Here is a 125,319-nt window from a genome sequence, read left to right on the forward strand (position 1 = left end):
AGAGCATAAAAACCATAAATATAGAGCTTGTTATATATAAAAGAAAAAGTACCGGGGCTCAATCACAAGGACACCCTGAGAAAGGTCCAGGCTAAGCCCAGAATGTCCTCAAAACATAGACTGTATAAAATAATGGATGTAGCTACCATGAACTCCCATGTCGAAGCTTCAAGACACATTACGTCCGTTACCTTCTTGGTTTTTTGGAACCAGAGGTGACCATATTTGGACAAGAATGTGGAGCTGTGGAGAAGCAAGGGGCTGATCTGACTCATAGACTGTTGCAGGGTATTTTAACATAGGGGGTGACTGGCTTCTGGAGCCAGCCTCAAGTGGCTGTTCAAAGAACTGCAGTTTTTAACACTTCCATGTTGGCTTTATTTTTCAGCCGTGGTGGTTGCTGCTTGCCTCAAAGGCTTAAAACACCCCTGTGCACCTGCAATTTGCATCATTTTGTCATTTTATTTTATATTTATTAATATTTGTTTCTTAAGTGGCCCTTGGAGTCTGGTTATTTTGCAAAAGCGACTTCATGGCAAACAGGTTGAGTATCCCTGCGTTAGCAGTTGCTTGCAAACACTGACTACATCAGTAGAGCTACAGAAGCTAACAAATGTAGGTGTTTACATCCAGCATCCTCCATCACAAGACACACATGTATCAGGTGTTATTTTGGTGTTTGACACTGAAGCTTTCGCACTGGTCTTCCAAACAAGCTCTATGCAATGTATGTGCTTGCTGCAAACAGTGTGAGACACTTAGAATTAATTACAAAAACACATAAAATGAAATGAAGATGACTCAAAACAAAGCTCTGTGAAAGGGTAATGGTGTTTATTGGTCTACAGTTATGGCCAGATTTCTCATTTACTGCATCACAGAAATCATCCATGCATGTGACAGTGCTATGAGAGGTGCTACACACTATATAAATACAGCTACAATTAAAATATGCCAAAATCCTGAGTTTTATCTAAAAATATTGTCTGCTAATAATACAAAAGATTCTCTTGGTCAAAACTCTAGTATGAATACATTTAAGAGTAACACAGAAGCTTTCTCTTTTTTTTTTTACACTCTTTTCCCTGCAAATAAATTACCATCGCACTTTTAAAAACAACACAACTCTAAAGCTTTACGTTTCCTTTTCAAAATGCAAATGGAACAAACTTTGTTTAATTAGATTATACAAACAATGTTACATCTTTACAATTTTTACGAGTGTTAAGACAATTTTGAGTGGTATACGCTGACAGCAAATACAGCTATAAAAGTGCTCCATTGATAACAAAACTGTTGATTGCAAAACTGTTTTCCTCTTCTTGAGATATAAAATTAAAACACTATAACAGCAATATATTTCCCCCCCCTTTTTTTAAAAAAACGCTAAAGCTCTAATCTTTGACTATGGGCCATAACTTTACAAAAGTGTGGTTGCACAGGTCATGGATAGACAGGAATGTTGTTATTGGAAATGGGTCTCCTCAGGCCCAGCAAACAAAAGGGAGATTCAATCCATGTCCAAGCCTATTCATGCATTCGTCCTGTGCTCATCAGTATTTGCCAAGCTCACACTGGGCAGCGATAAAGCTATTCTAATTACTGGGTTGTCCTTTTGAACCGGCCCGCTCCTGATTTTTAAATGGGTTGCTTAGTCATAGTAGTTCCACATTTCGCTTCCCCAGCAGTTTCCCTTGAATCATTTTCACAACATTGTCATTTTAAATGCAACTGTCTTCATCATGGGCAGCCTCCTTTGGTGACCCTTAGTTGTTCTCTTGTGAGACTGTGGTCTCCTGAGAAAAGAGTGAAAAACAGAACTAGTTAGAGCTTGGGGTCAGATCATAAGTCACTGAGTTAAACATGTATGTCCTGCCATAACCTAGACCAGGATCATTCAAAGCCAGGTTTCTAATTTAGATGTAACTTAAGTGCTCCAATGTAACTCAGCACCTAATTGGTCATTCATCCCAAAAAAAACAAGCTTAGACCACAACAACTGTTGAGAGTCATGGGCATGTAGTGAGTTAAGTTCATCGTGTGCTCACACTTATGTGCTTCCACTATCTTATCTCCTCTGTTTGGTGTCGCAATCTAACGCACTAACTTGTCAGTGTTATGGTCAAGGTATGCTTATACAACTTGTAGATTTCAGATAAGGCCACTGTTGTTGGCAGGGTGGCCGAAGCATGTAGAGGGTGCACTTACATTTACATCTTTGCGCTATTTTCATTCGTATGTAATTTATTTTATTAAGCGCAGGACTTTGGATTACACCTTTAAAGGAAACATCATGTATAAGAGGTCGATTCTTCTCTCCCTGAGCATAAAAAACTGCCCTCATATGTTCAACAAATAACATTTCTTGCCTGCTAGAGGAACATTTTGTTGAAACAGCAGTAACTGAGAACATGTAATGGATATGAAATGGAAACTTTCTATTAAATCCCAGAAGCTTCAAGGGGTGCTGCTTTAATTGCTTGAATGCTGTGCCTAATGAGAGGAGCAAGACACTATAAAAACTTCCCACTTCCTGCTCCTAAGGCAGCAGGGTGAAGAAGTCTGTGGGTGTTCAATTAACTGTTTGTAGTGATCCTGTGTGTGGTGGTAATATGTGGATACATTTAAAAAGTGACATTAACAGGTGTGTACTTGCAGTTATGCATTTAAATCTTTGTGTCTTCTATAGTATTTTTTATGAATAAAGTCAATTATCTTCAACAAAACCATCTGCGACGTGGTATTACTTTGGGCTGTTAGTGTTTTGCAAAATATGCTATGATGCTATTTGACTGTCCACAGTTAGAGTTTCATAAATTCTGTCTACAGAATTTGACTTTGCAAAGTTTGGGTATCCAAAGACAAAGAACACTCCTTGCTTTGTGTATTTTCTCATTAAATTTGTTTGTATTAAAGGTCCACTGTGTAGGGTTTGGGGGAACATATTATCAGGAATGGAATATAATGTAATAAGTATGTTTTATTTAGTGTATAATCACCTGAAAATGTTTTCTTAGAATGAGCCGTTTATATATCTACATAGGGAGCAGGTCCCCGTCTATGGAGGTTGCCATGTTGCATGTTTCTACAGTAGCCTAGAGCGTACAAACCAAACACTGGCTCTAGATAGGAGCATTCACAGTGGATAATTTGGCTCCCAGTTAAAACCTCTTGAGAAAATAGGTGAGCTCACATTAGCAGGCGCCAAGCTTGCGGCCCATCTGCGACGTGCCAAACAGCATCGGAGAAATACTTATTTGTAGCGTGAAACTGCTTTATTCTGCATTTGTCTTGGTTTATATCACCAGGTCCGTTTGTTTTGGAGAGTAAGAGACCTCTGCGCATAATTCGGCTCATGGTGAAAACCTGAATGATGACCGCCAAAGGACTTCTAACTAGAAGTATCAGCTGGTTGCAACCTGCAATCCTCACTGCTAGATGCCACTAAATCCCCTTAACTCTTACACACTATTCCTTTAAAGACAAAAAAATATCCCTTACATGTGGAGTCCTCTCTCCGTATCTGCTCCAGAAGGTCATCTTGACTGTGTTCCTGTGCCCCGTCCGCTGGTCAAAGGTCTGGCAGGTCTGGAATGGGGGACTGTACAGGTGCAAGCTGACTGCGCCCTCAGTGTGGCTGTTGTTCTCCACACGATGCAGGCCGATGGAATCTAACATATGCACAGACACATGCATGAATGAAAAACGGACATTTAGAGAGTGTTCGCCACTGGAATGCTGTTAAGTGGGGCTCACAGGCAGCTCCTGGCAGCGCTGTAACCAACAACTGACACCAAACATCACATGCAGGCTCTGTTGGCTTTGGTGAAACACTCAGTCAGCAGAGATCTGCGGACAGACCTGAATACTATTCATTGTAAAGTTTCGACTGGCTGTTAACTCCTGTGAGTCCATTTTGACATTGCATAACAGCAGAGGTTCGAATTTTTGTAATAAGTGACACACATATCCCACAATTGCACAGAATCCTGATGGAAGTGAGTCACGTCTGAGTTTCACAGATAACACATATGTGATGTTGCACAGAACACGTAGAGGATGTTCTATTGTAATGAACACAGCACAATAATGTGAGTGTTTCACCGTATGTTTCACACCTTACCCCCACAAAAACAAACACGTATTAATAGAATTAAGAGGTATTAATACTGAGAAGTGGTAAACGGCCAACTCCAATTAAAAGAAACAATCGGCGCACAGTCTGGTTTCTCACCGTTTATGTAAGCAACCTTGTTTTCCTGGAGAATTCTCTGTGACTTCTGGACCATATCTCCATGTGATTTATCATCCGGCCATTCAAACAGCGTCTCCTTCAGCTGACCCTGCAGCAGCTTCATGAAACAATGGGAGTCTGTGTGATCGTGGATGCTACTGCAAGTCGTAAGGAAACAGAAACAAACAGTGTCAGAATGAATAATGGTAATAAATTACTGGGATTCAGACAATAGGTGAGACAGTTTTCAGAAACTCCGGATCTCTTCTTCTTGTGTTATGAAAGTCAAATTGTTCCTCCAGTCTGGCTGATACTAGACTCATGCATAATATAATGTAATGCCTTCACAGTCTTATAATTAATAAGCCATGATAATTGCATGATATTTTAAAGCTGCTGTTGTGAAATACAGCTGTCCGACCACCAGAGCAACCACGTTTGAAACCATTAACTTTACAACATTCCCCTGTACTGCAGTAAAAATGGGTACACATGTCTCTATGAGGTTGTTCTAGTGCTGGAACACTGCCTAAAAATGGCTCCAACAGTCAGGTTTTACAAGAGCAACATGTTTTACTGCATAGCTACTGCAGCAGGGATATGTTAGTGCCAGCTAATCAACCATATAAAAACATTAATATTATCAAACCATAAAAAGCTTAAACGAATTTTTACATTTCTGTCCTTCAGGTGTTCAGGTGATATTTGCTGACGTAGTGAGACACGCAACAGATATCATCAAATATTGTCTATTTACACAACCTTTCTGACCGTCTGTAGGACATTGGACTCTCTTATCTCTATTAACTCGATACAACAATTGCCACAGAAAGCCAGTGAAATATGCAATCGATTTAATAGCTTTATGCAGCAGGTGTAATGAGTTTGAACTGCGATAATATCTGAAACACTGATTTGAAAATTAAAACTAGCAAAACACAATTTGATAATATTGTGTTTTGTATGAAAGATGCAGCAATCATGTCACAGGTCCAGATATTCTGGGGGTACGCAGGGTACGCATCCCCTTCAGTACTGAGAAGGTGTGCATTTGTCCCCTCCAATAAAAAATGAAAGTAGCAGAGGACTGTGACTTTACACCATAAGTGTTTAACACCCAAACTCTTTAGCAGAAGACCACCAAATGATCATGTCTCACCTGCCGTGGCCCTCTCCCCAGCACAGGATTATGAGATTGAACTTTCCGTTACCCTCATCGACCAGGTTCCTCGTGTATCTGCGGAAGAGGACAATTTGTTCAGCAAACAGGGGAGACACATGGGTGATTAAAGGTGCTGAAAGAGTCCTAGGGGGAGCTTTTATCACAAATATCACATAAATTTAATGCAACAAAACAGTACACAGGTGTTGTTTTACGCTGAACAATGAATTCTAATGTTGTAATATACATTTTAGGACAAATCTAGATCTTAATGTGAGCACCAAAATCAGCATTATTTGATTTTAATATCAAAATATGCCAACTTGATGATCATTTATATGGCTCATTCCAGTTTCCACACTGTAAACTTATTGTAGGTTTACATTTAATGCACCGTTTATAGTTAAAAACATAAGCTATCACCTGCACTATGATATCCAGCTGGGCCCCGGTGACACACAACAAAGGGGCCCCTCACTGACACTTATTAGATGTTTTTGTTCATGTTATTCCCGCACAGATAATCTGCTCATGTCACAGGCCAGCCTGCAAATATTTGAAACACTTTGCACATTTTTTCCTCCTCTGTGCGATGCCGTCAGTCTCCAAATATTTTCGAGGCAGCTGCAGCTCCCTGGTGGGCACACAGTCCCAGTCAGTCGGGTGTGTGTCCGTTCTCAGTGTTGATTGGATGACCCGCGCCTCCTCCCTCCATTGACCCCTCACTAATCAAAACACTGGAGCTATTGAAAGGGGTTGAATAGAGCACCCATAATTTGTGGTGGGGTGCCCTCCACTTCAGAGGTAAACACTTCGACTACACGGTTTTCTGCGAGGTTAAAAGCTCAATGTATAAGTGGGGATTATTAACAGATTTCATGGATATTAATTCCGCAAACAAGTCGAGGATTTGCTTCTGTTTTATTCAAATAGGATGTGACGAAAGCTGCTGGTCTGTACGAAAACAACAGCTGGTTTTCATTCAAATTTTTATACATGCATCCTGTAGTTTTTAAACTTATAAATACTAAATATTTAATTAATTAAAGACACCACTTAAAGGAACAGCTATCAAAAGTGAAAGACACAATATACACAAAGATATGATTGGAAAAACACAATTAAATAAATAACTGTGGCAGACAAGGCTACAGAGCAAAAGTGCAAAGTGCATCATCATAATAAACGAGTCATACATGATTAATTGAATGCTGTAAAATATAAAACTTTTTTTTTTTTTTACCTGTACTGGTCAAACTTTGCAAATTTCTTCCACTCCTGAGGATTGCTCTCATATGCTTCCATTATAGCTTGGACCTCCTCCACATTGATAGAGTCACTCGCGAAGATCTTGTGCAGGATTTTAATCAGGTCATCCAGAGTTTCTGGCTTCACTACCTCGGTGTGCTCCATCTCTCTGCGGGAGGTTATCTCTTCGGATGAGATTTCTTCAGTTGAGACAACAGGTTCCTCTCACCAACTTGGTGCAGTACTTTTATAGGCTTGCGCTGCAATTTGGGGGCGAGCTGGTGTCGGACTGTACCATTATGGAAAAGAGGTGAACGCCCACAGCCCAGAGGCTCATTTAAATACATTTTGCTGAGAACTTATAATTCAATATTGCAAAAAATATAGATGGCTGCACTCACTTTGAAGGTATTATACAGGTTATATTTTTATTTTGCCTGTTTTTTATCACAAATGTGCATTCATCTCACATATTAAGGACTTGGACTAATCCTCTGTGTCCAATTCCACCACGTTGTCACAAACACAACGTCCCCCTTTCCCTTTCTCTCTCTTTCTCACTCAGGCATTTCTCCAACAATAGCTGTCCTGCCTCCACTTGTGCAATCTCTCCCCGGAACCTTAATCATCAACACACACTGTCCATGGTGTGTGTGTGCACAGCAGAGGCTCACAACAAGTGATGGGAAAGGAAAACGTGAGAAAATAGAACTGAATGGAATCAAGAAATGTTTTTGATAAACATAGGATCATGTGTTTGCTGGCACATAACCTGTCTGGCTAAACATGGTTTATTTTCAGCCCTTTAATCTCTCTTGTTTTGCCTGAATTAAGTCAAGAGACTTCAACATGACTCATAGATGCACTAAAAAGGCTTCCAAAATATTTTTGAGATTCCTAAAAGGATGGAAATACAACTTATTCTATATCTTATCTAAAGGAAATAACAGGAGAAAGTGATTCATTAACACTGAAGACACAATGGTTTACTTAGCTCAAGAAAGGCATTATCTTGTGTCCTTGTCACCTCACTCAGGACTCTTGTCAAACCAAACAAGATAATCTGACTGTGGATAATAAAGACACAGAGGTTTGGTGGGTGTGAGTGAAACATTGCTTGAAAACAACTTGACTAATTTAGCCTGTTCCTTGATGGGAAACTGTTCAATTAAATGAGGAAGTCAAATCTTAGAAAATGAAAAGTAGACGGGATAGCCCACAATGAACAATCAGACACAGACACCAAAAACACAGACAAGAGCATGTCTCCTTGTGTCTGTTTGTCTGTCATCTGGATGTCCTTGGTGTCCAGCTCCCTCAACCAGCAGTGAACCATAAATCATTCTTGTGAGAACAACACAGTTCCTTCACAATTTAAGGAGCTCCGCCCTTCATGCTCTTTAAAGAGAAGGAGAAGACTCACTATGAAGAAAAACAACATGCAAGTGGAAACATACACTATCTCAGGTTATCACGAGTCACGTAAGCTGCAGATGAAATGTACAAAGTGTGTGTTTTTGCATGCTGCTGAGCAGCGTTGGCTCAGAAATACAGCATATCAATTGCAACTGTAATGCTTTGTTGCAAAAAAAAGTACAATGTCCAGCTTAATGACACTTTTACAGGAATATTGGAGACAACAAAGGGACACTGCTTGAGTAGTAACTTCACACTTTTCACATTTTTCAGACATAAAGAAGTTAAACATGTCTACATATTACTAGTGACTGCAGGTTAGGCTCCAAACCAAAGCTGAGCTGGGATAATAATAGAGCAGGAAAACTCAACGTGTGTCAGTCTGTCGAGGGAAATTCCTCTCTGGCTGACAGAATTATTCAGGCCTTCATGTTAAAATGTAGAAACTGTTCTTTGCATCAGAGGTGGTGGCAAGTTTCCCTCTGAGTTGCCACATCATCAATACCAGATGTACTGCTGCTCCATCTTGTGGCTGAAGCTTAAACCCACTGTACACCAGTGATATGGGGTATTAAACTGGTGCTCTGTTGTGACAGTAATAGAAATAAATAATGATTGTAAATCTTTCTGTAGATGCGTAGTCCACAGGGAGAAAACACAAATGTTAAAAGACAGAACAATGAGTCAACTACCTCGAAATAAGGGAGGTAAAGTGACGGGATTTAGGAAGGGAGGTAACTTTTACGTAATTCTCTCCTCTTTTCTTTAGAAACGCTGTAAATCACTGAACAGATCAGTATTGAGGCCTATGTTTGACTAATCTAGCGGATATGAAATGTACATACAGTCACACAGTTTAATTTATTCAGTGTCATACTTGTGTTTGGCCATGTCACCGAGCTAGTTTGCCGTCTCTGGTAAGTGGCTGTCCCAGAACATGAAAAACTTAAAAGACAGAGATTCAAATATATAACTCTTCAAAAGGATCAAAACATATAAGAGGGGTAGTTATACTGATTTCTGATGAACATAAATCCACTGTTACAGAAGGCAGATTCAAACTGATAAAGGGAGAAGTTGATGGACATTTGTTTACCTTCTACAATGTATATGTTCTTCCTGGTGCAGAGTCAGATTTTTACATACAAATACTAGATATGATTGTTATAAAACTCACAAACTATGAAAACAACAGGCAGATAACATGATATATAAGATAAGGGATCCCCAAACTAAAGCTACCCACCACCAAATAAAAGAAGTTAAGGACTGTTTTAGGGAATACTATGAAAAACTATATTCACAACTTGAGGTCGACAATGATCAGAAGGTGGAGACACTATGTAAATCATTAAACTTGCCAACACTTACAGCACTAATCTCAAGAATTACAAAAAAGAAATTTACTTGGATATAGTCAGGTTTAAAGCTACTAAACTAAAGCTACTATGTTCTTGGCTGCATGTCTGTAGAAAAGGTGCTATATGAATAAAGTTGAGTTGTTCTAAAATCACTGTGAATCATGACCTCAAGTGGCTTTTCTTAAAAGGCTGCTACTACGACTAAACAAAATAAACACATGTCAACATAAAATGCGATCTTTCAGAGAAAGCAAGTTGTCATTCTTCCGCCAAACACTATAGTTGTCCAAGACAGCAACAGTGGCACATTCATACCAAAGACGGGCAAATGGTGCTACTTTGCTCAGATCTAGGCCTGGGGTGGGACAGGCAATACCTCATGACTGTAGGTGAGAGTTGAAACGTAGGTGGACCAGTAAAGTAAACTCAGCTCCCTCTTTACCACAACGATCTGGTGCAGCGCCCACATCATCACAGACACTGCACCAAACTGCACCACCCACTCCCCTATCATAAATAAAGAACAGTCCCTAACTATGAATAACAAAATTAACAAGTACTTAAGGACATCAATGGGCACATAAAATTAAACAAAATAAGTTTGCATTTAAGGGGTCAATAAACAGGTCTAATCCAAACCATTTAAATGAATCCAGTAGCATAAATCATATTTGTAATCACAGGAAATAAATAAATAAATAAATAAATAGATAATAATAATGATAATAATGCACTTTTAGCAAAAATGTGCTTTAGCTTAGGTAAGTTTTTATCTAGCCAAAGTTTATATACTGTTGTCTATTTAGCTTTATATATATATATGAATATATGATAATAATAATAATAATTATTATTATTATTATAAGGATGATAATGATAGTATTGCACTCTAGCAAAAAATGCGCTTTAGCTCTAATTTTTTGGTAATTTTTTATCTGGCCAAATTTTATATACTGTTGTCTATTTAGCTTTTTATTTTAAGTTTGCATTTTAGGGGTCAATAACACAAGTCTAACCCAAACCATTAAAATGAGATAAATCATTCAAATGAATCCTGTAGCAGAATCATATTCATAATCATGGCAAAAAAATAAAAATAAAAAAAATACATACATTATTAATAATAAATTAAATAATAATAATAATAATAATAATTATTATTATTATTATTATTATTATTATTATTATAATTGTTACAAGGATAATAATTATAATATTGCACTCTAGCAAGCTCTAATTTTTGGTAATTTTTTATCTAGCCAAATTGTATTTACTGTTGCCTGTTTAGCTTTTTATTTATTATTTATGATTTTTTTTTATTTATAATATATATGAATGTAAATGAAACATTAAATCCTGGTGAAAACAAAAGAACCTTGTGTTATGACGCCACCGCCTGGACGCTCCGAGTATCACCTTCAGAAACAAACACACCTAATCACTGTATTTCCTTGTGACGTGTGCAGCGCAGGACGGTAGAGGTTTGAGCCATCGCGGCCGCTGTAGCAGGAGGAGGAGGAGGAGAGCATGACTGGTCCTTTGACGTGGAATATTTCCCTAAAGAGACGATGGAGGAGTAGCAGCGGCGTGTTGCTCGAAGCTATCCCGTATTAACCTTAAATCGAGAGGGGATTTAGCCGTGAGTCCCACTCGGGTCTGGGTTCACGGGAGTGGACAGACAACAGTCTTTGACAGACTGACCCCTTCGTGCTCCCCCGCCTCCCTCCGCTCAGCTACAATCATGATTAAAGCCATTTTAATATTCAACAACCATGGGAAACCGAGGCTGTCTAAATTCTACGAGCATTATGTGAGTAGCAGTTACATATTTTACTCTTCGTAAAGGTCGCGAGAGGCGGAAGTGATTGTTGAATTAAAGCTGTGGCTGTTTAGACACTTTGTTTGATGTTGTTTTTAATGCAAACAGATGTAGCTGGGAAATGCAGCCGTGTAACACTGTTGCAAACTGTTTGAATGAGAAGGTGTGTGCACTTTACAACCGGCCCCGTGATGTGCTGCTGTTTGACACTGACCCTGGTGTATAAGATGTCAGCCTGAGCCACGCTGTCCTTTTTAACGTATGAATTATTAAACGTGTGCAAGCCGACGCCAGGCTATCACATTGCCTTTGTGCCTGTACGGACAGCACTGTCCCCACTGCTCATGTTAGTCCATCCAGCTGCTGGTGATGGTGAGTTCACTCTGTTTGTGTCACATGACTTTAATAACGCCCTTGTGAGGGTCTCGTGCTCACTCCAGCAGCCTTTCACTGGCTCACTTACTGCCATTGACTGAGGGTGTCGTTACCGACTGTACCTGCTCTGCCAGGAGACTCAACCAATGAGCTCCATGCAGGTAGCAACTAACAGGTTATGTAATATCCTTTGCCAGGCGAGCTGTGTTGGCTTGTTCTCATAATTGGATTTATATTTCAAGGTTGGCTGCATGCCCCATCTGTAATATTGCTGCTACAATAGCAAGGTGACTTAGAACAAGCAGCATGATTAATACACAACTATTTTATTATTAGGTAATAATTGGAGGCATTTTTCAACTGAAATGCTGAACATTTATGTGTGGATTGAGGATTTACTCAAGTCATGGAGCCCACCACAAAACTTCAGTTGATAGCTTTACTTAAATCACTAAACTCAACAGGCCTATATTTTGGACAGGAGTCGAAATGGGACAGGCCTTTAATTCCTTTCACACAAACTGTTGCTCAGTAATTTGGGAAATACAAATTGTTTATTTAAACCAGTATGAATATTACTTGTGAAAAAAAAAAAAGATTTTTCAGATAATATCATACTGTAAAACTCCCAATTAAACGCCTGGTCCCTTTTACTAGCCTGGTGTGGCTACACATTTTGACAAATTGACGCCTGTCTCAATTAGACGCCTGGTCTGGTCGCCAAGCAGTTAATTTTTTTTAATAGAAGATCTTCGGATGTATAAAAGCGGTTTGTTGGCTATCTCAAATTATGTGTCCATTCCTCAATTACCCTGTAAGTTATTTATGTTATTTAAGTCTGTAAGGATCCTCAGATCAAAAGAATCAAAAGGGTTTTCTATAAAAATGAATCCAAGTTGCGAGTATTGTTTGAACAGGATAAAGTGGTGTTGTGTCAGTATGTTGGGTGCTGCAAACCTCGAGTGCTGTAACCCTCTATCTCTGATGCGCTGTCTGTTGGAGCTAAATGCAATAAATGATTCATGGCTGATATATTATCCGAAGCTTAATTTTTAAACAAGTAATATTCATACTGGTTTGAATAAACAGTTTGATTTTATTTCCCGATCTTTGCTGAGCAACAGTTTAGTGTGAAAGGAATTAAAGGCCTGTCCCAAATATAGGCCTGTTAGTTTCAGTGATTAAAGCAAATAATGATCTAGCACTGAAAGACAGCACATCAGAGAGTTATGACACCCCTTTTACAGCACCCGACATACACACACAACACCACTTGATCCTGTTCAAACCATACTCACAACTTGGATTAATTTTTATGAAAAACCCTTTTGATTCTTTTGATCCGAGGACCCTTACAGACTAAAGGAATATAAATACATTACAGGGTAATCTCTTGTTTACCATGCTGGTAAATCTGAGTGCATTATTCTTTGGTAGTTGTGGTTTTAGTAAAATGAACTGAACAACTGAATTATAGAGAATCTAACTGAGCTCACAATGTGTAGTGGCTTTTATATATCCAAAGAACTTTTATAAAAATGAACTACATGGCAGCCAGACCAGGTGTCAAATTAAGACAGGTGTTTATTTGTCAAAATGTGTTGCCACATTTAATTGGGACCAGGCTTTTCACTGAAGTTTAACAGTACCTCAGTACAATTTTAAGGTACTTTTTCTGCTACTTCATACTTGTACTCCGCTAATATCCTGAGGCAAATTTACTCATTTACTGTATTACTGCATTTATTTGATGAATTAAGTTGCTAGTAACTTTTCAGATTCAGATTAATAGCCTAATATCAAATTTAACCAACAAATAAATTATGTTAAAGTAGCCTCACCTTTACCAGCTGCAATATTCAAGGGGAGCACCACCTAAATTAAAAATTCCAGTATGTTATTTCCATTGCCTATGAAAGGACAATAAATATTTGTGAACATGATTTACTCTCCCTAAAAGCCAGAAACCAGAGAAGAAAGTCTCAAACTTGTGGGCGCTGCTCCATAGATGGAAAAGGGGTATCTGTGTCATCATTAACATCGTTCCCAATCCGTTGTCTATAGAGCAGCTGCAGACTTTATACTTGATGACATCACAAATTTGAGTTTTAGCACTCTAGTTTTTGGATATGGGAGAGAGTCGTTCATGTTTACTAATGTTATTTATAATTATAGTCCAATAATGTAGTGCACATTTTTCTGAAATGGGCCATTCTGCACACTGAGTGCTTTTAGTTTTGGGTACTTTATTTTGATGCTGATTTGTTTTTGTACTTAAGTCAAATATTGAATAGAGGAGTTTTACTTGTAAGATTATTTGCACTGTTGCTGCTTTTGCTGAGGTGCAACAAATGAGCACTTTTTCACCACTGGGTGTGTTAAGAAACTGAATATTTGGATTTTGATAGGCTTGCACCAAACAAGTATTTTCATTATCAATTAATTTTGTGATTGAGTAAAACAAGACATTTAAAGATGTGAGCTTAGGCTCTGGGAAACAGTGATGGGACTTGTAAACATTATAAAAGTGCAGGCCTACTCGCTTCACTTAAAATCATGAGGCAGAACAGTGTTGCTTCATTAAACATGTTCCAGTATCTGTTAATTGAGCTGCATGTGGATGTCTTTGTATTTCAGTAGGATAAATTGAAATTGATCGGATTATACCATGTTAGACAGAAGACACCATCTGTTATATTAAAAGCTGAGGAGGTGTCAGCTTACTGGCTCGCAGTATATAATGTTTCACACATAGCTGCTACCTGTGAGAATCATTTATAGCAGTCAGTTTGTTTAAGCTAAATTATGGACTTACAGTGCTGTGTTGGCTGCAGTGCTTCATTGTATAAAGAAATGTAATATGTACAGAGAGTGACGATGTTAGAGCTGCAAATCTTTGTTTAACGCTTCACTTTAATCCCCCTATTCAGAACCCATAAGCAGTATATAAACATTGAATAAATGGTTTATAATGCACTGTAATGTAGTTTTAAGTGATGACAAGAGTTTACAGTGAGGATACAGACAGCAAACAGGACAGGAGAGAGAGATGGATGTGACATGTAACAAAAGCCCCTGGGCCCAGTTGTTTGAAAGTAATCTGATTGGATTTCAGATATGGGATTGATTTGTTTAATAGTGACTGTGATAAATTATAACCCTGATTTAAAAAAAAAGGTGGGATGGTGTGTAAAACGTTCATAAAAACAGAATGCAATAACTTACAAATCCTTTTCGACACACAGTGGGGGAAATAAGTATATAACACGTTGATTTTTTTTTTTCATCAAACATATTCCCAATGCAGCTTTTCACATTAAATTTAGACCAGACATTTGAATTCACTAAATAAAACTACACTGATAAGGATTTTGTAACATTTTAATCCATAAAAATGATTTTTAATTAAGTGGAATGACACAGGAAAAAAGTACTGAACACGCTAACTGAAATATATTTAATACTTGGAGAAGCCTTTGTTTGCAGTGCCAGCTTCAAGATGCTTTCTGTGTCAGATTTTTGGGGGCCTGCTTGTGAATCTTGAGGAAGAAATTTTACTTTTAGAACCTCAACATTTAGTTTCCTTCATTCACAAACACTTACTGAGTATTGGTGAAAGAAAAGGTGATGTAACAGAGTGGTAAACATGCACCTGTCACAACTTTTTAAAATGTGTTGCAGGCATCAAATTTAGAATGAGTGTATATTTACAAAAAACAATAACATATACCAGTTTGAACATCAAATATCTTGTCTTTGTACTGTGGTCAAATGAATATATGTCCAAAAGGACTTGTAAATCATTGTATTCTGTTTTTATTTTACTTTGGGGCTGTATATGAAGTTGACATAAGGCTTTCTATTAAGCCTTTTAGTACAGTTAAGTTAAAAAAAAAAGATTTTGTTTCCACAAATGATGCCCAAATAGTCTTCAGTGTCAAACATAAATTACTGAATTTTACCTTTCATTCATCAGTTTAAATGAATTATAATGACACAGTCAAAAGTAGTTTGATAAACATGCTGTTTACTGTCTTTAAAAATAAAAACACTTGTGTGACCCCACGCCCCATATTTACCTGTTGTTCTTTACATAGCTAGTAGCCTACATTGAGATATGTAGTTTAATTTAACGCACTGGTTATCCAGATTTGGTAATCTTGAAAAGTCTGTATTTAGATCAGGGTGATCCACTTCAGTGTTGCTTTGAAAAAATGACACAAAAGTAAGATCTGATCCGGAATCGCAAAATATAGGATATCCAATCTGGATTACTCTGATCCAGATTTAATTTTTTGAATCACACAAGATTATATTGTATGAGTCTTAACCATGAGGCCACCTGTACGCCCTTAACTTAAAATATAAAATCTCTCACAGTTAAAGAAGGACACAGGAACCAATTTAAACACCAGCAACATGTTAATGACAAGTTTAAAAAGATGCTATTTCTCAGTCTGTGTCATTAAACTGTGAGGACAGTATCGCTGCTCGTCTCATTCTACGAGTCACATGACTGATACAGCCTTACAGCCAGCTGCATTCTGGGCCGCCTCTTCTCTCCTTATGCTCACTGACCTGTTATGCACCCTGAGAGGACATTCACACCCTTTGGTGAGGCCTGCTCAGTGTCAGAGCTGCACGCAACAAGATTTTAACCACCGTTGACTATGGATTTAGATCAGATCATTTGTTTTTGAATGCTTGCATGTGCACTTTCATCAACATTTCCATCAACTAAAATAAGTTAAATCACTAAAACTACCCAATGCAGAAGTCTCGTCATTGTCGTCGTCGTCCTCCGCTTATCCGGGTCCGGGTCGCGGGGCCAGCAGCCTCAGCAAAGAAGCCCAGGCAGTCCTCTCCCCTGCCACTTCTGTCAGCTCTTCCACGGGAACCCCGAGGCGTTCCCATGCCAGCCGGGTGATGTAGTCCCTCCAGCGTGTTCTGGGGCGGCCCCGAGGTCTCATCCCGGTTGGACATGCCCGAAACACCTCCCAAGGGAGGCGTCCGGAAGGCATCCTTACCAGATGCCCGAACCACCTCAACTGGCTCCTCTCAATGCAGAAGTCTGATTTTTATAAACCAGATGAAACTTGAACCTGGTTTGGTGCTGTGGGACTGTACCCCCCTATTAAATCGGACGATCTCTAAATATGAGTCCACTCTTGAAGCCTTTTAGTGCTTGCAAACATGCCCAAGGATATTTGAGGTTTTAAACAGAATCTCATCCATTAGCAAACAATAAGATGAGCCTGCCTCGGTTCAGCTTATGCAATGACATCATCGCCTGTGTAGCCCGTGGGCACTAGTGTATGTTTAGATATGACAAAGAGAAGACTTAGTATATAAATCATGCCTTTTCACCCAGAACTAATACATGTATTCAAGAAAAAGAGAGGCGAGGGGAACCATTAATTTACCTGCCAGCCCTGTCTTCTGCCTACAAGTAATAAAACGGCTCACTGGAGGCAATTAAGTGCACCAACAACACATTATTTACCATCTTTTTCTTTTTCTGTAACAATCTGTTTCCTCATTTGTCCTGCAGAGTGAAGACACAGAGCAACAGATCATCAGGGAAACCTTCCACTTGGTCTCGAAAAGAGATGAAAACGTCTGTAATTTCCTAGAAGGTGGAATGTAAGTGCGGCCTGCTCGTGCATGAGCAAGTGTCTAAATTGGAATGGAAGTGAATAATCAAGTAGATCATCTACTCTGATGCAGCGTCACATGAAACATTTCACGCAATAAAGGAAAGCTCAAAGGGCTTTATGAATGACCGTCAGTAGTAAAAGTGTTTGTTCCAAGTTCTGTCATTCAGGAATGAGGAACTAACAAGGTGTTGTTTTACACTGGCGAAACTTCTCCGCTTGCACATACTATTGCACTCATTCCCTCTCAACCGTCTCTGTCACCTTAAACTGTGTGACACCAAAGCCACATGGTTATAAAGATAGTATATTATAGTGCACAATAAATGTTAGACAACTGCTTAGTAGTATCACATCTAATGTTGCTCGGTTTATTTGGCCTGTACTTTAAGAATTTCTGTGAGTTCCTATGAGTTGCATTGCTGTGCGGCAGTGGAGCAGTGGTGTGTGCGTGCGTGCACTCTGCAGGGCTCTGCTCGCCCTGGGCAAATAAACTATGTGTAATGCCTCATGCAGTCGTCCAATTGGGCAAGTGAAAAATAATTGTGATGTCTAATGTAACATCATCTGAAAATAAACTGCACAAGCAGAGCTTCTCTAGCTGAGCTGAGTACACTAGTCTGTCTCACCATGACGTATACTTACTAATGTTTAACATCCCTGGACCGCTGCATATGAGATACGAACGAGGGCTCCGGTGTGATTATATCCCTTTCGGAAGCTTTGTAATCCAGCCCTGGAATGCAGTGTCTTTTTTTGGAGACATTGGAAAATAAATCCATAATAATAAATCCGAAACTGAATGTCCTCTGCAATTATTTAAACGATATTTCAGGTTGAAAGCAGTTAATCTGTCGACCAGTCGGAGGCTGTGATTCTGACTTTATGGGCGATGTTTGGCAAACACTGGAGCATAACAAATTTTTAAGTTTCTTTACTCTTCCTGATGTTTGAGACTTTTGCCATGGTGTTGTTTCAGTATCAGCACTGATATATTTAGGCAGGTATCGAACCAGATTAATATTTTTGGTATCCTTAATGACATCAACCAAAAATCACTTTGTTCATATTGCCCTTTGAGTGATTGCACAGGATTGGAAGGGTTACATCATTTCCTGTGACTCAAGCCAGTAACAGACACTATCTCGAACACTAAGTTTCATATCTTCTCATGTTGGTTTATCGTATTTCCTGTCTTTGCCTATGTTGACTCATGACTGAAAACTTCCTGTTGTTTCTCTCTCGATGTTGTCTTTGTTGTCTCTGTGTCATAACAGGAGATCCTCTGTAAATGTGCTGTAGTCAGTGATGAGGTGATGGTGTAATGTATTCACTCAGTCAGGACGGTGTTGGTGTGATGTTTCCTTGTCCCCTGTGTTTCAGGTTGATTGGAGGATCAGACTACAAGCTGATCTACAGACACTACGCTACACTGTACTTTGTGTTCTGTGTGGACTCCTCAGAGAGTGAACTAGGAATTTTAGACTTAATCCAGGTAAAAGCCTGGAACACCTGTAGTGTATCTGTCACCGTGTTTGGCAGTGTGCTTTCAGTCTTTTTTTTAACAATATATTCTCTCCATTTTTAGGTATTTGTGGAAACGCTGGACAAATGCTTTGAGAATGTCTGTGAGCTTGACTTAATTTTCCATGTAGACAAGGTAGGAAGTGTTTTGAATCTGTTCATGATGTTACATATTTATAAAACTGCTTGATCTTAGAGAATAGAAATTATCTGCAATCCTCTGCCTGGGTTATTATTGCCTCATATTCTAGTGTCACACTTCTCTTATGACTTGTGTGTCTTGTGCTGTGATATGTGAACTGTTGTGACATTATGAGATTTTCAGTGACTTCCCAGATTTTGTAGTTGAGCAATTTGTGCAGTCATCATTGGTTTGTCGAATGACTTTATATTTTTTTCGGTGTTATGAGCAACTTCTTAAAAAAAAAAAGTAAAATACACACTGCTATTTAGAGCCGACAGTATTAATCCTTCAATTGATTAATCATTTAATCAGTTAATCAGCAACTATTTTCTTAATTAATTCATTGTTTTTAGGAATTTTTCAAGCACAATTGCCAAACATTCTCATCTGAGCTTTTATTTGTCCTCTGTATCTTTGGGTTTTGAGTAAGGGTGTAATGATGCATCGATCTGGATTGATATATTGATTCAATTATCAGTGATCCAATATTATTGATCCAACATAGAAACATCAATACAAATTGCGAACTTGAAGATTTACCTTTACTTTGATGTTACCATGGCTCGTCTGCACAAGCACACATCCTACCTCAACATCCAAATAGCGCTGGTGGCCCAGTGTCAGGCAGAGAACGGCAAGAAAAAGACAATAAGGATATTTGCGGTTATCATCTTGTACCGATCGCAGGCACCTTTCATATACAGTACACATATGTACTAAAGTCTAACATTAACAAGCATAGGCTCACATAGGACTCAAACTCCAGTCTCCTGTGTAAAAGCCTTGAGTTTAATCTATTCATCTGTCATACCTTGTTCTCTCCATGAACAGTGTCGCTCTTTACACTATGTCACCTAACGTTCTAGTAGTACATTTGTTAGTTTTCCTTATAAATTTATCAGTGTAATGTCAGAATATCCAAGACTGGCTTGTACCAGGGTTCAAATAGACACTCTGATATATTAATAAACACTCAAAATGTCCTTATATCTGCTTATAACATTATGATGTCATTTATTAATTTTCTGTAACCACTTATGCTCTTGCGGGTCGTGGGAGGGCTGAAGCCTATCCCAGCTGACATTGGGCTAAAGGCGGGGTACACCCTGGACAAGCCACCAGACTATCACAGGGCTGACACATAGAGACAGACAACCATTCACGCTCACATTCACACCTACGGACAATTTAGAGTCACCAATTAACCTGCATGTCTTTGGACTGTGGGAGGAAGCTGAAGAAGAAAACACATGCAAATCACTATGACTGAAAACTTCTATTTTTGTTTAATGATGTTAAGATATGTTCACTTGCTATTTTCCTCAGGTCCACAACATTCTGGCGGAGATGGTGATGGGCGGGATGGTCCTGGAGACCAACATGAACGAAATTATCACACAGGTGGATGCCCAGAACAAGATGGAGAAGTCTGAGGTAAGCCTGACTCTGCTGCGTCCACTGTATGTATGACTTGATTCTACCTCCAGTACTCTCTGAGGTAAACAGTATGCAGGCATGCATGCATGCTGCACCCTGCATGCTACTCTCCAGTGACCTTGCAGATGCTCCCTACCTACTCTTGAGTGTTTGTGCTCTTTTTTTCGGCCTCTCCTCTTGCTGCTGCACTGCTCTCAACACAGGTCAAGACTCAACATATCCTCTCCTGTATCCCCCCTCAGTATGAAATACAGCATTATCACTTTTGTCATTATTACGGAGACGTAACACTACCATCGTCCAGTGCATCTCCAGAATCTGTGACCATTAAATCTCTCAGTCACCATGTTATAGTTATATCATGTAGATCTGACATAATACTCATGAAAACAGGCTGGTTGTTTTACATTCTTATTATGATACAAGAGAATGTGAATTTCATTTAATTTCAGAGGAAATGCTTCTCCAGTATGTTTTGCTACATTTATAAGCCAGTGTCCTTGCTCAGATATTTGCTCTATGCAAGGACATTGCTTTGCTTCCCATACAGCTTCTGCTAGCAGATAAAACATTCACTTACTTATCAGAAAGCTTCAGTCAGACAGACAGCCAGAGACAATTTCATGAAATCATTTCTGTTTTGCATAATATGGATTTTAGCCTCTGAAAGTCCTAAAAACTAAACTGCACTAATGATTTGGCTTTGTCTTTAAACTGCTTACACTGCGATGATGTCCAAACATTGACGCAATGTTTTTGGGGAGTCCTTTCTGCAATGAGAAACGCTGACATTAAGTTGTACAAATTGTGTTTTGCTGCTCACACGTCAAAGTGAGGGGTTACATTGTCAGGTTTTTATACTGGCTGACGTCAATTGTGTGCTCTAACATTTGAATTTAAGTGTTAACAAAGTACACTTTCTCTAATAATCTGACCTGCATTGTGTGCTTTTAACGACAGATTCTTCTTTTCGATTGATGTTCTGTAAGCAGAGTCTTTTACTGTTCTACAATCATCAGAGCTGCTCTGTCTTTCCCTCTTGGACCTACCCTAGACTGCAGTGTGTTCTTCACACTGATGCTAATTCAAAATGACATTGTCCATTTATAGGGCAGTGTCTGGGGAACAAGGAGTGAGCTGTTCTCCTTCCAGACTGGCTAAAGGCTGATTAAGTGGCATTAGATTTATTTTTCCATCAAACTCTCTCAATTAACATAATTATTTTTTGCTTTAAAGATAATCGTGGACAAAAGTTTGGTTCATTTTTGTCTTCATAAGATGTGGTCTATGATAGGTCCTATCACTTTTTTCTGTGGAGATAAACTGTAATTACTTTAATCTGCTTTAACATTCCTCATTCCTCTTTTTCCTGACCCTGTCTAGTTCTTTCCATTCTGCTCTCTCTCCTTACAGACGTTTATCTTTCAGTCTACCAGGCAGGACAGGTAGACACAGGTACTGCGAAATTTACAACCAAGTACTGTAACCTTAACTGAAGTTTACTTCCCCCCCCTCGAGTCTCACCATACGGCCCTTCATGTAATAGCAAACTGATGTCACTAACATACAGTAGGGATCTTTCATGGCAGACCCAAAAATGTCACCAGTAGTGAATGCTGACAGCATAATGTAATCTTTACCTATGGATGAATAAATACTATCTTGGTTTGTGATGCTGAACTGCTGATGGGACTGTGTCAGAGAGGTGGTTGTTCATCTCCATGATAATTTCTGAAGCTGTAGTTTGTGGCAGTGCGTTATACATAATGTCAGGTGTACCTATTATACCGTCCACCCACTGTAGTTTAAAGAAATATAAATCTAACAGGCCTAAGAGGCTACACAACTCTTTTTAAACGTTGTTTTTGAAGTTTCTTGAACTGTATTTTAAAGGACAGCTTTATTTCAGCACTAAATTAAAAAAACCTAAAACAAAAAAACGGTCCTAGTGCTTTTTTTAATGACGTGCTACATGTGGGTACATTACTATGTTTTTTTATGACAACAATATCTTGACACTTATGCAAGCTAGGAAGCTAATGTAATGCTACATTAACAGAGGATTGATTACATAGTTAACAAAAAGCTTACAATGCATATGGTGATAAAAGCACAATGCTCACCAGTGATATCAGTGTCTGGACGATCTGCTCCCACAAATGGGCTTTTCTGTCTTTGTTGTGACAGTTTCTGTCTGACATATCATACAGTTACAGCAGCAGCAGTGACTTCACCAGCTGAAAAGGTTTAAGAATTTTTTTTAAGATTATTCTTAGGCTTTTTCAGGCCTTTAATGATAAAGAGAGGGAGCGACACGCAGCAAAGGGCTGCAGGTCGGAAGCGAACCCGTAGCCACTGCAGCAAGGACTGAGCCTTTGTAAATGGGGTGCCTGCTCTAACCACTAATCCACTGATGCCCCAAAAATTTTAAACTAAAAACGCTCGAAGTGGTCATACAAAAAAGCCGGACGCTCTGAAGAAAGAGCAGCATTTTTGTCTTCAGGCAGCTGCATGTGGCTGCATACGCTCTCTCCTCATTTTTGAACGATTCAAAAAAAAATTTGGAGCTCAGAAGAAAACGCTTTGTGGACACAGGCCCTCAGATGCCCCACTTTACAGCAGAAATAAACATGTTTACAGCCTGGTACAAAAAATGATTTTGCTCTCTACAGTTAACTTCAACCTCCATGACAACTGTCATGGGGGGGGGGGTGAATATTTATTATTACTTGCCTGTTTATATTTTATTGAGGCCCAAAGTTACACGTATTTCAGGGCGGGAGTGCTTGAGTCTGCGAGGCATCGCAATCTGTGAGTTGCTCCTCTACACCCTCTTGTCCAACTATGGTCACTTCTGGCTTCAAAAAAAAAAAAAGAAAGACGGCAACGCCGAAATGCTGAACTTGAGGCCTCAAAACCACCATCCACAAACCAGTGGGTGATGTCATGGTAACTGTCCATTATCTATATAGTCTGTGGCTGAAAAGCAAGTAAGTTTATCACCCCAAATTATGACCCATGCCTTTAAGGTCACACCCTCTAAATTATATGTAGTTTACAATAAACCAACAATAACAACCCTGAACTGTAGATTTTTTATCCTGTTTTTCTTTTGGCCCTCACAGACAAGAGATGGGGTGCTGCTCGAGCCCTTTGTTCAGCCTCTCTGACTTACATGAACCACAGAATCAAGCCATTGTTGTGTGTTACACAGCTGGTGTTACTATTCCTGTACATATTAGTCACCCAGCATTTGATTAACAACCCACCATTATGGACATGCACAGTGGGTCTCTAGGCTACCCACTGTGAGGTAAAAAATATCTCGAGTCTGACTCCCGAATGCTGCGCCCGTGTGCTGGATCAGCATTCCTCTCGACTAATGCCACGGTCATCTTTCCTTGTAACACAAGTCTCCTTGGTTCTTGGCAGAGGGAGGAATGCCCCACAAGACAAACGGTCCATTGAAATAACCTTGTGAAAATAAGCGAAGTGGATAAACCCACATTCCAGACATTCTTCACGTGTGCCATATCACTAAATGATTTACGAGGCTATTCTGTGTTTCTAACAGCGTCAGTGACATCATACACTTCTCTGTGGTTTAAGCCTGCTTGGTCATTTTTGGGTCTGTCTGCTAAAGATTCAGTCGGGGGATCTCTAACCACACTGATTCTCAAATGTCTGCTCACACTTGAGACGAAAACATCAAGTCATTCACTCTCCACGGATGTGTTTTATTGCTCCAAAAAGCTAAACTACCTTAAACACGCTAAATTGCTCTTACACAGTTTCACATTGAGATTCATTGTGTTAGAGTGAAGTGCCTCCTCTGTCCCTGAGAATAGATTTCTCTTTGTAGTTAAGTACTACTAGACTTACAACCTCCTCATGCCATCAGTAGTTGAACACTGTAGATGTGCAAATGGCACATTAGTCTCTATTCACAAAGATGCACTTAGGTAGCTACAGTCATGTGTAGTCTTGTAGAAGTAGTTCAACCCCCTAGAAGTCCAGTATCACCTGTATTATTACGGCTAACATATTGTTGACACACACATTCTATACATACCTATCTATCCACACATCATTTCCGTCTTCATATCCAAATCCATTTTTCTGCTTTACCCAATTCTCTCCTTGCATTTTTACCCCTATCGGTCCTCAAGAGTCCGGTGGGTTCACTTTCCAAGCGATGCTGCCTTTTGTCCATTTGATGAATGTCCAGTACTGCAGTACATAACAATTAGTGAATGGTCTAGTACATCATGTCCTCCTCACAGTTGATTCATAATTGGCTCTGGTTGTGATGTAAATCATTATAGAACCAAATAATGCATGTGCGTATGAAGCTATGAAGGCATCTGAATGTACATTTGCACATGTCGTTTGTCTCAGTAGCTGTCAGTGCTTTTGCATTTTGTCAGCAGTTGACTGTTTGTGTCTAGCACTCTGTTTAGCACAGTGTGTGTTTGTGTGTGTGTGTGTGTCCTGTGTTCACTGTTCAGTGTGTTGTTGTGTACAAAGTGTTTTTTGATTCACTGATTTGTATCTTATCAACCCTCCATGTGTGTGTTTTGTGTGTGTGTGTGTGTGTGTGTTTGTGTGTGTGTGTGTAGGCCGGTATTGCAGGAGCGCCTGCTCGTGCCGTATCAGCTGTAAAGAACATGAACCTCCCGGAAATGCCCAGAAACATCAACATTGGTGACATCAGCATAAAAGTGCCAAATTTACCCTCCTTCAAATAGTGGCAACGAGATCCTGAGCCTGCAGGTGTCAGCCAATGTTTACCGTGATGCAATCTGTTTACCAAAACCTCAAATTACTAACTTTTATCAAAACTATACATCTTGAAGGTACTGTGTGATCTGACACTCCTTGTTCTGGTGTTATCTCTTTGTTTTTCCTGTTAAAAAAAAAGAATGTTTCCCTGTTTTTTTCTGTTCTGGAAGGGGAATTGAAGTATTTATTTATTTGTGGTACATTCCTTCTGCCTCGCTGGAGGTTGGCCCTTGACGTTCAGCTGCTACAATGCAGATCTGTGTCAATTTGCAACTGAAATCAACTGACTCAACTGTTTACTTAAAAGAGAAAGCTAAAGTTTTGAGTCTTATTGCTTTGGTTATTCCAGAAAATCAATCAGTGGAGGAGAGAGCATGAAACTATTTTGAATACCAAATTGAAACAGGTCTGCCACAGTATTGAAAGTCACACATTACAGCTCGTTTGTAGAATCAGTGCAAAGAATAGTAATTATATAACAGAAATGCTGTGACAGACATATGGATATATATGCTGAAATGATTTTTTTTCTTTTCTTATTTGTATGCAAAATATTTTTAAATGATTTATCATGTCTTAATGAATAAGTATCTTCATTTTAATCTGTGCATGACGTTTTTCTCTTTTTTTCAACATAATAAACTTTCGAAACTCAACCTTTTGTTTGTCGTTTTTTTATTATAACTGTTATATAATGTTTTCAATATGTATTTGATATGCCTTTTTTCCTGAAGATGGTGAAGGCTTGACACCACTATATAACTCTGTTAGGCTAGAACGTGGTGGCCTTCATTGGCTGGGTTGGTTAGGTTTAGACAAGAGAAGTGAGATTGGTTGAATGTCAAGATAAGCCAGTCAAAGTCAGAGTAAGGTGTGTCATGCCTTACCGTCCTTGGAAAAAAAATTTACAGTGCATTTAACAAAATGTCCTGAGGTGCAGCACGTCACATCATCACTGGTGATGTTATACTTAGAAAATCTGGTTAACACGACTGCATGTAGATGGTTATCACTTAAGATGAGGACCATGTAGTGACACTAAACACTAGTAAACTTTACCATTGTATAAAGTGACCTTATTTTAATAGTTTCTAAGATGTAACTGATGAATGTATTTAAGTTTAATAAGTCATTCACTAATGCTTTATAGATCAGTTATAAGCAGTTGACATGAACACATTTTGGGATGTGAAAACTCCTTGCAAGTTGTCTCACTATCTGCACATATTTCTAGAAAAGGTATGTAGATAATCCGTTTAACACCCAGTGTTGAGGAAGTTACCTTGACAGCATAGCTTTGCAAGCTATCACTGAGAGAAGATGAGCAACAGCAAAGCCACCTTAGGGAGAAATGTAGTTTTAATCAAAGCTACCTAGAAAAAGTACTGTAGTTCAAACTTGTTTTGCAAAAGATGATCAAATTTACAATGTACTTTTTTTTGTACTATAATAACAAAATGTACAAAAAGTCACATGCAAGCAACAGAATAAATAGATTAATTAAAAAAATCTATTCACTACAAAAATTGGCCACTTTTTTGCTGATCATACATAAGCCAAAAAATAAAATACTTGACTATTTGTGGAAAAATAAAGGAAATGTCGGGTGGGTTTGTGTACAATGTACAGTGTCTTTTGTGTCTGGTGACCTGGCACAACCATCCCTGGTGGACAATAAAGATCTATTCTAGTATAGTCTGGTCTAGTCTAGTCTAGTCATCAGTAAGACATCTGCCATCCAGAAAGAGTCCAGGAGGGAGGAATGCACTAGGCAGGGTTACTCGGTTAGTCAGGTAACTTCTAAAATAACGTGCAGCAACTTAATAAATATTAATGTTAATAAAAAGTATAAACCGATTCTTAGAACTAATTCTGGTCCAAGGGGGTTCAATGACAGTAAATAAGCACTGATATAACATAAATAAAAAATGAATTCCTTTACATTTATACCCTCACATTGTTTGTGTTTTCAGTTATATACAGAAAAAGAGTTATAAAAAAAAGTAACTATAAAAGTATAAATGTATTTGAACTACCAGCAAGCCAATGCAAAATGCAGTTGAACTAGTAGCTGAATTACATGTAGACCGAGTTCACACTGTTAACACTTTATAAACACTTTATTAATGACTGCAGGTGGCTTATTGATCACTTATTAGAAAGTGAGAAACTCATGAGCCTTTAGTATTACATTACTAACACATATAACTCAATTACCACCATGAAAGAAAGCAGGAACACTTGACAAATGGGGTTTTAATAACCTGGCAGATTATCCAGCTGAATACCTTTCAAATCATGCAAAACAGTAATTATGCTTCTTCTGTTGCGCATTTCTTGCCAGCTCTGTTTGTCCAACGCGTATTCCGTAGTGACGCTTGTAGCAGACACTTTCGTTATGCGCAGCTTTTACGCACGTTACGCTGTAACGAATCCAGTTGTTGCTGATACAAAAATATTTTCGACACTGTTGGGTTACAATGCAACCGTGACACACGTTTATGCTTTTATTTTCAATTCTTTGAGTGAGAAATATTTCTGTAGCCTCTTCTTCACTGCGTATTATTGCGCAGCTTTGACTGTCACGTGAGTCGTCTCGTGACATCAGGAAGTAGGAATGACAACAGAGTGAGGATGCTGCAGTTGCTTTGACGCTCTTCATTTTTCATTTGCAGAAAGCAGCAGATAACAATGACTTCTTTTATAAAAGAAACACAGAGGTGGGCAGCTTTTATTTATTAAATTCAGAGGCAAATAAATCCTTCCGATAGATAACGTTCAGCTACCTGTAGCCAAAATCCGAGACACGAAGTTATCGATATTGTGATTTGGTGCATAAATTAACATCAGCAGAGACAGTGTACTAGCTTAGGGATGACTCATCTTACTGCTAATCTTTATTTTTGTCAGATTTTCGTGATGTTTGAGGGGTAAATATTTATGTACAGTAGCTGCCTAATTTACATTTCCTCTAATACACCCATTCACAATGTATTATATGTTAGCTAGCATTATGGTAGATAGCAGTGAAGTAGCTATACTGAAGTAATGTCAGACTTTGAAATATAGGCAGTCAAATTGAACATTGTCTTCTCGAAAGACTTTGTGCAATAGGCTACATTTCAGAAGGAAATCAAGCTGAAGTCAAGTCTCAAATAGTTTAATTACAAGTTATTTTGAGATTCTGTTTTATACTTGTGTTCCCAGTTCATTGTGACTGTGATGTATTGTTTTAGGTTTAAAGTAGGCAGCAGAATTTGGCAACCACACCCCCTATAATATAATAATACACATGCGACGTGATTATAACTTTGTATATGTGGTGTAAAGGTGTCAAATGTACAAACGGGAATCACAAACTGGGGTTAAACGTCACAATTATTCTGCATGAGAGCTTTTGTGGACGTAGCAGTTTTATGCTTGATTAAAGCAAATAATATTATAAGGAAATTAGTCAAGAGTGTATGGCATTGCAAGAAAAGGTAAGATAGAGAAATTATGTATATATTGAGAAACAAATGTCTAAATTGTTAAACCAGTATCATTATGTACGATGCGCAAACTGGGCCCAAAATCCCCCATCCTTGAGAACTGGTTGACATACATCAGTGTTTGTAGCTCCGACTGGACTTTTGTAAAATTTCAAATGCTCCTTTTTGATTGTGTATATAAGCTTTGAGATATCACTACTGTAGTTTTTAATGCACATGATTACAGCTAGTGAAATAGCTGTGTATACACTATATTTACTCTGCAGTAGCTAATATGTCTGCACATGCAAAATACTCTTGCACTCACATTTATGTACACAAAACCTTATTTTAGGCTGTTATGGACTTTTCACACTTGCACTCATGCTCTTATTTACCATCTGGAAGCTATTGCAATAGATACAAAACATTATTGTCTGCTGATGGTGTGTGTTGTCACTGCTACGTGTTTATAGTCTATGTGTGTTTGTTGTTAATGTATAGAGGTACCTCTGAAATTCGCTGACAGCCAGTGTGACATGCCTTTCATGTATGACATCATACTTGCGTAGCAAACTCTGATTCTGTGTCTTAACTAAAAGATCTGAGTGCTTTCTACACCGCTGTCATTAATGCTCACATCTGTTCCTCCCAAACAGCATAAAAGAAGCGGTGACTTTCATCAATGCGATTGATGTGAACAAGTTCTCAAGGTTGATCTCACGCATCATACAAAAGCTTCATCTGAAGGTACAGAGACTGCACAGTGTTATCCGTGCCAAAGACAAGAGGCTTTCGAGGCTTTTGCTGTAAAGCTGTAGTGCCAGAGAGAGCAGTGCATGCATAATGACTTACTGGAGCATCAGTCACACTCGGCTGTAATGAATGCACACACATGCCTGGCCCTGTTGATCATGCTGGTTTTTCACAAGACTTAGCAGGCTGTCAGAAGGTGTCAGTCATTTCTTCAGAGAACAGTTTGTCTGCTTAGTTCAGTCTTTTTATTTGCTAAGAGAAAGTAATACCATACACATTAGTTTAATAATAATATACAATGTAATAGACATTTTGACATCTCATAGCATGAGAAGCACAGGTGTAACTAATAACATTAATAATGAATCCCTGCATGATTGCTCTCTAACAGGGTTTCCTAATACAGTTAATTATAATGGATCCATTGTGAATGCCATTAGTTTAATCTGTGCTTTTGCTGCTCTGACAAGCCAAAATGTCTGCTGTCACTCACACCAGGTAAAACCATATCTCTATTGTTGTTGTCCAAATGTCAGATTAAATTCAATTTGAATGGTTGCACATACGTTTGCTGGCCTCTGACACCCACATTATATATTATGAAGCTGTTTCACACTTTTAATTTGAAAAGTTGTTGGTTCTCAAGCAGAAAGCAGCTTTTCATTTATGTTTCAGTTCTTAAAAATAATGATTACTTGAGGATCTTTTCAGCAAATTATGTTTTTACACATAGGGAGAGCGGACATTCAGTGAAGAGGAGGAAGAAAAACTTCAGGCTGCTCTTTCACTGGATAAACAGGCTCTCAGTCTAGTACTGGAAACGGCTGCCTTCATACTAGAGCAGGTGAGGGGTGGTCATCTGACAGTTGTTGAATTATTGTAGGGGTTTTACCTGACATGTCTTTCTCAAGTGCTGACACATACGCAGCTGTGCAGATATGTCTACCTACCCAAGACTACCTGATGTGAAACATGGTGTGAAACTCTTTGTTCTTTTAGTATATTCAATATTTTTAAGCTGTCAGCATTACTGGTGTTCCTAACAACTAATTTTCCTCACATTTAAAAGGAAGTTTAAACTTAGACTAGCCAACTAGTCTAGAAGTAAGAAAACATTCTGAAAACAGTCACAATTTAGCACATTCTAATCCATAAGGTTAAACATGGTCATGAAAAATATTGCGTATTCTGTAAGAGCCATTCGAATTAATTAATTAATCATTAATCACATTTTTCAATGACGAAAATTGTATTTTAAATGCAGCTGAAATGTGTGGTGCTTTGCACTGTGCATTATAAGCAACTCAATAAAGAAAAATAAAATAACATTTATTGAAAACATTTTTTGGGGGAAATTCTTTAGGAAACATGCCTTATTATTACAACAGTATTTTCACTGGGTGAATGCAAGTGCATAAAGTAATAATAATTTAAGTAATAAGTATTTATGGTACCAAGGGTAATGTTTAATTGGATAGTCAACTAATCATGCACATCCCAAGTCAACACTAGGTATTATTAGATGTGATGGAGGAGGCCAAGTAAATGGTAAATGGACCTGCATTTGTATAGCACCTTTCTAGTCATCCGACCACTCAAAGCGCTTTTTACACCACGAGTCACATTCACACATGCATTCATACACTGGTGGCCGAGGCTACCATACAAGGTGCCACCTGCTACTCAGTTTTTAACACACTCACACACCGATTGAACAGCCATCGGGAGCAATTTGGGGTTCAGTATCTTGCTCAAGGATACTTGACATGCAAGCTGGAGGTGCCGAAGATCGAACTGCTGATCTTTCGATTGGTTTACCTTTACCTCTGAGCCACAGCCGCCCACAAGTAAGAGGAGTGCTCGGTATGAAGATTTCCATTGCTTTGGATATAAGAAAGAAGAAACATGATGACTCTCACCTGCTAAAATATTTAATTTTGGTGCAGACAGAGACATTTCCATCCATTTTATATTTACCTCCTGGGGTTTGTTTACATTATACAGAAGCATTTACAGAAAAATGACTTGAAAAACAAAAACAAAATAGAGACAAAAATGAAAATGTAGCAGATGATCCAGCAAAGTGACTATTACTATGTATAGTGAATGTGCAGGTGCTTCCAAGAGACCATTTATATGTGCATTGCTTATGAAGAGAGACAGATTACCGCAGTTGATCATATCTCTGGTTGAAACTGTATACTTTGTTCAAGCGCATATATTCAGTAAGTCAATATGTGGAGAAATCTGATGAGAGCTTCACTATATAGATGGGAAGGAAGATAGAAATGGTCATACTGTCTGTAGTTTTTGTGTTAGTGTGGATCACATTGTAATTCCATTTCTCCAGCAGGGGTCACTGTTGTATTGTGAATTATTGTGTTTTAGCAATATTGAGTGTTTGGGGTACATGGGGCTGTATATAGTAATCAGTTTCACCTGTAAACCATGGTTAATGGTAGCATTTATTATACAGTTACTACCCTAACCCGTATCCTCTCTCCTCTGTAGGCAGTGTATCATAATGTAAAGCCGGCCTCTCTGCAGCAGCAGCTGGAGGCGGTCAATGTAAACCCAGACAAGGCTGAGGTGTTCTCACAAACCTGGGCAACAGCTGGACCTGAGCTGGTGGAGAAACTAAAGCACAGTACCTTTGCCCCAAAGAAGGTAAGGCTAATAAAATAAAGGGCTAACAGTAAATAAAGCAGATTTTTTGGTTCTGTTTTGCAGCTCTAACTCTGAACTTTGCCTACAGCCGTCATCAACCTAAAGCTGATCATGTTTCCAAAGTATAAGATTAATCCTCTCCCAGACACTGTGTAATTATAGCCTACTTTTTTCACCGCTTCATCCCTTTGAACTGAGCACTGTTTAGTGAGACATTATAGTCTCTTGATACTAAATTGAGAATCAACATCCGACTATCCATATTAAGACTGACCTGCTTTCGTGTGAATTCATTCCAGCTGTTTGGATTACAAAGGGTTCGTTTGCAGCTCACGCAAGTTGTCACATAGATTTTAAAAACTTGTTCCTCTCTATAACTTGATTAAGCGCTGACACTTCAAACAGCATCCCTCACAAAGTCAAGGGAATTAAGATCTAACAGAGTAAATAAGCAGCATGTACGCATCAGTCACATTATGCTGCTGCCGAACATGAAGACATCTCACCTGCCTGGGTCTCATGAGTCATCTGTCTCTCCCCCATGAGTTTGTTGCAGCCAGCAGGAGGCTGCAACAGCCATTGATCTTTCAAGACGACCTCTGTTACAGCTTTGACTTTCTACCTTTTGTGTATATGTTTTCTCACCTGCTTTTCCTATTGAACAGAATGCAGGGTGTTGTGTTTACTCACTTCTGAGACTTTGAGTTAGATTTTTCTGTCTTTTATAGGATTCGTCATTAAAGTAAACGCGCTAATTGGCACCTCATCGTTCTTTCCTCATAATAGCTGAGTATGACATGTCGTAAAATTCTCACCTGCTGTCGCAATAGTAACGCTATCAATTAAAAACTGGTCAAACTAGGGGTGAACTGTGGTTTCATAATGCACACATAAAAGCAAGATTTACAAAAGTGTATTACACTTTGTGGGTAATTTATGGTCTTTATAAATGTGTTTTCCAATCCACAAACAAACACCAACCATTCTGAATAAATGTAAAGCAATTTTTCAGTTAAATACGCTTCATTGTGATTGCACAGAATACAGGTACTGAGATAACAAGATGCAGATTAACGTCTAAACAGAAGCGCAAAAAGTAAAGACTGCAGAGTAATGCACATATGTATGGTAGTAATATAACAATAATAATAATACACTTTATCTGTATAGCACCTTTCATACAAGGAATACAGAACAAAGTGCTTTACAAAAAAAGAAGTAAAAGAAGTACATAGAAAGGAATCATAGTTTAATATCAGCAATATCTTATAATCTTAAAACCATTAATCATAAGTAAAAGTAAAATATATAACATTTTAATAGAATTGCAGCAGTAAGAAAGAGTTTCAGGCCTGTAACAGGAAAGTCAGATAATTAAAGTCTAAAGTGAAGTATATTTTTAGCTTTCTTTTAAAATATTTAGTGAGCTGGCTTCCCTGATATCTATACGTAGTGTGTTCCATAGCTTTGGGGCTGCATCCGCAGTTTTCTTTGTTAGAAACCTTCAATAAACCAGCGGCAGATGATCGCAGTGTTCTAGAAGGGAAATAGTTAACAAGGGAGTTAGCAATGTAGCTTGGTCCGAGCCCACTGAGGGCTTTGTATACAAGGAGGAGGACCTTGACAAATAAAACAAAACAAAAATAAACACTAAGGGGTTGATATGAACTTAGATATATCCAGTGTGAGCAGTATTAACAGTATGAACAGCTTGTAATGAATAAGCTAAGAGCAAATGTCAATACTCTGCTTATCAGTTTCCAAATTCAAGTTCATCACTCTAATAATGCTTCCCTTTGAAACTAAATGTATAGAAATATTTAAAGGTTTCCTTTAGTGCATGGATCACCTGACACGTATGGATAAGTTACATTTATGTGTGGCGTTTGAGACTCTTTCCACAGTCTCCGATCCACACATGCACGTTGCGTTAGAGTTCTGGTGGAAGACGTGGATGTCCGGCTTCGATGCACACGGATGTGTCATCAGCACTGAGACTAACTTCTTCCCACAGGAGCACTGCTCATTTGAATTTCTGTATTCGACTGGAATTAACAGGATGTCCCAGTTAGTCTTCATGTGTGTGACTGCCAGTTGTCTGATTGATTAGCCCAGTCGCTGTTTTAATCAACGCTGCTGTTTACAGAGATTTGTCTTTGTCTGCAGTGATGATTCCTTTGATTGTCTGCTTTTCCTTTTAAAATGAGCAAATTCCTCTTTGGATTGTGCCACAAAACACATCTACCAAGTACTATTATAGAAACAGTTTATCCTCAAATCAAAACTAAACTGTTTTCTTCTTACCTGTAGTGCTGTTCGTTTTTGATGTGAGTTGCTGAGTGTTGATATCTCCATTCTCTCTTTTATAATGGAACTCGATGGCACTCCGGTTGTGGTGCTCAAAGCGTCAAAAAAAACCCAGTGGAAAATTTCAACAGCAGTGTCTCTTTCTGCTGAACTACACTTGCCAGCTGTATCACTGCATCTGCATCTTCTCATTGGTGCTAGGTGAGCTAGCAGCAGATGCACGCTTCCTTCTGCCCGGGTGTAGTTCAGCAGAAAGAAAATGGTTCCTACATGAAACTGCTCACAGCAAGGTCTGTGGATTATCCTCAGTAACTAGGTCATGATTTCTGGAAAGAGACATTGCTACTGAGTTTTGTAAATGTACTTTTGCAGCGCTTTGAGCACCACAAGCCGAGTGCCATCTAGTTCCATTGTGTTAAAGAGGAGGCAGACATATCTACGGCCGATATCTCCAACACTCTGCAACTAACACCAAAACAATCCAGATTGAGAAATAGCAGAAAAGCTAAGAGGAAAAATATGCTTATTTGATTTGTGGTGAACTGCTCCTTTAACATATGTAAGCATACTATTCGTTTTTATGAGTAGTTATTTATGTAGGCATTTATGTGTTACATGATATTAACATACAGTATATGTATTTATTTTTAATGAATTCATTTTGATTCATTTCCTTAAACTGATTTGTTTGCGTACACCAAATGTAAAATAAGTACAACATCACAGAGTTGTGGTGTTTATTCATGCTAATGAGGATGCTGTTCCAGTGGTGAATAATGAGGCCCAGCCCTTCCCCACCTCACACCTGTCATCTGATGTCGCGGAAGCATCCAGACCCAATAAGTCACACATGGTTTATTATTATGGCCTCTCTCTGCATCATAAAACACTTAACTGCCCTGCCTTGACTCAGTGCTGCTAATCCATCACGCTGCTACAGCTGACTGAGACCGAGTGTTACTCTGACAACCTGCAGCTCGGAAACAAGGCAACTTAAACTTTGAGGAGATTAAGCAAACTTCTGCGGATGTAAATCTTAATGTCTGTGATAATTACCATATTCATGAGTGTGATAATACAATGGCTTTTTTTAATGATGTTGGCTGTGGGTCATCTGGTCAGTACATGGTCAGCAAACAGGCCATTAATAACTTGTGCACACTCTATTTCTAACTAAAGAAACTCTTTACTTTTCTTGAGTGGGTTTGCAGTCTCATCTCCATAAAATAGGAACATAAAAGTAAGAAAGTCTCAACTTTTTACAAATGAGCAACAATGTCTGCTGTTTGATTAATTAGTTAGTCCATCGAAAGAAAAATAATCCGCAACTATTACAATAATGGATGATGTGATGTTTTACAGACTAGCTGACAGTTATTTTCATAATCAAATAATCTGCTGATTATTTTCACAATTAATAGATAAATCATCCATCCATCCATTTTCTAACCGCTTATCCTCTTGAGGGTCGCCAGGGGGCTGGAGCCTATCCCCTATCATCCTAGACAGATTGCCAGACTATCACAGGGCTGACAACATAGAGACAGACAACCATTCACACCTACGGACAATTTCGAGTTATCAGTTAACCTGCATGTCTTTGAACTGTGGGAGGAAGCCTGAGTACCCGGAGAAAACCCACACTGACACAGGGAGAACATGCAAAATCCACACAGAAGGGCCTCCCCCACCCTGGGATCGAACCAGGAACCCTTTTGCTGTGAGGCAACAGTGCTAACCTCCACACCACCATGCCGCCCAGATAAATCATTTATTCTATAAAATGTCAAATAATTCTGAAAAATGCTCATCACAACTTCCCAGAATCCCAAAATGACATCTTAAATTGGCTTCTTTTGTCCAGCCAGTCGCCCAAAACCCAAAGACTCTTTATCTACTATCATAACTGTCAAAGAAAAACAGCATTCTCACATTTAAGAAGCTCAAACCAGCAAATGATTTTGCTTAAAAAATGATGAAAGAATGATTATTTGATTATTAAAATAGTGGCGATTCATTTTATTTCAATTGACTAATTGATTAATTGACTATTCATTGCAATTCTGTCATAGACCAAACAATCGATTAATTGCAAAAATGATCAGTGGATTATACGATAGTGAAACTATAGGTAAGATGCAGCCAAAGAATAAAAACAATATAGTGTCACTAGCTTATGGAAGAAAAGGACATAAAGTTAAAATTATGTTTAACAATTAGATTGGCAGTGTTTTGTATTTGCACATTTTAATTTATGATAGTTACACTATGATTAACTTGATTAATATAGCACAAATTGATGTCAAATAGTGAGAACATAATGAGGAAAAGGGACTAATAAAATATAATCAATATACTCATAGATATACATTGCGAAAATTCGGCTTCCACTGTTATTTTTCTCAGGAAAGTGCTACCTTAAAGTTTTTTGTGAAGTCTTTAAAAATGTGTCCAGGGCATTTATTAAATGGAAGCTCAGAGGCTTTATTACAACTACATCAATATAATTATAATAATACTAATCTTTATTGTCCACACACAGGTTGGTTATAGCACAGCATAGTAGAATCCCATTACATTCAGTAATTAACACAAGCAGCAGTAAACGGACATGGTTCCAGTGCGAATTTAGTGAAACATTGGCATTTAGTATGAAAACAGTTTTTGTAAATGGTCTCAGCTGCTGCAGCGGCGGCTCTATAACATCTTCCTGAGGGCAGGTTTATAAATTCTTAAAAAAAAACGATAAACAGGATCAGACATAATTTGTCTGGCCTTTTGTTTCACCTGCGCTTTGTGTAAACATCCCAGTAGTTTCTGCTCTGTTGTAATAATTTTACTGGCAATGTTTGTAATTCTGGACAGTTTTTATTTTGTTCTTAGCCCCCAGGTACCCACGATATGTACACATATTAAAAGTTAAAACACTGTCAACAAGACGTCTTTGAACAGTCTCTAAAATGTTCTTTCTTATATCGTATCAATGCAGTTTCCTGATTCGACACAAGTGCTACATTGCTTTTTCAAAATGTATTCTGTGTTGGCCATAAAAGTACAATCAAATAAGTTCAACAGGCTGATAATCAGTCAAAACAGGTGGAAAATAATGACGTGCATTGTGGTGACTCACAATAACCAGCTCATATTAAAGGTATATGGTACAGGATTGTTGATTACAGCTGCTTACGGTCTGGCACCTGGTTGCTACCTTTTTATAAAGCCCCGACCTCACCTGAGCACTGTGAGGATACACACCCATAAACATCCTGAGCACAGAAAATAAGAAACTACAGGCAGAGGGCAGAGTCTCTGCAGATAAACACTCTGCCACACACTGACAGTGGGTCGTAAGACTGAGAGGGGTTATTTCTGTATGAGTCTATACATTCCTGCATAGTATATTCTAAAGAAAGACTGTCTCTGTTTGTATGTTGCAGCTGGAGTATGTTGGCTGGCAGTTAAACCTGCAGATGGCCCAGTCCAGCCAAGCCAGACTGAAGTCCCCCAGTGCTGTCCTCCAACTGGGACTTCACAATGAAGACTCTGAGGTGTGAAAACACACACACACACACCCACACACACATATACAGTGTATGCACATACAGTGTACTCGCCTGTCATTATTGTTCTTGCTCTGCTTTTCTTAACATTCACACAAACTACTTAAAAACCCTTCTTATCCACCCTAATCAGAGACCTGTTCTGTGTTTATGCCAAATGAGAAGCATCTCCAATCTGTCCCTTTTTCTTCGCTAATAGATGGTAATCCCACTGGTGTGTGTCCTGACCCAGAGGTAGACGTACATCTGGCTCCAGAGTAACTGTAGTGTAAAGACCAGAGATCAGGGAGCTTGTTATCTGAAACCTCCAGGGTGTCTTTGTTCTCTTGAGAGACTTTCTTTGTAGCTGGAATTGGACAGTGTGTGCATTTATTGAAGGGCTGCATTGTAACTGAACTGTATCCATTTGTGCACAGTATCCAGGCTTGTTTACCATATGTCTGAGATGTCTGCCTTATTGAGGTCATTAGGGATGATTATGTTTTCCTTATTTATATTCTTGATACTTAATCTATGCATATATATTAGTGTCAGTTTAAAACAAAGCATTGCATTAAGGAATGTGGTGCTGCATCCTAATGTGGCCTTGCCCTAAATATTTGCATGTATAAAGGAAAACACTGAGGAACATGATACAAATAAGGTTCTGACTTTAGATTTTCCTCTGTAGTGCTTCCCTGTTCCCATTCATTTGTATTCAGTAGAGATTGTTTGGATCCCAATTAGCTAATGCTATGTAGTTACTCTAATAGCCAAGACCTCATGAGCCTCCCTCACTCATTTCTTTCTTTCCCTCTGAGAGAAGGATCGCTCTGTTGCGGTAGCAAAAGCAGTGAAAACTCAATAGGCTGTTTCTTTTTCACATTAAATGATTTCCAGCCTTTGAAGTTTGTGATTTGATGGAAATCTTTTATCTCGACTTAATGTTTTGATTCTTCTAACAGCCTCACATATGCCCACATACTCGGTGCGATAAGATTAATCAAGTGCTGTTGATGCTCTGACAAGCATTTGGAATATATTTTGTTGATGCTGCTCAGATGGGACTGCTGTTTGTTGGCACGGATACTGGAAATCTTAGTTATGACTGGTTTCTTTTAGAGCAGATTTGGTCTCAAAATGGTGGGACTGATTATCTCCCCAGCCTGGATAGTGTTGTTCCAGCTGACTAGTCAAGTGTCTTTCTTGCACGCTGCTTTGTATTCAGTCCCTAGAGAATGCCGGCTCAGCCTAAACGTGGAATTAGGCATGACATATTCAAATTGCTGCAGTCTTAAATGAGGGCCTATAGGCGTGAGCCAGAAAAAATATATGTTCTTCTTTATCTTTGTGAATGCGACAGCAGTTTGAATTTTTTTTGTTTTGGACTATTTTCTGCTGTGTTTTCCCTAGGCTAGCAGAAGCATTAATTTATTTAAATCCACTTACACAATTCCCCTTGTGGGAGGAGATAGCTTGGGGGCTGAAACAAGGCTGGTTAAAAGTGTAGACGGATCAACTTCACTGAATGTTACTGAGGTGCACGTCCTCCTGTGAGCTGCAGGGGGCACTGTTGCCTCACAGGTTGGACCACATCCCTCGGGGCAGTGAAGTATCTGAGAGATGGAAAGGATACCTCGTTTAACTTTGTATTAAGGCAGTTTGAGTGTGCACAATATTTTATTTTATTTTATTTTTTTTTTAGATTTCCATCAGTGTTTTCAGATTAGAGTTTCCTGACAGTAAGTTTGTTTTCTTCCAAACTCTCTGAGAATTGCACAGTGCAACTTCTGGAATGTCAAAACACTGCGATGACTGAGAAGTAAATTAGTTGCGAATAGAAGTGAAATGCAGCTGCAAGTGTCACACTAATTACAAGGCAGTTTTATAACATCCATGCTGCTAACTGCAAAAGAGAGGGGAAGACGAAACCAAATGCAAACAGGAGAAATTAGAGCATTAAAGGTGACCGGGGTCAGGGGAGGGGAGGAGGGGTGATATAGGCAAGAGAGAGAGGAGGTGAAAACACATACGAACGCACATACAGTAGGGAGTAAAATAATGAAGATAAAATGGATAAAGGAAAGAAAATGAAAGAGAAGGAGAGAAAGGCGAGGGTGGCCGTCTGTATATTATTGATTGCCTGGAACCCAAGTGGAGAGTCAGAGACTCTCCCATCTGACTAGCCTCCTGCTTCATTAACACTCTCCCTGAGGAGGAGGAGGATGACTGCCAGAGAGCTTCACATCTCCGTCACCAAACAATATGTGACATACAGTATATCTACAGTACAGTGGAGGAGATGTTAGATGACATGTTTGGACTTCTTTTTAGGATATTTATTCACTGAAATATTTACTGTCTGGGGGATTTCTTTCATAACATCCCCTCCCTCTGCCTCCACAGTGTGTAGACCAACAGCGTATATTGAAATTATAAATCACTGTTGCTGCTGTTGTGTGGCAGTCAGTGTAGCACATCACCCAGGGGAGCTGCCGTTTCCCTTAACTGAATTTGTATCGGCTTCAGTGGAAAGTTACCTATATGAAAACCATACTGAAGAAGCATTTCAGTGCACAGGCAAATTCTCACACCTACCCTTCAATCTTTCAAAACTCATAGTATATCCTGGAAAGGATGGATGGAAATGGCCTCTTTCATTGTCGGTATGATGTGGGACCTGTTGCATAGCTTGTTTGTTATCCCAAAGGAGAAGCAGCTGAGACAGAAAAGGACTTAAGTGATCTGCTGTCAGAAGGGGGAAAAAAAGTTAGAAAAGAAACAGGATCAGAGCGCGGGATAGAAGGAAGAAGACGAGGATGCAGGGGAAGGTGACAGGAAGGACGATGAGTAGAGGAAAGAGGATGAGGAAAACAAGAGGATGACAGTGGGAGAGGATGAAGGGAAGGATTGCGAGGCGACAGCAGAGATGAAACATGAAGCAAAGTTGTGTAAATTTCCTTCGCGATTCATTGTGCTCATGTGAAGTGTGGATTAAGGGCTGTATAGCGGTGGTAATAATAGTAGTGTGTATGGGATGTCTCTTTACCTCAGGCAGCTACAGCTGTTGTTATTAGTGGTGTGCAGATTTCCCCATTCATCAACCCACATAAAAAAAAAAACAGCAAGAATCTGTGCTTTTATCTGTGTTTTAAAAAGGTTTTTGCTAAGCACGCTATCCAAACTGTAGATAACCAGATTTAGTTTTTTTCCAACTGCGCGGACCAAGAAAACAGAAATACACAATCTGCCCATTTTAATTCTGAGTGTGTTCTCTGCAGAGGTTTGGTCTTTGTGGGATAAAGCTGTGCTTGAACAGAAGCAGGTAAAAACACCAATGGCTTTCTGCCTGCTACCTGGTACTTGTGAGCCGTCCTCTCTCAGCTGCCGGAGTGTGTCACACATACACACCTCCTTTAGACAAAATTTGAAGTTGTTGTGTAGTTAATCCCTCACTTTATATCTGTGCTGCTGCTTATGCTCTCTGGCTGAGGTAAAAGAGACCTCAGAATAGGACGCAGGAGGATTACGCAAGAGATAAAAACTGAGGCAAAATTATCGGTTTTGTAGGTTCAGATGTTTTCTGCTGCGGTAAAAATCGCCAAGAAACACATACACCACAGTTCCCTGCAGTGGGATTGAACCAACCTGAGTGGTGAACGTTTAAGTCGTCCCAACTCTTACATATTTCTGATTAAGCTACACAGTGAGCAAGGCAACATTCTGGGATGAATAAGCAATGTAGTGAATGTGCATTTAAGACAGTCATTATGTTTTTATGATCAGCTTTTTATTGAACGTTATAAAATACAGAAGATATGGAGAACAAATAGGCAAATAGTAGCTAAAATAATAAAAGGGACATTTTGAATGAAACATTAAATATATGATCGAGCTAAGCATAAGCACCATTAGTCATATCTCAAAAAATTTGGCCACAGAATCAGCAGCGAAGCATTAATAATACATTCAGTTGCACCATTAATGTGTGCAAGCTCCAGGTATAGTGTATGACAGGCAGAAAAGAACAAATTTAATGTCTGATGGAGAGAGCATGAGGAGGCTTTTAATAAGTGAATATCATATTCTTAGTCATACTTGAAGCAGCTAGCACAGTCTGGCATTGTTGTTTTAAATTGCTGCGTAGCATTGGCAAATCAAGACAGAGATACGGATGTGGGTGCTGTCATGAAGAGCTACTTTGTTCTAGAAATATGCAACAGGCGGGTATCTTGTATCACATAGAGGAAGGTACCAGGGGCTATATTTTGATACGCTGCAAAAGGAGTCATCAACCTGTTTTGTTTGTAAATGACATGTAGAAGCATACCTATAACCAGGTTTTTTTTTTATTTTTTATTTTTAGTGCTTGTCGGGTGTAGTCTCGGATTTGGAGCCCATTATTATGAGCATGTATGTTGGTCTGTAATTTATATATGATACGAAAAATGGTCACACGCTGTTAGTATGTCCTTGTCTAATATCAGACAAAATTGTCAACTCATTAGGTACACTCCGTTTCCATCTTCAGTTTGACATTGCCTCCACTGTAATTGATTTCCAAGAGGGAGGGGGATTCAATTTTCGCTAACTAATCACTAGGGAGGTTAAATGATCTATGTTGTTGGGTAATATTGAGAAGATGTCAATATGGAGCAGCCTCGATAGCAGCATTTATCTCGTCTACAGTGCTCGTAATTGTTGTTATTATGCCTCATTGGTTTCGGCGCACAGCTTGACCAATGCTTGACAACAGTTTGACAACAGAGTTAGTTTGGCCTGTGGCTCAGATAGGCTAATTGTTAGCCTATTCTAACCAGGTCTAGCAAGGTCTAGACCCAGGCAAATTATGTCACAAAAACTGCAATAAATAGTAAATAATAAATAAAATAAATAAATAATCTAAAAAAAAAAAAAAAAAACGGGTTTACAAACATGGATGAAGCAAATGAAACTTTTTGGAAAATGTTGTTGTTTTTTGGTATTATAGTATAAGCATGAAGGGGAGAGAGGGGATGACATGCAGCAAAGGGCCAAAGGCTGAAATTGAACCCATGGACGCTGCGGCAAGGACATTGTCTTTGTATATATGGGGTGCCTACTCTACCCACTAAGCCACCAGGTGCCCCAAAATGTTTCTTTATCAACAAGTACCAATACAAACAGTACAGCAGTATAATAGGACCCTTAAAAATGAATGCCTTAAAGTACCCTGAAGGACACATGCTGCAGCACTATGCTGTCCATCTCAGCCAAGAACAGAGAAGTGTCTGGCTGAGTCCTTCCCAAGTCATGTTGAGCTGTGAGTACCTTAATCAAAGTGATTAATGTGAGGAGCTTTTGGAGGCTTGAAGAGGCAGAGCTATAAAGTATTTAAAAAAAGCAAACATGCCCCAAAAAACAAGGTGCAGAAAAATGTTTCTGTTCTTCTCTTTTAACTTGTTGACTATCTGGAACCCTTCACGTTCTGTAGCATATGCTGTATATAAAAGACCGATGAGCTGGAGGCACCCGGAGCGTATGGTGAACCAGAGCTTCTCTGTTCTTTCCTTTTGTGTTCCTCTGTCATTTTAGTCCTCTATTTTCCACAGTATCCATCTTCTTTTTTATTTATAAACATGCAAGTAGACACTGATGCCTATTTGATGAGCCTGAGAGTTGAAACCCGTTGCCAGTCATAGTGTCTCTCTCTCCCTCTCAGTGTCTCTGTCCTGTAGCATTAGAATAAACCACTGCTCCCTCGACCAGCAGGGTAGAGTAGGGTGACATTTATAATACAGAACATCCACTTGCAAGGCAGCCATCGCCGATTTCAATATTTATTGTGGACACGCTAGGCCGCAAAGGCATGGGGTAGGAGCTAGTGAGCTAATGTAGCTTCCACATGCTGGCTCAGACTTCAAAGGATATGTTCAGCTGATATCTTCAGGCAGACTTGATGAGAATTGATAAAGCAAAGCTCTTTTGAGTTCCAAACCGCAAAAGGGAAAAATGAACTAAATGCAGCTTCAAGACAAAATCCCAAACAGATTTTTCTTGGCCCTCGAACATTCAATCAAAATTTGTGAGCAAGGACAGCTTTCTCCCTGAGCGTGAGTCCCCAGTTTACTTGATAGGACGCAAAAGTTGATAGCTGATAATGAACTTGGGAATGACTTTGTAGACTTTTTTGGCGTTTTGATTAAAATAATAACACCCAAAAAGTTGTTTCATTTCCAGTCATGTAGTACTTAGCCTCCCAAATGTGAGGATTCACTGTTTCTGCCTGTTTTGTATCATAATTTAAATTAAATATGTTGGGTTTTAAGCCTGGCCTACGTGTATGATTTGAGCCCGTTTTATGAATATTGTTGTTTAATTCTAACTCCCACCATACACTTAAATCATCTGTGATGTAAAGCCAAAGCTCACGATTTATCTGCTCCCGCTGTACGGTCCGATTATCAAACCACGACCTGTGTGATCACACTGTAAGTCAAAAACAGACAAGAAACCAGTCCATCAGCCCCTGCAGACCATTCTGGCTATTGACAATTGTCGATAAAGATTCATTTGAAAGCTCTGGGGCAAATAGAAGTTTGTTTTCTAGCAAAGGTACGGTTCACAATAATGTAGAGACAGAGGCCCTGAAAAGAGCTTGGAAGTCCATTTCTGCAAAAACGGGTCATGCCAACTTTTGTGTCCCCCTCTATCTCTCTTGGTCTTTCTCTTTAGTGCTCTCTCGCTCACACACACAAATTAGCAAGTTAGCAGCACCAATATACTAGCTGGGTCAACATTCTTTGATTAATTGAATGAGAAAAAAGGCACTGACCTTGGGGAATCAACCTGTGGCTCTGCTTCAAGTGTGTGAGAACCTGACGATGGCCGATGCAAATATATGACATGTTACAAAAATTATCCAAATGTCCAACGGCCAGTCCCGAACAGCTGATCGGGCCATGATCGGGCCACTGTATAGTGCATGGCAAACGACGGTCAACGAAGCTGAAATTTGGTGCCAATTTAAAATGAGTTTTGAGGCTCAAAAATCAACCAGAAGCAGGCTCAAATCATCGCTTTAGTCTGTCAGCTAGACAAAAATGCAATTTAAAGACCTTATTTTGGGCATATTACATAGTTTCTCCCATTTTGTGGGCTAACTGATTTATCTATTGTTAAAAAAATTGCAGCCTTTCGGCCGAGATAAGTAGGACACGTCTGCTGAAGCATGCCCACAGCAGAGTGCATCTACTATCTTCAACTATAGCTGCCACACTGACCACAGAAGCAACGCTTGCACTGCTCAACATTTTTTTTACATGACTGGTCTGTTTCATTTTTTTCCATGCATGGTTCCACGGCCACACGATAGGTAAAAAATACACGCAACTGTGTAAAAAAATTAGCACAGTCAGTTTCAAAATGATAAGGATGAATACCTCATTGTATCAGAGGCAATGCAAAGCAGCAGAGCAACCCTGTGTGTGTTTTTACATTTCACATTAAAATAAATCAGTCAAATCAGTGTATTCTGTTGTTAAAATGATCGGGTTAATTCATTAAGTATAAGTTAATTTAGCACACACTTCCAAAACCTGCATAAACAACTGCATTATCACTTGGTAAAACTCAATACACATAAAGTGAAGCTGGCAGCAACCAGACGCTATAAAGACGGAGTCTGTGTAGCAGGTAAAAAGCCCCACTCCGCTTATGCGAGGCCTTGCACCTGTGCTCCATGTATTTTGGCTGTTAATGCAACCCTTTACATGGAGGTCAGAGGTCAAGGTCAGCGTCAGCACCTCTGAGCTCATAAAGATGCAGTGTTTGGTCCACTTTCAGGCAATGATTTTTGACTCTGAGACTTCCGGTCAATGTCTGGTCTGCCTTTTTCACCGTCTCTACTTTTTCAATACAAATGAAATTAAAAAGTAAACTTTCCTGCATCCTTACTGCGCACAGTTCTTTGTTAAATGCCACACTGTACAAACAAATCAATATATTGAAACACAAAACTGTAGTTTGTTAACTGTCCGTTTCTTGTAGCCTCCTGAAAGAAGAGAGTGTTTTATTCTCCCGCTGTTCTTGATGGATATGATGCCAAAGCAGTAGCTCAGAATGCTTTGAGTCAAATGTGGGACTTGAATAATAGCTCCAGCTGTATCTATCTGTTTCAGATTTCTCATAGGAGCAGTGTCTGTAAGCATCACAGAAACCCTGCTGTTAATTGTGCTCATTCATACACAAGCGCTTCGAATTGTCAGAAAGATCATATTTCTGCCAGATCAGAGTCTATCGGCTCCTCTGACTCTTATACATTATTCTACCTCAACGCGGCTTCTTTCGCAGCATCTTCCTTTCCTATTGATCCCAAAAATAAATGTCATATCATAACGCAACTCTTCCTTTCTTTCCTTTTATTTGTGACTTATTCATGAGCGAATCTTCCGTTCGTTGTTTGAAATTTTTGTGTCAAGTTGTCCCCAGCTAGCTCCAAATTATAAGCCAACTTATTCTAGTTTGTGGGAACCTGCTTGTTTTTGTTATCAAAGCATCAGACATGAAAGACTTTTCTTCTTGTGATTCTAATTTATTTTTCTCTGTTCTGGCTTACAGCACCAGTGCTGTAATCACGGAGGAACGGAAGCTCTTTGTTTGAGAGCGCACACACTTGTATGGAAACACACAGGCGTGTACACACTCGCGCACACAGATTGAGCCCTCCCAGTGAAGGCTGTGACTTTATTTATTAACACTGTGTGATGAGGAATGCAATTAAACATCCTATTTTGACTTCTGCGAGGAGGTGCTGTGATCAGAGGCTCCCCGAACATCCCTCCCTGCCTCACGTGTCTTCGTCAAACTGGCATTGCGAGTAGAAGGCCAAACTTTGAACACAACTCAAAGCTCCCCTGACGTAAAGCCCGGTTCCTGCCTCCCACATGCTCGTCATGTCAACCCAACAAACAACAAACCCGGAGTTGATCCAACCTTTTCATTGATCATCCGAGGGATTACATGGCCCAATCAATATATTGGAGAGCTCTCATGTAAATGCTACCACGTTCAAATCCTTCGCACCAAGCCACCCACCAGCTAGGAGGGACAAAGGCAGCTTTGTCTCAATCTCTACTTGCCTTGCTCTACATGTCCCCAGATGCTTTGTTGCTTTGTGTGCACATCTTTTTAAGGGTCTCCCTTTCTCTTTCCATCTCCCTCTGTCTCTTTCTCCATCTCTCCCTCGCCCTCCCCCTTTCCCACTGGTGATTTGTTTTTCTCCTGTGGGATTTGGGATCCCATTCATTGAGAGCACATTGTTCGGCTCTTATCCATTCCAGAGGATGGGCCCCGAGAGGCAGAATGGGTGACTGTGGGTGCTCTCCCTGCTCCCTCTCTCCCCCTACTCCTCGCCACCGGGCTCCTTGCTCCTTGCCATACGATGATGTCATGGCTTTTATTTTCTCCGGGGGTACCCATTGATTCTCTCTCCCTATTACACACTCTCTATATCTCCCTCTTCCAACCCCCTTCCCCACAACTCCTCTAACCTCCACTCCTGTTTTCCTCAGCCAGTCCCTTTCTCAGATTCTTTTGCCTGTCTAAAGGCGCCTGGGGGATTTGGGGATGTTTGGATGTTGTTTAGCACACCCACGGTACATGCTTGACACCCAGATAGGGAAGCCATCAACCCCGCAAATCCAACTGCAACTCCCATTTAAATCTCATTGATTTAACATCCCTCTTTTATTCTCACATCTCCCACTCCTGTGATCAGCTTTTATTTCTCTCTGTGGTTATTCAGCCTGTTTTGTTTCGTACCCCGTTTGTGAAGTAATCATTAATCCCCTGATAATGCGGTGCAATTTTGCCATAGCCGTAAGCGATGTTAAAAGAGTGCTTAAGACTGAGATTTTTAGATGTGCATGCATGTGTGTTTCTTTCTTTCTTTCTTTCTTTCTTTCTTTCTTCATTTTGGTTTTTTGTTAGAGTTTATTTTAGAGAGGCTGCTCTGCCTCTTGGCTGAACTGTGCTGGGGTGAGAAATCTATTTCAGTTTAAACAAGATGCACTGATTGCAGAAGTACAGAGCCAAATCACATCCATTCATTTCAGTGAAAGTTGGCTGATAGGCATACACAGGGTAAAAATGCAGTTTTTCTTTTGAATTGAAATGCCAAATATTTGTAATAATGCTGAATGTTATTACATCACCAACAGGTATCTATTCATGTGGTTTCGATTATTATAGCATTCTTTTGTTTTCTGAATTGTGCTGCATTTCATGTTGACAACAGTTGTCTTTGTGTGCTCTCATCGCGCTGTGACAGGATATAATGGCAATGAAAGGATATGAGCTTTAGGCTTCTTCCCTTCCTTGAAATAATGATTATAATGAGTGGGTTGGTGCCTGGCACTGTTGTCATCCGCCATGCAATGATAGGGCACAGAGTGCTTCCTCCGCCTGCATCAACAAATTGTCACCAGTGTCTTACTGAACACCCTACCTCTTTGATGTTACGCTGGTGTTTGACTGTTTACTGAGAGGTAAGGTACTGCTTTAGAAAAATGGTCTTGAGGTTCAGAGTGGCATGTGTTTGGTGCACTGGCCACATGGTTGTAGGGCTGGGCATCACTTCAAAGCTTTCAATAGTAATGCAGACACCTGAGTTTAAGCACTGATACCTTTCAGTATGTTACACTGTCTTCTAATATTTTACAGCAGTTTCAGTCCTCAGTGAACAGGATGCATTCAGGCACTGTACTGAGTATTGGGCATCTGAGTTTGGCAGCACTCATAGGGCTAGGCGATATGGAGAATGTCAAATATAACAATATTTTTGATAAAACACCTCAATGTCATTATTGTGAATTGTTGTAAATAATCATCATTGATTTGGATATAATGACTATGTGGGTGAAGGCAAAGCTACAACAATCTGGTAAGTTCAGATAATTACATCACATTACTGTAATGCAGCCTGTAACACCACAACAAGGCAACACTTAGGCCCGTGTCCACCAAAGCTTTTTTTCTAAGCTGAAAACTTAGGAAATGCCCAGTGGGGAGCATTTGCGAGCGCTTTGAAGGCACAGGGTTTTTCAGCTGAGACGCTTTGGCTGCATCTGGTTGCTATGATATGGAATATCCGCGGAAGTAAATATGTTGGCACAAGGTAGAGTGCTTGCTCTGGATGAGAGAGAGTTGAAGCACATTTGGAGAGAGGATGGACCTGCTGGTGTATTTGGGTTCATGAGAGGAAACTTACACAAGTACATGTACAGTATATCAACACATTTGTCCTCCTTGGTTTTGTTGTTCAGCACTTGTGCATTCAAATTGTGACAGCTTGTCCCGCCCTTCCTCCATTGTTCTGAATGGCTAGGTAAAAAGTGATAGTGATGAGCACAGCGTTTTACCCAAAGTCGCTGTGCTCAGAAAAGAAATTCCAAATGGGAGTGCTTAGCGCAGAACAGATGCTCGGCACCTCATTACACTGCTGCCATTTGTAGCGAAGCTTAAATATATGGCACTTCCATTGCAAAGAATGGCCTAAAAAAAAAAAAAAATAAGCGCTTTGGTGGACACTGCCACTGCCACACTAATATGACAATATCCAAAATTTAAGACGCTGGGAATTAGAGTTAGAATTAGATCTTAGAACGTAAGGCTATATATAGTCACATATCACAGTATTAATACAGTATAGATATCTTGCTCAGCCCTAAGTGATACTGAGACCTTTCAATATGTTTGTTACACATGTGAAAGTGAAGAAAAAAGTCTTGAAGCTTAAAAATACGATTCTGGTTGCAGCTATGAGTGTAAAGTGAGACTTAGCCGCCAAATATTGTACTTGTGTGTACACAGCTGAAATGTGTGTTGAGATTTGTGAGGAATATAAACACAACTTTTTACAAACCACTTTTTTTTAATTTAATGAAAGGAGTCAAACTTAAGACGAGCAGCTGTACAAGAACCTTAAGTCTTGAAAATGTGTAAAGTTATGATTCAAATCAATATCTGATAAAAGTAAATGAGATGACAAATTAGACCAGATGACTTCATCTCAGTTTTCCAACCACACTGCTCAGTAAACTGACTTTATTTTGGCGTGAAGAGAAAAGCACAGCAAAGAAATGGAAAACATCATTGTCTGTTATCATAACTACAGTGTTTGTTGATGACACCATATTTATGTCTGGCTTTGTGTTTTCAGTTAGCGATGAAATGTTTTCGCTTTAATGGAGGGGCAGCTGACGTCTCCTGAGAGCTGTACTGTAAACTCTCCCAACTCTCCCTCTTTATCTCTCTTTCTCACACACACATTTTAGTCCTCCCCCCCTCTCTCCTTGTGTATGGGAGTGACAGTGTCTACATACCATGGGGGCACAGGCTGGCTGCCTTGGCAATCTCCAAGCTCTGCCACATAGCGGATAAAAACAGGCCTTACAGTTGTGAATAGCAACCGTTACTCGTCTTGTGCGAGCACTCCTGCTCTCTTTTACACACACGCACATAGATACAAACCCACACACAGCTCGGTTGCCCATGACCCCCACTCCAACCTTGTGCCAGCCTAATACATTAAAATGCATACTGTTTCAAAATGGAGCCCTGGGCTGAAGGGGTTGAGTGCCACTTATCCTTGAACCTGGCACACTGGTGGTTAGTCGAGGCTCATGCTACAAGATGTTGGCTAGCTGCGGTTCTTATTTAAGCCACCCCACACACATTTAGAAGATTAAGGTTTGACACAGCTCTTTTTTTCAGAGGCTTTCACGTCATAGTAAGCAGATTCAGAGGTGAATGTGACGTTTGAGGAAGAAAGTTGAGCTTTGATTTGTAAAACTTGTTCATCACTAAGATAGGCCAGAATGCGAAATAGGCGTCTCCAGTATTAGTTCACATCATGCAACGCTGCATTTAATACTACGCCAATACAGCTCTCCTGTGGCGGCTGTTCTTCAGTTAGAACATCATTTCCCAGCTCTGTTAGATAATAGACAGAGTTTATGAGCTTGGCAGCAGAGGCTGGTACATGACATGGCACCTTTCCTCTTTCTCCATATCAGGCGACGGTAACTAGCTGCCACCACCATAATCATCTTGTTATGGCTCACACACGGCTTGTGTTCCTTGGCTTGTTTATCTTGGCGCTGGAGCTGTTGAGTGTCTCCGTTCTCTCTGGCTCTGCAGCGTCAAGCTTCCTGATTTAGAGGCTCTTAAACATGAAGATTTATTTTGGGTTCATAAGAGACCGGGGGATGAATTTTAGAAAATGTTTGATAATGTTAGATCAGTAAATGGGTGAAAATGGGGCTAGTTTTTCACTGCAGTGCACTGCAGCTCTTTTTGATTGATAAAAAGTGATAAACTGGTAAAACAAAACACTTACTGGCAACTCATAAGTGTGGCTATTCATCTTTGTCTCTCCAGGGTGGATAAATGGGATAAGACTGGACTCATTTTAAATGAATTTGTCAACTTAACCTTCTGTTACCTATGCCTCTTTCTTTAATAATTTATTCAGGGTGTCTGCAGGTCCTTAAAAAGTCTTAAAGGGATTGTTCAGATCTGTTGAAGTGGGGTTGTATGGTGTACTTATTCACAGACAGTGTATTACATACAGCAGATTTCAGTCGGCACGCCCCCAGTTTGGAGAAGCAGGCTGGAGTCTGACATGGAAGCCAAGTAATCCACTGCTATGAAGGGGTCAGCAACAAAACATATTTTAGCCACCTAAAAAAGGTCCCTCCCAAAAAAATCAATACCAGTGTACACTATATTTAGAATATTTTCACTACTTTACCGTAATGTCAGACAGTGATTTATAACTGGAAGATGTAGCCGTTATGTCAGTCTCTCAAAGCCAGACTCCATTAAGAAAACCAGTGATTTAACATTGCTGAACACAGGAGCTGCTGGTCTATCGCTGCCTCCAACGGTTGGTTCAGATTCACCGAAAGTCACACAATAACACAAACAAACTTACACAAGACCTACACCTACCAAGACCTTTTATGACCTACAAATCCGACTTCAGTTACAACATACTCATGTCACATCCAGAAATGTTCCGATGACACGGCCATTGTTGTGTGTGGAGGGTGGACATGATGAGGAGTACAGGGGCCTGATCGACAGCTTTGTTCGGTGGAGTGAGGAAGACAAGCTGCAGCTCAATGTGGCTTAAACAAAGGAGATGGTGGTGGACTATAGGAGGAATAAGTCCCCATCTTCTCCAGTCCACATAAATAAAAGCGACATGGAGATTGTGGACAGATACAAGTATCTGGTGTTGTACTGGACAGCAGATTGGAATGGTCAGCAAACACAGAGGCTGTCTACAAAAAGGGCCTGAGCCGGCTGAGGTCTTCTCATGTAGGCAGTAAAATGCTCAACGTTTTACCACTCGGTTGTGGCTAGCACTCTGTTCTTTGCTAGAGTGTGTTGGGGGTACAGGTTTAAAGAAGAAAGATGGAAATAGACTGAATAAAATAATAAAGAAGGCCCAGTCTGCTGTTGGTCTGAATCTGTGCACTGTGGAGGAGGTGGTGTCTGACAGAGTACTGTCAAAATTTCACAAGATCATGGACAATGCCACCCATCCCCTCCATAAAACACTGGACTCATACAAAAGCACATTCAGCAGCAGATTCATTCTGCCCCGCTGCTCGAAGGACTGCTACAAAATATCATTTTTACTTAATATTTTAATCATACTGATGTTGTTTTTTTTTTTTTGGTGGGATTTTTTTAAGTTGGTTAAAATACATTTTGTTGCTAACCTCCATCCACAGCAGTACATTGCTTAGCTTAGACAAAGATGAAAAGGTTAGTCATATTTATGAGTTAGCAGTTTATCACCTTTTATCAGCTGAAAAGAGCTGATCAATCAATCAATCAAACTTTATTTGTATAGCACTTTTCATACATTAAAAATGCAGCACAAAGGGCTTCACAGAATAAAACCAAACAAAAATAATACATACATATTGAAAACCCGCCCCTCCCACCCTGATACCACCATACTTAAAAAATCGGAACTCTCTCTTTAAAATGTCTTATTACCAGCTCAGTGGCCTAGTGGTAGAGTGTTCGCCCCGTGGATTCGATCCCCGGCCGGGTCATACCAAAGACTATAAAAATGGGACCCATTGCCTCCCTGCTTGGTACTCAGCATCAGGGGCTGGAATTGGGGGGTTAGATCACCACATGATTCCCGAGCGCGGCACCACTGCTGCTCACCGCTCCCTCGGGGGATGGGTCAGAACAAATTTCACACACTCAGGTGTGTGACAATCAGTGGAACTTTAATCTTTAATCTTTAAATTCAGTTTTATAAATATTAGGTCTGAGAAGTCATTAGTCTTAGATTTTAATTTTTAAGGTCTTCATTGCCACAAACATATTTTCATTTATCCATCTTAATTTCTTCTTGTCAGAATGAGTCAAGCTCTTCTGCGTTCAGATTTCTGATGTTACAAATCTTTAAACCTTAAACTGTCTTTTTACTTTTTACTTGCACTTACTCGTTTGCAAAATGTAGCTGAAACTAACTCATTCTTATAATCATATTTCTACATACAACCTACCTCTGCAGGAGACCACTTATATAACACTTACATTTATACTTATCTGCAATGCTTGAATAAGATAAAGATGATTTTTCCCCAAATCACTCTTAAATTTAGTTAAAAATATCTTGAAAATGTCATAAAAAGCATAATATTTAAGCATCTTATACCTGTAGATGACATGTTATTAGATTATTATTATATATCTACTCAAGTACATGTGCTGATGGCAGAGGAACATTTTTAAGATATTTTGCTGTTGTTTTAATGTTTCAGTGAAGACAGCAAGCTTTTAGAAAACGACTAGAATACGTTAGCCAGTATGCCAAAAACCTGCTTTACATGTTTAGAGAATTTTCAGATGTATCCTCATGGTGTGGGCATGGCCTAAATTCAAGAGTTAAAAGGCTTGAGGGTTGAGCTGAAAGTCTTGTAAACAGTAAGCCTTGGATAAATAGTCCGCAGAGGCAGAGCTCCCTCTGCCCACGGATAAACTGCCAGCTCGAGTCATTCCAATTCAGGGTTCGGCAGTTTTTAGGTGCTTAATACGATTTGTCTCCTTTCAATGTTTGCACCCTCCATCTAGGAAGTGTGGGAGGTGTGAACAAACAATGTGAAAGCACCGGGCTATTTCCAGGCACTTATTTTTCCTTAGTCAGGTGCCATTTAAATAGAATATACTGTACGTGTTGCTTTTAAACCTCTATTTTCCTCTGCCTCTCCCTCTGTAATTCAGTGATTTTCTTGTTCTTCCTGTGCCTTCTTTATGTCTTTGCTGAGGAGATTCTCTCTTGGACTGTGGCTCTCTTTATGCTTCATCTCCTGTCTAATGTCTCTGATTCTGACTTTCCTCAATGCTTCCAGCAGCTTGATTATTGTTCAGTATCTAGATATCCCTGTAGTGAGCCATACTGGCGGCCCAGTGGCTCTCTGGATTCATATCGTGTAACCACAACAGCAACCCCAGTTTGGGTCTGGCAGGAGACCGTTGTCACATGTTGCCATAGGCGCTGAGGACACTGCAAGCCTTTATTGTTATGCTACTGTATATACTGTGTATATATATAGAAGCACGAACAGAAGTAGTTGTGTTTACATTCTGAGAAACAGAAAGCGTTCTTGTAAACAGAACAGCAACAATGGCAGCAGATATTGATTCAGCACTGTAAATAGCTTTCTGTATGAGGAACAACAGCTTAAACATTTCTCTATTGTCATTGCCAAAAAACATGATGGTGGTGGTTGGTGTGGGTCTGAGACCACATAGCAGGTTGGCAAATGGGCAAATCGTGGTTTACAGTCATTGCAGATACAGCACAATATATTTATTGTACATGTAAGCTGTCGGGCCTCTATTGTGAACATACAGCCATGGCTATGGTTTGATGCTGAACCATTTGTTAAGATTAAAGGGTCACTTTGTTTTTTTCCACGTGGTCCCACCTGGACCTTTTTTCCCATGTTTTGTGTCCAAGCAACTAATGGGAACAACAGTTCTTGAAATTGGTCCAGTTTTGAGCGAGAGGGCTGCAGCTGCGAAACAGACAGACAGTCACTTGGGGCATTTGACGTCGACCAAAAGTGCTTGTTTTTGCCACTGACAGGCTCAGATTTTTATTACAAGGGGTCTGACAATATCATGGAAAGGATCCTTATGGAGATAGACCTTTTTATTAAAGAATAAGATCTTTTTTGTTTAACAAGAAACAGCCCCGAATTCACTACAGCCACCCACTAGACTTCACTTAGATGAACTAATCTTTTCATCGTTAAACAAATTTCAAACAAAACTCACAAAAGCCATCTTGGTTTGTCTTTTAAATGCTCCAACAATCACCGGTCTGGTTTTGTTGAAATAAACCCTTAATTCACATACTTAAATGTGAAAGTATTCCAGCTATATACACACTTAAATTGAGTCTTATGGGGCTGTTTCTGGTTAAACAAAATTATCTCACATTTTAACATAAAGGTCAAACACTTATAATAATAATCTGAGCCTGTCAGTGGTAAAAACAAGAACTTCTAGTGGAAGTAAATTGACAGTGCACAAATGCCCCTAGTGGTTTCAGGCTGCAGTGGTTCCCCTTTAATTCTCTTTCTACTGAACACATTGACATGTCATCACCTGTGCACTATAACACTCCCAACTTTTCCCATACTCCCCTTCTGCCTTCTGCTGCATGTCCTCTGATTGTTGCTCAGCGTTTTGGTTGAAAGGACTGAATGAGAGGAGGAACACACTGTGTGTGCAGTTAGTTAGGTGGGAAAGCTATTTTTGGCTGCTCTAAAGGATGAGTCACAGTGACATATGAATAGATAAGAAATGATCCTTCCATCACTTACAAAAGGCCACTTTTCCCACTCCATCATTGCCACATGCATACCATTTCTTTGTGTCATTATCTTGCCATCTCTGCAATTGCTCATATTTCTTTTTTTTTTTCAAAATGCAATACCTCTTTTCACTGTCTCTCTCCAATCTTTTTTTTTTTTTTTTTTTACACCTTAATGAACACCTCCTCCTCACCCCCCATCTGCCTGGCTCATTTGTCTTTGTGATAATTGGAGCAAGCATCACATTGATAGCTAAAGCCCATGACAATTTTGTGTTTATCGCACCACATATGTCACCTACTATTAACAGTATGTAGCGTTTTAATTACAGCACATGCAGGTTCCATCGGTAATAGAGGTACTGAAACTGAGGCTCACAGGAGCAGATGTAAGGTGGTCCCCTGTGGAACCATCATAACATCTCAATGCATTGAATAAATACTGTAGAAGCAACAGCGCGTCCCCTTGGCGTTATCAAGTATATGATATGTGATAGTCTGTCAAATGCTGCTGAAACTGACACATGATGTCGACATTAAGAGCAGCAGCTGTATTCTGAAGAAAATGTGAGAATTAGGGGTGCATTTTTTTTGCACTGGTATTTATTTCTAGCAAAGACCTGTGTGTCGTGGTGATAATTACCTGGGAATATTCGAAGCTTCGACAGGACCCAGGGAGGTAATAAATCACATTCATATATATACGCTAATCAACCACCTGAATCCTACCCAGCTTTGGTAGGACTTAGCACCGTCGCGTGTGTGAGACAAAGTGATGAAGAGGGTGAAGAGGAGGTGGACTATTACACACAATGTTTCTGTAAGTTATTTATAACCATCCTCAATTCATCTCACCTGCACAGCCAATTTAATTGCTTGAAGTGAAGTTTGATTACTGCCCTGAGAGCACTGGCCTCATTCGTATCTGACACTTGCCACCTCCTATCAGTGTCCTCCACAAGTTTACTGGTGAATGAAATAAAGCATTGGGATACTGACGTCGATTACCAGGGCAATGATTGTAGCTTTGAAGCTTCAGTTTAATTAATTGATTGGTTTTTCAATTAATTGACTACATTTTTATTGCGTAAAATGTCTGAAAGGAGTGAAAATACCATCACGGTTTTTTTAGAGCCAAAGATGACTTCAGAGTTGTCAAACTGAATTTTTTGTCAGTCCAAAAGTGCCTAAAAATATTAAATTTACATTGATATTAAATGGAGAAAAGCAGCGAATCTTCACATTTGTGATAAGAAATGAAATTACTTAAGCCAAAAACTATTCAAACCATCACAAACAGTCTTTCTAGTGGGTCAGGAGGGATGAATGCCAGCTAGCAAGGTTTATTGCTACACCAAAGTAACAATATGCATTGTCTAAAACAGTGTACAGCCCACTTACCTGGGCTGCAACCCAAATCAGTCAGACTGCTCCTTAATTCAGCAGTATGCAATGCATTTTGTTCTCCTGTGCTAAACTTAGGACAAAGAGCAGCCCTGAGGGTTGGGGGATATTTTCCTACTTTTGGTCCTTTGCCAATCACATGCCTGAATATTGCATGATTGTCATCCTAGTGAGTGTGGGGTGATTACAGGTGTCTATCACAACAAAAGAAAATGAAAATGGGACGGTGTTGAAAGAGCCTTTGTTTCAGCTCAGACAGCACACTGAGTCATATTCGAACCTGTTTACATGTCTGCCTGTCTGTTTCCTGATAATGTGGGTCAGAGAAAATCCAACAGGGTGGAGAGAAAAAAGAGACAGAGAGAAAATAGTATCCCTTATTCCACGTGTGGCTGTCAGCCTGCCAGCCTGTCAGTCTGTGTGCTCTCTCCTACTATCACAGTCTGTAATATCTCTTATTAGCTCCAGGTCCTAGCTATCCAGCTATATTTTGTTTGCAGCTTTAGCAACCGTGTCGGTTCCCCTGTAGCCTATCTGATGGGAGCTGAACACTCTGGTCTTTGTTTAGAGCCTGTGCTATGAATTATAGATATAGGAAGGAGCTCCGATATGTCACTTTCTTAGGCTTGGCAGAACACACACACTAGAGAATGTTAGACACAATGCAGACAAAACACACACACTCACACACACACACACACACACACACACACACACACACACACACACACACACACACACACAAACTTGCATACAGGAAAGTATACATTTTGATGTAAATCGAGCCAAATCACGTACGTGGAAGCAGACAAATACACCAAAACACGCACACACACATACACATCAGGTGGCATCCTGGGAAACTATTCATTTTTATTTGAGGGCTTTTCAGAGTCGCCCACAGCGCTCCAAATACATACACACCTGGATATCTACTCTGGCTTTGGTTGCCTTTACTGCAGCTGTCAGATTCAAATTCACTACAAGGACACCCACACCCACACCCACACACACACTAACACGCATGTGTCGGCTGTTACTGACTCACCTGCAGACTCAGAACAAGAACAGACACACTTGCAGTATAATAATCATATTGTCACATCAGCCTATAGGGATGAGCATGTGCTATCTTGTTTTCCAGTGTTCCTTGTCTTTCTTTTTTTCATCTTCACAATAGAGAGAGCTCAAACACATTCTCAGCAGTCGATTTTCACACATATTCTCACAAACTGGGATAGGGCCCATGGTAAGCTTTGGTGTCTGCTGAGATGTTAATTGATCACTGTTCATTCTGTTTCTCCGCGGCTGTGCTACTTCACTGTCTCAACTTGTGTGTGGGTGTCTACCTGTGTGTGTGTGAGGGTTGCTTTGGAGTTATACAGTGCATATTTTTGTAATTTTGTCCAACATTGTGCTCACCAAGTTAATTACTGAGTTCCGGGAATGTGGCAACATCACTAAGATAACTTAGACAAGGCAAGAAGAAGGAGCCATCACATAATCAGGCGTTTTGAACAGCCCCCAGGGTAGCTGACCATATTTGCATGAGACAAGAAAACTAATTGTTTTGCAACTAACAGTTTATTTTCTTCATTAATTTGTCTGTTAATATCAATTTCCAACCATCAGAATAAATGTTGGCATTGTATGTTTCTGCAAATTAGGGATAAATAAAATCTGTTCATTGTTATATAGCAGATATGTTGAAACTTTGTGTTTTAATGTGTGGTTATGATCAGTGACAAAAATGTACGTGGTTATGGTTTGGAAAAGATCATGTTTTGGCTAAAATGTTGGTGAGACAGTTGCAACTGGAAATGCCACAATGACGTGCTAAAGAGCAACTGGTCTTGTTGTTTGGTCTTGCACAGTGGTCTGCAGTGATCTGCACTTAGGCCGCCATCTTGCCTTTTGGTTTGTTCTCACCCTGCCTGATCGACTGACTGCTCGTATTTCTTTGCTCCACCAGACTGTATTGAAGCAATGTCTCTGTGTTCTCAGTGTGCACAATGTTATCATAACTGGCCAAATCTACAAAAATAAGATCCATGTTGTAATAAAGTGGAATTTCCCTTTAAGAAGGATCGTCATTCAGTTCATTCCTGCACGTCAGACCTTTCGTTAAACAGTCTATATTTGGGAACAAGAGGAACACACTCCTCCAAAGCATGAACTGGGTGAACTTAGACTCAACTTTATGATGTCACCAGGTGTCTAATCTGGAGCTTCTCCAAAGATAATAATTTAGGGGAGGAAGATAAATGTGTCTGGAAAAGCACCCTAGGGCATTTTCTGGGAGTACATGTTTTAGTTGAAACTGCCAAAACCACTAGGTATGAAATCTCAAACAAAGCAGCTGTGAGTCCATAATAGGAAGCTCAATCCTGAGAGCCACCCCAGGCCTCCACAGCTCTGACAAGTCCAACTCTTTCTTAATCTCTCTTCTTAATTTGGCATCTGGCTGTTGTGCATGATCACAAATATTTATTGGAGCATGGTAGAGCAACGGAATAACAGATACATTCTTAGATTTAATGATGTTCTCTTTAATGTCCACACAAATTGAGTAATGGTAAGTGTTGCTTACTGTGGCAGCGGTAATATTCGAAGGCCATTAGCCGGCCGTGATCTGCTGCTGCACTGCGACTGTTTTCTAAATGATATAGGAGGAGCGCGGGGAGAACGGAGGAGTAAGCACTTTTGTTATCATCTCCTTGTCAGATCCTCACAACCACAGCCCTCTATTACACTGCTAATAATAGAGGCAGGCTTTATCGCTCAGAGCACTATCACAGTAGTAAAGAGAGGGAGAATGAAGAGAGGCTGCCGTGCGATATTGACAAAACTCATATTGTGATTCTTTTTTTTTTCCTGTCCTCTGGAATATTGTGAAGAAGAAAGGAAACAGACAGGCAGGTAGAGAAAGATGTTGTTGTTGAAAGTCCAAAAGCAAGTTGTTATGAATGTTTGATTGGCACCCTAAAGAGGAAACATAGCCGGGGATAAAAGAGAGTGTGTGTCTTGAGTTTGTGTGTGTACAGTCTTTGTAGTGTGTAGCTGAACATGTGTGGGTGGAGCCAGATTCTCTCCTGGTTTGAGCTGCATCCAGTAGTGTCAGTGTGGTAGAGATGGAGTCCCATCAAACAAGGAAAAAAAAATGAGTTCAGATTGGAGCAGATAGCTTTGCTGCATCAAGCCCCCCCCCCTGTATCAAAGCCAGACTCGATATCTGGTGTAGCCTTGATGGCAAGGCATGGCAGATAGGCAGAGATTAGCTGGGTGGCGATGAAGAAATGTGTTTGGTCAAAACAAAGCTCGGGGGATGAGAGATGGCTGCAGATGCATGCATGGAAGGAAGGAAAAGCTCCGTGTTTGTTGTGGTTTCAGTTCTTTTCTTCAGACGTTAGCTGACATCTTGATGTGAAAGAGGCTGAGCAGGAGGCTGTTTGTTTAGCTATGTCAGGAGTTCTTGAAGTTTGGCCTATTTGTGGAGCTGGAAAAGTCATTTTGAGGCGACTGAGAGCTCAGTAACATATTTCCTTTTTGTTTTGTTTTAGGCTTTGTGTCAAACGTTTGCATGATTTAAATTTAACATTTAAGCTTCCAAGTCCATTATGTGTTTGACATTTATTTTTTCGTGCACAACAAAGTTTAACAAGAATTTATGAGCCTATTTTTAATGGTTAGGATTATGCAGTGATGTTTCCTTGGGTTATTCTACAACTTTGATCACTAGCATGAGCCTTTTTCTGTATTGTTTGGAGCAAAAACTCCCACAGAAGTTGTATCAGTGTTTGTACTTCTGCACTGTCAGAACTGTTCTGCAGAGTCTGTGCAGAGGCAAGATATGAAGTCTTTGAACATACACACACACACACACTCAGGCTCGCACATAAAATCTGTCTGTCTCTTTCTGAAACACATACACATGCAATCACACACTGTCCATCTCCTTTTTCCTTTCCCAGACACACACACACTGATGCAGGCCCTTTTGGTCATATATTCTCTTTGCAGTGTCAGTGTGTGTGCGCTGGCTGACTTGTGTTTGAATGCACTTGAATACACTGTGTATGTATGAGTGTGTGTGTGTGTGTCTGCGGGAAACGCATAAGTGTGCATACATGATCACCTAAAAGTGCTCCTCTACAGAATATGTCTTTGCATACATGTCTGGGTTCTCGTCCGTGTGTTTCAGAAAGTTTTGCTTGTCAGCTATAAATAATTAAGAGAGCTGAATCCGAAATTGAAATCAGTCAAACTGTCAGTCGCCTTTTTGATAGTTTGGTTTTTTAAAACACTGAAAACCAATTAGGTGGGTCAGAGGCCTGGGGAGCACGACAGAAAAGAACCCAGTGCCACCGTTCTGTCATCAGCAGCTTCAATCAACACTCAGGGACGGCAAACACGCTCTTTATTTCTCAAACGCACGCCTTCGCACATGAAAGAGATTTAGGCACACATTCAGGACTTACAGCGGCATTGAACAGTTTAGTTATCAGGGTGGGTATCTGTAGCTGTGTTTTCATTCGGCTGTCAAGTGAATTGTGTGGAAGTGTTTGAAATGTTACAAAAAGAAAAATGTAAATTGGATTTCAATCAGCCTGGTTTAGTCATTTAAGTAAATGTCCCAGTGGAACTTGGTGTGGCTGTGCATGAAAAAAAAAACCCATTCAAAAATGTTTGATATAGTGCTGCTTTGTTTACTTGTGTCTGCTGCTGAAAACAAAGAAATACATGCATTCGATACACTAATGCACAATTGATTTCACGATGGGCGCTCGTACCAGCAGCACAGCTGAGATTTCTTTCATGTAGTCAGATATTGTATTTTTCTGGGCCACCCTTTGCTGCAATATGTCAGGATATCAAGAGCTGATTTCGACGTTCATGCAGTGACGCTGAGCTGTTTGTGAAGCCTATCATGTCACATCATTGTGTGACAGTAAGACATAATCTTATTCAACAAATTGTATGAAAATACTTTGGTAAAGCTGATTGTGGCACTGAGTGCATTCACTCAGTGCCACAAAAAGTGATTGTGACAAAGAATCTTGGACAAAAGACAACAGATTTACGGAGGAATTTTATTCGCTTTAACAAGGAAATGCTTCCCACACTTGTAATTCTGCAGTTACTTCAATCAGATTTTAGCTATTGTGTTGTAGAGCTGCAACAGTTTATCTATTAGTTGTCAGCTATTAAATTAATCACCAACTAATTTGATAATTGATTAATTGGTTTGAGTAATTTTTCTTTTTTTCTTTGGTATTGTTTTTAAATTCATATTTTGGGTATTATAATGGTTTTACATTCCCTTTCTGATCCTGCACTTTGATATGACACACTGATGGCACTTTACCCTTTTACTGTTATTATGTTTCTGTGTCTGACCTGTTTGTCTGTTTTGTGTGGATGAAGCCAAATCATTTAAACTGTGAACCAAATCTACCTTCGGGTACAAATAAAGTTACCCGACCTTACCTTAATTTTGAAGAAAAAAAAATCTGATTCCAGATTGTTTATTAATTTATTATTTATTTTTTTCAAACTATGTTAAACCTCCCTCCGTCTTACCATCGCCCAGATCTCCCTGCTCATCTCTCAGCTCAAATCCACCAGATAACGTGTTTCTTGTAATTGAGCGGGCTCAAGTGCTACTGCTCAAACTAAAGATTGTACATCTGCATTTACATTTGCCCGCCACCATGGAAACAAAGAGTACAGAAGCGGATCAAGAGAGACCTCCCCCCTCTTATACTCAGACCACACTCAGATCAAATGGTAAAACTAGGCAGCGTTGATCAAATATAAACTAAGATTCTGTTACTGTATTGCCTTTTCCCTGCCTAAAATGTCTTCAGAAACATATTTTAGTGCACTGTTTGTCTGCGATGCAAGGGTTTGTGAACAGGAAGTGAGCACCATAGTTTCCTGTATTGTATGAATGGAGGTTGAAAACTCTGACATCAAACAGTAAAACTAGGCTGATCAAATATGAACCAAGATTCTGTTACTGCGTTGCCAATTTTCTCGCCTCAAATGTTTTTTTAGAAACATGTTTTAGTTTACCGTTGTCCTGCAATTCTGTGTCAGAACGGCCAAGCTTGCATTATGTCACCCACCAGTGGGAGCATTTATTGGTACTGTGCGGCATGGCGCAGTGCATTCTGGTAGATGTGGGGTTTCTACCTCTTGAGCAGAAGCAAACATCACAGCCCTTTTCATCTGATTTTTCTGGTCATGTAGCACCAATGTCAAACATATTGGTATTTTTTTACTGCATAGAAAGTACAGTTTTATGAAACAACCATCTTTCCAGTAGTGAAATACTTTTTTGGATGTCAGTATTTTCTGGTTTCTGGTTTCTTTTCTCTTCTTTGACAGTTAACTGAATATCTTTGGGTTGTGAACAAAACAAGACGTCAACTTAGACTTATTTTTTTTCCATTTTCTGACATTTTATAGACCAAACAGCTAATTGATTGATCGAGAAAATAACTGACAGATTAATCCACAAAGTTGCAGCCGCACTCTACAGCCACAGAGTAGTTGCAGTGAAGTGATTATAAGAGATGAAGAGTCATCTGCCTGAAGCTTTTCCTACACTGGACCCTGAACTCCTGCGAGAAACGTGAGCTCACATTTTGCATTCAGAATAACAAAATCTTTCATCTTTGCATGTGATAAGTGACTACCATGAGGACAGGTGTTGGAATCTTGATGTTAAAACCTGCACTGTGCTAACTTCTGTCACATAAGTCGTCTTTGAGGTGCGTGGGGTGAAAGCCCAGTAGGTTGCGTGATAAGCACCGTCTTCCAGACAAAACCGTCGAACCAGCTACGCTCTGAGCTGCTGAGATAGCAGTGGCCTTTCTCCTCTTTCCTCAAGCTGTGTCAGTTTGACCATTCAGCCAGCCAAATGTGCCAACCTCATCAAGGTGCTCAGCTTTGCCCTTTTCAATAATTCATCCCCAAATTTGCAGGGAGGAGTCGAGGTTTGTCTAACAGCTTGCCGTACAAGGGAGTGCTTCTTCTAATTGGAGTGACATGCAGTCCCTATCGGTCAGCGCTAAATGTCATTAGAGTAGCGGCCAAATACCATGTGCTGTTTGAGACTAAGTCACAGATTGGAAGTGGTGGTAAACTGTGACCAACCTGACAGGGATGAATATGATTACAAGTGCAGCACTCACGGACACTCACTGCCAGACACACTTTATAAACATGAGCCATTCACTCGTGCTCATTCATACAAATATAGTGTAAGCCTGTGAGCATGCATTTCTAAATGTTGTCTCTCTCTTTTTTATTTTTTACCCATTTTCTCTCTTTCTCTCACATATTACTTTTGTGAGTTTGTTTATTCACACACACACCCACACACACACACACACACACACACACACAAATTCAAATGAACCGGAGCATTTTGAGCCCTCTGCTGCCTTCTTCATCCCCAGCTCTAACTAATGCAACACTTTAATAGCCACTGGTATTCTCTTGGAGCTAATTAGAGATTATACAGACGTGCACACCCATAGACATGTGCACAAAATGCACACGTACATACATGCAAACTGCACCCATGGTGCCGTGGAGAGGTATAATTACAAAGTCTAATTCCTGTATCGTTTTACATTATTTATGAAGTACTGTTGCGAGTGTCATACTGACCTTCCTCTAATGATGCTTCGCACACACATACAGGCACTCACATGCACTCCCGTGTCGTACACGCGTCAGGTGCATGCATGCAATCACACGAATACACAAGCACGCAGCTGTAGTCCCGTCATTCCCCCCCCAGTGATCTGAATTTATCCCCACGTTTTAAAACCAACTTTAAAAACCTTCCAAGTTGCTCCCAGCTGTGACTTGGTGGCGGTTCAACAGCTTGAAGGTTGCATTCATTTTCAGTTTGAATAATGTGATGTCGAGAGCCAAGTAAAACTGACACTGTCACATTAAAGACAACCAACTTATTGTTTTCGGAAGGATGGTCGCCGGTGGCACTGCTCATTAGCATTAGCATTGTACGTTTGATGTGAATGGTAAAGGACCTTCATTTAAGATTTCTGACAGTGCTGATGAGGCATTCAGCTCTATGTTTGATTTACCACCAGTGTAGGTAGATTCAATACAAATTGCTCCATCTTGGCTGTTCAAGATTGCCAGTGGCGGAGATTATGCACTACAGTGTGACATTTTTTCTTAAATCTATCTATTCTCCTACACAAACGGTTTTGTTTGCACCATTTGTTACTATGCAATAGCACAGAGGGAACAATGCTGAAGATGACAGCTTGTCAGATAGGCCAGAACATGCCAGTGGTGGTGGGTGTAGAGAAATAATCCTCATTGTTCCAAGTCTAGTACAAGTGTCGGAACCCACTTGTTTATGTAGGCGTCCTCTGCCACGATGTTTCAGAGGCTTTGGCCCCATCATACACATATCTAAGTGTGTGTCCACAACAAAGTAGCAACACAAACTCTTTCTTGAACACATACATACGTGACATCAGTGCACACCTTTTCACACAAACATCCTCCTGGACTATTGTAAGCAAACGCATCCTGCAGGTGATTTCCTTCCCATCCTGTCGCGTATGTCATGACAGCTGGACTCAGTGTAAAACAGCTGGGATTTAACTTTGCCCACAGCTGTGAGGGAAAATCCACAGAAAACAAAGGTTAACAGAGGTAAATGTCACACACTCCAACTCACCGCGGCAATATTTTTCTCATTTTGGGTACAGTGGGTATTTCTTCATTTCTGTCTGAGGAGTAATTCCAAAGATATAAAGTCTGTGCTATTTCATATTACCAGTTTGAACATGATATGTATGGTGTAAAATAAGCATGTGGAGAAGACTCATGAGGTGGTGGATCATGCAGGATGGATGAAGAGCAAAAGCAAGACAAATAGAGGAGGAAAAGTGTGAAAGCCTTTTTAAATTTTCACCCTGTATGTTCTTTTGCACAACATTTTTTGGAACTGATCTTTTTTCCTCTTGCATTTGCATGAATTTTCTTTGGGCGTGCTATTTTTAGGGCTGCTCCCTCAAAGTCGAAGATTCGATTTATCAGTCGACTGAGATTCCTTCAAGTTGAGCTGTCTTTTTTTTCTAGTCTGTGTGCAGCGTACCTTTGGAGATGATTCGGTTCCAAGATTTAGCTGTAGAGTGAGTGCTCCTCTCTTTCACACTGCTCTGCTCTCCAGTAAAGGCAGCTGCGGACCCAGACCCAGGGTGAGTCTGAGAGAGACGGAGGCAGCTACACGGAGGAGAGAGGCTTTGCCCAGTCAGGCTCTGCGATGATGTTATCTTCTGCCTTCTGCTTAGAAGTGATGAATTTACAGCACACAGCAACTTAACATGATATGGTCTCTGGCTTTTGTTTGATACCAAGTATTGTCAAAAAATGTAGTTGCATATTTGCAATCCGTCATTAGCTTAGTTAGTATTCATTAGCTTGGAGGGCTAACTTGACTTGCGTACTTCAGCCCTGAGCGTTAACCAAACCCGGTTCAAATACTTTAATATTTGTATGGAACAGCAAAATCCAATTTGATTGACATAACTCTGAGTTGGGTACAGCTCTAGCTATTTTCCTCCTGTCCTAAGATGATAGATTTCGAGAATACTCCTGCTGTTGCCCTTGACCAAGGAAGTGAGGCTGGTCACTTGTTGCTGCGCTGCAAGTGCCTGCTGCTTCTAATTAGTCGGGATGGGTCAAATGAAGAAGACGAATTTCCCCAAGGGAAAGTGGAACATATCTAAACATCACTTAAAGCCTTACAGAGTCTCTAATGATCTCACACATCTTACAAATGTTAACTTGAATTAAAACCCTCGTATATTAAGAGATGTTAGTGACAAACTCTCTCAGCCAGGAATCTTTCACGTCAGTAAGATATGAATCGATGACTCTGGCTGATCTTTCTGGCATGCCTGTACATTTTTAGATGCCTTCTGCTAAACGAGGCTCATTTGGTGTAATTTTAATATGCGGTAATGTGTTTCTCCGTCATGCTACAGCACACACACCTTTTCCTCCTTCCAACTCACACGCCCTCCACAGACACACAAACGCAAACAAACTTCTATGCGGTTTTGCAAGGATATTTTCTCCTCAAAGCATGTCAGAAGTTATTTCAGTGTTTGTATGTGTGCATGTGACTCCTGGGTTGCCAATTAAAACAATAGGGGATGATTCAGATTTTTTGTCTGCTAATCACACCTGTAACGCTTGAGAGAACAATGGACAAAGGCTTAAGCAGCCTGCATGTCTTTTCATGTCGCGTCTGTCTTGATTTGTCTCTCCCTCTCCCAGTCCTGTCACACACCTTACATAAATTTGATTTGCAGGAATGTCTTTCCGACATATTTTTCTCTTGCCTCGTGACGTGACTCATTGCACATTCTAGGTTAACCACTCTACAACAATAAACACGGTCTCAATTTGTCAATGAGTAGTCTTGTCGAAGAGCGATAAACATGACAGTTGGCCGAGAAGTGACAGGAGCGAAGCGTGGGAAACGAATAGCTGATTGATGCTTCTGAAACAGTTGGTGATAGAGAGAAATATTATGATTGTTTCTGTGACCGTGAAAAACAAAAGCACATTTAGCGAGATTGTTTTTGTTTTTTTTAAAAAGAGAATAGCGGAAAGCCAACCTTAACACTATCATCATTTATGCCTTAAAATCACTTTGGCAATAATGCACTTCATATGCATTGCCTCTCACTGACTGGATAGGATTTAGATGTGTTCAGCATCTTATTTGAATAAGCTGTCAGCTTGTTGTAAGCTTCACCCAGCCTCTATTTACTGGTCTGGTTCCTCTTGACAGTTTTCATAAAGCATTTTTACAATTATGTCCATTAAGCACAATTTTTCTTTGCACCGAAGCCCCGTAGGAAAATGACTCTGGTCTAAATCAGACTGTTGTTTGGGGTTGATAAACCTGTGTGTGTGTGTGTGTGTGTGTGTGCATTTATTTCCATTTGTATATCTGTGTGAATGTGCTTGCTTGAGTATGCATGTCAGCCTCATTGTGACTGCCACAGGGCTGATAGCAGAGAGTGGGGTTGACAGTAGCTTCTCCTCAGCCTTGCCTGTAGACCTGGGAAGCTTCGATAAGACACCCAGGCTCTGAAGCCTCTAAAAAGACACATCGGTGTGGAGAGCAGAATGAAGAGATAGGGTGGTGAGAAGCAGGACGAAGAAGGCAAGAAGAAGAACGGAGGAATGTGGGGTAGGGATGGTGAGGATGTGAAAAAAAAAAAAAAATCCTCCTCTGCCTTTTGGCAGTGGCTCCCAATGAAGTTTTCTCTCTCTGCCATTACGTCAAAAATCCCCACAATCCTTTTAGTCACAGCAGGGATGGGAGAAGCCCTCAAAGGGAGACAGTTACCCGCATACACACATACACACACCACCTTTTTTAAGGTCTCATCTTTGTCACCAATGGTTTGAAACTTTGTTAATTCTATCTGAAGGAATATTTCAGTCTTGCCGGCGGCTGTGTTGCTCATACAGTTTTAAAACTCTCAAAGTTATCTTGAATATCCCAAATTAGGTGTCTGTAGCTGTTGGGCTGAGGCACTGGTTCACATACCTGTAACATGGGCTGGAGTTTATTATTAACACGGGCACTACCAAGTGTATTAAAGTTAGATGGCGCCTCACCTTGCCCCCACAGGTAAATGGCGAAGTTCAGCTTGGAATTGCATTTTCAGCGAGGCACTTAAGTCGACAGAAGTCATCCATTTTTGAGAGAAACAGCACGCAACCTCGATTTGAAACATCGGAAAACCTTTCACAGCCCTTTCCAAAGTTTGCGGGATGATGAGCTTCCTTCAGCAGAAAGCATTTTGACCCGAGATAGTGAAAGAGTGGCTTAAAAACAACTCCACTGTTTCAGGAGGCTCAGCAGAGGCTACGCTTCTACTGTCTCTCACATCTCGGAGGCTATCACGACTTGAGTGTGGAGACAGGAAGGGTCAAAGGTGGCGATGATGTGTGCCTGTTGGTGGGTGTGTTAGTATGAGTATGTGCATGTGTGAGCATGCAGGTGTGTGTAGCGCTTGTGTGAGGTGAGTGTGGATGTAGCATGAGATGGATGGGCGAGCAGTGGTGTGTTTTGTATGTCAGTGTATGTGTGCTTTCAGGTTAGAAAAACATGGGTTGATGGATGGATGAAGCAGCCGGGGCAGGGGGAGAGGCAGTAAAGGGGTTGACAATGAAGACGAGAGACAGTGGGTATGTTTTGATTTGGTCATGAAAGACTAAAGGATAGCTGTGGAATCTGGATGACACCTGAAGCTTCTTTTCCACCTTTTTTTTCTCTCTTTGCTTGGGCTTCGTTTACTTTTTCACACTTCAAGGATAAAGTACAATCAAAGCTTTCATATCAGTTTTTTTCCCCCTCTGAGATGTTGAAAGAGAGAGAAAAAGAATCTAGGCTACTGCACTGGGATGAGTTGGGTTTGTGATGTTATTTTGCAGGGGTTGTATTTTATTTCAGGAATGCTTTATAGCATCCAGATATTATGTCTGTTGCTGTGAGAAAATGTGACTTCTGTTCTTAATGTGAGCCAGACTGAATTATGAATTAATGTTTACTCTAAAGCTCATTAAGATGGTTGAATTCATTAACACATCATCTAATAAGAATATTATGTTTCCAGTATTGATTTATATCAATATCTTGAGCTAGGAAACAGAAGTTGACAAAACAATCTCATCACAAGATGGATTCAGTTTCTGCTCTGGAACTTTCAGTTCAATCTCATGATCTTCCTCAGCGGATGTCTTTAAACTGTAGAGATTTAAAGTTCAGCTCTGAGCCCTTTAAGGACTTCTGGTCCATGTTGGTTAAAAGTTAAAAGTGATTTCTTTAAATTCCGCAATAACTGCATTAAATCAATCTACGGAGGAGAATTTTGTGATACAATCGAAAAAACCAAATACAGCTACTTAGTGGTCCCTGTAGTGAGAGTGTTTTGTCCATCACATCGATATTTAATGTGGTTCCACTGCGATGCATTACATCAGACAAAACTTTAGACATTTAAAACAAAAACTTCAATATTTCCATTACTTTTAAATTATGTCTACTCACAAACAATCATTAGGACAACTGAATTATGATTGCATAACGATGCTATTTGACTGAAAGTCAATCAATTCTGATTCTGACTGGAATTGTCTCCCAGCCTTAAATTACTTTCTTGCCAAGAGTTAGAAGAAGAGATTGATACCACTAATGTGTCTTTATGTTAATTATGAAGCAAGAGCTGGAAGGCAAATTAGCCTAGCCTTGCCTAAAAACTTGAAGCAGATGAGACAGTTTGTCTGGCTCAGTCAAGAGTAAAAGAAAAACCTGCTTCTCAGCAGCTCTAAAGATCACCAATTGACATTTTATATCTCGTTTGTTTGATTCATATACAAACAGGAGGGTAAAAATGACAGTTGGTGCTTTTATGTGGAGTTATGTGCTATAGCTTAAATCACAATGATTATTTACATAACTTTCGAGTGGGAAAATCCTTGTGTCACGTACATTAAAATCTAACGGCACTGAGCAGATGCTGCCTCTATTAGTTTTTAACTGCCTAAAAAAAACAGTATCAGTTTAAGTGTACACTATATTTAGAATATTTTCACCACCTACCTTTCTGTCAGATAATCAGGGGGCCTCCCTAGTGTAGTGGTGAGAACACTCATCTACCATGCGGAAGTTCCAATCCTGCTGGGGTCGACATCAGCATAGGCATGTGGTCGCAAGAAGTTCCCACCGCCAAATCAAACGGGATCAGATTCCTTAAGGAGGCTTCAAGATAAGAGAGTAACTCCGGAATCTGAGCCAAGTCCTCAACAAGGGCGTTGTAGACGGGAGCTTCCAGACATAAAGAGCGGGAAGACTGTCTGTCAGATAATCCTTTCTGATGAATAACTAAAGCTGTTACACTGAAGCCACCAGATCCACTGACAAAAACGGTCATTTTATGAAGCAGAACACCGAGTTGCTGGTCCACTGCAGCGTCGGTTGTTTAGTGTGTGAGGTAAAGCAGAGCAAATGTTAAAATGTAGCGTACATTTACACTGATATTGATGTTTTTAAGTGGCTAAAATATGTGTTTTGCTGCAGCTCTGTCCACAGCAGCACACCGTTTACCTTCCGTGGCGGTAGATTTTCATCTCTAAGCATGATGAAGCTCTTGAGTTTTTGATTTTTCACATCTGTTTGAGTACCCTTTCTTGCGAACTGCAGGTGAACTCATTGTGTAATGTTATGTTATTATTAAAGTAGCTAAACACTAACATCAGCATGCTAACAAGCGGATGTTTTACAGGCATGTTATGTGTGTGCCAAATGTCATGGCACGCCATCCAAATAATTTTTGAGATATTTCTGACCGACATCTTTGGAGTCACGCCACAAACATGGCTAACAAAAAGCCCAAATCCATATGTACCTGTAACAAAGCTCAATGATATTGTCATATGTCACTCATCTGTTATGGTGCCTCTAACACCATACTTCATATAATGTTTCCCAAGTCGCACAACAGGCAGCAGACTCATGACAAAAGTTATTCACCTCTGGAGAGGTATTTATGACTTAGTGACACTTAAGGTCTGCCTTGGTCGCTGTCTGCTGTTATGAGACTTGTCATCACAACCACATTGCATTGTGGGATATTTATGCTGCTGTAGTGTCCAGTGTTTGTATACTGTAATATAGACATACTAAAAAATCTCACATACTGTGTTAGCATACTAAATATCATGTTATTGTTCAATTTTGTTCACAACCTGTATTTCCCCAAATGTTTAACTGTTCCTTTAATATGACTCAACTAGGTTACAAGTCAGTGTGATTCCTTTCTTTCACTTCAATTTACAGCTCGGTGGCTGACTCTGACACCTGAGATATACCACAGGCTAATAAGAGGTGATTGTTTAACATGTGGCTGAGCCTCACAGCACAGGTTGAGCTCATTATGTTGTAATTCAGTGTTCCCATTTCCAGCAATGCTCCTGTCTGTACGGTTCATGTATTATTTAATCCTATCTGCAGCCATACTGACACACTGCACAGGTATTTAAGGAAGAAGAAAGCAGCACTATACAAGAGCAGCATTTAATTAATTCAGTCCAAGTGTGAGTAGAAAATGTTACACATAGTGAAAGGCTTATCAGTGTAAGTCAGCACACTCATCTAGTTGGTTGTAGTTGGAAAGTTTAGTATGTTGCACATCAATCACAGGGTGTAACAAAGTGTTTATGTGTCAGTTTTGGTGTCTGAGTAGTCATTTAATTTAAGTGAACTCAGAAATCTGGTTAAACAAACGATTCTCTCCACAAATCTAATTAACATGTTAACAAATCATTCAAAATACTAAATGAGAAGACTGTGAGTGATTTTTGTTTATAGTACCAAAACCAACATTTGAAATTTCAGCCCAGTTGCTAGAAGAAAATGTGGCATTATATATTTCTGCAAACCATGTAAATGTTAAATTTGTATGTTTCATAGGTATCATATCAACATTTAAAAAGTGACTTAATTCTGATTGCATGTATATGAGCTGATATCATCTGGAGGACACCTAGTCGGGACAGCTGCTAAGCTGCAGACCACTGCATGGTGTTTACAGCCATGTCTGTGCCACCAAAAACAGATGTTGTAAGCCAAAACATGATCTTTTCTGAACTTTAATCAAGTAGTTTTGTGCCTAAACATAACCACATGTTGACCACTGTGTTGCTGAAACGTAAGAGATGTACACATGTTACATATCTGTGGTTTGCAGAAATGCACAGTGCCAGCCTTTTTTTCTAGGAATTCAATTCAGCATTGAAAAATAGGAGGAAATTTCTAGAGGGAAATCAGACTTTAAGTTTTGGCAATTTCACAGTTTATTGCGTTGATAATAACCCTGAGGAGCATATAGTTTGATCTCCAGTAGAGAACAGAACAATTTTATCATTTTATACTTCAAAATACTGGAAGTAACCTGTTACATTAGTGGGTTAGATCTTTGATAGTCATTGAACGTGGTGCAGTTCCCAAGGCTAGTTATAAGGCCCACTTGGAGGAAACTTGATAGTGACAAGGTGTGCTGTAGCCTGTAGACGTTCAGCGAGAAGAGAGGACTCTAGCACAGATCTCAGTCCAGTTAAGCTGTAAACGCACCTCTCCACTTTTATCTCATGTTTGACCTTTCCTCTTCGTTTAGGCTGAAGTAAAACCCGTGTCGAGGGATACATTTCTGCAGGAAAAAACTGTGGTATAGTGACTCCAAAGATGTTCCAGTGTAAAATGACTCTCCTGTAAGGTTAATGTAGCTTCAGTCAGCTTGAGTTCACAGAGGTTTGACACATATTCTTTTCTTTATAGAATGAAGCACAGCTCATTAGCCTAGAGCTCATTGTTCAGTCTGAGTGCCTCCTGGCCAAAGTCAGCTCAGAGTGTGTTGGTAATAATAACCCCGCCAACCTTTAGATAATCAGCTTTCCCCCAAGAGTCCAGGAAAGAGAAAGACAAGGTGTCAGTAGCATACCGAAGGAAAAAGGGACACTGGATTGGATGACTAGGTGGGAACCTATATTATTTAGTGCCAGCAGGGGAGCACAGATGAGACAAAGGAAGTGAATATGTAGGTTTCCCACGGTTTCAGTGGCCAGCTGTTTTAATAATTAGATCCAAGCAAAGGTCAGTGGTTAATTTTTTTTGTTACAGTTTGCATCATTCAGGATACAGGTATAAGTAGAAGGAGTTAAACCCCCCCCTAATATTAATGGGACAGAGCAAGATGGCAGGTCTCTCCCCAATTAAACATCTCAGAAAGGTTAAAATATTTAGTTAAGTGAGGGTCAGACACATTTAGACAGAGGTGTGTAAAAGTCACAAGGCAAAGTTAGAGGTTAGAAAAGTTCACTTCTCCCTTATGCTGGTGTCCTATTGCAGGTAGCTTTCCTAATTAGACACTTCTTCAAGTTAAGTTTTGCTTTTTCCAGTGAGAGTCTGAATATTTCTGCCGTCTTATGACAGGTAGTTTCACTAATTAGGCCCAGTAAATCCAAAGGTTAAAACACTTTAGTGGAATTTCTGACTTAAAGATTAGGACATGCAGAGGTGAAGGGCAGGCTGACCATACAGGAATTTGTTGCACACAGTGTCCACAGGCATTTGGAGAATTAGCTTGAGAATCCCTAATCGCAGTGTTTCCTCAGAGGCTTTGTTTAACCACTTTGGGCTTTTTTTTCTTTTTTTTTTTAACTCATTCGCTGCTGTCAGAAGGACTAATTAATCTCCTCTGCAGAACTTGTTTCTTGATCTTTGACTTTTAAATCTGAACGGATGGAGAGGGGCTGCAGCTACCACAGTATAGCCAGCATGTTTTTCCAAGTTAAATTAACAAATCACCATCTAAAGTGCATTTTTAGTGTAGTTTAAGGAGCTTATTATAAATAAACTTTTGGATTTGTAGCTTGACCTGCCCCGCCAGCAGGTTGACTTCTTTAGAAGCCAGTTCATCGTTCGTCACACTGTCCTACTGGGTCTCCTTACCCTTTAGCATCAGGCTAATTAGGAGGAGGGAAGTCTGGCTTTGTTGATGCGGGTGGCACAGGGACTTATAGTATTAGTAAAAAAAAAGGACCAATAAAGGCGGGGGCGACAACTCTCATTCTCTTTTAACTAATATAATGAAGCCCAGTCAGGCGCCTCTCTGAGAAGCAAGGGGCAGTGGGAATGTAGGAGAGTGACAGAGGTGGTGAAAGCAGAGAGAATGAAAGAGAGATTGACAAAGATTTAAAGAAATATAGACAGACGGAGAGGTAACGAGACGCTGTCTTGCACATTCATGGTCAGAGTTGTTCAGGATGCCTTAATAGCAAATTTTATACCGTACATCGATTTTTATCTTTCCCCAAATTGAGTCCATCTTTTCCCCACCACTTATCTTTAACTCTGGTCTTTGCCTGCCTTTTAGACTGTGAAATGGAGAGTGGTAATTTCCCCCGCTTCTCTCTGTATGTTAATGAAGCGCTAATCTGTTCCTGAGCGAGTGCCTTAATGAGGGCGACGTGCCCCTCGCTCAGCCGGCTAGCTCCCGTTAAGCTACCATTATGGAAATAGCTTGGTACTGCGTGTCGTCCTGGGACCGGACTGAAATGTATGCCTTATTTCCACTTTTAAAGCTTTCTTCTCCCTCCTTAACAAGGCTGGGTGTTCCTCTGAGGGAGCGAGCAGTAGATAAACAAACATGGTAATGACGAGCACGGGGAGAGGCTTCACACACTTTGAGGTCTGGTCGTTTTCAGATGCTGGATGTTGGTCGGGCTAAATAGGCCACACAGGACAGATTGTTGGAGATAGAGAGCTGAGGATCAAACCTCTGCTCTCTCTCAGATATACACCCAAGTCAGCTGCTTCATTATTTATCAACATGATTGTGTTCATATTGTATTTTCCTCTCAGGTGCTGCTTTATGCATCTTTAAGTCTCCGACTGAGTTAAATATGTACACTGAGAAATTGAATTAGCAGGGATTATTGGCATTCCTTTACACCAAATGAGTGCATTCCATTGATCATGTCACATCCTCCTATCCATAACGCCTGCTGATGACGATAACACTGGGCTGGAATCAGAGAAACACCCTAACCAGATTAAAAGTAGGAACAGATGCTGCTCGGAGCTGAACACGTTTTCAAAGACTTGTATCAAAGGATATTATGGCTTTATTCATTTTGCATGTATCTAGGCCAGCCCAGCCCCTGCCACTCCCACAGACCACATATGAAGGGTTGGTGTGGTGGCTGACTATGAAATGGATTAACTTCTCTCGCTTGCTTCACTCTCAAAATTGCTCATCTCTAGGCTTCTCTCTTTGTCCCCCCTCTCCCTCAATTTGTTCTCTTGTTTCTTTTCCCGTCCTCCTTCTCGCTCCCTCTTTGTCTTGTTTTCCAGGATTTAATGTTGTGTGCTATATTCATAAACTCTAGTTTGTCATTTGTGAGTCACTTTGTTGAGTAAATGTGGAAAACAGGGGGTCAGGTGTGGGGCTGTCGCGGTGATGGAATTTCCCCTGCAGTGATTAAAGGTGGCTCAGCAGTGCAATGTGGAGTAGTGCCGCCAATTTTTGTTGGTTTTGCAAATTACTTAATTTATCCTGATTTTAGTGCTTTGGAAATAAGCTTTATTATTAGGCTATTAGTAGGTGTGTTGCTTTTTAACATCATACATCAGTGTGCTGTCCAGATGGAAGGCAGGTAACTGGAAGCAAAGACTACCAACAGCTGTTCTAATTGATCAATCTGGGAAAAAACAAAGGCCACTTTATATCCCGAAAATAGTGGGATGTAAAGGGGAAAAGTAAAATGAATGCACAAATAAAACTCTCAGAGAAATAGCCACAGATGTGGATCAAAAACCTCTGTTTCCAGTCTGGAGAAGTGGAGTCAACTTAAAGTGTTGCGTGAAACATGCCTCGAGTTGGATGCCGTTACAATGTGCTGTGACAACTTCTTGTTCTCAGCCACAACCCACATTTTTAACGCCATTTCACCAGACCTCTGGGAGCAGTTGACATGGTAGATAGAAAATGGGAGTTAAAGTTAGCTAACATTAGCGAGTAACATTAGCCTGACAGCAGTGCATGCATGTACAGAGTTGAAGTATAAAAGAGAGTTATACTCAAGCACAGTTACTCACTTGTCCAAAACAAGATAGCAGCCATTTCAGTCATGGACCCAACTGCACACTAAACAGTTATTGTCCACCAGACTCTTGTGTGCTTTTATCAGCTTGCCATTTAATGTTAGTGACATTAGGAGGTGTGAAGTGCAAGGACATTTGTAATGACTATAAGTTGTGGGAAAAATCGCTTTTCTTCCCCACTCCAACATGAGTTTCAATTTCATTCAACACTAGCTGTCTTCAGGGTTATCCAACCTTTTATGTGTTCATTTTCCACAATATCCAATTCACGCATTTATAACTTCCTGCTGCCCATCTGAGTTTGCGCATCTTAATAGTCACATTATTGCAAACAAGCTATGAGGGGCGAGACTTTTCTCCAGCTGACACTTTGGACACTTTGGATGTGTCTGCTTACTGTGATACGAAATATCTGCGGAAGTAAAATTGTCGGCACAAGGTAGAACACCTACTTGCGCTAGATGAAGGGAAGATTGATGCACGTAGGGAGAAAGCATGGATCTGCCAGCCTGTGTGGGTTTGGTATTAATTTCACCTCCATTGTTGTTGTTGTTGTTCAGTGATGTGACATTTGGACTCTGTAGCATTCTCCTCTGTGAGTGGGTAAAAAGTGACAGTGATGAGCTGCTGCAGCTTTTCAATCAATGTTGAACATTTTCAAACTCTTGGGGACCAGAAAAAGTGACAAATGTGTAGCACTCAGCGCAGAATAGATGCTCAGCACCTTGTAACACTGCTTGCATATACTGTATATATATAGCGCATAGTGTAGATATGCAGCACTCCCATGAAAAAACAAACAAACAAACAAAATCAAAACATGGATGTAGTGGTTGTGGTGATTGCTTGTCATCTCCTGCTTTTGGCTTTTCAGTAGCGCGGTATTGCAATATTGCAGTTATCGCAACAGCCCTAGGCAGGTCCTGACAAGCTCTTCTACAGTTGTCTTCCTTACCTTCCACAGACACTACCTGATGCTGAAAGATGAGATTATACTCATGTTAAGCTGGCATTGAGCTGACTTTCTTATCTATAGCAACTTCCCATCAACGCACAGCTTTCTTTGAATCCTGTAGTCATAAGCACCACAGTAATAAAACAGCATGAATGAGTGAAACACACTTTGCAGGAGCTTAAAAGGTGCAAGTTTTTTTTTTTTTTTTTTGGAAGAAACAAGTGAGAGTGAAGTGAAAATGTGTGAGTGGGAGGTTTGGAGGGAAGTTGGAGAGAGGTGTATGAAGAAAAAGAAAAAAAATCTTGCACTTTGCTGCTCATATTACATAAATTCACCACAGGGGCTGAAACCTTAGGATTCCTCTTAAGATGATGAAAAGATGTCTGAGCCTTGTCTCAGATGAGTCTTTAAGGGTGTGCTCGGATTTAAAGACTCTCTGGAGGCTTTTGTTACAAGTTTTCAAGTTCATACATCAATGAAATAGTCATGAACCACACCAGTTTTTCAGATTAAGATTGTCAAGCTTAGGTGGTCGGGGGACTGGTTTGATGTAGGCAAAGCTTAATGGCTCGCACGGCTTCCTTCCTCCTGCCTCATGTGGAGAGGTATAATCACAAATCCAAAAAGCCCCCCTGCATCTATTTCCTTTTATTATGAGTAGTTATCAGTCATGCATCATGCACTGAGCTTTAAAAGGTGAATTTTGTTTCAGTATATTGTATATGTCAGGAACAAAATGTGCTGCAGCAGAAACTGCTGAATGAAGATGTATTATATATACAGTGGTTTGGGACGTTTTTGATGTCAAACATCAATAAGTATTTCTGAGTCCTCTAAGACATGAAGAAAGTGCCCCAGATTCACTTATTAAAAATTTACAAACTGTTTTGTACATGGCATGGTGTGTGTCAGTCTCTTCCTGCTGCCGTTGGCTCAGCTTTGGGCAATGCTGGCTGGATATGTAATGCAACCTGGCTGATACACTGAGTTGGATATAAGAACAGTTATTAGCTGAGAAAATGACCGAGGAAACACTCTGCCAACCTAAACTGACATAGTGTTGTTTTTGAAAGGTAAAATGCTCATGACAGGAAGCTTGAATGATTGATTTCTGTCATAATACTCAGGCACCATAAGTACTGTATTGACATGAAGCCATGGCAATGCATCACATCAACCAGAGAAGCACTTATTCCTCTTATATTGGTTTAGGCTTATAGACTATAAGGCCATGAAGAAACCAGTAACCACAGCATATGGCAGATGACGCATTGCAGACGTGCCGAGTCGACTGGAGGGCTGATCAGAACCAGACTCTGTTTCTATTTGACACTGACCACAGTAGGGAGAGAGAGGAGGATAGAGGGGTTGAGGAGCTGTCATATTTCCCCCGGGAAGAGAGGGAGAGATTCCCATGTGGTTGAATAATAATGTGGTTCTACCTCACTGGAGAGAAGTTCGAGGGAGCGCGGCGCAGAGAGGGAGGAGAAGAATTGGTCATAGAACATTTGTCATAGAAGTTCAGAAGTGTCACTGGCACCACAAAAAGCACTCCAGTGCCTTTAACCCCATAAAATATGGTGGTGTGCGTGCATGTGTGCATGCATGTTTTTGTGCTCCATGCTTTCATGAAAGTGTTTTTCATTAAAGTTCGGGCTGCTAAGCAGCGAGAGGCTAGCATGAAGGATGTGGCGATGGTGCGGTAGTCCCAGTCATCACCAGTTAGCTCGCAGAGGCCACTGACGAGCACAGATGTTACCATGCTGCCTCTGAAGCACCACAAATGCACGCACCCAGCAAGATGTGAACCATATTCTTCCCAAATTGCAGCTTGACACTCACCCTGAATAACAATATATTTAAAAGTGTGGAAGCAACAAGAATGAGTTTTCTACTGACTGTGGTGGTTTGTTTAGTCTGCCTTTATATGAAGACCAGTGGAAACCCATAGTCTTGTCACAAGCTAACAAATGTCTTTTTAAGCTTGTATTTATCTTGGTGTCAAATCCACATACCCACAAGCTACAGCTTAGACGCATTTAAGAAAATGCTAAGTCAATTTAGTGGTAGCTTTTCTTTCAAATGAAGTCAGTACACAAAAGTCTGCAAGATTCAGTGATTATCTGCCTTGATAAGATTTCTCACAGGAGCCAGTGTTATAGATGGCAGCTTCTGTGTTTAAATAATGATTAATCTAGTTTACTTCTTTATGTAGAAGTGTTTAATCACCCGAACAATTTGAACCTTGTAAAACGTACGCATTTGTGGGGCGTTTATTCATTCAGGAATTATCTTGTGTGAGACCTTTAACCTTTAATTAGGTATGATGAGCATAACTATGCTAATGACACATCAGAAATGTGCAACTTTTTCTTGCTGATAATAGATATCAGATTATATAAATTAGAAATCATTTTGAGTAGCTGTGAGCTGTACAGTTAAATCACCAATTTTAGGCAAAAGGCAGAAGATAACGTTATCTACGAGCCTGACTGGGTCTGTCTTCCTCGGGGCAGCTGCTTCCATCTCATTCAGATGGAGTCTGGGTCTGCAGCTGCCTATAGTGAAGAGCAACATGAAAGTGAGGAGCACTCACTGTGCGGCTGAATCTGGGAACTGAAACATCCCCAGAAGTACACCACACACAGACTGACAAGTAGAAATAAATAAATACATAAGTAATTGACTGTTAGACTTGCAGTCGTCTAAGGGGTCTCTGACTGATGAAACGTATCTTCAGCTTTCAGGGGCCTAATTTGAGTAGTAAGTCTTTATTTTTGTGAATAGTTTTCTCGTCATGAATTCTCTTTGGCACTTTATTTCTTGTAACTCTCGTTCTTTCTGATTTGTAATCACAAATCACTGAATGTGTTCTCCATTACTGTTTTCACAGTATGACTTTGCTTCCAGTAACAACTTCAAAGGCCAACTGCTGTTTTCAACTTTTACTGGAAGTGTGTGTAGTTTGCAGCAAAGCTGTGCGCTCAATACATAGTGAGGGCAGAGGAGAACATACTTGACAAAGGCTATGTGTTTTAAGACTAAACTACTGCCGTTGGCTGACAGAGGATTTGAAAGAGAAAAGAGAAAGACAGGGAGAGAATAAAAAAAGACAGAGACCTTGGATGCACTTGGGTTAAAAATAAGAAAAGAAGAACGTCTACAACATCCTGCGCAAATCAAACAAACAATTAAAAGTGTAGTGTGTGCACATATTTAAAGGAATTATAGCACATAATACTCAAAACTAAATTAGAATAGCTAATGACTAACTGTAGCTCAGAAGCCTCTCTGGGATATTTACTCATTGTCTACGTTCTTTCAGCACAGAGCTATCAATGCATGTTTAAGAATGAAAGAGAGAAAGCCAAGCTGGATAAAATAAGCAGCACAGAATATTTTATTCAGAGAACAGCAAGTGGAATTCAAATGTTTATTTCTGTAAAGTCCCTGAGTGGTGGCCTTGGCTATTATTTATGAATTAGCTGCTAAAAATGTCCAAAAATCCCGTTATGATGCTGCAGGAGGGCTGTCGAAGTGGAACAGCTGAACTTGCATTAAAGTGCATTTAACTAAGAAAAAATTGCGGAGTGATAAAAGTGATAGTTTTACAGTAATGCGTCTGATTGCAACCAAGTTTGTTGAACTGGCAGCAAAATGCATCAAGTTAGATGATTACAACCCAGAGAACTCTTACATGCCTCAGCTTACAGAAGAGTGGGTATGTGAGTTATTAAGTCTCAGTAATTGAGTTTTTTGGTTAAGTTAGTTAGGAAGTGAGTTAATCAGATAGTTAGACTGTCCATCCATGTGTTTGTTCTCATTATGGGCTCCGAAAAGAGTTAGCTGTGTAGGCCTCTGCTTCTCATAAATAAGGCTGCAAATGCAGTGTGTGTGTGTGTGTGTGTGCAGGCATGTCTGTAGTGAGACTGGGTTTGTATCTGCATCCGTGCTTCAGTGTGCTTCTGTCATTCTAGTTCAGTGAGTGGCCCACTGGGTGCAGACAATCCCAGGCTTTGTGTTTATGTCCTGCTGCCATGCTGCGTACTGTACTGAATGGGCTCTGGGGAGCGAGGCGTGTGAAAATCCCACCCTTGCCCACCTAGAGACTGTCAACTCAGTGTGTGTATGTGAGTGTGTTTGTGTGTACGAGAGAAAGACAGTCACACAGAGAGAAAAAGAGTGCTTGTATGTGTGTGTTGGGGTGTATTCATGTGTGGAGGGTGGGAAGTGGTGGGTGAAAGAGGACACTCCACACAGAAACAACCACTCTCTGTGTTGGACAGTACAGAAGATTCTTTATTATTCTATTATTTCATTAACCAGGGAACCTAATGACCTGACGAATGACCCCCAGCAGAGGTCACTTTGTTCTCTCACACTCAGCACCCCTGTCGCTGAATGTCTGTCGACCTCCTCCTCTTTCATGCTTTATGATCTGTAAATGCCTTGAGACCATTTTAACAACAGACACTGTGACATGTTTAGGTGTATAACATCAATGACGGCTGCATTATAGGTTTATCAGTGTAGGGCTGCTTTAATGGACTGGAGCCATTATTTGTGATCAGTGTTTTACTATAACAAGTCGAAATATGTGAAAGAGGTCTGTTTTAAATACATTTTTTTAATTTGTATTAATTATATATCATTTCATTTTTGTAGTATTTACTTCTTTAAAATATCATCTCTCTCTGTTATTTTGTATATTGTTTTTTAAGACATTTGTATTGATTGCTATCGATTATCTGAATGAAACCTTTATTACACATGCACGGACATTACTAATAAGTACATTAAAAGTTATTTTCACATATTTATACCAGGTTGAAGTCGAGTGGAAGTCTACAAAGTTATTACAGAGACGGTTCAGAAACAAGTCAGCGCACTCAGGAGTAATTTCCTGTATCTGTATAACTTGGCTTTAACCACTGCCCTGCCTCTTTACGAGACCTGTGGCAGTTCCTGATGGTATCACTCCAACAGGAGAAGTCATCATTAGCACAGATTATGATTCACTGAACTAAATATTGGACCCATTTTTCAAAAGCCACATATCTCCCAAACATTCTGACACTGGAATGATATTGTTCGGACGGACAAATCAGGTGAATTTAACTTTGTTCAAGACCTGTCTCTGTCTTAGCAACACACTCTCTAGATCTGGCAAAACAAGTGATATGATCTTCACTCGGATAATATCATAACTAGCAGATGAACAGGCGTGGCAAAATAAGGAACAAACATTAACATTTGTACTGTATTAAGTGTTGTATTGTTTTGAATCAGCTTTCATCCATCCACACGATGTTTGCAACACTTGAAAGCAAGGGTTGGGGAAGCTTGGGAGAGATGACCGCACCCACTTAAGAGACGGGAAGTCTATACCATTTCATACCATATGTGCAGCTTGTAGTACATTATCTTTTGTTACAGTGAATCTTTGCCTATACCAGTGGTAACTGAGTAAAATGTCCTGCCCTAACAGTTGCAACATCACTAACAGCAGCATGAGGAGGCTATCAGTCAAGCACAAGATTACAACACTCATGTATTATGTGGCATGCAAACTAGTCGTGAGAGTCTGTGAAGTGCTGTGCATTGATCATGGAAACATTTTCGAACCTTAAGATGTGACTCTGAGGGGAGACTTTTGCAAGGCACATTACCAAAGTTACCTCTGTAAAAATCGCCCAGGTGCTGATATTAGAGAAGTCCTTCCCTGTTTCGAGTAAGAAAACATGACAGTTGAGCGTCATGTTTTCTTAAACAGTCTCTCGCCTTGTCTTGCGTGCCAGATGCCACAAACATTGCAGCTCTGTTAATAACAGTTCTGTCTTAAGTCAACATGGAACTTTTCCAGAGTGCCGGCTTATGTATGAAAGGCAAAAATTAATTCTCCCTGTCTTCCTGTCTCCTCCCAGTGATTAATAACTGAATGGATCCCACACATGTGGAGCATCATCGTCAATATGTGTCACTTGTGTTGTACTGAGTTTTGCTGCATAGCATGTGATGACTCAAGAGGCGGATGTGGGAGCAGTTCGCTCTGGTGGAAGCCTAGTTATGTTCCCATTGTCCCCAACCACAACACAGGATGTGGTGGATTCTAATTGCGGAGGTGGATGGACAATACGCGCACACAAACAAATAATGAACGAGCACAAACACTCAAACTCCACAGACAGGACACAGGTGACTTCATCCATGAGAGAAAAAAACCAACAGGCAAAATAGCCATTGTCCTATTTAGCCCACCGCCGAGAATGTTATTTGTTTAGCCCTGGTAGCTACCTGCTGCTGCTCATAAATGTCAAGCCTCATCATTTGTTGAATGAGAGTTTGCAGCACAATTTGACTGTGCAGGGTGTCCCAGTGTGTTTAATGCCTTGAATAAAGGTGCTGTGTGTTTATTAAGCAAGTTTGTTATGTCTCTGTTATTCACAACACGCTTATTGTCTTCTGCCTTTGTCACAGCACCTATTTAGCACAGTGGGTAGCGTTCCCATTTCAGCAAAAGTTTACTGTTAATTTAAAAGTGTTCCTCAACGGAGCTTTTTTAAGTAGCTCAACTATTAGGGAGATATATTTAAACCCTCTCTTCTCTCTCCCTCTGTCTCCCTCTCTTCCTCCATCCATCCCTCCATCTGTCTACCGTATCTGTTTAGGTGTTTGTTTGTGTTTGTGGCCTATCCTCTCCGAGCATGTAGACATATGCCCTGTTCCTCCTCTAATTGGTTCTCTGTATTCATGTGGGGATGCTGAGAGAGGCAGGGAAACTGCAGGCAAAGCTGACTCTTAATAAATGTCAGTCCACAGCCGGGCTACGGATGGACAGCTCACTGATGGGCTGTTTATAACAAGGCGTCACTTAATGCAAGGGGAGACAGGAGCTGAGGCGAAGTTACAGAGATAAAGAAAAGGAATAAATCAAGAGAGGTTGATGCCTCTTGCCAACAAGAGATGGAGGTGAGATGAGAGGGGGACAGAGAAAGACATAGACACGCTGATTGTGACATAGCACTGTGTGTGTGACAGAAGGGAGGTCATAGGCAGGCAGCAATTAATATCTGTGTGTGTGTGTGTGTGTGTGTGTGTGTGTGTGTGTGTGTGTGTGTGTGTGTGTGCGTGTCTGTGTCTAGATAGCAGTAAATTCACAATAATAGGCTGTCCATCATCTGAGTCACTTGTATCAGAATAACATCACGTTGCAATTGAGAGTACATAAAAACTAGTTAGCAAGGAACAGTTGAGAGGGTAAAATAGTTAGCTAACAGTGATGGATAAACAGTGTCAATCATGGACATACAGTACAGGCCAAAAGTTTGGACACACCTTCTCATTCAATGCGTTTTCTTTATTTTCATGACTATTTACATTGTAGATTCTCACTGAAGGCATCAAAACTATGAATGAACACATGTGGAGTTATGTACTTAACAAAAAAAGGTGAAATAACTGAAAACATGTTTTATATTCTAGTTTCTTCAAAATAGCCACCCTTTGCTCTGATTACTGCTTTGCACACTCTTGGCATTCTCTCCATGAGCTTCAAGAGGTAGTCACCTGAAATGGTTTCCACTTCACAGGTGTGCCTTATCAGGGTTAATTAGTGGAATTTCTTGCTTTATCAATGGGGTTGGGACCATCAGTTGTGTTGTGCAGAAGTCAGGTTAATACACAGCCGACAGCCCTATTGGACAACTGTTAAAATTCATATTATGGCAAGAACCAATCAGCTAACTAAAGAAAAACGAGTGGCCATCATTACTTTAAGAAATGAAGGTCAGTCAGTCCGGAAAATTGCAAAAACTTTAAATGTGTCCCCAAGTGGAGTCACAAAAACCATCAAGCGCTACAACGAAACTGGCACACATGAGGACCGACCCAGGAAAGGAAGACCAAGAGTCACCTCTGCTTCTGAGGATAAGTTCATCCGAGTCACCAGCCTCAGAAATCGCAAGTTAACAGCAGCTCAGATCAGAGACCAGATGAATGCCACACAGAGTTCTAGCAGCAGACCCATCTCTAGAACAACTGTTAAGAGGAGACTGCGCGAATCAGGCCTTCATGGTCAAATAGCTGCTAGGAAACCACTGCTAAGGAGAGGCAACAAGCAGAAGAGATTTGTTTGGGCCAAGAAACACAAGGAATGGACATTAGACCAGTGGAAATCTGTGCTTTGGTCTGATGAGTCCAAATTTGAGATCTTTGGTTCCAACCGCCGTGTCTTTGTGAGACGCAGAAAAGGTGAACGGATGGATTCCACATGCCTGGTTCCCACTGTGAAGCATGGAGGAGGAGGTGTGATGGTGTGGGGGTGTTTTGCTGGTGACACTGTTGGGGATTTATTCAAAATTGAAGGCACACTGAACCAGCATGGCTACCACAGCATCCTGCAGCGACATGCCATCCCATCCGGTTTGCGTTTAGTTGGACGATCATTTATTTTTCAACAGGACAATGACCCCAAACACACCTCCAGGCTGTGTAAGGGCTATTTGACCAAGAAGGAGAGTGATGGAGTGCTGCGGCAGATGACCTGGCCTCCACAGTCACCGGACCTGAATCCAATCGAGATGGTTTGGGGTGAGCTGGACCTCAGAGTGAAGGCAAAGGGGCCAACAAGTGCTAAACACCTCTGGGAACTCCTTCAAGACTGTTGGAAAACCATTTCAGGTGACTACCTCTTGAAGCTCATGGAGAGAATGCCAAGAGTGTGCAAAGCAGTAATCAGAGCAAAGGGTGGCTATTTTGAAGAAACTAGAATATAAAACATGTTTTCAGTTATTTCACCTTTTTTTGTTAAGTACATAACTCCACATGTGTTCATTCATAGTTTTGATGCCTTCAGTGAGAATCTACAATGTAAATAGTCATGAAAATAAAGAAAACGCATTGAATGAGAAGGTGTGTCCAAACTTTTGGCCTGTACTGTATAAGGAGACCTGGATACAACATTGGTGGTGAGGTAACATTCATTTCTATGAAAGTTGCTCTGTGACACAAGAAACCAAAATGGTCAAACTGCTGCCTGTAAAATTACCTGCATGACCGGCACTGCTTCCACACTGTGCGGCCCATTGAGCAGGCACACTGGAGACTTAAGCCGGCCAAGCTGGTTACTTCTGTTTTAGTGCTTTGTTATCTTGAATGGAGATAAAATGACTGAATCCTGTGGCTCTTTTAGACTTTCCAAATGTTATCAGACCAAGTAGATTAAATCCTGATAGTAAAAGGAGTAATTTCACAGGAATGGGATACTCAAATAATGTTATCCACTGATTTAAAGTTACAATGTGTAATTTACATGGTTGTTTATTAGCAAATATCAACTATTGCTTTCATAAATATATATTTACTAAAGTGTAATGCAATTCACATACAAATGGAAGCTTTTTCATAGGCTTAGAATGATTTCTCTATATATACACAGGCAGGGCACGGTCTGCTGGAGGCTGCCTTCTTGCGTCGCCATATTTGAATACAGTGGCCGAAAGGGATATACGCGCTTCGCCTTTCGCGTTTACCTACAACTGGAGACGGTTAAGGTGAAGATCAATCCGGGGCGCTTCTGCGTGAACCTGCTTTGTACTTTTATGATTCTGTCGCACTTTAAATGGAGGACCAAACATATGTTTTGCCCCGTAAGAGGGAAACCACTCCACCAAATAAAAGAAAAAGATCAGATAAGCGAGGACGGGACAAAACGCAAGGGATTATTGGCGTTGCTTATTCCAGATGGAAAGAACTCCTGAAGGAGAATGATTTCACAAGGGATGCGGAGGTTGCCTGCTTTCTGCTAGACAGGTAATTCAATCTGATATTTTAAAATCATTTTTGGCTTCATGTTTGCAACCACTTTTCCCTCTCGTCTAAGTTCGAGTGGCGGCTACGTTTACGTGCTAACGTTATCCTAGCCTTGGCTAACGTTATCCCAGAGCTACAGCTAAATGGTTAGCCTAGCCTACAGCCTAATCTGTTGATTCCTCTCGCGCTGCTGCGAAGGCTGCCACCCTCTCCTCCTCCTCTTCCCTATGGGTAGCTGAGACACACCTCTTCGCCTGGCCGTTCATGCACCGCCTCTAACATTACCCTCTTGCCCCCTTCCTCTCCCTGGTCTTCCTCCTCTCCCTCTCCCTCCTCTCCCTGTGTCCTGTGGAAGAACACTCTGAAAACGCATATATTATAATCGTACCAACCTATATTTGCCGCACTGTGCCGTGACTTTCACATAAAACGTGTTATTTTAGCATTACTGTGCTAATGTTTGCTCGTGTTACCAAAACAATTAGAAATAAAACACTCCTAACATATATCTCACAGATAACCTATATCTCACTGGTAAGCTATAACATATCGTAACATGGTATAGATTCCTAAATAAATATTCACCTCGTCGCTAGATAGGCTTCTCCTGAAAAACTCGAAAAAGTCTGCTGTCTGCGGAAGGCTTTTTGTTCTACGAGGCCACTGTCACTTACCCGAGAGGAGGGGTGAGTGAGTGAGCGCGAGTGAGCGCTGCAATCTAGAATTTGGCTGCTGATGTCACTGTTACTCACTATGTTTACACACTGAGGCTTTAAAGATAAAAGTAAGTCAATGGGAAAAAATCTTTTGGGGCTGCAGTGCATCACGTGACATATCCAGCAGTTGTAATTCCACTGGCTGCAAAGCCCACTTGCAAAGCTCCGTTCTGCAGCATTCTAAAAACCTGCCGGTTCACACCAATGCAACTAGATGAGACAGTGTATCATCTCTATGCAACAACTATCTGTACTTCCGTTTTGATTTCCAGATTTTCGGGCTTGTTTTGTGGCTGAATATAATTTGTAACCTCCTAAAATATGAATGAGAAAAGTGATAGTGAGATACTGGCTACAGTTGCATTTGTAGTAGTGATGAAATGGTGAGAAACATAAACAAATCGAGCATCAGATGGACTGTATTTATAATAAATATGCCAAAATAATATGACTAACCAGCTCCAATTAATCAGTCAATGAGAATGTGTGTGTGGGAACATACACCGAGCAGCAGCTGCGACTCGCTGTCATCATGTCACCATGAGGACGGAAACAGAGGGCTTGGCGGGCATGATTGGCTGTTGAAACAGGTGATGTGCTTTACGTTCTAAAACCAGCCGCCGGCAATTTGAGCAGCTGAGTTGCAGGTGACACCATCAGCCGGGGGTCGAGCTCAGACGGCCAGTTCACTGCTGCAACTTTTCTCTGCAACGTTCTAACATGATTTTGTCTCGTCGAGAATCTTTGGTCTGAACTGGACTCAAATGTGTATGCACACACAACACCTACAAATGTGTGTGTGTGTGTGTGTGTGTGTGTGTGTGTGATTATTGTTTGTTGTTGGTTGTGTGAGCCTTTGTTGCATGCTTGTACATACACATGCTGATGATTGTACAGTACATATACAGCGTTTTGTGTGTGTCCCAGTGTGTTTTCAGGAACTCATCCTGTCAGGCCTGGAACCTGCTGCCTCCTCTCACCCCCTGTCTCCACACTTAACAAAGCAAAAGCCCGGTTTGTTTATTGTTTTGCCTGCCTTGTTTTTCTTTTGATTGTTGTCAAAGTTCCCAGTCTCTCCCCATGGGTAGCAGCGTACACTCCACTCCTCTATGCTATTATTTACTCCCTGTGGTTTTCAGAGTTTAGATAGAATGAGAGCGTTATCAAACGGCACAAACAAAGTTAAGAGGGATAAAATATTTAGACTGATGGAAAGTACGAGGCCTGTTTATCCCCAAGTGTTTTCTCCAAAACATAGAAATTAGGAAGACTGAGTGACATGTTGGCCCCTTTACATGTATTTTGCAGGCCCCTGACTGTACAGGAAGGGTTTTCCATCATGTCATGTCTTGACAGAGGTTTGGAAAATAACTTCACTTCTTCTCTTCTCTTCTCTTCTCTTCTCTTCTCTTCTCTTCTCTTCTCTTCTCTTCGTCATATATTTGGGAGAATGGGGATGTGTCTGTGTGTGTTTGTGTGGGCCTGCATGTGTGCGTGCATATCTGCTTGTGCTCATTTCTATTATAAATACCAGATGTGATTGACAGTTTCCAGTGTTTGGGTTTGACAGCTCTTATTTGTTGTAGTCGACAGGCTTTTTAGTGAATGGCTGACGTTTTGAGGTTCCGTGTCTGTCACTGTGCGATGGCTACAGGGCACTGCTGTGGATGTGGATACCAGTTCATGGTGCCTCCCTTTCAGCATCAATACACAGTGCATATGTGGCTTCTACAGGCTGTGTTTTTCTCAACAGCTCCAGGCTGAAGGGTCATGGGAAGATTAAACATGGTAGTTTTCTGAACTATTGATTTTTTTGAGGTTGTTGTTGACTGGCACATTACAGTTTTGTGTAAAGCTGCTGGCTGCTGAATAATTCCAAGAAACTGACACATAAAAGGAACTGATATATTGTGGACTGGTATAGTTGATTGAAAGAATATCTAAAGCCTTGTTCACTGAGCTTAGGGCGCATGTTATTGTTCAGTGGTATATTTTATCATCCAAATGTTACACGCCTAAAACATCAATTGTAAACACTGGCTCTCTGAACAAAAATCAAGGGTTTGAGACTCTCCATAATGCTAATCATATCTGGGATAACCACCATGAAGGAGGCAGAGGAAAGTAGTTTCTTCACTGCCTGGAGCTTCCACAGTCAACAAAGAGTCCCATTTTGGAGTAAGAGTCACTCTCTCTTGATTGGAAATCTCTGGCTGTTGCTACTTCTCTCTCCACCTTCACTTACAGTTTAATGTTGCAAGTTGAGTCCTGTTTTCTGGAGGGTTGCAAAGCAGTCTGGGAATTGACAAAACAGTCTCACCCTAAGCCCCATTTAGTTTTTATATTGCTTTTTATTGGATCTTTTTAGTTTGCTAGGTAGGTTGTCATGGAAATGTAGATTTTCATTTTTCCAATTTCATTTCTTCTACAGTATGATTGGGTTGATTGGACCTTCATGTAAGATTGTTTGGTCACTTGTACCAAATTGTAGGAAATCACAAGTAATATAGATGAAATCAAGAAATAATTTTCCTTTATTTCTGTGCTTAAGGGTGCTTTCAGACCTAGAGTTGTCCTGCTTTGGTCCTAATCAGGGATTAATTTTGTCACAAAGTTGCATAATTGCCTAGAGTTGGTTCATGATCTTACGGCAGCATTTACAAGTGGACCAGATAAAATGTCTTGTGCGAGAAAGCTGCTCTTGATTGGTCAGAATTTCCATGCGGGAAAAATCCAGGAAGTAAACAAAACGTTGAAGAAGAGTACACTTGCAAGATAAATGTGACACTTTCTAATGTCACAATGGAGGGACAACTACGCAGGTTGATTTTAGCGCTGCTTATCGTGGACTATATTGCTGTCATTGTTCATTTTAGTCAAACCATACAGTTTGAAAACGAGGCGCGGCTCCAACTAGAAAACAATGTTTTGATGCATTGGATGTGCTGAATGTGCATATTAAGGCAGTACAGGAGGAGGTGCACATTAATAATCCTCCAGGACTGTAACATGCTCATGCTTAACCCAAATAATGTGTCATGTGACTGCAGTTGGTTCGGATCGAGGTCGGAACACGTTCTCACCACAAACAAACCACACCAGAGTTTATTTGTAACTAGACTGAGACCACTTCTACAAGAAGGTCTCACTCCGGTTGTTTTGGTGCGCACCTGAGTGTGATTGCTGTGTTCACACCTGCCCAAACGAACTGCACATAGGGGGCAAATGTCCTTGAGTTCAATTTAACCGAACCAAACAGGGCTGGTGTGAAATCAGCCTAAGTGTCTCAGTTTGCTCAGTGGCATACAGAAGTTTATACATACTAATTTTTTTCACCAAGATGATCTTCACAAATGAATACCACTTTTATAATTTTTTTTAAGCGTAAATGCAATTGCCAGAAGTTAAAAACTAACCTTACACCATGGTCACATGACTTCAATATCACCACCTCAATGAATTTTATGATGTATTTCATGTTATAGAACAGTGTAACAGCCAGTGAACCAGGTGAGAGTGGGCTCAGTCGCACAACTCTGGAAACAGGTCAGGTAAAATAACAGTGTTCACTGGTCAAAATGTAGGTTCTGTACACAGAAGGTCTATCAGTGAAGGCAAACAAATCAAATAGGGATGAGGCAGAGGCAATAAACAGGCTAAATAAAAAACAAAACAAAGAGAAGGACACAGGGAAACAAAAGGCTGGAACACTGGACACACAAGGAGCTAAGGCGAACTGGCACTGAGAGAAAACAAGACACACTAAATACTCTGGTGAGGGGAAGGATAAGGATACACAGGTGAGGCTAATCAGGGCGGGACAGACAATCAGACACAGGTGAAGTCATCAAAAGGGAGAGAAAACACACAGGGGCAGGAAATGGCGTGAACTGAAACGAGAGGAGATGTGAGTTTCAAATTAAAACAGGAAACAACATGTATGAATGAAATAAAAAAAAAACATAGCCTAAGAAACTTGAGCCGTGACAGAACAAAATGTGAAAGTCTCCAAATTTGTGTAAACCGCAGACCTTATTTCAGACCTTTAACCAAAAAGCTATCAAAAAACCCACTGTGCAAAAATGCAGATTGTTACTGAGTTGTAGGACTCATTCCTGAAGCACTCTGTAGCAAACCGTAAGTGCACATTCACTGAAAGCGCTGGTTTTAAGAATGAGGCTCCTTTAATAACTGCATTTACTTAACTATTATAAAAAAATTGTTATAATCAGCAGTAAAAGTGTACAACTTTGGGGGATGTTGCGTGAATAACTGAAAGTAAGCTATGTTTTGTAAGATAAACCTTCTCCAGTAGTTTTGCTGTGTTCAGAGTGAAAGTTTTAAAAGAAATACAAAGCTTACATGCATGCAAATTAATCACAGTTTATACTAAAGTCCAGTCCAAATGCTAATAATCTGTACTGTGTATATGTACACACTTATAACAGCTAACTGGCTAAGGGAAAACTCAGCAGCATGCCTGAGTTTGAGAAATGCTGCTTCTAATAGATTATGTCATTTTGAGTGTTTTGGGGGTCAGTAGTCACCAAACTGTAATTGCCTTGGTATGCCACCCTCTTCTTGTTTGTAAAATGTAGCTGGAGAACATATTATATGTATGCTATATTGCATTTAATTTGATTAGTGTGCCATAATGAGTAGAAAGCTATTAATTAAACCCAACACAATGCCTAGCCCAATTTAGTTTCTGTTATTCTCCTCAGATAACCCTTTGAACTGTCTCCAGTTCCCCCTCTGTGTTCCTCCTCCTCCTCCACCACAGTGACTCAGGTGGCTACACACTAGACAAACCCCCAACAGTGTTGACGAGGTACAGACAGATGGACAGAAACACTCACAACATAAAAGAGGAGGCAGCGCACCTGTAGCGCTGACGCAAACTCCAAAAATCTTTATTGAGACATTAAAAGACTGTGTTTTGACAGCACAGCTGCCTTCTTCAGACTATCCGATTTTACCGACAGACAGCTATGCAGCTGAACAAATGACAAATGCATGCATCCTCAAGCATACCAAACATACTCTTAATATACAAGAGAAGTGTGCTCACATTTCCTTAATGTCTCAGGTAGTTCTTTTTACAGCAAAGCTACAGATGTGTGGTTTCTCATCGTTGTTTGCTCAAAGGGACAGTTTACCCCAGGATCATAAATTCATATTTTTCCTCTTGCCTGTAGTTTAATATATCAGTCTAGATTGTTTTGGTGTGAGCTGCCAAATGTTGGCGATGTTGGCCATAGAGATGTCTGCCTTCTCTCTAATATAAGGGTAGTATATGTGTTGTAACGGACTGTTTTGTTCAGGGGAATGAAAATATGGAATGGCTTGCATTACACGTGGAAGAGGTAAAATTGTTTTTTAAAGCCCCTCTCCAAACAGGACATGTTTTGTTACATCATATCTGAGTATATGATCATTAATGAGAAACTGTCTTGGTCATTTTATGTTTTTCAGTCTCTGTGTGTGCTGTTTTTAGTAGTACTGCACTTTTTTAAAGCTCTATCAAATGTTTTACTGACTTTTTAGATGCAGTGTGGGTAGTTTTACTGTTGATTTCTTGTTTGTCTGTTTTCTTTGTGTTTTTGTTCCCTTTTGCCTTGAATTTTAATTACGTATTTGTTTTATATAATGATGTAATGTTTACTTGTGTGGACCCCAGGAAGAGTAGTTGCTACCTTTGTTGTTACTAATGAGGATCCAAATAACAGAAAAAAATATGGCGCTCAGCATATGGTACTAAAAGCACACAAAAAAAATACATTTAAAAAGCTCACAGCAGTGTCTCTTTCCAGAAATCATGGCCCGATTACTCAGGATAATCCACGAGCCTCCCGTCCGTCTGTGCAGTGATGCACTTGGCGGGTGTAGTTTGGTGGAAACAAAATAGTTCCTATATGAAGCTGCTCAACAACAAACAAACAAGCTTTGTGGATCATCTTGAGTAACCAGGGCATGATTTCTGGAAAGAGACATTGCCATTGAGTTTTCAAATGTAATTTTTTGGTGCTTTGAGCACCACAAGCCGAGTGCCATCTGGTTTCAGTATACTGGAGAGAAGGCAGACATCTCTACGGACAATATCTCCAACACTCTGCAACTCACACCAAAACAATCTAGATTGATAAATAGCACAGGTAAAAGGAAAAATATGTATTATTGATTCTGGGGTGAACTGTTCCTTTAACTTGCCTCCACAAAACAAAGCAGTTATGCTGTGAAAACATTTTCATCTCACTTCATTTCTTTTCTAAAAAAAAAAATAATGTTAGTGATGATGAGATGGCACTTTATTCCAGATAGCGGTAATTATCTGTTTGTTGAATATATTACCAGATGTCTCCATGCCACCGTTTTATTTGTGCTGTCACCTGCGTGCACGCCCAGTGACAGACAACACTCCTCATGTCTTCATAAAATAACCCCCACTGATCATCCTTCAGCAAGATGGCAGAATGCAGCTCAGACAGCCAGGGAAGCTTGTGAATGTGGGCTGGCACAAAGACAGAGAGGAGAACACGCAGACAGGTTGGCAGACATGCATGTATTGTAAGCTAACTGACAAACAGTAATGACACATAGATTGTGGCTGCTGTGAGCTAACAGAGAGACAGAGAAGCAGTCAAGCATGCGGACAAGTTGATAGACCAGATAGGAAGATGGACCAGCAGTCACTCAGCCATCAGGTTTTTGTAAAGATATGTGTACCCATGGCAACATGAGTGTAACAGGAAGGATTGTACTTTTTTTTTTTTTTGATCAACGATTGTCGTAATATGTGATGAAGCCAAAAAAGCAAGTGTGCTTGTGTGTGTAAATTACAGTAGAGCATCCAGGAAGAGGAGTGCATTTGTTATGAGTGTGTTGAGGGATAAAGGGTTGCCAAAATCCGACAGCTCGGCCTCCTGTGCATGGCGCCTCTCTTTCTGCCTCTTTGTCTTTCACTGTCAAGATTTCTCCCTGTCAGGCAAAAGTCATCGACCAGGCAGCGGTGGAGAGGCTCCAACTGGACAAACTGTCAAAGAGCTCATAGTCACAGAAGACACATAATGTAGCAAAGTCACAGAGGACACATAATGTAACACATCCTCTTTCTGCAGTGTGCTTGAGCTGGCAAAATTACAGTAACCTTTTCTTTTGATGCGCATTTAATGCTGTGTCTGTGTCATATTGAAATCAGAAAAGCACAGTGACACGTTTTTATTCTAAACTCACACTCAAACTTGTTCATATTTATTCATTTTTGTTGAGCAGGGATGAAATGGAGCACATTTTATGCCTTTTCAGATGAAGTGCTTATTGTGGTAGCATAAATATTTTAATTTCAAATGCTGCCAAAATCTGTGGATTTAATGCATGTGTTGAAACATTTATGCCATTTGTGATGCCAAGTGGGATATATCAAAGCTTAAAAGAATGAACACACTTCACAAATTTTGTGTAATTACCATTAGAACATGGAGCTGTTCTGTTTTTTTGGGGTTTTTTTCACAGACATAATGTTTATTTTCTGCTAATTAAGACCTGGTGTGAATGAGGCATAATTTCTAGATAAGGTGACAAGCTCTTCATTGTCCACATAAGCACTTAGGTAGCGCAGAGTAAAAACACTTGTCCACCACTGAAGTGACCTGGTTTAATTTCCCATCTGTTATGTTTCTGACATGGTCGGGTGCTCCAGCAAACAGTCACCAGTGTTGTCAGGGCAGGAATTTGATGAAAGTAATCCTGTCTTAGTCACTGTACCAGTGAGCCGTTAACCAGCAGGCGTCCGGACACAGAGACACAACAATGCAGGTACATCTGACACAAAAAAGGTGAACTAAGTTCAAAATTTACTACAACACAACATCTAGCAATGCTCTCCATTGGCCAATCAAGTACTTGCAAAAGCACATACTTGGTGGATTACTTCGTAATATAAGCAGCGCATTTCTCTGTTTATAGAGTTGTGAATGTATGTCTTATATTGTAAATCACTGTCCAGTGCTTCAATGTCTGATAAGTATACAAACTTATTGATGTATCACTCAAACAGGTTTCCTGGACCCCATCTTATCTCGTGAATGCCTCCTTTAGGGTGCTTTCAGACCTAGAGTTCACTTACTTTGGTCCGAATCAGGGATTTATTTTGTTACAAAGTTGTATAATTGCCTAGAGTTGGTTCGTGTTCTCACGGCAGCATTTGCAAGTAGACCAGATAAAATGCCTTGTGCGAGAAAGTTGCTCTTGATTGGTCAGAATTTCCATGCGGGAAAAATCCAGGAAGTAAACAAACGTTGAAGAAGAGTACACTTGCAAGATAAATGTGACACTTTCTAATGTCACAATGGAGGGACAACTATGCAGGTTGATTTTAGCGCTGGTCACCGTGGACTATATTGCTGTCATTGTTCATTTTAGTCAAACCATACAGTTTGAAAACGAGGCGCGGCTCCAACTAGAAAACAATGTTTTGATGCATTGAATGTGCTGAATGTGCATATTAAGGCAGTACAGGAGGAGGTGCACATTAATAATCCTCCAGGACTGTAACATGCTCATGTTTAACCCAAACAATGTGTCATGTGACTGCAGTTGGTTCAGATCGAGGTCAGAACATGTTCTCACCACAAACAAACACCAGAGTTCATTTGTCGCAGGACCAAGACCACCTCTCCAAGAAGGTCTAGGTCAGGTTGTTTTGGTGTACACCCGAGTGTCATTGCTATGTTCACACCTGCCCAAATGAACCACACTTAGGAGGCAAACAGACTTCAGTTCAATTTAACCGAACCAAACAGGGCCGGTGTGAAAGCATCCTTAAAGCAACACACCAACACCATGCATTTTATTAATGCAGGGCTATTAACAATCTTAAAGAGGGAGTTTGCATCATCAAGTAAAAATTATAATCTGCTACATGCGTACAAACAAGTAAGCAAACCTTATTTATATGAGGCTTTTCAGAGTAGAAGTAAGAGTGTGCTTTAGAAGAAAAAAGACGAGAGGAAGACAGAAGAGGCGGTGAAGACAATATATAAAAACAGAATTATAAAAGCAGAATTAAATTTAAAAAAGGTGAAGAATAAAGAGAGAGAAAGAAATCAATAATGATGTTAATTAATGATGGTATAATAAGAAATAAATCATGTTATTGTGCCTTGTTCGGTGGAGCAGAGTCTTCAAATGATATGAGATGTAAGACTTCTATAAGAGCATACATCACAACACTTTTTGAATTCCCAGTGCACACAGGGTGCTTTTCATTATGCTAACTTATGCTTCCTTGCGTCCTCTCTTCTCTCTCAACCTGGGAATTGCTCCCACTCCGCCATCATGGAGGATCTTTCAATCTCTTAAGTGTACCTCAAGGACACGAGGAGCAAGGAAGCTTCTGGAGGAGCTTAGAGTGAGGAAACGCAGGTGTATCCTATCCGTCTCCTCCTCATGTCTCTTTCTTACGGGATACTAAAATGTGAGGAAGAGACACGAGTGAGGGAAGCGAGTAGACATATTAGCATAAAAACACCCATACAGTACAACTCAGAAACTTCTCCACCTTTCTCCAAGACACACAAAAACTTTCACCCTTGTACACATGACATCTGACTGTACCGCAGAAGATTGATTGACACTTGTTGTCGACACTTGAGTCTGATTTGCTTCACTTCGAGTCTGTCTGGTATGGACTTAGCCATGCATATTTTAAGACTGCTTCACCCGACAGACAGTTTCACACTGACAGAGAGTGTTGTCCCATTTTTCTCTCCCTTTCTCTCTCTGTGAATTTATAGATGGCTTTGTTGTTATATTAAGTTTGAAGTTAAATTTCTGAGTATAAGACAAATTCTTTCTGTCAGTGAATTCTTTATAGTTTGATGTTTGAGATGGTTTTGGTTGTTTGTTACAATGAAAGCTCTCTTGGGTTATCACAATTGCTCATTCTTTTACTTAAGCTCTCATTCTCTGTCATGGTGTGTCTTCACTTTCTCCTTTTCTCTGCCTTTCACTTTGCCGCTCATTTCTCTCATATCTATTTCTCCCCTCCCCTCTTTGTTTTTGTCAATCTCCTTTCCTTGTCATCTTTTACTCCCTTTCCCTTCCCTTATTCCCTGCCCGCCTTTCTTTGAATTCCTTCCTTGATAAAAGCAGTTTCTATAAAGCACTCAGCAAAAAAAAAAAAAACTCACTCCTTTGACAAGTATTTCATATCCAAGCTGTTCTTCATTGCACTGAGGCAAATAATTGATGAAGAGTGCCTTTTTGCGTCCATCCAGCCCAATTCACACAGACTCCTTGTGGTATGAAAACACCACTGCTCGATGCCATACACATGTGGTCTTATATAAACTGACATTACTGACACCAGAAACCACTTGATGGGATAAAAGCACCGCTTGTTGAAGGTGTCATTTTTTTATCAATTGAGATACATTATTGGTTCACTCTGGCAATCTCTTAAAGCCTAAAATCATAAAATTGTTCTCCTCTTAACATCAGTGCAGCAGTTACAGGTTGCTGATAGATGACAGACACCAGATGAGTTTCTTTCTGAGCTTTAGGCAGAGTAGGCTGTTTTAGTTTTGCACCTATATTTTTAAAGGGATATTCCTGTTTATCCTCATGAGACCCGAACTTTAATTTCTCCTAGTTTTGTGGGATCAGTAGGACCTGATAAGTATAAAAAAATGAAACATTGTCAATGATAATTAAGTCACAATGTCCTCAAACAAGACAACAGTTAAGTCTCAGTGTCCTCAAATGAGCACTTCCTAATTAACAGTGTCTTAGCTTGTCACTGTTGCTAAAATTCGTCAAATTTGTTGCCATATCAAACTACAAACATTATTTATTATAAATAAACAAGTTTCAACCATAAAATGTGATCAGGTTTTGGACCTTGTCCACTTTTGTGTCGCAATCAGCTGCAGATGGACTTGGCAGAGATGGCTGCCATCTTGTTTTTACATGGATTAGTGTATTGTGCTCTTACTAGCACTAGATGGCACAAAAAAAGTGTCCACAAATGAGGACAACAGGTCTGAGTTAACTTGAATGAAGTATAAGGTCAAGTAAACCCAAAATGTGATGTCATCATGTGAGGACACAGGGTCTCAGGGGGATATTTATTATACTGCATCCTGGATTTTGTTTTGGTAGTGTTGGCCATTATTTCAGTTTCCTGTATCAGTGTGTTCAACTTTTTATATCTGGAAACAAATTAAAAAAAAACAGCCAATGGTGGTGCAGAGGAAAAGGAGGAAAGGTTAGGGCATTATTTAAGGTATATGTAACTGTTTGTAAACAATATCACCAGCGAAAATGAAAGTGAAAGTCAACCCCAGATTCACTCTCCTTTACTTTATTTGCATTTTTTTGGTGCTTTGTTTGTAATTTTTGTACCTTCTTTTTTGATGCATGCTGTCATAGGTCTGGCACCTGCTTGCCACCTGACTTCACCTGCACACTGTGCCCAGGAATGTCCCAGAAATAGCAAAATGAAAAGAAAATACAGGCATAATGCAGGATGTCTGCAGATAAATACACTGCCACACACTTCCAGTGGGTCAGCAGTGTTGCTTAAGGGGGATTACTTTTGTATGAGTCTATACATTGCTCTTGTTTTTTGTTCTGTTAGCTGTGTTGTCACCATGAAATGTATTTAAGATGGATGATGCCTTTCTACTTCCTCCCACTATACAAAAATAAAGCCAAAATATCCTGGAAATGGGCATTGCCATCTTGCATCGCTGACATCATTTGGAGCCAGAGTCTACGCAGTAGCAATCGGGAATGGGAGCCGCTGTATTGAGGCTCCGCCTATACACCCATCTAACTCAGTTGAGAGCACCACCATTGATTGCGAGTGCACTGATTGGCAGACACAGCTGTCAATCATGACGCCACATCCCCGTTTTATAGCACCATATAGCTAATTAAAACCAAACTTGTCATAAAAATGAACACTTGAACGTACATCAGCTTGAGGAGAATTACCTAAAATGACAGAAACAGTCTTTGGGAAAAATTTATTTGACATGTACTTTGATTTTATAGTTTTGACCATGTCCCATCTGCTAAGATGGAGGAGGTGGGCTCATGACCTATACTGCAGCCAACCACCAGGGGGTGATCAAGATGTTTTGGCTTCACTTTTCGCCCATCTTTTTTATACAGTCATCAGTTGTCACAAAAATGAACTTGATAAGTCCAATGTTATTATTATCGATAAAAATGAAGGCTCTGAAAATAATACTCAGGTTGCAATAAACCAAAATTTCCTTAGCATTGTGGTATCCCCAGTTTGAGTCTGAGGACTTATGCTGTAATCCATATAGCGCTTCATTCACAAGTATCCCTCCCTGACTTTGTTGGCTCATCTGGGGAATTGTACAAGTAACCTTGTCGAAAGCTATTAGGTTTGTACCGAGAGCTGCAACAGATTATTCAGTTCCATCATTTCAGCAGTTATTGAAGGATTCGTTTGGAGAAATTTCCTTGATTCCTTTTGTCAGTTTATTTTCCATCTGTTAGTTTATTCTCTCTGCGTTGGCGCTCCCTTAGTGTGTAGCCTATATTGTAATAACATGCTTCCAACATGCAGTGCATATGGAACACCAGATGCAAGTGAATTTATGATTATCTTCATGGGTTAATCCTGTTTTCTGTACCCTGACACACAGGATTTTGGCACTGAGACAGATAAGATGTCTCTGTATATGTGTGTGCGTGTGTGTGTGTGTGTGTGCGTACTGGTAGTATAGTGCTGTGATGATGAGGATGATGCATCCTATCCCCATTAGTGTTAGCCTAGATCTGTCAGAGTCTTGTTGGGTTACTGCCTGGCAAAATCTCAACCCTGAGGAACAATGGGAAGGGCCAAACACACACACATGCACAGACAGACACACACAGACACAGACACATACGCCCTTGTGCATATGTTCCCAAGACAAAAACTGTTTCTCTGTTTCATACGCACATACCCGACAGTACCTGGAAATTCTCGTCAGAACACACACTGTCAATCTCACATCCACATAAGCACAAACACACTTTCATCCTCAACCCCTGTGTAACAGACAGGAAGAGTTACAGTCTGGTTTGTTGTCTTTATTGTACCTTAGTTTTGATCGACATCATATTTCACACACTCAAACTGCATTTTTCGGTTGCCCCTCGTCTCACCTCTGTCAGACAATAACAGAGACAGCTCAGTTAGCTGACGACTGTTTATTTCTTTTTCCAACTCAGCTGGCGTTGTTAGTGTGACCCAAACACACTAAAGGCCATCAACTCAAATAGCTGATTATGCAGCGCTGGTTTCTCCTCATTATAATATTGTTTGCCACAGTCAAGATCAATGGAGTGACTGAGTGGAAACTCAGATCAGTGCTGTTGGAAGCGCAGGGTGTGTTCATCATTCAACTGATTCGACTGCGTGCCCAATTTGTATTTCAAATCAAATCATTTCCTAACAACATCCTTGTTTACTCTGAGATATTGTTTATCACCTCGTAGAACTACTTTGATGTGCATCTTCTTTACATTGTATCTTGCTCGGTAACAACACTTTAATAAGTTGTTTTATTACCTGTCGTGCAGAGGCTGTCCTTGCAGCGCTCCCCCCGCCGAAGCTAAACTCAAGGCTGTCCTACATTCTCCTTGTGCCGTGGAGCTGCTGTGGTGTGGTGGCTTTGACGAGAGCTAACAATTTCCCTCTGTGCTCTCCTTTATGGACTTTTAACGTTGCTTCGAATTAATATCTCTGTCATTAATTTGCAGTGACACTTGGCTTCCCTCCACCCACCCAACCAGCCAGCCAGTTAGATTCAAGCCCCAAAGCCCTATTTAGTCTCTAAGCACCAAACAGCAGAGTGGGAGAACTGTGGATTCACTGTACAATCGGACAACTCGTGTGGTTTTAGTGTCTTTCAGCATAGATTTCTGTCTTTTTGGTTCTTTTTTTGTGTCTTTCTATCAGCCTTTTTTTTTTTCTTCTTCTCCCGCCCTCCTAGTAGGTGCCAGGAGTTTGGTACTATTATCAACATTCAGCGTGACGGCACTGAGTGCACTTTAGGTGGCTACAAGACTGCTGTTCTCCCTCTGTGTTATCCAGAAAGCATTTCACATATTACAGCTATTTTCTCAATGATGGGTGTTGATAAAGTGTCTCGCCATTACGCCCACTCATGGCGGTTGATTATTGTTCAGCTTTCGTTGGTGATGGGGTGATGATAATGATGATAGCAGCAGTCCAGTGATGGTTGCCCTCGCTTTCTTACGTTTTTCTGAGAAACCTCACTTCCCTCGATAGTTTGTAAAGCCAACAATCTTTCAGAGAGGAGAGAAAAACAGCAAAAGGCTCCCAGGTGAATGTCAGAGTGAGCACATAATGATACATTATGTGTATTGTCTTACACGAAATACTTATTCAAGAAGTGACTCAGCATGAAAACAGATCAGAATCAGAGTCAGATTTAACGGCCAAGCGAGTGTGTACGTACAAGGAATTTGACTCTGTTTTTTGTGCTCTCAATGTATTTGGGATTTTTAGTGTAACAAGTTGCTTTATATACATGAAGTAGGTTGATATGACAGTGTATACGATGTGTACAGCATGCTTATATATTATTACGGATGATATTATAATGTTAAATAAGCATTAACGGAAGAAATAAGGAGAGTATTTAGACTATGAAATATATAATTTACTGGTAAAGTGGATGCTTGGTGTTATAGGGTTATTAAGGCCTGGTGTTATGGGTTCATCAAAGGGGAAGAAACTGTTTTATATCTGATTTAGAGATGTCAGTTTTGGTTTGGTTGCTGTTTATAGCCTGATACCCATTACTGATAACTAACCGAAAAACTTTTAAGAAAATAATAGAGCTAAAAATGAAAAATGATGTGAAATACAAGAGGCCTTTCATTTTTGTCCAGTGCACCATTGACTCAGTGAGCTTTAGCACCACAATTCAAAGTGCTATCCATTTAGAGGTGGTGAAATTTGAATGTTTTGTGATACAAATATTTTGCCTTTCTTTTGATTTTTTTTTACTGACTTTGCTGACACACAGCCGGCTAGCTGCATTAGCATGGTGAAACATAGTGCCCACTGCCTACCCTCCATTCTCCACTACTTCGTCAAAGTTAGCCTTGGCCTCTCTGCACTGCACACCACTCGGGTCTGGTGGGAGCTTACGTTGGCTAGCAGCGTAGCTCATTCCAGGATTACCATGAGTAACCCTGTACAGGTGGCGGGATGGTGTTGCTGTGGAAACATGGTGGCCAACCTCCAGTCTTCCCCCAGCTGTCCCCAAGAGTAAGTGGTTGCTGCAAAACACCTTTAGCATTGTTGAACTATGTCAGCACCACTAGCCATGCAAACACTGCTAATAGTGCTAACAGTGCTAACAGTAGATGCCAATGCTAAATGGGGTTTGCGGTTCAAAATTGGGCCACTCAGGCTACTCACTAAAACTATCTGGGAGAAGACTGGAAGGTTTCAAAGCAACGCTGTTGTGTCGGGACAGCATTACAAGTGGTAATCGCCGAATAAGCCGTGCCACTAGCTGACATTAGCTCCCACCAGACCTGGTTGGTGCACACTGCAGTCAGCCAAAGAGTAGTAAAATTAATCCATAACCCAACATGCATTACCAGTCAAAAATATACAGTTAAAAGAGGATTAACAGTTCACCGTTGACATTCCTAGTCTGGTTGTTTTTGCGTACGGTGTCCTGTAGCACCTGCCTGAAGGGAAAAGTTTTCACAGGTTGTGTTCAGGGTGAGAAGAGTCTGCAGTGATGTTACCTGCTTGTTTCTTGACTCTGGAGATGTTATGTCCTGTCTGGAAGAAAGGCTGGCACGAATGTTTTTTTTCTGCAGTTCTGACTGTCCTTTGTTGTCTGTTCCTGTCCTGTTTGGTTGCTGATCCAAACCACAGTGATTGATGTGGAGAGAACAGACGGGATTATTGTGGAGGAGAACTGAATCAGCTGCTCCTGAGGCAGGTTAAACTTCCTGAGCTGGCGCAGGATGTACTTCCTCTGCTGGGCCTTATTTCAGATTTAACGAACTAAAAAAATACTGAATTATAAAATACTGAGAGTATTGAAGCAGTCTTCACAAATCTTAATTACATATCCCAGCTTTACAAGACTCAAGCTTCCTTATCCAATATTGCGGGGGAAAAAATTGTATTAATATGGATTTAATTCCTGACTTTAAAATGGGCTCTATTTTCTCTTGTCTCTTTTCATTCTGTTGAAATACATCTTGCCATAAAGTTATATAATAACAGCAGATATATGGGGGTTTAAAATGCTGTAGTTCCATTTTCAAGGAAAGGGGAAAAGAAACAAAAGAAGAAAAGAAGGAACAACAAAAAGAACAGCTCATGTTTTTGCTCGATATCACGTAAAAAAAAACTAAACACTTACAAATTATGGACATAATATTTTAAACTTTATTTTCAGTGCTTCTTATTTCCCCTCAATTATTCTAACTCAGAGTCGATGGAAAAATCCACATGAGGCACTTGTTAGCTTATCTTTCTCCTTATATGCTAAATCTGTGGTTCTCAAGCAGGGGTCCATGGACCCCTGGGGTTCTTTGAGGAAAATGTTTTCTTTTTTTTTTTTTATTTAGTACAGAAGTGAGCCTGATGTGAGTAAAGGCTCGTTTATGCTCAATGTTAGATACGGAGATGGAGACGGATGGAGCCTTCTGTACGTACTCTGCATATTTGTGAATGTTTTCGGACAGAATCTTAAAGAATCTTAAATAATGGTGGAATCAGTTGGTAATATAGTGAAAAGAATTCTCTGTCCACATGACAGGGTGTATATAATGGCTGCCGAGACCATCACCATCTACAATGCTTCCTCCGTTTAAAAGTACACTACAGTATTACAACCTCTTCAACCATTGCCTCGTTTGTTGGTGTGGGAAACTTTTGACTGTCCTCGTGATGGAGTCCTCCTCCTGATGTTTACAATGTTTGACATGAACATATCTATCCTCATATATAAAGGGCGTATAAAGGAGCCTTAAGAGTCATATTGACTATTCTGATCACAGGTTTTACTTCCTCCATGGTTATCTCCTCAACTGTAGTTGACAACTAAAGAATTGTGCTCTTAATCATATCTAGCAACCAAAATCTTTTTAATGGAGGTCTCTGGAGCCAGATCTTATGAAATAGGGGTCAAATGTGTATCAGTGTTGTGGACTTGAAAAAGGTTGAAACCATGAAAGGAACCACTGTGCTACATAAATCAGTCTGCTTTATCAGATGAACTAGACTGTGTGTGTTTAAAATATGTCATGATCAAGTGCAGGATAGTTTCCATCATTTTCCTAGTAGTGGGCCTAATTGTCTATATTACATCTGCATGCTTCGCAGTATGTCTGCATGTGTTCACTGCGATGTCAGCGATGGGAATTTATCATCATGCTGCATATAATACAGCCAATGTCTTTTTTAAAAATGAATCCAAACAGAATGGAGAGAGAGTGATGTGAGTTTGTGGACAGTGACTTTGCCTTCGGTGTATTTTTAAACACTCTGATGGATATGACTTAGAGGGTAGTACATACTGGCCAGAGAGCAGTAATAATTAATGAAGGTTTTTATAGAAAGCGCAAGAAAGCCGACTGAAGTCTTGGTCATTATTCTTGTGCATATGCTCTTATTGCTGGTCTTTTATCCTCTGCTGTGTTGTTCTTGTTCTCCTCTGAACTTATTTTTCTTATTTGTTAGGCTGTGTCCTCCCCCTCACTCGTATGCCTCTCTGACCCTACCTCTCTATCTCTCTCTGCAGGTTCAGGAAAATGTCTTTGCAGAGTTTAACCACAAGCAGCTGCTTGACTTCTACAACAAGGTCTGTTATTTGTGTGTGTGTGTGTGTGTGTGTGTGTGTGTGTGTGTGTGTGTGTGTGTGTAAGTGCATGTTCGTGTCCACTTTCATGTCACGGTGCATGTATACGTCTTTGTGTTTCAGCGCCCATCTTCTGTGATGCATTTTATCTTGATTGACAGACATTGCCTGACGAAATCCATCTGCCTGCCTGTCTCCCTCATACTTTGATACATTTTATGGCCTCTTTCTCTTTTTTCTTTCTCCTTCTGACTTTCTCTACCTTTTCATGTGTGTGTGTGTGTGTGTGTGTGTGTTTGTGTCTGTGTACCTCTTTTGTGTACTTCTTTTTTCCAAACACTCAACCTTTTCTTCTTTTTTCTTCCAGCTTGAAGTCGTGCAAGGCCAGTTGGATTCCCTGACTTGATGCCTGGTGCTCTTTGTACATCCACAAACAACACACAAACACACACACACACATGCACAGTGTTTTTGCTGACAGCTATGCCAGCTGTTGGAGGCCTAGCAATTCCATTCTTGCTCTGATTTATTAGAGAAAAATGTCAGACTTTGAAAGAAGGATTTTCATTCCCCTTTGAGCTCCTTTTACGCAGGTTTATGCTCATAACTTGGAGAGGCCGGTGTGATAAATCTGATTGTACTTTGAATTTTTATGTCTTCATTAAGGAGATGGTGGGGAAAATTACCTTTGTCGACATAAAACGCACTGAAACACATTTCTTAGTCACATTTTCTACGTCCAGCAGTGAGCAACTTAATGTTTGATTGCCCTATGAATTAGTTGTAATAAGATGTCAAAATGTGTCAATACTCAGTGATCTTTAACGTTAATTTGTACTGAAATTAAATGTTATTTTGAGTTGAAACAAAAGGATTTTGTAACTTGGAGAAGGAAGTAGTGCCCATGCCATTCTAATAAAATCTGAAGTGGAGGTGAAATTCATCCAAGCTGTTGTTATTTAGTGAAGGCTCATTATTTCTCATTAAGACCAACCTGGACTGCTGGTTCAACAGATGGGAGTTCTGGGAGGCACAGCGGACCTTCAGTGTGTGTGTGTGAGTGGGTGTGTGTGTGTGTGAGTGTGTTCATGTGTCTGTGTGTAAATGGGTGCATGAATATGTCCTTGTTCATGCATCTGTCCTTATTTGTGTCTGTGTCTGTGTGTGTGTGTGTGTGTGTTTGTGTGTATTTTCTCTCTTCCGCTTGTGGAGCCAATCTTGCGACGTTCCCAGGCTCCCAGGTGTTGTTCTCCCATGCAGATTAGTAAACCCACCCCTGTCAGATTTACCCAGCGGCTCTGCACTCCATCTACTGATTAGTTGTGGTATGTTAAGCTTTTTATCAAAATAAAGAATTTACTTGTAAAAATGCAACACTTTGTCATGACACTATCAGATTTTAACACCCAGAAAACCAGTTATTCCCCAGTCTGCTTACTTTCTACTGTGTAAGTTTAATCACCTATTCACTCTATGTTAACATAGATTAAAAGAAAAGACAAAAGATGAAACTGTTAATGCAGTGGCCAATTCATTGCTGACCAGTGACAGTGTACCCAAACTTTACCTACTTAATTATCTTTATACGTTTATAGTGTGCTGCCTTTTTACTGGGAAGTTGGAATTTCTGAGTTCCAGTCAGAAATTTTAGCTGAAACGTCACCTGAAGTCGGATTTCTGACTCAGAAAGTCAGAGGAACCTCACCATCCCTGCTCCTTGGTGCATCAACAGCAGTAAAAGCTGCAGTAATGCACTGTTGGTGTCTCTGTCCTATTTGTGTCTCATTAAAACAGTCGTACACACAGTACTGCCCATCTTCTATCTGTGGACATGTTGCTACAGTGTACGTATGTGCAAAATACAGCCTAATGTGTTGCTATCAACTGGTATCGCTAACAAAGGCTAACCTGACTTGAACTGGTGTTGCTAACAGCATCTTTGTTTTCCAACTTGTTGTACTGGAGCGCAATCAACTTGGATGGGACGTGACTTTGTCAGGTTATAAATTAGATAATAGCGTGGGATATGTTAGCATGCAATAAAAAGTCCAAGATTTTACTTAGTCAGAATTCTATTTGTAATTTTTTATAGACAGAATATTTAGGTGGAAGAAAATGAAATGAGCATAAGCACTTCACAGCAAGTCTGAAGCTTTGGTTTTCTGCAGAAAAATGGTGGGTCACCTGCTTTGGCTTTGTCCCGAGTAGCTGCTCCAAGAAAGTATGTTTCTCAAGGTGTTGTTCATTAGCGAGGGTAACATCAACAGGTGGTCGGTTTGTTAGCAGCTGCAGCGACGTCATGACGGCTGGTATTGCTTTCACCTTGTGAGTCTCTGTGTGTGTGTAGTCGTGGCAAAAATTGGTCCTGGAAAAACCTAATGTAGCGGGAACCACAGAAGCTGTTTTGAATATTTTGCCGGGTGTTTATATGTCTGTCTGCCTGTGAACAGATTTTGTCACCATGATAGGGTCACAACTGTGCAAGATGCAGTCCCGAAACTTTAGAAGTGTGTAGTTGAGATAGAGATGAAGGCGGAGTTCATAGAGTGGGGGTGGTGTGAGCAAGGGCGCTGTAACTGGGGGGTAGGAAATAGAGAAGAGGCCTGTAACCCCCCTACTTTACGTTAAGTATGTCATGGTTGGAGTGATCCCATTGTAAGATGGTCTTTAGCTGTTTTACCATCTTGTCGTGGTGAGGAGGAAGCTGAACCTTAGTTTACCTGTCAGTTGACCTACGTTCCAAACGGTCACAGTTAATAATACAGAGAATGAGATCACGGACAAAAATGGTCAAAATGAGTTTTCTTAGTTGTGTGTCTGATCTCACTTTTTGGCAGAACGTGAGGAGCCCAAACATTTGGAAGGAGGCAGCCGTGATGGGGTGTGGATCTGATCAGGATGCTTCCTGGATGTCTTACCTTGGAGGTATTCTTGACACGTCCAGAAGCAGAACACACTAGAGAGATTATTATAACACCCGGGATGAGCTTGAGGTCTTGGAGAAGGACATTCAGGTTACTTTTCTTAGCCCTCTGCCACTGCTTCACTGTCCCTGATAAGCGGTGGAGGATGGATGGATGGATGGATGGATGGATAGATCAAAGAAAATATGAGATTATACAGATTTAGTCTCCTGTATAATTTAAGTTCTCCCTTATCTCTTTGCTTTGTGGAGAAGTGTTCACAGACTATGCTTTCATTTCAAAAACTTGTCCCTCAGTCAGCAGAGTCATTGCAGACAACTTTCCCATGCGGTTTTGTTGCTTTTAGTGTCTAACCTTAGCAGGTGGCAAGCTGTCTTAATAGGATAATTGGCATGTAGAGAGGATATAAAAACTTGAATACAGACTCAGCCAAACAACAAAAATCACTCCCACTTCCACATCGCCTTGTAAAATGGATGAACTCACCACTCACTTTACTATGGGAACACTTACTTAAAGCTGCCACCCTCAGAGACACTAAAATATCAAAAGGTAGGGTAATACACTGAGAAAAGAGACAACCAACAATTTTCTCCTACATTATGGCAGACTCAGAGTAAACACTGAATAGTTCTGAATGATATATGAGTATGCATACTATATGGCAGTACATAAAAAACACTCATTTGGACAGAACATACTGACACACACACACACACACACACAGTGGATTTATGAAACACAAGTGGAAAATGACTCATCGGGTGACTTAACTGTCCCAAAAAACAGTCTACGCCACGTCCTGAACCACTTCTGTCCTGAGTGCTTTTTTAAATATATATATTTTTTTACTCCAATTGACAATTTTTGCCACCATGTGAAAATGCCTGCAGCCAGAGGGAGCGCCGTGTTCCACAGCATGGAGAACAGATGGCAAGGCCGAGCAGAGATGGCCGCCTGGAAAAAATAGAAGAGGGAAAAAAAGAGACTCACACACTGAGACTCACACAGAGATCCGGCAGAACACAGCACACGGAGTCCCAACGAGCACGATAGGGGGAGTGTGTGTGTCTGAGTGTGTGTATTTACGTCTGTAGAGTTGTGTCTCTGCTTGTACTTGTCAAAGCTGTTTGCATGCTCTGGTGTGTGTGATGAGGCAAACTAAGTTCAGCTGGACACCACACAAACACACTCGCTGGTTTTTGCTGAGCGACTGGTCGGGGGTTGCTGTGCTTTTCCAGCTTTAATAAGTGTCTAATGGACTTACCTCAGTGTGTGGCTGTGGTCCTACAGGGCTGACAGAGCTTGGCCGCAGATGACAAACACTGAGAGCTGACTTCTAGGGTGCACAAAGGCAAGCAAACAATTGAACCCAGTGTTGACTGCCCACAGTGTTTCAGATACATTATAAAACATCTTTTCTTTCTGGCCTAGTATGTGACGCAGGTGTTTTCCACCATTGAAAATTAATTTCCTGAAACCCTCCTCCTGATGTTTTGTGGATGGAAAAGCTTTTTAAACGTAAGCTGTATCCATGATAACACCTGTTGTTAAGCCAAACACAAACCCAAATCGAGTAAACATAGGGAGAGTCACAGGCAACATAACATGGTTTTACCCTGTTAAGTGCTCGGTCACACCAGAAAATGGAAAATTCGAAGCTTAGTGTCGTAGTGACTTGGGGGTTGTGCAGGGGCCACCATTGGATGTGGCCAGTTTCGTTTGAGGCAAAATGGATACGAATGAGAAACTGACGGAGCTCACTATTCAGCAGGACAGGGTTACATAATATAGGAAGCTGTCTCAATTTTAAACTCTGCGGTCCGCTTAGACTGTCACGGCTGTTTGCAAGTGGTCACCAGCGCTGATTTGCATTTTACCTAAGCTGAACTCCGTGTGAAAGCACCACACAAATTTACCTGAGCTCCACGAGAAAATGCACCGGCAGTTCCATCAAAATGATTGATTTATGAAAATGTAGCTGTGCATGTTTGTTAAAATAGTGTTTCTTTCCAAAGATTATAAAGGTAAACAATGTTGAATTTCCCTAAAAAAGGGTTTAAAAAGAGAGAAGTAATCCCCGCAGTCATCACTTATGACCCACTAGAAGTGTGAAGGGGTGTATTTTCCAGCAGACACTCTGCCTTCTGCCTGTATTTTCAATTCTTTTTTCCTTGTTTTGCTGTGTTTGGGCCAATTATGGGCGTGTGTAGAGCGCTCAGGTGAGGAACTTGGTAAAAAGTTAGCAACCAGGTGCCAGGCGGAAACCGGCAGGCATCCATGAGACATAGCGCTGAAAAAATGCTAATATAGGGAGGTGAAATGCCAAACAAGAGTGAATTTGGGGTCAGTATTTACCTTTACTTTTGCTGGCAAGCCTGTGTACAAACCGTTATTGACAACCCTGCATGGTTTACCTTTAAGCTAAGTGGTCACATTACAGTTTAAAGGGACTTCAATGGAACAGCAAGTGAACATTTCACCTTTCTTTGGCACTTTGTAGGACATTCAGTCTGTTTCTGCTCCAAGCTGTCAAACTCAGCTCCGTGCAAAACTAACTTATACAAACCCTGCACATAGGGTTAATAGTTCAGCTGCCTCTTATTTATAACTGACTTGTCAGATGATGATGGTTTCTGTGGTGTTTGTGGTCTTTTTTTAATATGCTTTTAATGAGTAAGGAACATGTATCACGGGCCAAGTTAACAACAGGAAGCTCCACTACTACAAAAATGGGGTTATTTCTATGTTCCCAGGGTCCCATGTTCCCCAGCTCTATATTGTGTAACACATAATGGGAACCTTACAAAGATGTTCCCCAGCTCTATATTCTGTAACACATTATGTGAACCTTTAAAAGATGTTCCCCAGCTCTGTAAAGGTTTGATATAACATAGGTTAGGTAAGGGGGCTGTTATTATGCCACTGAGAGTCATGAAAGGTCTTAGTCTAGATAACTGTTACAGTTTTTGTATGGTGAACAACTCTCAGACATAATTAAGCCCTGATTTTAAAACAATAAGAATTAGTCATCCGAATAATTAACCACTTGAAAGAGAGGGCTACAAAAACAAAATACAAAAAAAGGAGAAAAATAGTTATTAAACATTTGAGAGTTGGGAAATGAAAAGCGGTTGAATATTTCTATCTCCAAACAGTTTAAGATTAGGAAAGAGGTCTAGAATCAGGTAAGAGTGAGAGAGCTCCACCAACCAACTACTGCCATCTTCAAAGGTCAGGGTTAAAGGGAAACTTAGATATATTTCAACCTCTACCCTATTTTCCCATGTTTGGGTTTCTAAGTGACTAATGAAGACAACCGTTTTTGAAATTGGTCCTGTATTGAGAGAGCCACAGCAGAGGAACAGGCTGCAATGTAATCCCTACGGGCAGTTAACGGCCGTCAATTTACGTCCATTAAAAATGTTTGTATTTAACACTGACAGTCTCAGATTGTTACTATGAGTGTCTTAAAACATTACAAAATGTTTTTCTCTATGTTTTGCTGGTCTGTTTGTCTCATTCAAGGAGAAGTCTCGTTCTGAAAACTCGCCACATGTGACTTGTTACAGGAAAAACAATGTTGAAAATTTTAGTGAGACTTGGAGAAAGAGGGGCTGGAAAGAGTTTGTTGTATTCAAGTAGGGATAGACCGATATGGATTTTTTAGGGCCAATGCCGATACTGATTTTTTTTCCATCACCCTTAGCCGATGACCGATTATGGACTGCCGATTTTCTTGAGCCGATATTTGGGGCCGATACTGCTTTTGCTCCCTCAATTTACATAAAAAAAAAGACACAATGATAACAAATATTACAGGTCTCAAGTTTAAAATAAGAAACATTTATTGAACAGTAAAAAATACTAAAACAAGATGAAAAGTTGAGGTAGAACAGGTAGAATGTTATTATTATTATTATACATTCAAATAAAAAAAAGAGTTCAGTGCTCTTAATTCTTCCAGTAATGTCTTTATAAAATAAACAAATATTTAAGCTGAAGCATAAATAAAACAACAACTACTGTACACAGTAGGATTCGCTGCATGTGCGCTGCAGGGTCTTCCGGCGACACAGAGCTGCCCGTGGATGCCTGTCTGTAAATCATGCCAGGGAAAAATAAATCCACGAACCCACGCGCGTATCGTCCGGTGCCAATACAAGTAAAAAAACTCAAATATCGGCCCGATATATTGGCCGGCCGATGTATCAGTCTATCCTTATATTCAAGTACAGAAAGTGAAGCTTAGTGTTATCTTAAAGATTTTCAGTGTCATGAAAAAGTCTGAGAACAAGACTTCTCCGTGAGTGAAACTTGGTTAAACACACTAACAAACCAACCCGATCAGTGAAAGGTAAAGAAAAATGGTTTCATTTCTCTGTGGGCTCCTTTCCTTTTCTGAGCCTGTCAGTGGCAAAAACAAGCACGTTTAATGGACGTATATTGATGGTGCACAATTGCTCATAGGGATTACATTGCAGCCAGTTTGTCACTGCTGCCCTCTCATTACTGTTCCAATTTCATTAACACTGTAGGCGTCCCCATTCGTCACTTGTGCACAAAAATATGCAAAAATAGGATCCAGACTGAAAAATACAAAGGGTTCCCTTTAACTGGATAACATTTATGAAATATTTTCACTTGAAATGGGTCAAATTTAACCTGAACACAACAGTAGGGTTGATGTGTGTTGACAGAATATTGAACTGGGGAAGATAGGCCCCCCGGGAGCACCGGTATGCCTGCAATAAATGTGGTCAGTGACTATGGAGGATTTGTTGTGAAAGACTCATTCATACATGCACTAGACACCTGTATCAATAGTGTTTTGGTGTTTCATTGTAAATAGTGAACTCATCATATAAACAGGCTTTTTTAAATGTAGCCACATTAGTGTAGTCATGGCCTCCTACCACTGACGAAACGCTGAAGTGTGTAATTGCGAGCACATTCATTAGTGCCTGGGAGGACGTTCTGTGTGTGGACTCTAGACAAAGTGCTGCATGCTTGTGTTTGTGTACACAGTATTCTCCATCTGTGCAGCTCCGCTTGTCTCGTGCCAGTTTGACAACCACTACTTTCAAAAGACAAAGGAGACACGATCATGAGAGTCTTCTGTAAAAGATGAACAACAGCTAAGAGTCACAACAATAGTGTTAAGCTGCACAGATAGCACCAGTCTGCAGTTATGAGCAACAGCCCTTCACAATGGACGAGCAAGCAAAGAGCAGCTAATAAAAAGTGAACAACAGCGGAGCGGTAGTCACGATAAATCTGTGTTGTGTCAAGAACAATCTGTTTAGCATGCCATTGTCTCTTATGTGCGCCTGGTTATTAAAAAATTTATCACTGTGCTCTGTAGCAGAAAGTGGCGCTATAATAGAACTCTAACTGAATGAAAATGTGACCGACCTGCTAAACTCTCCTCGGTATTTCCCACATTTCTAAAACTGTCAGGCAGTTTGTGAATAACCAGATAAAGGTAATAGTTCAGTTAAAACATTTTCATGCTTCAGAGGAGCCCAATTTCCCCAGTATTCCCAGTTAATATGAACGACTGACAGCTGAGTTAATATCCAGAATGATGTATGGTAGCCTACAGGGAGATAGTGCTGTGCATCTAGAAATCAGTAAAGGTGTAGCGTGTGCTTGCCACTGTAACTCAAAACACTGACATGAAACCAAGCTTGTTTAACAGGTTGCACTGACTCTATTTTAAATGTGACTAAAATATCTGTGTTATAACTCCTGTAATACAGAATCTGTGTCTAATACTTCTTTTAAATTGGATGACTAAATTATTGACATGTCCTCTGGCACCCAACCAGCCCTGTCCACGGAGGTTTGGAAATAAGTTGGCCCTGCAGTAATTGGAGTTAGAAATGGGGGTACTACTACCCTTGATATACATTAGTCATAAAGTGGATGAAGGTACCTCTTTTAATCCTGAACCTCTGCAGCATATTTTTGACATATTTGAGGCATTTTGTGGATCTAATCCAAGAGCCTGCTGCCAGCTCCGAACATTAGAAAAACATGTATTAACATGCAAACTGATCCCAGCCCAACTGGCACGGATCAAAATGTGGTCAATCTAAGAGGGAGCCTACGCCCATTTTAAAAATTTATATTATTCCTATGATCTAAGGCAGCCCAGAAGTAATACTAAACATGAACAACGCTCTCCCAAATCAAAAACTTAAACTAAAAACAACATTGTGATGTCATTAAGTATAAAGTCTGGAGCTGCTCCATAGACGATGATTTAGGAGAGATGTTAAAGATGACACTGAAAGCACTCTGCGGAATGTTCTGAGTATCTGAGAACATTTTCTGCATCAGAACTGAAAACACGACAATAGAATAAAACAAACAATCTGTGTGTTCTCAAGATCAGGCTCCCATTCGTTGTCTATGGAGCAGCTCCACAGTTGATGACGTCACAACTTCTCTGGTTTCTGGCTTTGACGGAGAGGAGCTCATGTTCATCAATATTAATTGAACTTTCCTAGGCCAACATATTTGAATTCTTAATTCAGGTGGTTTTGCCCTTTTAAAAGGTTCTGTATGCAACATTCAGAACATTAATACAGCAGCAAACCAGTTATGTGGAGTTATGGTGACCTGAGGAGAGAATGACGTCAGACTAAATCTGTGTGCAAGGGCGTAGGCTTCATTTCAAAACTGGGGGGGACATATATGGAACGGAGTGTTTGGGTCTTCCCCCAGGAAATTTTGAGTATCAAAAACTTAATTTCCTGCGTTCTGGTGAATGTTTATGCATCAATTTGTGCATTTTTTCATCAATTTATGGTCAAATTTCTTTAAATACATCGGGGAAAAAAAGACTTCTGCTACTGTCATGTTTTTATTAAATATCATTTAAATTAAATATATTTAATATTATTACATTTTTATCAGAAATATTATTTGAAATATTGATTAAATTAATCAAATATTAATTAAGTTAATTTATTAAATATTCTTAGATTTTATTATTGTATTAAACATATCTAAATATTGAGAGGGATGCGTCCCCTGCGTCCCCCCTGAAATCTACACCTATGTCTCTGTGTGTTGTAATCTGAGCTTCTCTGTGGTTTGTTGTGGTAAGCAGGTCCAGCCATGCGTGCAGTTAGTGCATGTATATCCCACTAGCTAGCTCATTGCTACCACTTTGCACTGCGCTCCCACAGTGGTTACCGCTGATATTGGGACGGCGTCATCTCAGAAGCATAGCACCTTCCCTCAAGTACCTGGTTGCCTACTTCAGGTCTGTCAGCAGTGTTGCCGTTGTTAAGCGCTGTTTTTGGAGTTAGCACCATTCCCTGCTAGATTCCCTCCATGTTGAGAACCCTGTCCAGACGACTCATACGCTCTGAATTTCACATAGAGCCCCTTTGATATACAGCCTACATTTAACCCTGAAGATTAACGTAAGACTAGAGACAAACATGAAACCCCAGATGGATCATTTCTACACAACAGCCTTTAAAAAACAGCTTGCATTTGACTTTTTACCAGTTATATAAGTCATGTCATCAGGGCAGCGTTGCCCTGCTTTGTCAAGGCTTGACTTAAAAGAAACACCCACTCTCTTATTTTTAAGGTACAGGTAGTTTTTCATGAAATCTTTTCATATATCCTTTGAACATTAAACTTCAGTCACTTGTGTTGCTCTGTTAACTCTGCAGTTGTTAACTCAGGCTCCTCTGTGACACTCCCTCTCCCTTTGATTCCCTGTCATACACACTTCTTCTTGTACACTCTGTGTCTGAAGCGTCAGCCGTACAATCCGCACTGCATGCAAAAGCGTGCTCGTACACTTACAGTAGATTTCTCTTTTTGATAGTGGCTATAGTGGTCACATATCATTCCTCTGGCCTTCATCTGTCTCCACTGTTGTTTATTTCCAGCAGAATAACTGCATCAAATATTCAGTGCTGCTCGCTATTTGTTTTCCTGCCAAAATGACCATTCTGCTTTCAGCCCCAATAACCCACCTGTGGCCAGTCCACACACAAACAAATGTTTCGCAAATTATCAGTTTCCCCTCTCTGTTCTAAACTTGTATCCTTTTCAACTATGTGTGCCTTTTTTTTTTTTTACATTCTGTTATTATCCTTGTAGAGCTGCATCTTGCTGCAGGGCACAGACAGAAAAAGTTATAACCCCAGTGTCTTCCCTGCATGTTTATACAAAGGTTGCTGACTTGAATGGAATTTTGTTTCATTTTCTTGAAATGAACAGGGACACCTTGCTTCTCCTGGAAACTTGTCTTCTTTTCTCACAGCTCTGTGATCCTACCGACACACACCGACTCTCCCACAACTTTCCAACTTCACTATCTACTCTACCCAGCCACGAGCCCCTCTTGACCCAGCAGCCTCCGCTTCCTGTACAGATAAAGACATTTTACCCCCAGAACTTAAAGCTTCTTTTCTTCTCTGTATCTTCAGGTCCAAAGTGTTCCTCTGGATGGGGGTTATTATAACACTTTCTGCCTCTGTCCTCTTCAGCCACACTGTCCACTCTTCATTACTGACCCTCAACTTTCTTAACTGTAGTCCTTAAAAATCATTCAACTCTAAACTGCTCTGATATATAAAGTTTTTGTAGTTAGTTCTCTTCATCAACCCGAGACGTGACTAGATGAGACATCTGCTGGTATTACAAATCTATTTCACTAAATTACAAAACATGTCACCAGCATCAGTCGTCATCTCATTAAGCAAAGCCTGTGTCTAATTTTTGTTGGTGTTTTGCTTTGTGCTGCAGCATGTCTAAAATTAGCCCACGTCTTTGTTTCCCCCGCCCCAGGAGCTGCTTGTCCATCTACAGATCTGCTGCAGTAATGGTTTTTGAATTTAAGCTTATGTTGAAGCGTGACGAATACATGTCCATAAAACTGAAGGTAATAAATTGATATTACTGTAACAGTAATCTGCAACATGTTGCAAGAGTTCAGCATGCTAAAGGGGTTGTTTCTCTCCAGTGGAATGCATGAAATGACTGTTCTAGCCCGTTAACTACAAATCATGTATACTTAATGTTACTGCCAACCACTTTCCACAACATGAGTTTGTTGACTTGTTTTCTACCTCGCAGGTAGCTATTTATTTTATTCATGATAGTGCAATATGAAAATGAACTTATAGAGGCTTGAAACTGGCATGAGATCCATTACACTTGGCAATGAGTCACCTTTATTTTCTTGCCAAAGATACATTTAAGTTCTGTGGTGCTTTCAAGGAAGATCTGACTTCTTACATTTTAGAGACAGCAGCCAATAAGTGCTGCATTCATTAGGAGTAGTTTCAATAAATCAAACTCAGGAGACATAAATGAGCGGTGGACATCATAAATAAAGTATGATGTGGATCTGGGACATACTTTTATTAAAAACACTCCAAACTTAGAGCTTGCATGAGTTTAACAACAAGCACCACCAGCAGCTGGATTCAGTTGAACATTCTGATGCGAGTAGCAAACACCACTCCATCGAGAGACAAGGTCCCTCCTCTTCCTGTGTCCTCAATGGTATCCTATTTCAAATAAAATATGCAAGGTAGTCAACAGCAAAATACAAATAATTCTTTGATCCTGTTTGAATTATGCCATGAATTACACACATGTTGTTTGTCAGTTTAAAAGATAATTTTGCAAGCCAAGAAAGTTGCTATTTGTAGTAGTACCATTTAGTTTTGTGTGAAACCGCTCAGTGAACTACTCGTCTTGCACGATATACGTCAACAACACAAGCTAACTAGCTAGATAGGTATGTTAGCTATGCTGCATGCACAAGTGTAGCCTAATCTTAGCTTGCCTGAGCGACTCCTGATCACTGGATGAAAGACGTAAAGATCAGACATACTTTCTGCATTGAACGTCAGTGGAAAGCTTTGGTCACCTGGAGGTGCACATGGTTCTATCCATAGTACAACTGACAGTCTGCTTCAGCCCCCAGCAGTAGACATGAGGGCTAGGAGGTGAGCTTACCGTCCTCCTATTACCAAAATCGGGTGAAAGTGAAATTGAGATGATGTTGCTGGGTCTGGGGTGAATGTCAGATATCCAGCTTAAAACATACTTCACTGTGGTTAGGCGGCTACAGCTAGCTAGAGAGCAGTGTTTTGGACTGGGCTCAAGTGTGGAGCAAGAGACTGGACCTGCGCAAACATTGGTGGATGATGACATTTACATTACACAACCCACAGCAAAAACCTCGGAAACTATGAACTGGCCTTAAGTGGGTAAAGACAAATAATAGTCTATAATAATAATAGCAGTCTGGAAAGCTCAGAAAATGACATCACTTTACTCTACTGACGCCTTTAAAACTAGGAAAAGACAACACATAGGATATTACAATATCCAAAGACAGTATATGCCCCTGTATCACAATATCAATATAATATCAATATATTGCTCAGCCCTGTTTGACAGTTTGTGAATTCACCTTCCTTGTTACTCTACTAATACATCTTTGCAGTATTTTTGGTCTCACTCTTGTTCATGGTATCCGTCCTTTTTCTAATTTGTGATCCCTGCTATTGAAGTTGTTCGATTACACAGTTGCTTCAAGTTTCAAAGTCCAACTCCTGACTTTACCCTTTATTGGTAGTGTGTTTCGCTAGCTGCATAGCTGTGCACATACACACATACTGAAGGCAGAATACCAGCTAAATACTTAAACAAACTATTTTTGTTTTGTTTTACTGTACTGACATGAACTAACAATGTTGAAAGTATTGTATGCTTCTAAGAGAGACTGACAGTAATGTAAAGCTTATGGGGCTGACGCATGCACCTGTATTGTGCCTTAAGTTTTCAAGGTTTTTTAACTACGGTAAGAAGCTCAGGCTGCAGCAGCACACAGGCTCTGTCATTCAGAGGTCATTCCACTGCTGCTGTCCTGCTGTCCCCATTGTTCGAAGCAGATACATCATTATCTCTCTCAGACCAACTTCCCGTCCTCCTCTCCATTCCTGCTTTCATTTTTTTTCAAAGCCTTTGCTCTTCCAAACCCTTCCAGCCATGACCATGATGTCTTCCTAAAACTCTCATCTTTCTCTGTCTCTCTCTCTGTTTCTGCTTCCATGCCTAGCTGGCTGCACAGTTGGCAAAATGAATAGGCATACTCATTCAACTAGCGCCTCTCTGTTGGTCCACTGCCCTAGGTGGCAGCGCTGGGCACCCAGCCTAGTCTGGCTCAGTCTGGTCTGGTTTCCACTGCGGAGCCAATCGGGACCTGCCAGGCCTTACTCATGATTCACATCGTTTGCTTTCCCCTCGTTCCCCAACATTATTTCTTTGAGTCATCTTTTCATCCTGCTGCCAGCCGAGATGCTCGGCCAGATGGGCAGATTTTCCAATAAACAAGTTGCGGTTTTGATCTTGCGTTATGATATTATGGAATCGACCTTGGCGCAGTAAAAGTGCACCTGGCCCAAATGAACTAAGTTTGCTACTGTGCCATAAAAAGATGTTTGTGTTTTTTTTACAGCTTTCTCTCTGATGTATTATATATACACTGTTGGAGCAGGTCAGTCTGACATACTTTGGTGTGCATCAGTCAGTGGTAATATAGAAGCCTTGATACTGCATGTGTCCTCAGATTTAGTGAAGATTTATCTTTATTACCACAGTCTGTGCGTGCACTGAGGTTGTGTTGTTGCAGCGCTGCATTTCCCACATATTCCTTATGCTTAATGACCCTGACACCAGAAAATGATCCATGTAGAAGACATCAAAATAAAGATGTGGCTTTGTTCTTGTGTTGTAGAGCTATGATTTGGCTCAAAAAAACAGCCCTAACCTAACATGAACCTGCATAGTTGCTGTCCAAGTCCTGCCCGAGCCAGAACCACAGCAGCAGTTTTGGGCCTGAGCCCAATTAAAAACTTGAATTTCCACTGTCACCGAAAAAAAAAGAAAATAAAGAAAAAATTAAACATTTATCACAAGCTAAAGTCAGCTGAAGTCTTTTCAGTGCAGTAAGAAAACATTTGTGACACGATCTCTGACATGTGCTTTCTCCTATCAAATGTTCAGCACAGCCCGAAACTGTCATATGCCATTTATATTTTAATAGAGGTTGCATAACATTTCTCTTTATTAATGAGAGGCACAAGTCTGCATGGGTTGATATCAACGCAGCCCATTCTTAATTCATGAAATTTAACAGACTAAACGTTGTGCATCTGAAAGAAACAGACAAAACAAATACAGGGAAATTGGAGCAAACCCGACCCAAACCCAGTGCTGGGTTGGATCCAGTCAGGTCCAGGCAGGCAGAGAATCAAAGCTCTATTGTAGAGCTTTTAGGATAGAGTCTGTGAGTCCAACTATCATAGGACAGTAATATAAGACAAAAAATAATATCAGACATGTATTTTTGGTTTTGAACAGTTGGTAAAAAAGACACAGCCCTTAAAAATGTTGATACACAGATATATTGCTCGTGCTACAGCGCCTTGCACACCATTTCAATTACAACAGATGCCAACTTGTTAAACACCGATACGTGGTCAGAGGTCCTACATGTCAAACTACTGAAGCTCCAGCATCAGTTTTGGACACTCAGGGATGGCGTGTCAATTCACGTTTGATAAATGCATAGTGTCTTTTTAAGAGAAGCTTGTACAGTTTCCACTGGTTTAACGCATACAGTCTTTTTTAAAGTAAACTTAATGTTACAGTATGTGGTATGGAGAAGGTGGACCCAAATGCAGGAGCTCAAAAAGATCACTCTTTATTCCAGGAAACAGCAACTGAACATCACACAACCACATCAAGGATCCAACAAAGACTGAACTGAAAACCAGGACTTAAACTAGTCTGACGAGGGGATGAAGTGCAGGTACAGAAAAAGGATGTGGAAGCTCAGGTGAGGGGAATAAAATGATGAGGCAGAGGGACAGGCAGGGAGCTGATTGACTGGGAGAAACTGATTTTTCCCAACACAGCAAGGTGTAGGGAAGGACTAATGAGGCTAACGCAGGGCAGGTGTGTAGCTGGGTAAATGAGGGAAAGGCACTGATTGGGGGAGTAAGAGCAGGTGAGTGAAACTAATCAGGGCAGGACTGACAAACTGCGCGTTCCAATTCCCATACCACCATATAATACAGTATGCCAGAAAAAGATTTAATATGTACCAATACATAGTGTGTCAAATGCAGTGTTCCAAAAATACCAGGATGTTCTACTACATGCGGTCAGATTTTGCAGTGTGCAAGCCAGCATGCTTTGCTGGCTATTCTGACCCACAATCCTCTGCGCAGCGAATGATATGTCACATGACTGAGCTGCAGACAGATGACAGCTTGACAGCTCAGTGAAATCTGTCAGTGGTTGCAAGTATTATGCATAGTAATAACAGGAATATTAATTGTTTAATTGAACAAAGTCATCATAAATATAATCAACTACTAAAGGGCATAGACTAAGTACACTGAACAAAAATATAAACGCAACACTTTTGTTTTTGCTCCCATTTTTCATGAGCTGAACTCAAAGATCTAAAACATTTTCTATACACACAAAAGACCATTTCCCTCAAATATTGTTCACAAATCTGTCTAAATCTGTGTTAGTCAGCACTTCTCCTTTGCCGAGATAATCCATCCCACCTCACAGGTGTGGCATATCAAGATGCTGATTAGACAGCATGATTATTGCACAGGTGTGCCTTAGGCTGGCTACAATAAAAGGCCACTCTAAAATGTTCAGTTTTATCACACAGCACAATGCCACAGATGTCGCAAGTTTTGAGGGAGCGTGCAATTGGCATGCTGACTGCAGGAATGTCCACCAGAGCTGTTGCCCGTGAATTGAATGTTCATTTCTCTACCATAAGCCGTCTCCAAAGGCGTTTCAGACAATTTGGCAGTACATCCAACCGGCCTCACCACACCAGCCCAGAACCTCCACATCCAGTGTGTTCACCTCCAAGATCGTCTGAGACCAGCCACCCGGACAGCTGCTGCAACAATCGGTTTGCATAACCAAAGAATTTCTGCACAAACTGTCAGAAACCATCTCAGGGAAGCTCATCTGCATGCTCGTTGTCCTCATCGGGGTCTTGACCTGACTGCAGTTCGTCGTCGTAACCGACTTGAGTGGGCAAATGCTCACATTCAATGGCGTCTGGCACGTTGGAGAGGTGTTCTCTTCACGGATGAATCCCGGTTTTCACTGTTCAGGGCAGATGGCAGACAGCGTGTGTGCCGTCGTGTGGGTGAGCGGTTTGCTGATGTCAACGTTGTGGATCAAGTGGCCCATGGTGGCGGTGGGGTTATGGTATGGGCAGGCGTATGTTATGGACAACGAACACAGGTGCATTTTATTGATGGCATTTTGAATGCACAGAGATACCGTGACGAGATACTGAGGCCCATTGTTGTGCCATTCATCCACGACCATCACCTCATGTTGCAGCATGATAATGCACGGCCCCATGTTGCAAGGATCTGTACACAATTCCTGGAAGCTGAAAACATCCCAGTTCTTGCATGGCCAGCATACTCACCGGACATGTCACCCATTGAGCATGTTTGGGATGCTCTGGATCGGCGTATACGACAGTGTGTTCCAGTTCCTGCCAATATCCAGCAACTTCGCACAGCCATTGAAGAGGAGTGGACCAACATTCCACAGGCCACAATCAACAACCTGATCAACTCTATGCGAAGGAGATGTGTTGCACTGCGTGAGGCAAATGGTGTTCACACCAGATACTCACTGGTTTTCTGACCCCCCCAGACCCCCCCCAATAAAGCAAAACTGAACATTTTAGAGTGGCCTTTTAATGGGGCCAGCCTAAGGCACACCTGTGCAATAATCATGCTGTCTAATCAGCATCTTGATATGCCACACCTGTAAGGTGGGATGGATTATCTCGGCAAAGGAGAAGTGCTGACTAACACAGATTTAGACAGATTTGTGAACAATATTTGAGGCAAATGGTCTTTTGTGTATATAGAAAATGTTTTAGATCTTTGAGTTCAGCTCATGAAAAATGGGAGCAAAAACAAAAGTGTTGCGTTTATATTTTTGTTCAGTATATTAAATACCAATGACAGAAAGATGCTAAGCCTGTGTAATTTTACTGTTGTGAATATAGTATGTTAGAAACTAGAATGTATGCAGTTATACAACAACAGGGCTCTCAGGGTTTATCTCCATCTCAGGTGAGCTCGCGAATGGTGTTTTGCTCTATCTCCAAGGTAACAGATATTAGAGCAAGAAGGTCAAAGTTCAGGGTGTTATTATTATTATGAAGAAGTAGTATGTCCCGAGTGCATACAGCGTTCAATAGTACATACTTTTTAAGGACAGGCGCAGTATGCAAGTATGCGATTCGAAACACAACCAAAGATTAAGGCAGGAAAACACACAAAGACGTGACATGAAACAAAATCCTAGAGATAAGGCTACAAACAAATAAACCCACACAGCGCAGTGTGCTAGTATATGTAGCGCAGTGTGCTACATATACTAGCACACTGCACTGTTATTAAAATAACACAGTTGACTTTTGGTTTCACAAAAGACTCAAACAGAGATCTTGCAGGTGAAGGTCTGAGTTAGTCTGACCCATCCACCTCTGCTCCCTTCTACCCTATGGACATTATCCCTCGTTACCGTACAGTAGTTACCCAGAGTGTCTCATACCACCACTAAAAGGATGCCTAAGTGAGCCAGTATCTGACGCTACAGGCCACTGACCTTGTGTTGGTATTTGATGAGTTGGTAGTGAGACTGGCTTGGTTTGGGGGAGGGGTTTAGGAAAAGGTCAGTTGATGATAATTTTTATATTTCTTAAGAGCATTTGGGAAATCTATGGCTTTATCTTTCACCACCACGGTCACCACCTCCTCTCTCTGGACATTTGCTCCGTTCTGGTTCCACACAAAGAAGTCGCGTTCTGAGCATCCGGTGTCTGTTGAAGACATCTCTGGAGTCTAGCTGGCACCGCCAAGACACGACAGCACTGTCACCATGCACTAGACACCCTCTGTCTCCCCGGTCATTCTGTTGTGGCCT

The 125,319-nt window shown here is 40.4% G+C and overlaps 3 protein-coding genes across 4 annotated transcripts; 2 read left to right on the forward strand and 1 right to left on the reverse strand.

Annotated features, from left to right (window-relative positions):
* Positions 1-813: 813 nt before the first annotated feature.
* cdo1 (cysteine dioxygenase, type I) lies at positions 814-6,882 on the reverse strand. The gene is made up of 5 exons (XM_033620521.2): positions 6,640-6,882; positions 5,394-5,471; positions 4,235-4,392; positions 3,502-3,671; positions 814-1,796 (listed from the first exon to the last, which is right to left on the reverse strand). Exons 1-5 carry the CDS (start codon positions 6,807-6,809, stop codon positions 1,767-1,769), a joined length of 606 nt encoding a protein of 201 aa, XP_033476412.1. The 5' UTR covers positions 6,810-6,882; the 3' UTR covers positions 814-1,766.
* Positions 6,883-10,928: 4,046 nt separating this feature from the next.
* On the forward strand, positions 10,929-25,852 carry ap3s1 (adaptor related protein complex 3 subunit sigma 1). 2 transcript variants are annotated; one of them, XM_033620068.2, is made up of 7 exons: positions 10,929-11,231; positions 17,167-17,258; positions 18,653-18,764; positions 18,858-18,929; positions 20,304-20,411; positions 21,828-21,869; positions 25,034-25,852. In XM_033620068.2, the coding sequence occupies exons 1-6, from the start codon at positions 11,163-11,165 to the stop codon at positions 21,861-21,863; spliced, it is 489 nt and encodes a 162-aa protein (XP_033475959.1). In that variant the 5' UTR covers positions 10,929-11,162; the 3' UTR covers positions 21,864-21,869; positions 25,034-25,852. The 2 variants fall into 2 exon arrangements, with proteins under 2 accessions (XP_033475959.1, XP_033475958.1); XM_033620067.2 differs by lacking the exon at positions 21,828-21,869.
* Positions 25,853-27,776: 1,924 nt separating this feature from the next.
* On the forward strand, positions 27,777-107,288 carry commd10 (COMM domain containing 10). The gene is made up of 7 exons (XM_033618645.2): positions 27,777-27,916; positions 29,326-29,416; positions 30,156-30,266; positions 31,934-32,089; positions 37,834-37,944; positions 106,289-106,348; positions 106,713-107,288. Exons 1-7 carry the CDS (start codon positions 27,888-27,890, stop codon positions 106,749-106,751), a joined length of 597 nt encoding a protein of 198 aa, XP_033474536.2. The 5' UTR covers positions 27,777-27,887; the 3' UTR covers positions 106,752-107,288.
* Positions 107,289-125,319: the final 18,031 nt, after the last annotated feature.

The sequence above is a fragment of the Epinephelus lanceolatus genome, chromosome 9 (assembly GCF_041903045.1).
Source record: "Epinephelus lanceolatus isolate andai-2023 chromosome 9, ASM4190304v1, whole genome shotgun sequence".
Lineage (NCBI taxonomy): Eukaryota > Metazoa > Chordata > Actinopteri > Perciformes > Serranidae > Epinephelus > Epinephelus lanceolatus.

Excerpts from the sequence above, each read along its gene's own strand:
- cdo1 (XM_033620521.2), bottom strand. The coding sequence starts at position 6,809 with ATGGAGCACACCGAGGTAGTGAAGCCAGAAACTCTGGATGACCTGATT. Across the intron at positions 5,472-6,639 it reads GCAAAGTTTGACCAGTACAG|ATACACGAGGAACCTGGTCG; the intron begins GTAAAAAAAAAA and ends CCTCTTCCGCAG. Across the intron at positions 4,393-5,393 it reads TGGGGAGAGGGCCACGGCAG|TAGCATCCACGATCACACAG; the intron begins GTGAGACATGAT and ends TACGACTTGCAG.
- ap3s1 (XM_033620067.2), top strand. The coding sequence starts at position 11,163 with ATGATTAAAGCCATTTTAATATTCAACAACCATGGGAAACCGAGGCTG. Across the intron at positions 18,765-18,857 it reads GAATTTTAGACTTAATCCAG|GTATTTGTGGAAACGCTGGA; the intron begins GTAAAAGCCTGG and ends CTCCATTTTTAG. Across the intron at positions 18,930-20,303 it reads TAATTTTCCATGTAGACAAG|GTCCACAACATTCTGGCGGA; the intron begins GTAGGAAGTGTT and ends TATTTTCCTCAG.
- commd10 (XM_033618645.2), top strand. The coding sequence starts at position 27,888 with ATGACTTCTTTTATAAAAGAAACACAGAG. Across the intron at positions 32,090-37,833 it reads GTACCTTTGCCCCAAAGAAG|CTGGAGTATGTTGGCTGGCA; the intron begins GTAAGGCTAATA and ends TGTATGTTGCAG. Across the intron at positions 37,945-106,288 it reads TTCACAATGAAGACTCTGAG|GTTCAGGAAAATGTCTTTGC; the intron begins GTGTGAAAACAC and ends CTCTCTCTGCAG.